Here is a 144,179-nt window from a genome sequence, read left to right as displayed (position 1 = left end):
AGTAAAAATGCCAATCCTGCCAAAAGCAATCTACAGATTCAATGCAATCCCCATTAAAATCCCAGCACAATTCTTCACAGACAAGAAAGAACAATAATCTATTTTGTATGGAAAAGCAAAAGACCCAGGATAGGCAAAACCACCTTACTCAACAATGCAACATCTGGAGGCATCACCATCCCTGACTTCAAGCTCTATTATAGAGCTGCAGTCCTGAAAACAATTTGGTATTGACACAAAAAATAGAGAGGTAGACCAAAGGAATCTAATTGAACACCCTGATATTAATCCATACATGAATGAAAATCTTATCTTCGACAAATAAGCTAAAAATATAAAATGGAAAAAAGAAAGCAACTTTAACAAATGGTGCTGGCATAACTGGATGCTGGCATGTAGAAGAATGCGGATAGATCCACGTCTATCGCCATGCAGAAAACTTAAGTCCAAATTGATCAAGGACTTCAACATAAAACCAGCCACACTGAACCTCTTAGAAGAGAAAGTGGGTGGTACCCTTGAACGAATTGGTACAGGAGACAGCTTCCTGAACATAACACCAGTAGCACAGGCAGTGAGATCAACAATTAATAAATGAGACCTCCTGAAACTGAGAAGCTTCTGTAAGGCAAAGGACACAGTCAGCAAGACAAAATGGTAGACCACATAATGGGAAAAGATATTCACTAACCCTACATCTGATCTCCAAAAGTTACAAAGAACTCAAGAAGCAAGACTCCAAAACACCAAAGGATCCAATTAAAAAGTGGGGTACAGGACAAAATAGAGAATTCTCAATAGAGGAGTCTAAAATGGCTGAGAGACACTTGAGAAAGTGCTCAACGTCCTTAGTCATCCAGGAAATGCAAATCAAAACAACTCTGAGATACCATATTATTCCTGTCAGAATGGCTAAAATCAAAAACACCAACGACAATTTATGCTGGAGAGGTTGTGATGAAAGGGGAACACTGCTCCCCTGCTTGTGGGTGTGCCAACTTGTACAGCTATTTTGGAAATCACTATGAGATTCCTCAGAAAAATGGAAGTAAACCTAATACAAGATCCAGCAACTCCACTCTTAGGCATATATCCAAAAGATACCCTTTCATACAAGGATGTCTGTTCCACTATATTCATAGTTGCATTATTTGTAATAGCCAGAACTTGGATGCAACCTAGATGTCCCTCAACTGAAGAGTGGATAGAGAAAATGTGGTACATTTACAAAATGGAGTACTATTCGGCATTAAAAAAGCAATGGAATCCTGTAATTTGCAGGCAAATGGATGGCATTAGAAGAAACCACCCTGAGTGAGGTAACCCAGTAACAAAAAGATAAACATGGCATGTAATTTCTGATATATGGATTTTAGGCATAGATCTGGGGAGTCCCAGCCTACAATCCCATGGCCAGAGAGCCTGGGAAACAGAACCTTCATTCAGTTACTGAAGGAAGCAGAGGCAGAATCCCAAGGTTAAGCACTGAGCTGAACTCAAGAAATCCAGTGACAGAGAGGGAGGACTGATGACCAAAGGGTTTAAGACTGGGCTGGTTTAACCCCCAGAAACAGCTGACCTGACAAGGGATAGCTCTTGAATCCCAGACTGATGCCCAGGAAGCCAGCATGGGATTGATGAAAACACCCTGAATGTAGGTGTTAGTGAGGAGGCCTAAGTAATCTATTGAGCCTTGGGTAGTAGATCAGTATTTATCCTGAGTATACAAATGGACTTTGGGCTCCCATCCAACAATGAGAGATGCACTCTCACCCTGAACTCTTGGGGGAGGATATAGGCCCTGCCCTGGATGAAATGACAGACTATGGACACCCCCATGGAGGGCCTCACCCTCCCTTGGGAAATCAGGGGATAGGGGGGTTGTTGGGAGGGCACAGGAGGAGGGGATGGAAAGGGATAGGGACCTAGAATTGACATGTGAAGCAACCTTGTTTCTAATTTAAATTTAAATTTGAATATAAAACCTAAGAAAAAATATATGGATAAAACAAAAAACAAACAAACAAACAAGAAACCAAAAGATGCGCTTGAGTTTGTTTTGTGTTGGCCATCTACTGCAAGGCATGAGTTCTGAGCTTAAGTGTGGTTTGTATCTTAAAGTGAGACTCATTGAAAGGAAATAATTTCTAATTTTCCTTTGCAAGTGTTTATCAACTGGAGTTTGGATGGGGGCTTGTGTCCACTTCTTGTCACAGCCCTGGGACTACATCTTCTATAAGTCTGTGCAGGCCCTGTGTGTGCTGCCTCGGTCTCTGTGAGTCCATTTGTGCACTGGGCACACTATTCAAAGGGCTGTGTTTCTTTGGCATCTTCTCTCCCCTCTGTTTCTTATGCTCTGTGCCCTGAGGGAATGGATTTAAGATCTCTCACTTTGCACATTTTATGACTCTGGGTCTCTGTATTTGTTTCCACCTACTTAAGAAGGAAACTTCTCTGTTGATGACAGCAAAACACGGATCTACTAAGTATAGCAGAATATCATTAGATGTCATTTTTTGGCTACATTCCTTTAGTAGAAGAGTAGCATTTTGCTTTCTCCTAGGTCCTTAGCCTATCTAGTCTCAGGTTGTTGGCCACCCAAGAAGTGTTGTGTATGGGATCCATCTAGTGGAGTGGTCTTAAATCCAGTCACATATTGGTAAGTTACTCTTTTCAGTTTATTTACTTATTTGTTTATTTATTTAAGCTTTGTGATACTATTGTACTAGTGCAACTTGCATGCAGTTTATCTTAGGAGATCAAAGGATTTGTAGCTGGGGTGTTGTTGACTTTTCTCTTCTGATAGCAGACAGAGTACCTTTACAGTACAACCAATGCTAGTTCATAGCAGTGAGACTCTATGTACACACTATTTCAACTTCTCCAAATACTACAAGTTCTGCAGGTATTGAGTTTTATGAAGGATTGTTTTGTGGTTTCCATGGGTGTCATTGGCCAACAACTCAATTAGATCTAACCTATTCCTGGTATTAGAAGTGTTGACAATGAGTTGTCCACTGGGGTTTCTGTCTTCCCCATTATATGGTGATTTTATATACATTGCCAAAACACACAGAGAGAGAGAGAGAGAGAGAGAGAGAGAGAGAGAGAGAGACAGAGACAGAGACAGAGACAGAGACAGAGACAGAGACAGAGACAGAGACAGAGAAGATTCTTTTGTATAGGTTTTCATTCCACTACTTAAATGTCCCTTAGTTTCTTCTGACTCTCCTTCTACTTTAACACTTGCCCCTTCTTTTATAACTCTCCCCATCTGATCTTCTCATTTCTACCCCTCCATGCCCACCCATCCCGAATTATCTATTTTATTTGCTTTTCTTAAGGTACTTAATCTCTACATAATTTCAGTAATTATATGGAGTGTACCTTGATTATCAAAGATTTAAAAGCTGACATCTACATATAAGCAAAATCATACCTAAATCAGGAAAATTTTGTCACCCATTTACCTGAGTATTTCATTATTTTACTTTATTTTTTAAATGGCTGAATAGTACTCCATTGTGTAAACTTACAATATTCTTTTTACATTCGACTATTGAGGGATATCTAGGTTGTTTCTATATTCTGGATATTATGAACAGAGTCCCAGAGAACATGAAGAGGCCGTGACTCTGTATTAGGATGCAGTGCCTGTGGGATTCTGTCAAGAGTGGTAAAGCTGGGTCTTGAAGTAGATCAAATTTAAGGTTCCTGAAGAACCACTACAAGAATTATCAAAATGGGTACATGTTCCCTATGCTCCTCATACACGCTGGCATGAACTGTCATTTGCCTTACTGATTTTAGTCATTTGTACTAGTGTTAAGATGAAATTTCAAAGTACATCTGATTTGTATTTTACTGATGATCACAGATGTTGATCACTTCCTTTTTTAATTTCTTTTTCATTTAAATTAAAAACAATCTTATTTCCATAGCAATCCCAGTTCCCTCTCTCTCCTGTCCTCCCATGTCCCCCACAATTCACCATCCTACCTATTTCTACTCTCCAGGGAGGGTGAGGCCTCCAATGGGGGAATCATCAAATTCTGTCACATCATTTGGGGTAGGGCCTAGGCACTACTCCATGTAGCTAGGCTGAGAGAGTATCCATTCCTAATGAATGTGCTCCCAATACCAATTAGTACACTAAGAATAAATACTGGTTCCACTGCCATGGGCTCCATAGACTGCCGGAGCCTTCTAACTGACACCAACATTCAGAGAACCTAGTTCAGTCCTATACTGGTCCATGAGCTCCCACTTGTTCAGGTCAGCTGTGTCGGTGAGTTTCGCCAGCATTGTCCTGACCTCTTTGCTCATCACTCCTCTCTCTCTACAACTGGATTCTAGGAATTCAGCTCAATGTTTAGCTTTGGATCATTGATTCTGCTTCCTTTTTATCAGCTAGTGGACGAAAGCTCTGCAATTGTAACCTACAGCTACCAGCAGCAGTTTGGCTGGAAGGACAGCAACTGGCAAACCAAGCAGTAGTGGATTACCTTAAATGCCCCTCCCTGATAATAATTTGGATGACTATCTTATATACCATCCTAGAACCTCCATCCAGTGACAGACAGAAGCAGAGGCAGACATCCAAACACTGAACTGAACTCCTGGAATCCAGTGACATAGAGGGAGGAGTGATGAGAAAAGGGGTCAAGACTGGGCCGGTGAAACCCAGAGAAACAACTGACCTGAACAAGGGGGAGATCTTCAACTCCATTCTCATGGCTGAGAGGCCAGCATGGAACTGATCCAGACCCCCTGAATGTGGATGTCAGTGTGGAGATCGAGGCAATCTAAGGGGCTTTGGGTAGTAGATGAGTATTTATCCCGGGCCCACAAAAGGTCTTTGGGTGCCCATTCCACAATGAGGGATGCTCTTTCAATCTGGACACTTGGGGGAATGGCCTTACCCTCCCTGGGGAATGGAGTGGGGATTGGGTGGGGGTCTTGGGTGGTTGTTGGGGGAGTGGGCATGGAGGGAAGGAAGAGGGAGCTGGGACTGACATGGGAAGCAAGCTCGTTCATAATTTAAATATATAATAAAAAGTGTTTTAAAAAAACAAAAACAGAAACAGAACAAAAAGAAATTGTTTCCTCAGGCATGGACTCTATCACAGCCTTTAAAGGAAACCATCTAAATCTCTATCCTTCTATAGAACTCAGGATTCAAAGGTTGAGGTGAAACCTTCCTAGCTCAGAGAGGCTGAACATTAAGTAGCAAACCTTCCCTCCTTGCCCCTGTCTCACAGAAAAGCGGGGAGTCCTTCTGCTGAGCCCCCACTGAAGAACCTTCTACACTTAGTTCCTACCACTGCTTGTTGGCTAGCTGCTGATTCAAGGTCCTGACCCCAGGTTCATTTATTTAGCCAAACAAATGAAACACCTCTTTGCATCATTAACAAAAGCAGCAGAAGCAAATGTAACACACATTTACAAAGTCAAGATAATACATGACAACAGGACCCTCACATGGGAGTCTAAGCTGTCACTAACTCCTTCCTGCCCACCTCCAACTGGGTGTGATCTTGTGGACATTTATGTAAGTGTTTCTCAGTCATTCGTGTTTCTACTTCGGAGAAATTTCTGTGTAGATTTGTATGCCATTTTTATTGTGTAGTTTGTTTTCTTGATGTCCACTTGTTTTTGTATTGTTTTGTTTTTTGAGTTTTCAGATGTTTTATATATTAGCCCTCTGTCAGATGTGCAATGGTAAAAATTTTCCTCATTTTTATCATATTACTTTTATCCAAGTTTAAATATAAGCACTTCCAAAGGATTATGTCCATTGTCATAAGATACTGTTTATTTTCTTGGGATCCCATTTAATAATTTTTATTCTTAGTGACTGTGAATAACAGTTTTGTTCAGAAAGTTGTTTCTTTGCTGATGAGTTCAAGGCCATTCGTTATTTTCTCTTCTGTTAGGTGCAAAATGTCTGGGTTTTATGTTGTGGTTTTTGATCCATTTAGAATTGAAACTTATGCAGTGTGGTAATTATTTGAATTATTCTAGGCATCTTGTTTGACTGAAACCATTTGTTAAAGATTCTGTCTTCTTTCACTGGGTATGTCTTTTTTCTTTATCAAAATTCAGGTATCTACAGGTGTGTAGACTCATGATTACATCTTGAATTTGATTCCATTGATCAATGTGTACATTTTTTCTACCAATACTGTTTTTATTATATCCAAAATTGTGATACCTGATACCTACAGCAATTCTACTATTATTCAGGATTGTTTTAGCTACCCTGGGTTTTTCTTTTATTTTCTTTCTTTCTTTCTTTTTTTGGAGTGTGTTTCCATATGAAGCTGAACATTGCAGTTTCAAATTCTTTGAGAAATATGTTGGAATTTTGATAATGATTGCATTGAATCTTTAGATTGCTTTTGGTAGGATTCGCATTTTTACTGTGTTAATCCTATTCATCCATGAGCAAGCATGGGAGACTTTCCATTTCCTAATGCCTTCTTTAATGTCTTACAGTTTTTGTCATACAAGTCTTTCACCTGCTTGGTTAAAGCTATACCAAGATGTATCTGTTTCACTGGATACGTTCCTAGTAAATGTGTCAATTATATAAAGGAAGGCTATGGATTCTTTTTGCGTATTAATTTTTGTCAGGGGCCTCCAGCCATCAGCCAGATATGGATACCTCACATACTCATACGAAAAGACCTGACTCAACCCTCATAGTGAGTTTGTGACTTTGGACCACCCTACTACCTCTGCCAAATTCCAGAAACAGGCCTGCAGCTTAATTAGAAGTTAAAGATTAGCTCAACAGAAAGCCCCCAATTCTACTAGGAGATAGGCATGGACAACAGGGAAAGATTGAGATAGATAGTAAGGACCTACAGTCAGGTTACCTAGCAACAAAGGAGGTTCTACCCCTGACCTTTTGCCTGTGAATTAGGTTTCCAGGCAGTATGGAGGGCTACCTCTCCCACTGACCTTTTGCCCTGACAGCTTCCTTGAAGCCACCACTCCTCGCTTCCTCCTCCACGCCCCTTAAATATACCTTGGAAATAATTAAGTTTTGTTGCCTTGGTCAGACACTTGTCTTGGCGTGTATCTTCTGTCCCCTATCTTTCTCCTAGGTGCTTTCCAGCCCCCACGTTGAATGTCCTGTGGGTCGGGGCAAATTTTGTAGCCTGCCACTTTCCTGAAAGTTTTTATCAGTTAGAGGAATTGCCTGTTGAAATTTTATGGTCACTTATATACATCATCTTATCATCTTCAATACAAATACTTGGACTTTTTCCCTCCAATTTTTATTCTTTTGATTTCCTTCAGCTATCTTACTACTCTAGCTAAGACTTCAAGTACTATGTTGAATAGAAATGCAGAGTGCACAACATTATCTTGTTCCTGGTCTTAGTGGAAAGTCTTTGAATTTCTCTCTGTTTATGTTGATGTTTGCTGTGAATTTGCTGTCTATATCCTCTGTTATTTTGAGATTTACTCCCTGTAAACTTATTCTCTCCAGGAACTTTATCATGATGTGTTGTTGATTTGTCAAATGCCTTTTCTGCATCTAACAACATAATCATGCAGTTTTTGTCTTTCACTTTGTCATTTGGATTATGTATATATATTTAAATATATTGAACCATTCCTGCGTATCTTGGGAAAAGCCTACTTGCTCATGAAGGATGGTCTTTTATGAGTTCTTGGATTTAGTTTGCAAATATTTTATTAAGAACTTTTGCATCCGTGTGTTTTAAGGAAAATTGGTCTATAGTTCTTTCTTTGTTGGGGCTTTATGCAGTTTTGGTATCAGGGTCGCTGTTGCCTTGTAAAATGAACTGGGTGTTGTTCCTCCTGTTTCTATTTTGTGGAATAATTTGAGGAGCATTGGTGTTAATGCTATAACCGTCTTGCCCTGACTCCTGTTTTTTATGGGGTAGGTAGATGAAATAAGTACCACTTTGAGTTCACTAGGGCATATAGGTCTCTTTAAATTATTTATTGACTCTTGACTTAACTTTGGTGTATTGTATATAGCAGGAAAATTATCCGTTTCCTTTACATTTTCCAAGTTGAGGAGTACAGGTTTTTTAAATATGTCCTTATAATTCTCTGGATTTCCTTGATGCCTGTTGTTATATCCCCCTTTTCAATCTCTAATTTTCTAATTTGGATCTCCTTTCTCTGGTTTTAGTTAATTTGCCTAAGGCTGCATCAATCTTATTTATTTTCTCAAAGAAATAACTCCTAGTTTCACTGATACTTTGGAATTTTTTGTTTATATTTTATTGAATTTACCTCTGAATATATTTATTTCTTGCTGTTTACTCAATTTGTGTGTGAGGTTTTTTTTTGCTAGAGCTTCCAGATATGTTGTTAAGTTATTAATATGTGATCTCTCCATTCTTTTCTTAATTTAAGTACTTAGTGCTATGAACTTGTTCTTAGAACTGAGTTCATTTTGTCCCATATGCTGTTTTAATTCCACTCTAAAAATGTTTTTCACTTTTAATCTATTTCTTAATTTTGTCTTAACCTAATTTTTATTCAGTAATAAATTATTTAGTTTCCACATTTTTTCTTGTTGATGATATCTCCTTTTAATCTGTGGTGATGAGATAGGATTTAGTGTTTTATTCAATTTTCTTCTATCCACTGAGACTTTCTTTGTTTCAAACAGGTGGGCAAGTTTGGAGAAAGTTCTATGAGTTACTAAGAAGAAGGTATGTTCTTTGGTATTTGGGTAAAATGTGCTGTAAATATTTGTTAAGTCTATTGGTTTTTTATTTCAGTTAGCTCTTTTAACAAGGTTTTTTTTCTGTCCATCCATCCAGTTCCCAAATAATGGCATGGAAGCTTCTTATTAATACAAAAATTTGGCATATAGCTTAGGTTCATTCCTACTTAGCTCTTATAACTTAAATTAATGCATTTAAACTAAGCCATGTTTTATCACATGCTTTTATCTTACTTCCATCTTGTACCTCTGTCCCATCTCTGTGTCTCCTGGCAGCTCCTGTGTACCTAGATTCCTACTTCTCTTCCTTTTTCTCCCTGGAAATCCTGCCTAGCTATTGGCCATTCAGCTTTTTATTACACCAATCACAGCAAATACATATTCACACAGTGAACAAATATCCCACAACAAGCTCCAACATTTCTTTCTTTAGTTCTTATCTTGTTTACCTGTATATTCGCAAGGGTCCGGAACTGAAGCTATCTACCACACTGCATGAGGGTCCATATGTGATTTAATCTGTAGTAGTGTTACTTTTATATATGCACTTGCCCTTGTATTTGCTGCATAGTGTGTAGAACTGCAACATTCTCTTGGTGGATATTTTCTTTGATGACTATATAGTGCACTTTCCTATCCCTTCTGATTATTTTTGTTTGAAATCAATTTTGTTAGATATTAAAATGGCTACTCCAGTTTTCTCCTTAAGTCCATTTGCTTGGAATTTCTTCTTTTACCCTTTTACCCTGAGGTAATGTCTATCCTTGATGTTAAAGTGTGTTTCTGATATGTAGCAGAAGTATGGATTCTGTTTTTTAATCCAATCTGTTAGTCTGTATCATTTAATTGGTGTCATTGAGAACACTGATGTTGAAAGTTACCAATTAGCAGTGTTTTAATTCCTGCTGTTTAGTTGCAGTGGTGTGGGTTTTGTCTGCTTATAATTTGCTGGCTTGGTATTATTTATTCCTTTATTTCTTGCATTTGGCTAACCTTTTCAGGTTAAAATTTTCTTTCTAACACCTTCTGTAAAACTTGATTGGTAGATAGACACTGCATAATTTTTTTCATGTCCTATCTTTTTTCTCCATCTGTTGTGACTGAAAATTTTTCTTGGTATCATATTCTGGACTGACATATGGGTTCTCTTAGAGTTTCCAGGCCATTCTGGCCACTGAAAAATCACTTGCTATCCTAATAGGTCTGCCTTCCTATGTTATTTGGCCTTTTTCCTTTGAAATTTTGTCCTGTAGATTTAGTGGATTTGACTATTATGTGCCATGGGGAATTTCTTTCTAGGCCAGTCTATTTGGTATTCTGTATATTTCTTTTGCCTTCATAGCCATCTCCTCTTTTAGGTAAGAGAAATTTTCTTCTATAATATATTGATAATATTTTCTGTGTGATTTGCCTAGGTTTCTTTTTCTTCCTCTGTAAGCATTTCGGGATAGGTCAGGACAGGATGGAACAGAAGTGGGTCAGGTATTCTGGCACTCGGGAGTCACAGAATACTGAGTGTTACACAGCTCAGGTGGAAAGGTATCCTGGAGCTGAAGAGCCAAGGACCACCACAGGTTGCAGTAAGCTTGGCAGCTTACAGCCTTGCTTCAGAGAAAGGCTTCTCCGGTGTATCAGCTCTGTTCTGGCAGGACAGGGTCTTCCAGCTGGGGATGTTCGCCTAGTGTAGCATTTTTGCTAGACAGGAGGTTTCTCGGGCGAAGTTGCTACAGTTCAGCTCTGCTCCTGGAGAGCTGGGAGTGGGGAGCCGGGAGCAGAGTGTAACAACTCTGCTCTGCCAAGGAAGGTTTCCCGGGCAAGTGTTACAGCGCTGCTCACTCTGCTCTGTTCTGCTCTGCCCAGGGTCGCCTCTGCTCTGTTGCTGCCGCAAAAGAAGATCTTTGTAGGCTTCAATGGACGCTGTAACGATACGCGACACACAATTACTGAAAGTAAAGCTAAGTATTTAATGTAGAAATACTCACAAGATACCAAACAAGTAACCCAGACGATACAAGCCGTTTCCTCTACCGAGCCGGAAGCCGAACTCCAGGAAAAAAGACCGAGATTTCCGTGTGCTGTCTTTTATACCTTCCCCCGTAATGCCCCCTAGCCATGCCCAAAAGTGGGCCTGGCTAGTGATGTAGTTCCACCTACGTACGTATACGTCTTTACGTCCAGCCGTATACGTCTTTAGTCCTGCCTAAAGTGGGTGTGGTTAGCGGTGTGGTAAACCGCCCTTTTATTACCTCATCTGTATGTGCCTCTAATAAGTCACATGTTTAATGGCGGCATCAGACTTCCTCCTACAGATCTTCACCCAAAGCTCATCCAAACGGGTTTATTGGAAGGCAGCTGGACCAGCCAAGCTGAACATACACAGGGTTTATATAGGGATTCCTGGGGTTGGGAAAGTTTTTCCAGAGTAGGGATTGGTCCGATTTCAGTGCTGAGCTCAGATTGGCTAGAGCTCTGCTCCGGAATTGGTTACTTTTTTACACAGGATTGGAGTCAGATTTGGCTCTGGCTTCAGGGCCAAAGTGTGTTTCTTTCTCTGGTCCTTTTTAGCCTTTTGGCTCCAATTTTAGGGCCAGGGTACATTTCTTCCACTGACTCTGATTCCAGGGACAAAGTGTGTTCCTTTGACACTGGTTTTAGGGTCAGGGTACATTTCTTTGGTTGTGGTTGCAGGGCCAAAGTGTGTTTCTTTGGCTCTGCTCAGGGTGTGTTTCTTTGACTGGTCCCTTTTCCCTACATCCTCTATTCCTCTTATTCTTAAAGTTTGTCTTTTCTTAGTGTCCCATATTTCCTGGAAGTTCTGTGCCTCAGTTTTATTAGATTTAACATTCCTTTTAACTGAGTTATCTATGTTTTCTATCATGTATTCAATACCTAAAATCTCTCCTCCACCTCTTGTATTCTGTTGGGAAAGCTTACCTCTGAGATTCATGTTCAAGTTCTTAAATTTTTCATTTTCAATTTTACCTTAGCTTGGGTTTTCATTAGTCAATCTATCTCTACTTTCACGTCTTGAACAATTTTCTTCATTTCATTCTATCCCTTGTGTGTATTTTCATAGATTCATTTATATATTCTTTAAGGTCTTTGAGCATATTCATTATACCTATTTTGAAGTCCTTGTCTTGTGCTTTATTTGTATTGCATTTCTGAAGGCCTACTCTTAGATGGTACTGGTTGTTTTCACAGTATCTTGTAAGCAGCCAGGTTTAGTATGGTTGTAGCCTTAGGTACCAATCTATAGAGATTGTAGTGGCTGTTGGTTTGCCTGGTAAGGAATGCTTCTCAGAACCTGCATGTGTGGTCAGTAGGATTTCAGGTAGAACCTGTTTCTAGATATTTGGAGCTGACACTAAAAATGAGGATGGGCTAGAATGGGGAGGGCACCTGAAAGGGTATATGATAGGGAGGAAAGATGGGTATTTTACCAGGATCTGTGTAGAATTCTTGGAATGGAGACAGAGGGTATGAGAAACCTCAGAGAGCAGTCTGCTACAGAACTTGGAATAAGACTGGAGGATTGGAATTGGAGAACAGGATGGATAGTGAAAATCACATACCTGATTCCCTTGTCTAAGAGTCTGTCTTTCCTCTATCTTTTCTATAGAACAAGGGTCAAGAAATATTTTTATAACTAAATCAATATATTGAATATATGCACAAAGTTTAGAGTTTGCATTCAGTTCTGATATCCTCCTTAAGATGAAAAATTCAGATTTTTTAAAGTCTAGGAAAAAATGTTACTTATTGGAGCCTGGTCCAAGTTTGAAAATAATAGTCCCAACATAAAAATGAAAAGGGGCAAATTCTAATTCTGGTGATTGTATCCAATGCGGGGGTGATATACACGACAGTTCCTATTCACACACATGTCCTTGATCAGTGTGAGATCCATGAGTGTGTCCTCAGTTCAGTTCAAAGCCCAGGTTAAGTTTCATATCTTGTTCTAATTTTGAAATCAAAGTAAGTTCTAAGCTTTTCTCCTATGTGTTACTTTATAATTGTAAATTCTTCTAAAGTGTATCCTCTCTTTTCCTTCTCTCACTCCAGTCTAACATATGTGTATTCCCCAAGATTATTCTCTGTTCTCACCTATTAAATTTTTGAGCCTCACATTTTTGTGGCAACTGCCGACTCTCTTCAAGCACAAATCTTGCTTCATTACCTGTTTCATTGTACACTAATTCTCAAATATCATTATTAGCATTAAAATATAATGCAGAATATTCATTTTCTTAGAATTTAATTTCTATTTTGTCACTGCTTATACATGACTGAAAATCAGGAGATCTCACCTCAGTGCATGTGCACAGAGACTCTCTGACACAAAGATAAGCACCATGATGGACACGCCCATAAATTGTCAACTTAGCTTTAGGAGCTCAATACTTGATGAACCCTAACCTCTTGGTACTAGATCTCACTGTCACACAAGATCTCTTAGCGCCTTTCATCTGTTTGTATATTGTATTTATTGATACACAGGATAGAGAATTTTAGATCATATCCTTCATGAAGATCTGTGTATGAAATCTTCCATTGGAGGTAAGACTTCAGTTTTTTTTAACTAATAAGATGGTGTTGTGCAATTAGAAGTTCGATTTGTAGTTCACGTGAATGAATTATTAAAGGTCATTGAGGATATTGCAGAATGAACGCATGAGACTATAAAAAATTAATGTTTTTTAAAACAAAATATAAGGCATTAAAATATCAGTCCTCGTAAAGCAAACCTAAAGGCATATATTACAATTTATAAATTCATATACCTACTAAATAACTATTTTTCTTATAAATGATATAAAGATAACAGAAACTCAACAAGGAAACATTGCAGAGAACATGATCATATGACTGACAGTAAACAAAATACATTGTTTAAAACTTGTAAAATTCTGTTCACATTATTATAATATCTATACAATAAATTTCATAATTATAACAATTTCAAATCAAGTCACACTGAATCATATGGAAATATTTCATTTTCTGCTCTGTTTTACTATAAACCTGTAACTTACTAGAAAATAGTCTATTATTTTACATAAAACTATGCTGAATCTGTCAGACTGAGAAAGGTCTAGAGGTCTAATTACAAACTGTGAGCAGGCCTGCAGGGAAATAGAATTCTTATATATGAAAGGATGGCAGATAAACTGGTGTCATACTTGCTCTTCTGTGGGGCAATTTATCAAAATTAAAAATGTGTGCTCCATTTGCCCTAGAATTTTTCTTCCCAATATTTATTCCACAAATGTGATTACATGCACTCAGAATTAATTATATTGAAGGTCACTCATTGCAAGATTGTTAGGAATAGAAATAGCACATATATGCATCAGAGGAAAAGAATAAATACATGGATTCTACACTCATTAAAATTCAGGTCTCCTCCTTCCAAACCATATGCATGCTGGAACTCTGAACACTTGGGTTAAAAAGTAACATAGTTAGATATTATACAGTACTCCTGAAAATATCTAATTCAGATTCTCCTTATCAATTACATCAAAACTACACAGCAATATGTTTGGAGAAAGGAGTCCTATGTTATATACATTACACCCCAAAATAGTTATGCTTCCTGTCAGTAGTTTATCAGTTCTCTTAAGACAGGATGAGATGTTGCTGGTGGAAAAATACAGAAAGTCAAAGATGTCCATGTCCTAATTCCTCAAAAGTACCAACTCTAGCTACACGTGGTTGTATCATTGGTTAAAATGACACAAGAAACTTTACAAATGCAATTAATTTAATGAACTCTAATAAAGCACATTGTCATAGAGTTTCTAGATTGGCCCAATCTAATTAATTACTTAAGATATGAAATACAGAATAGAAGGTCTGGGCAGAAGAAGAAGAGAGTAGAAAATACTGACAAACATAAGAGAAAGGAAAATTACAGAGAAAGATTCTGTGCACCCCTTCATATCTGAGTGTTGGAAGCTATAAATAGAATGCAGAGCTCCTTCAAAAACTGATAGTGACAGGCAGCAAGAAAATGAGCTTGTATATATTGAAGCCATGAGTCTTGCAAAAAAAAGGGACAGAATTATGCCTCAACAGTAGAGATGGTATAATTCTGTTTTCCATTGAAAACAAATGCGTATGGCAAGATATTTTATAAAACCATGATTATATTTTAAATTATCTTGTTTTAGATACTCAGAGGAAACACGTTGTACATAGTGGTTCCAGAGTTAAAACTGTCTTCCATGCTTCTGACCACATGGGTCTGGTAAGCGAAATTAAAAATCTATGCTTCTACACTAGTGAAGACCCAGTATGTACTATACAAGTAGAAGTGTAGGAGGGTGTGAGGGGATGTGGGTAGGTGTGGATGTGGGTGTGGGTGTGTATGCATTCTTTCATCTAGGTATAGAAATATAGTTTTAATCATTAAGTTGTTATATTAGAAACAACCAGAAGCTACAGGATAATTATCAATTGTAGTCGTTATATCTGTAAAGTCCCTGTCCTCATTTAACTCAATGATATAGCCAAATGTAAGACCGTGTCACCCTATATACTTATGATGAATTAGCACATGGATATATTTTAGATTCATTGTTCTTGTTGTACCAACAATACTATCATTGCCTACCTAACCAAACTGACTGTATGTACAGATACCTACAGTTTTAACATACCAATTGAACTTATTTTTTCTCAAAAATATTGATCTGTAGACTTGGTGTGCTTGAGTAAGAAGATATAGTTTATATTATATTATTGATAAATAAATGATAGATCTGGGAAATTAAAAAGTGTCTTCTAGTAACTGAAAGGACAAACACCACTGTTTCCTCTTTTCATGATGTTGCCTAGGCTTCGGAGATGATCAACTTCATGACCACTATGCCTTCTTCCTTCCTAGTCTCCATTGGTTCTCATGCTGCAAAACATAGGAAAGTATATATCCACATATTCAGCTCTCACATAATATTAAATGACATTGTGACTGTTAAAGTAGTTCACTAATGCCTGGCTCCAAGTCAGTGCTCAATAAAAGCTTGTACCAGTTTCTTCCAATGAGCACCATAAATCTGACTTCCTCTGCACGAGGGACTGTCATAATTTATGACTACATTTCAAAGAGAAAACAGTCAATATACTGGGCAAGTCTTCCCATTCATTTCTCGTAAGGCATGCATACAATTTATGTCTCTTCTAACTTATCATCACTCCGAGAATGTATTGATTTATTTTTTTAACTGCATAGCTGGCAACTGTGATTTGTGGTTCCATGCGAAACTGATATTTAAACACTCCTATTCATTTCAGCTTTCCCATTTGTAAGAGGTCAGTGATTCTCATTATTACACCCTACTTTCTGTATGCACTCAGCTGAAACATTCTGGGAATTTTCAGCCTGTGTGCTGAAGGAATAAATGAGCAACTTTTGATTTACCAATATTTCTAAGGATTTTCAGGCCAATATTGCCATTCCCTTGTTTCAATCTCACACTAATTCATATGGTGCAGCAAAGAGCTTTGGAAAATATAATTAAGTTTTCTAATCAACCAACATTAATATAAATACATTATTTTGAACTATATGGTCAGGCACAAAGTATCTACAAACCCTCAAAATCTGAAAAGACAAAGCCAGTGACAGTGGCAGGAGAGAGGCCATATGATGCAGAGGGCAAAGCCATAGACCTATAAGACTGAAAGGATTATCCCCTATTACTACAGGTGTTGAAAACAGAGGAGGGATCTGTCTTCTTTGAGAAGCTGGACACAACTGCAGGCTGCAGATATAAAAGAAGTAGAGACCCTTAACCACAAGAAGCTAAATTTCATCAACAGTATGAGTTAGCTCAGTTGAGTCATTTTGGTGCCTATATCTCTGTGGACACATGGGTTTCTTCTTCTTTATTTCTTTAATTTTACACATATATCTTATTTGGTTTTCACTTCTACCAATATCCTTGATTGATGATTTGGTTTCTACAATAAGAGATAAAAGACTAAGATGTATGCACTTTTTAGTCACATGTGGATAAAATATAACATAATAGTGATTTATTTTATTTTAGGTATTTTAGGTGCATGAGTATTTTGCCTGTATATATGGAAGTTTGTTGCATATGTGCCTGGTGTCTGAAGAAACCACAAATAGGCACCTGATTTCCAGGGGCTGGAGTTGCAGACGGTTGCAAGCCATCTGTGGATGCTAGGAATCAACCTTAGGTACTCTCCAATAGCTGCATGTGCTCATAATCACAGTGTAATCTGTCTGTCCCCTTATGATCATTATTATTACCCTAGAAAAGGTGAGGTAGGATGCTACTTGACTCGTCTCTGTGTACCCTGGATACTGTCAATTTTCTGCTTAGTCCTGGACTGGGTGATTGGGTGTTAGTTCTTGAATTGCTTGGGTGTAGGAGTTAGCAGCAGTGTCTAGAGTGAACAAGTAAAATCGAGCAGCTGGCAGCTGCTAACTCTAATTTGAGTAAGTGCTCTTAGCACTTGCCAAATTGGAAAACCATCTGCCTGAGGGCTGTGTCTGCTCCCCTCATTAAAGTGTTGGACTACCCAAAAGTTCATCCTCTGAGGAGAGCAAATTACTTTTTTTGGGAAACAAGGGACTGTTAAATTTCCTCAGCTCCCAACTTTGTTCTGCTGCTTAACTTATCTCAACTGTCATCTGAGCTTGCAAACTTGGGCCTCAGCTCTATTATATTTATTTACTCTACTTCATTCTTATACCCTTTAGGTTTTTGGCAAATGAGGAGTCCCAAGTAGCTTTAGCAACAGGAATTTATTTCCTGGGAGATTTCTATATTTGTAAGACTATATAAAAGCAGGTAAATTTCATGGGTGAATTTATTTACTACCAACAACTGAGAATATCCATAAAGCTCATACATTCGCTGTCAGTTGAATATTACTTGTAAGGGTTTATTACTAATTTTAATTATGTGTGTCTGATTGTGTTTGTGGTGGGGGGGGTGCATATGAGCACAGTACCTGCAGAGACCAGAAGAGGGCGTTAAATCAACTAGAGCTGAGAGCAGCCTGTCGTGAATGACTATTGAAAATAAAATTTCATTCTGTCAAGAAATAAGTATGCACTCTTAACTCCTCAGCCATCTCACCAGTCCTTAATAGTTCAATATTGTTAAAGTTATCTGAGAGATATTTGTTTTATATGTGCATAAATTTTTCAGCATAAAATTAAAATGATATCTCACAGGGAGTTCCCTCTTACAACTATTAGTACTGAGTCAAGGAAGATGGTTCCGTGGATAAAGGTGATTACTCTGCAGTCTGGGCCATCTACATTTGATTCCTGGAGCCATAGAAGGTAGAAGGAGAGAATAAACCCCACAAATTAGTCTTCCGACTCCTATGCACACGCTATGTGTATGTATGGGGGGGGTAATCCTGAACCAAAATCTGAGTCTGGGAAAAAAGAACTTTTATATATGTGGGATAGAAATAAATTCCTGTTGCTAAAGCTAAAGCTACTTGGGACTCCTCATTAGTTACTTCAGTATCAGCATATCTTGCAAGGTTTGAGATCACCACTTTCATTGATATTTTAATAGTGTCATTGAGAAACCAAATTGTAAATGGCATTATAAAGACCTTCACTGACTTAGATAAGAAATAAATGGAAACTTTGATGGATAAGCAGAGCTTCTGTAGTCATCTGATATCTTAATTTAAGAAACATATGTACAAAAATAGTTCAAATCCAGGAACAGCCTTTGGAGGTGCTGATTGCCACTGAGGTACTCAAACCTGTTGCTTTAGTTTCCCTCTTTTTCAAAGTTTATTGGGAAACAGAAATTGACAGGAGGAGAGAAGAACCTACATCTCCCTCCAAAAGTCTGTGGACATCTGACAGCTTATACAAAACCATGATACCAGGGTCAAATTTTTTACCATGAATGAGACTTTAAATGGTTCTTTCCATGGGTGAGGTGCCTTGGGCCCAGGTAAGCTGTATGGTCTGTAATATTACCATGAAGGAGCTCATGCATCTGGTTAGAATTTAGAGTATGTCCACTGTCTTTCTAGCATCCCTCACAGCATACAATCATGGCTGCAGAGAAACATACTGCCGAGAACAGTGTACACATCTTCAATGAGCTATGGCTTCTTTAACCTCATTGAATATGTCTAGCAACACTAAAGGGCAAACTCCTCTCTTTGTTAGTCAGTTCTCTGCAATTTCACCTTCCCCTTTATTGTACTCAAATGGAGGAGGAGCGTATCTGAGCATCAAAAGAAGATAGTGTGACTTTTTATTGCATTTTTTCTAGTGAAGGCCTACAGAAATCATCTCTCCATTTTATTATCCTTCAAATTGTATAAAAGATTCCAGCATTCTTTTCCCAGTGACACCTGAGGGAGAAATGCCTGTCACTTCTTATGACATCCCTAGCTGTCATCTCTCTCATCATCAGTTATTCATCTCAGGCCATTAAATGTTGACATCGATAATATTAACAGCCAAAGGTTAAGGCTTTTAATTTCTTGCCTATTAAAGAATGCTTCGGTATTTAATGCAATAATAATGGGATATCAGAATGGCAGTGCCAGAAGGGGTCTTAGAAGTTATCAAATTCAACATCATATTTTGCAAATGAGGACACAAAGGTCCCAGAGGAGAAGCCTGACACTGAGGGCTGGTGACACACAGCTCTGGGACTCAGAATGCTATGTTGACAATGTTTCCTTCATTTCCTCTGTTGCTCCTGCAATTCTTCCCCCCTCCCCAAAACATTCCCTACCCACTTCAGATGTTCCTGGATTGTAATTCTGAGTTCCCTACTGGTTCCCTGCTGAATGAGGAACAGTTCCCAAGGGAGCAGCATGTAGCAAGTTGTTCTATGATCTCCACATGCACAACCTGGTCAACCCCACCCCCACAATGATCAGTCAACAGATGTAATTTAAATGTTCAAAAATAGTAAAAGTCGTGCAATACAACAAAACTTCCTAATTTCATAAACACCACAAAGTGTACCAACATATCTATAATTAAAGGTAACTTATCTTATTGGCCTTTGTTGGGGAGTAGGGCCTCACTCTACTCATGTGTGTCCTTCATGTCCCACAGCATGCAAGTGGAGGACAGGGAACAGCTTGCAGGATTTGCTTGTCTCCTTCCACCTTGTGAGTTCTGGGGATTAAACTTGCGTCATTACTCCTGGTGGTTTTTATTTTTGGTTTTTTACAAGACAGGGTTTCTCTGTATTGTTTTGGAGGCTGGTGGTCCAGCCCGGCCTCAAACTCACAGAGATCCACCTGCCTCTGCCTCCAGAGTGCTGGGATTAAAGGCGTGAGCCACCACCGCCCGGCTCCTGGTGTTTTTTTTACATAGGGCCATCTCATTGTGCTTTCATAGACATTTTTAGGAGAAAGTATTTGGAATTGGATCCTTCACTCTCAAATTTCCAGGCCTTTGCTAAGTTAAAGAATCAATCCCTTCATAATAACTATTAATTTAAAAGAATAAGGATGAGTACCATTTAGCACACTAAGAAGTAAAGATCTCATATTTAGAGCAACAAAGTCAGTTTATTTCATTGCTATGATTTCTACGAACTGGGGAGAAGACCAACTAGTGAAGTTCTCCTCTATGTGGCATGAACAAAAGATTGCCGAATTTTGGAAAAGTCAATAAAGAACAAAGCACAACTCCAATAAAAATACATAAGGCTTACCCAATGCACCATTTTTAATTATAGTGCCAGATAATCTATAAGCTAGCATGGACTGTGCATCCCATTGTAAAAATTATTTTATTTTAAATTATGTGTCTGTGTCTATGTGACTATGTATGGATATGTAAACTTGAAAACAATTCCCACAGAGACCAGAAGTGGGTATCAGATCTTCTGGAGCTAGAGTTACATGTAGTTGTGAGACACTCAAAGTGGATGCTAGCTACCAAACTTGAGCCCTCTGCAAGAGCAGTATGCATTTCTTATTACTAAATTACCTCTCCAGCCCATGTCTTGTTTTTCAGCCAAAAGAATCCTGGGAGTCAGTCACCACCCCATATGTCTGTCTTGCCTTAGAGGGAGGACTCAGCAAAGATTCCTCATCTAGTAATATGGCAGAAGGCTTTCCTAAGAGTTACTGTCTGATGGAAGATAACTAAGAATGCCAGATGTCCATCTAAAAACATCTTCCTATAATATCAGGCTGATGACAAAATGATATGAAAACATTATGGCAAAAATCTACATGAAATCTGGAACCCAAGCATAAAAGTTCCTTTATCCTAAAGAAATGACAAAGTTGACAAAACAGTGCCAGAATCTGAACACTTCTTCAAAAACTGTAATCCAAATCCCAGCCCACACTGAATACACACTAATAGGAGATTGTCACCACTTTAAGCATGCAACACCATAACGTTATCCATAAACATACCAGAGCCCCAGAAATGGACCTCTACTCTCCATCTTCAAGGACTTTTAGGGAAAAGTGTCCTGTATTTACATAGTATGAGAATTGTGATTTTGAGACATTGGGAACAGAGCTGTCACTCATCTTAACTGCAGCTCCAGTTACCAACAAAATTCTTTAAAGAACTTTAAAGGACAGTTTCACCTCATGTGGAAACACAAAAACCCGGGATAGCTAAAACAATCCTGAATAATAAAATAACTGTTGGCAATATCACCAACCCTACTCTCATATTGTACTACAAAGCTACAATAATAAAAAGAGCAAGGTATTGACATAAAAATAGACACACTCATCCACAGAGTTGAATTAAAGTTCAAAACATAATCTCATACACCTATGAACACCCAGTTTTTGATAAAGAAACTGGAAATAAAAAATTGCAAAAAGAAAGCATCTTCAATAAATGATGCTGGTCAAATTGGATGACTGCATGTAGAAGAATGCAAATAGATCCATACTTATCATCCTATACAAAAGTCAGCTCTAAGTGGATCAAATACTTCAACCAGGTAGACTGAATATAATGGAAGAGAAGGTTGGAACGTCATGAAGTCATTAGTACAGGAAAAGAGTTTTTGAACAGAACACCAATAGAACAGACACTAAGAATATCAGCTAATAAATGATACCTCATGAAACTAAAGATTCTATATGGCAAATGACACCATGATTTAGATAATGACGCAGGATGAAAAAGTAGGAAATTATTTTTACCAACTACACAACTGACACAGGGTGTAAAATATCTGAAGACTTCAAAAAATGGACATCACAAAAGCAAATTTTTAAAATGAGATACAGATGTAAACAGAGAATTCTCAAAAGAGGAAATACAAATGACTGAGAAGCACTTAAAGAAATGTTTAACATCCTTAGTCATCAGGAAAATGCAAATCAAAACTGCTTTAAGATTTCATCTTACACCAGTCAGAATGGCCAAGATCAATAAAATCTCTTAATCATGTTTGCAAGATGAGGAATAAGGACGATAGTCATTCATTGCTGGTCGGAATGCAAACTTATACAGCTACCAAGAAAGTTAATGTAATTTCTCAAGAATATGGGAAGTGATCCACCTCAAGATCCAGCTATACCACTCTTGGACATGTAACTAAAGGATCTTTCATCATACCGTAGATACTTACTCAATTCATTCCAGAAATTATAAGCACACTAGATGTCTGTCAATGGATGAATGAGTAAAGAAAATGTGGCCCATTTACACAATTACTCAGCTATTTAAAAATATCATTAAATTCAGGTAAATTGATGAATCTAGAAAAATATCACCCTGGATGAGATAACCCAGACCCCAAAAGACAAATATGGATGTTAACTATTAAGTATTCAGTAGGCAGACTAAAGTCCATATAACAACATAGGCTAGGTAATGAGTGAGGAACTTGGGAAAGGGTTGGATAATGCTAGAAAGGGAGAATATAATAAATAGGTTTAGATGGATGGGGGTTAACTGGGATGGAAGGATAAAATTAGGAGGGGGAAGAAGAGTGTGGTTTGGAAGGGATAAAGACAAGGTCAGCTAAAACTAAGAGTCAATTGAGGTGTCATGTGGAAACCTAATAGAGTAAAAACTTTATAAAATATTTACGTGTGTGTGTGTGTGTGTGTGTGTGTGTGATCTAAATGTGATTACCAAATAATGATGGAGACAGAGCCACAACTGGACATCTCTCATCACCAAATGAAGCTTCCAGTACTGGAAATGGGTTACAAACAATCTTCTTGGTGGTCAAAATGGTCCCTTGGGAGCCCTAAATATCCTACATCATTGCCAAGGCTATTGGTTGCATTCCAGGTAGGCCAGAGACATAGGGAAAAACTAAATACTATTGTTATGATAAAGGAATGTAGCAACAAATAATGCTTAATGACACTGTTATGTTTATATATCAATGTCTTGATCAATAATCAACAGAAAAGCTTCTTTCTGCATTAGGTGGGGGTAAATGTAGAACCACACAGTTGGACAGTGTGCAGAAAGTGAGAGACATTGCAATATTCATTCCTTAATGGAATGTCTTTATCAATTTTCTCCCCTCAGGGCTTTAGTTCTTCAGGAAAGGCAGAAAGATTGTAAGAACACAAGTTAATGGAGGACACCAAGTAAACAAGGCTGTCTAATCACAGAAGCACCAGTGCACTTATGAGATAAACACAAAGACTATGGCAGCATGATCAGTGTCTGCACAGATCTGAGCCCAGTGGGGTCACAGTGCTAAAAGGGGAAATGGACACAAGCTCATCTCCCTAGCCTAGAAGGTGTCTCAAATTGATAACCACTCCCTAATAAAAATTAGTTTTCTCCAATAGAATCTAACTGGGTATACAAAGCACTTTTAAGGCCAGGCCCCATGCCCGGTAACAGATGGCCAACACAAAATAAACCCAAAGGCATCTTTGTCTCATAATGCTATGTCAGGGTTTTTTTTAAACCTTATAGGTCCTTTGTGTATCATAGCTTCTGTTTGTATGTTTTTATTGTATTTCTGTGGATGTTTCTGCATTTATATGTTTTCTTGGGCTTTTCCTTTGGATTTTTGTTTTTGTTTGTTTTGTTCTATACTGATTTGTTTGTTTTGTTTTACCGAATTTATCTTATTATTTTTTAGATGACAAGATCCTACTGAAAGAGAGAAATAAAATGTGCTGATTTATATAGGAGCAAAAGTGGGGAATATCTGGGAGGAGTGGGGGAGACAAAAGCATAATCAAAAGATACTGTGTGAAAACTATTTTCCATAAAATATACTGTATATATTTTAATCATTTAAAATATATAAATTAATAATTTAATCATTTAATAATTTTTAAAATCAAACTCAACAGTAAGGAAATGACCTAAACACAAACATCTCTGAAGAAGGGGGCTTCTGGCCTCCTCATGAAGTCCAAACCACACCTGATAAAGTTTTTTTGTTGAAAACTGGCTTCATGTAGACGTTCTGTGGCCAGCTAGACAGGGCATCTAGTTTCTAATAGAATGCCTTTTATTAAAGCACTCTTTATTCCTCGTGACACCCTGGGGATGAACAAGAGCATTGGCGGTTTGGAGGAGACCTGCAGGGGCTTTGATGTCTCCAATATGATGTGTTGCCCTAAAGTGCTTCAGGAAGACCTCTCTAGAATGGACACAGCATGATGTGACTGGTGAGGGCACTGAATTTGACCTGAGTCTTAAGCCCTAAGAGATCTCTTAGTACTCCTGAAGACAGGACTCTGTGGAGGAATGCTGTCTGATGACTTACTTAAAACTTCATGCTTTCTTATGCAGCCCAAGGTGACATGCCTATGGATGATGCCACCTGCAGTAGGCTGGTTCCTCCTATACTAACAATCAAGGCAACATCCACATACATGTTCATGGGCTGGTAAGATCTGTGCAATCCCTCAATGAAGACTCCCTTCCCAGGTGACTTTGAGATGTATCAAGTTGACAGTCAGTCCATGTAAAATGGTCTTTATCTTGTCTAGCTCCAGTGGAGATAATACCCTTATCTATATGCCTACATTAATCCCCGGATTTCATTCTTCTTTATAAAATATCCAACATTAGAGATCATGTCTCCTATGGTGACAGACTAAATAAAAACATCACCTGAAACATATTGTACACTTTCCTTCACAAATAGTACATGAAGTTTTAAGACATATATCAAGATCTTCAAATAATGGGCTCATGGTTTGTTAAAAGAAGCTTTATCTTGCTAGCCGCTTTGGTTTATCACCCGCCAGTCGCCTGGGCTGTGCCGAGTTGTAGTCCCCAAATAACACACAAGACCCTGTATTAATTATGAAGCTGTTGGCCTTGCTTGTTTCTTACTGGCTAGCTCTGACTTAAGTAATTACCCCATAATTGTTAATCTAAGTATTTCTCTTACTGGAGAATAGTTCCGGGCTTCCTACCCCATGGCGGTTACATGTCGAACTCCTGTGTTTCTCCTTCCCAGAGTCCTCCTGGACTCCTAGTCCCTCCTATCTAGGTTTCCTATTGGCTCAACAGTACTTTATTGACAAATGCACAGGACTTCCCCCAACAATGGTTGAGAAGAAAACCCTTCTCATATAGATGGGAAGGGTATGTCTTGCTAGAAGTAAGCAAATCCATTCCTCAGAAAATTCATTTAGGACATTTCCAGCTAAATCTATATTCTTGTTAGTGTGGAGAATACAGATTTGAAATATAGAAAAGCATGTGCACTTGGGATCAAGATGGCATTACAATATCTGGCTCTGTGGCTAACCTGCTGAGAGATTTGGAGTGGGCTAGTATAATTGTTCTTACTAGTAGAATCGTGTATTCCTTCAGCTGGATCCTGGCTGTGTTTCAAGTCACACATCGTCTCCTGGGCCTTTTTCAAGTCACTGAGTGTTTGGTTCCAATCCAGGGATCTCTCTTCATTTTTCCCTCCCAGCATAGCAGAGAGTAAGCTGTCATAGTCTGCCACTGAAACCAGGGATGTGTTAATAAACTATGTGGAATCTAATTTGTGATTCCATGATGTGGAAAATGGGTTGATCGGGAAAATGTGACGTTGCGTTAGTCTTGTTTCCTAAATTGATATATTCTTGTATACCATGCATATGTGTTAGGAGTGCTTCCTGGAAGCATTTATCAGTGGGACTAGAGTGGGCATGAGAGAGATCTCAGTAACACATCTAGAAAATATGAACAATAAATATTCTGAAGTCATTCTAACAAATAAAATAATGTTCTAGTGGGAAACCATGTTATCTACATTACAGCTCATCCTCTGGATTATCAGATCCCAGAATTTTACTATCTCTAAAGTCTTTTGACCTTGCAAGTCAATAGATGTGAAATTCTATCTAGTCTGGTGGAATATTAATTGACTTTCCCCATCTCATGGAGAAAATCAAATTTGCCTCTGTGTTCAACCATTTGATTTACTCTGCACCTACTTATTATTTTGATTGTCTTTACTTTTAACAACTTTATTGAGATGTATTTTATATACCATAACAATACCACCCCTGTAATTAATGCATGCACCTCAACCAAGCAGGGTTGTGTAACCATCTCCAGTCACAATACAGTTTCAGAATGCTTTTCAACCGAGGACCCATTAGTTCCCAAGCCTCCCCATTCTATTCCTCCTTAACCACAGGCAACCACTTATCTGCTTTCTTTTCTGTAGATATGTCAATTCCAGGTATTCCACTTGAGCAATCAGAAAACATGTGGCTTGTGACAGGCTATGTTTCTTTTCTTTTTAAATGATCCCCTGCTTCCTTGCACATATGTAGCATGCACAAACACACACACATACACACACACACACACACAAACACACACACACACACACACAAACAAAATATAAAATGATTAAATTGAGTATACTGAAACAGGTAAAAACACAACTCTTACTGTTGCAACTGTGATCATTTAAATTTTAGACATAGATCTGGGGAGTGCCAGCCTTCAATCCTATGGCCAGAGAGTCTGGGAAACAGAAACTTTATTTAGTGGCTGATCGAAGAAGAGGCAGACTCCCTTGGTTAAGTACTGAGCTGAACTCAAGAAAGCCAGTAACAGAGAGGGAGGACTGATGATCAAAGGGATTAAGACTGGGCTGGTTTAACCCCCAGAAACAGCTGACCAGACAAAGGTTAACTCTTGAATCCCAGGCATCAGCCTGGGAAGCCAGCATGGGACTGACCCCCTGAATCTGGGTGTCAGTGAGGAGGCCTAGGGAATCTATTGAGCCTTGGGCAGCAGATCAGTACCCATCCCAAGTATACACACGGACTTTGGACTCCCATAGAACAATGTGAGGTGCACTCTCACCTGAACTCTTGGGGAAGGGTCTAGGCCCTGCCCTATATGAAATGACAGACTATGCACACCTCCATGGAGGGCCTCACCCTCCCTGGGGAAATGAGGGGATAACGGGGGGGGATGGGGGGAGGGCTCGGGAGGAAGGGAGGGAATGGGAGAGGGACCTGGAACTGACTTGTGAAGCAACCTTGTTTCTTATCCAAATTTAAACTGGAAAATAAAATTTTAAAAAATTTCCATTTAAGAGTTATTAGGAACACTAAGTTGGGTGGGTAGGGAAGTGAGGAAGATCTGGGATGGGTTGGAAAAGAAAGAATATAATCAAAATATACTGAAAATTGAAATTCTCAATACAAAATATTCTATTTAAATATAAAAAATAATAAAAAGCTTACAATTAACTCCTGGAGTAAGAGAACACTGAATCTATTGTAACTAATTTAAAATAAAGGTCTTGTAACCTCCATTTCTATTTTTTTCCTTCCAAAATTCAAGCATTAAATTATGCAGGGTGCACACGTCTAGTAACTTGTTTAACTCAAGCTTGTCATACAAGCAAGTATACACCCAAGCATAATAAGAAAACCCCTAAACTCTTGCCAGACTTGGGCAATTTGAAAGGTTTTTCAACTCTATACTGCCTGTGGCTTCACCATTTTACAAATCAGAACTTTTATACTCACAGAACCTGATGCTAAATGCCAGCATCGCTATGCCTCAGATCCGAGTCAAATTGATGAGTTTTGAGGAGTCAGCTGTCCATTGGGCCTCAGGCCTCCTTTAACTGCCTGAATCCAGGAAGTGCAGGGACCTAAACAATTGTGTGCAATGGAGCTCCAGTGTACTTTATAAGGCAGGTGCTGGACTCTCCCTGCACTTTAAGAAATCTCCGTGTCAATCGTGGGGGAAAAAAGATTTTTTGTGAGTTCATAACTACTTACAGAGACACAGAAAGACGGAGTCAGAAGATTTCTGGCATTAAGAAATGTGCTGTTGCTAACTTACTTGTTCTTGTTTGAGCAGAGACCATGACATTGCGTGCAGTGCAGGCCCTACACTATGCATCCCTCTAGGGAAAATTCAAGGAGGTCACAGTATCCGCTGGCTAAAGGGTTTGCTTGTGTGTGAGAGTACCGCCATCTTGTGGCTGCTTCAAATATTGCCTCCAGAGGAATCATTTGAAGCCTAGAAGAGTTTGAAGCTGCTAATCAGCATAGCTTTTCTGTCCTGATTATTTCACACTGTGCATGATGACAGCCATCACTAGAAAGTATCTTCCCATTTAAAGATTAATGTTGTCAAACATAGCCATTGCCCAATGTAATGTGTAAGTGAGAGTGCCGTAGACAGTGTGCATGAGTGTGTTGCCTTGGCTGTGCGAGGTGATGTCACCTTTGCCGTGACCCTTCATCAAACTGGCACATAAAATTAGGCCCTTCTTCCTTGGTTCCAGTGTCCAAGAGGTGTCAGTTTTAATTTTTAAAAATGCATGTTTAAAGCACTCTTTTCCCTAGCTTATCTTAGTCTATGAATACATATGTTGACCTGCCTCTTCTATAGAACCAATCAGTGACCACACTAAGTTCTACTAATCTGTCTTCACTGTCGATTCAACTCTTGTAAATCCTTCACTCCCACAATTCTGAAAAGCATCTACAGAAAGAATGCATACCCACACACAGTTAGTCAAAGTATTAAAGACTGATCACAGTAGAAGACAAATGAAACAATGTCTGCTTCTTCACTGACAGTTCAAGAATGTTGGTTCATAATACATCAATGATGAAATTCCAATATTGAAGTTAGAACCTGAATTTTATTAAATCACAGTATACTCTGGAAAACTATAGGCTTCTTGTCTACAGATATGTCTCTGTAAGAAAGGCAAGATAAAGAGGGAAATTAAAGAGTTCATAGTGTGGGCAGCAAGTCCTAGAATTTAGAACAACCTGAAGGGTAGAAGGGGTACCCATCACAATCTATATATGGAAAACTCTACACTCCCTAACGTTTCTACTCCAGTGGAAAGAGTAAAATGTGGGTCAAATTGCTTGGTGAAACCCCTCCTTCTGGAAACTGAAAAAAATAGTCACAAAAATATAAATAAGTCAGTCAAAACCTAGGACATTAGTCAGATGTTCACATCTGTGGCAAAATAAGTTAAGATTATTCTATAAGCAGCCAAAAATGGTTTTCACTCATCTTTACAGATCTAGAATACAGCTCATGTTTCCCAACCAAAGGATTAAGTAATAACAATAAAAACTATGGAAAAAAACTAATTATAGTGTTGCCAATCTTGTACAGTGAGGGACTCTGCGAACCCCGTGGTGACTTAAATCTTACTATGTTATCCAGTTGTTGGAGAGACAGACAACTCCTCTGTAAAGGAATTAAAGAATCAATAATTATATGGTTTCATTGCATCGATAGTGATGTTATAAACTATAAATTACAAAAGGGTTCATTCACAGCATCAGTGAAAATATGTAATGTTGATTGCAGGAAATCACCCTGAGGGTTTCTCTAAGTTTGGTCAGAGAGTTTGTTGTAGGGAAGATGTGTTACAATCTTCCTCATAAAGATGGTCATAGATTTTTCTACAAGTGTGAAGTCTGCAATTAAAAAATATGAGAACTCTACATTGTCTCTTCTACCACTCTTCAGGTTATGAAATAGTAAATCGTAGACAATGCTATTAGCATTACCTAGGTGTCACTCCAAGACTTGGAATTAGAGCTATGATTTTGCATGCATTAAAAAAATGCCGGCAACTCAGCCAGAGGTAATCTTCTCTGATAAGAAAAATCATCAGGAAATCTGCTTTGGTTTGAGTCACTGAAAGTGAGCACCCACAACCAGCATTCTGGGATGTTCACCTGAGAACTTGTGTTCATGGAGGGTAACCTTTAAGAAAGGTTTGAGGTTCAGATTGTATGAGCATGTAGTCCCATCGTTCCTATTTCTGTTTGTTTAAAAACAGGGTGGGAGTCTAGGGAGACTTCACAGCAACCAAGAATGTTTGCTGAGCAAGCATGAGGACCTAAGTTCAAATCTTAAGCATGTATGTAAAATCCATGGCTTTGTATAGTGTTCTTTCCTATAAATCGCTCTTGAGGGTGAAGGCAAGAAGATCGCTGCAGTTTTCTGGTGTTCAGCATAGTTCCAGGTTCACTGAGAGACTTGATCTCAAAGGGGCTAAGGAAGAGAGTAATGATAGATCAGGAAACCTGATGATGTCCTCTTCCACAAGAGTGCATGGGGAAGCTCACTCAAACACATCATGTACGTTTATCACACACATACACTACTTTCTTCGCTCTCTCTCTCTCTCTCTCTCTCTCTCTCTCTCTACCCCCCTTTGTGTGTGTGTTGTGTGTGTGTGTGTGTGAGAGAGAGAGAGAGAGAATGTAAATTAAAAGGGAAAAAGAAAAGAAATTATTTAATTGGGTGTATTCTGTGTCAAGAAATTAAAAACAGGGATAGATAGCCTAGCCTCTGTTGTGGATGACTAGGGAGACAGAGAAGTGGCATCCAGTCCTAGAACAGTGATCTAAGAATTGTAGTTTCACTGTCTGAGGTCTAGGATTCAATGCTTGCTGCTTCCTGCTTAAGCATGGCACCAAACACCCAGATATACAAAAGCAAACATCTCAAGCTGTCAAACAGGCAACACAAAGATTTCGCTCAAGCTTAGTGTAAAGCAGAGATGGTAACAACAGCCAGTAAAGATGTTTTGTGAATTATCCCTCTCCTGAGTTGCATTTAGCCTACAGGCAGATGGTTTGTGACCTTTGAAAAAGTCTATGAATTAGTCCTCTTGTAGAGAATATTAGACAGCCTGGGTCAGGTAAGAATTCTCTATCCAGAACACTCAAGTCTGTCGTGTCGCAGGGCCACATTATCAGTGATGCCACAAAGCAGTGAAGGGTGTAGGTAAAAGTGGGAGAAAGGGACGGTGATCTTATCCATCTCTCCCTGGATCCTTGAGTTCCTGCCTACAGAGCAGATGAAGAACCTGAGAAACTATGTAGGAAAATCAGAAACAATATCGTGCTTAGGGCATTCATATCATTTTCAAATATTTCTCCTTTGCCTTCTTTTCTTCTCCCCTTCCTTCTTTCTTTTAACTCCCTTCCTTTTCCAACTTCTTCTGATTCCTCTTTTTCTCTTTCTCCTTCTTTCTTTCTAGTTATTAATTATTTTCATATTAATACATTATTATTTTATTAATATATTATTTAATTTATATAATATCAATAGCATATTAAATATAATATGATAAATTTATATTGATGCAATTGTTAATATTATATATAAAATATTTATATTTCGATACTTGATATGTTCACACCCTAACTCCTAAAGTGGTGGTATTAGGAGGTAGACTCTTCAGAAGGTGGTTGGGTGGTAAGTACTGAACTTTATGAATGAGATTAGTCCCTTCTCAAAACAAATCTCAGCACTGTCATGGTATTTCTCTGCAATGTTATGACAAAATGAGGAGATGGCAGTCTACTGTAGGAAAGATGGCATCATCAGAGTCTGAGCAGACTGGCGCCTTGATCTCAGACTTCCAGCCTCCAAAAGTGTAAAAAAAAAAAGTATGAGTAATCACTGTTTATCATCCATTCTATTTATTGTACTTTGTCAAAACATCATGAAGATACTGAATCAATGTATTTTCAGCTATCTGTTTATGGATGCTCTCAGGGTGTATATTGTGAAATGTCTGTTTTCAAGCTGGACATGCAGCAGGATGGATACTATGCATCTTCATTTCATTTAGTATTTGTTGAGCATGGAAAATCCTCTTTCTCTCTCCCTCCTACCTCCCTTTTCTCCCTTTCCCTCCAACATTCTTCTTTTCCCCATCCCCTTTCCTTTTCCTTCCTGTCTCCTGTACTTGCTAGGGGTACTTTAGTGGGTCACAAAACACACCAAGGATAGGCTTTTGTCCATTTATCCCGATTGTTTCTTTGTTTTCTTCTCTAAAACCCTCATCTTGTCATTTTCTGACATCCAGACATGCAAGCGCAACATTGTCAGCTGGTAAGAGATCAAAGCAGACAGTTGGTGGCACTGCTTCTCAACAGAAATCCCTGATGCATTAGGAGAGGAATGTTTATCTCTTTATTTTCAAAAGGTTGTGTAAGCCCTATGGACATGTGGATTGTTGCAAAATTTGATTTCTGAACCCCCCAAATAGATATTAGTAGAGTGGATCTTAGAAGCTGCAAGTTTAATTAATACTGTAAAAAGCTCTAGTTTGGGTCTCTGTATATTATAGGGTGTCATTTAGAAGACAGAGTAACAGGTCTTTGAACATGAGCACAGATTGGGATAAAAACTTCCTTTACATGTGTCTCTCAAGACTAATCAAGGCATGCAGCAGTAACTGTACTTATACCTGCTCCCCTTTGAATTCCTAATTGTATTAGAGATTTCCGTTTGTTGGAGCATTCAATGTTATATGTGTTGATTTTCAGAAAAGTCTAGAATGTAATCCATTTCCCATCCAAGAGGAATATCAAAATAAACTAATAATTCTGACAAACCAATAAATGGCAGAAAGATAGAGAGAGCTAAAGAGAGATAGATAAGCAAGTAGATAGAGAGATTCTAGATAATAGAAAAATAAGAAGTAAATGTATTTATTGACTTTTTCCTAACATTTGATAATTGACATTTCCAGGCTTATCTACTGATGAATGAGGAGAGGACTTTTCATAAATAACCAAACATCTGCAGCCTGGGTTTAGAGTTTGTCCTTCATTCTTGTTTCACCAATAAATCTATTCATCCTTCTATTAGTGATTAATCCATAGTATACTTTGATAAAGTTTAGTGTAATTAGATATATTTATGCAAACACTTCACTATACATTTAGTAACTGGATTGAAAGGTTAGTTTATGGTTTTAATGTTAAATATATGTTATAAGATGCTTCTATCAGTTCCAAGCATGCCAACTCATACTGATATATGTAGTTGAATAACAATTCTTTGTCACGATATTGATCACAAAATGAGATAAAAAAGAAAACAAAACAATATAGAGCATTACCTTCATCTATGAAATTCTCTCATGCAACCTGCTGGTCAATCCCATTACTGTAACCATACCCAATTAAAATTAAACACCCCATCCTAACATGGGGTTTCCCCTTGTACCATTATAAAATGCCATTGTCCTATGTGCCAAGTCTGTCTCCTCTCTATTCAGAAAATTCTCAATTTTCTACCATCCAGCAACATTGAATGCTCCAACAATCTCTAAAACAATTAGAAATTCAAAGGGGAGCTAGTAGACACAGCTACCACTGTGTGCCTTGAGAAAGATAAGAAAGACACATCTGATAGAAACTTTTATCTCAGTTTATGCTCAAGTTCAAAGCCCTGTCACTCTGTCTTCTCTTCTCAGTGACACTCCTGTAATATAAAGAGACCCAAACTTGAGCTATCTCCTGTCTTTGTCTCTCATTCCCTATACTCTGTCCCTCTGGAACAAATAAATCTCCTTTGTTCTGAGAACTTGGACTTGGGAGTCCTGAGCTGATACTTTTCCTTTCAGTAGATATAACACATAAAAAAAACTATGTGACTAAGCCTCATTCAAGGTGTCAAAATGTTTGACTGAAAATGGTTGTTTCCAAGGTTCAACGGCCAAGGAGGTCTTTAATCTGAAGCTTGGAAAATTAGTGTTGCTTCAGTTATAGAATAAAGTAAAAAAATGAAATTTGCTTCCACTTTAGGACAAACACGATACAGGAAGAAGGGAGGAAAATTCTCCCACAGAACCACATGTGGACATTAGCAGCACTCAATAAGGCCTTCAGAGTTGTAACAGCACTGCAAGCTCCATGCTAAGATTCATTTAGCTAGCTGATTCTCCTGCTACATCTTTACAGCTAAATTTTTCTGTTTTCAAATTTTAATAGAAAATTCAAGCCAGTGCCTTGATCTCTGGCTAGAAAACAAAGCCTGACTCCACACAGGAAGGGAAAGGTTTCCAAACTTCCATGCTTCGGTTAGGACTCAGAAGCATTACTAACATTTTTCTTGGCATAGTTTAACAGCATTGGAAGAGTGAAATCACTTTACCTTTCGCTTAAGAGTGAGTGTTGTTCACCACTCTACCAGCTTTCTCCTTACTTTTCTTGGAAGTTTGTATGTTATACACATGAGAAAGAATCTGAAGCAAATGATGCATGTTTAAGTTTACAGATTATCTTAGCTTGGGGCCATCTGAGAAGGTAGTCTCAATGGATAAGCTATCCAGATCTGATTAATGAGTGGGATGAACCTGTCTGTGGGGGATTGTCTTGACTGTTACATAATATGATAGTCCTGGGCTATATTAGAAGGCTGGCTGAGCATGAGACTGAGCATGGGACTGAACCAGATATTAGCATTTGTTGGGGAAGTCCTGTAAATATGTCAGTAAAGCACTGTTGGCCAATAGGGAAGCAAGAAAGGTGGGACTAGGAGTCGAGGAGGACTCTGGGTAGGAGAAACACAGAGAGTCACGATGTAGCTGCCATAGGGATAAGAAGCCCGGAAAACCTCACCAGTAAGAGAAATACTTAGATTAACAATTATGGGATAGATACTTAAGTCAGAGCTAGCCAGTAAGAAACAAGCAAGGCCAACAGCTTCATAATTAATATAGCCTCCTGTGTATTTATTTGGGATTGATGCGGCTCTGGAACCAGGCTGGTGGGAAGGCTTCTCTTTACATAATATAAAACATGTAACTGGTATACCTTATAATCCCACAGGACAAGCAGTGACTGAAAGATCTAACCGAACCTTAAAAGAGATGCTTCATAAACAGCCAGGGGGAACAAAGACCCCCCAAACACAGGTTACATAATGCTTTACTAACATTGAATTTTCTTAATGCTGATGAAAAAGGACAAACTGCAGCAGAAAGACACTGGACTACAGAGAAGACTTCTGAACTGAACCAACCAGAATATTTTAAGGATGTTATGACCTCAGTGTGGAAACCAGGATATGTGTTATGTTTGGGGAGGGGTTTTGCTTTTGTTTCCATAGGAGAAGAAAAGCTTTGGGTTCCATCAAAATGAATTAAGATTCGATCAGAACAGAAGACCCCTCAGGAGGAGGAAGATAACAGTTCATCTACCATGGGTAAAATGACCTCATAAAAGGAAAGGGAAGTGTTTTGGTTTTTGTCTTCACAGGTAAACTCAGCAAAGAATACTGTACATATAGATTCCTGAGGAAGAATGAATAGCTACCCTGAGGACCATCAAACAAACAGTTACTCATTGTGTGATATCAAAGTCTAAATTTCTCTATATTGTTTTTTATGCTACCCTTTTATCTTTGTTTCTTCATATACTTCAGTCCCCATTCATTTAACTGAAGCTGGCTTTGGAGTTGGATTGGCTCTCCTACTCTAAATTCAAGCATATTATTTAAATAAAATTCAGAATTTCTGTATTATATCAAAGAGCCATTGATATAAGACAGAAGAAAATAAAATTAGGGACTGTTATCTGTGGATTTCTTTTTCTGAAAAGTCTAATTTCCTTCATGTTTACCATCTTCCCTATTGTCACCTCTTCCAGTATGCATATATATAAAAGTTAAAATATTTCTTTGTTAACATTAATGTTTGAATTTTCCAGAGAACAAAGGATTTCCTGACAGCAATTTTCAACTGCTTCAGAAAGAGAATGAGGATCCACTTCTTTGACTCCACCTGATTCGACTGTAGGCATCTGAACTGCCCCACATCATCGACTCCACCTGACAAGCACTATCCTGAAACTGGCTTGAAACTACATCACTCGACACAACTCCGGACCAAGGAACTGAAACAGCACATCTTCTACAATCTGGCCAGAGTTTCAGACGAGAGCTTCAATCAACACTAGAACCCCAGTCAGGAACTTCAATCAAACATCTCCTGCCATACAGAGACTGTCTGATCTACTAAGATTTTGTTACACTAATATTTTTCTTCTCACAGGTCCCCATGAGATTATCATCGTCCCATCTCAGCAGGAAGTAGTTTTGAGAATTCTATGCCCTCTCTCCCTACTATTGATATTATAGGATAGTTTACACCTGTTAGTGTTAGTTTTCAATTATTTTAGAGTTGGGATTGGAAGGAGGTGTTCACACTTGGGTGTTTCTTTCAGATAAGTTTAGGTTTAGATGGGATAGATGTTTGATACATTTTTATCATTGACACAAATTAGTTGTTTTAAGTTTAAATATCCTTTTTAGACTAAAAGGGGAATTGTAGTAGGAAAACAATGCCTCCATTAACCATGTGACTTACTAGAGGTGCATACAGATGAGGTAATAAAAGAGTGGTTTACCACATCACTAACCACACCCACTTTAGGCATGACCAAAGACGTATACCGACACAGGCGGTGAACTAGGTCACTAGCCAGGCCCACTTTGGGCATGGCTAGAGGCGTTATGAGGGAAGGTATAAAAGACTGAACAACAGAAGTCTCGCTCTCTTTTCCGGCTTTCGGTTTCCAGGTCAGTGGTGGAAAACTACTCGGCTCATCTGGGTTAATTGTTTGATCTCTTGTGAGTAATTTCTACAATAAATACTTAGTTTTACTTTCAGTAAGTGTGCCATTTATCATTGCAGCATCAAGCATTCCTGTGTGGTTCCTACTTCAGATTACTGCTTGAGCCTCTGCTTACTCAACAGATAGGTCTGTCCATAATAAGAATTATACTTGGTGGATATTGTGCAAAGCAAAGAAGACTCTTTTAAACTCACACAAACAAGAACCAGCTCAGGCTGAATTTGAGGTTGGTGCAACAAACACCACTGCATAATGTATTCAAGGAGTCTGAGAGTAGATCTGAGAATAGAGATTGTAGTTTTAAGTTTTATTCTATCTTTTTACATTTAAGTAGACCCAAAGAGAATTTTTGGAACCCGTTTGTTCTCCTCAGTTTAATGGAGATATTTATTTCTGTTTGAACTAACATTTATAATGTCAGGAAGGTAGATATTTCTGTCCCTATTTTCCATATGATATAAAAAAGACAAAGTATATAAGTAGTCCTTTGTAGTATTCTACACATACTGTTAGCCCAAAAGCATGGAGGAATATGAGGAATGTAAAGAAACTTATGAATCAGCAAATATGTGGACACAAGGAAGGATGAAGACTCATTAATTAATAGGTACTACTAGGAAAATGTTGAACCAAGGTAATTTGGAAATGCAGCACACTGGTCCATCTACTTCCTAGGCTCCCTAGAAGGGAGTACTCTGCTGAGACACAAAAGGGAGAACCCTGAAACGATATACAGAGAGGAGAGACTACAAAACATGCTAGGTTATAAACCTTGTTTTAAAATAATGGTCCAGAAAAATATTATATTTGGAAACCTACCATCAAATAGAAATCGTAAAGAAATGCAAAATATTTTTTATCTTGGAAAATCCCAATTTTCTGAGTCGTTGTTTTTTTTCATCTAGCATTAGCTGGTTGGTTAATCAATTTCATATTTCTGAAGATACATGATAAAATATTTCTCACTTCATTAGTGTACTCAAGAAAGACTGGCAAGATTTGTAAGGTGAATGAACCAAGTACCTCAATTGCTTCCCAAGGGGTGACAACTGGCGGACTGGGATCCATGGGAAAATGAAATATATGTGGTTTGTAGCTTCAGAATAATTACCAAAACAGCCCTGAGACTGAAGACATGAGGACAGTTAATTGTTCTTGAACATTTTAGATCTTCTTTGATTTTTTCTCCTGGTTATTTTTCCTCAGTACCAAGATTGGCTCTCTTTGCCACTCACATTTCTGTTATGATCCTGAATTTTTGATATTCTGCCATCTTCCATATCTGTTAGTTTTCTGGGTTCCAGACAACTTAATTCCTTGTGTCTTTTTTATATCATATGGATATAATAATTTTTGTACACATAGATAAATTGGTTATAGAACTATTCCTTATTCTCAATAATATTTTAAGGTTTCTACTTGTAGGGAATTAGTCTCCTAGAAAACTCACATTGATCATTTTTTATAATTAATATAATAGTTACCACTATAAAATATTTACTAACCAACAAGGCTTATGCTCAAAATTTTGCAAGCCATGGGGCCTCTGTTCAGAATTAAATAGTCAGAGATCCCACAAATGATTGAAGAATCTATACCCTGATGCCAATTATAGAGAGAGGGAAACAGCAAATTTAGAATAACTTCATACTGAGAAGATTGTGACTAAATTTGAAAAGTGTGTGCATGATCAAAGAATTGTAACACTTATCTATTTATTTATTTGCAAAATGGCTTCCAAAATAGATTTTTTGGAGAGGACAAATCAAATTATCAAATACAACTGAAAAACAATTTATTTGAGAAAGAGTGGACAAGTTGAAAAGCACTTACCTGAAAGATTAGAGAGAAATAGGCTATCCGTTACCAAATAGTTAATGGGCTATTAAGTGGCCTGAGGGATTTCATTTAGTCACTGTGTTTAAGAAAGAGAAACAAGAATTACATCTTAGAGAAACATATTTTAATTGAATACAACACAAAATTTCTAATCACTGGAAAAATTGACCAAATATACAATAATGGGATAGAAATTCAGTCTTTCTTTTCTCTTTCTTTTCTTTCTTTCTTTCTTCCTTTTTTTCTTCCTTTTTTTCTTCCTTTTTTGCTTTGTTTTTCAAGACAGGGTTTTGCTGTGTAGTCCTGACTATCCTGGAACTGCTTTGTAGACTATGTTGACCTCTAACTCTCACAGATCCACCTATATCTGCTTCCTCTGCTTGAATTAAAGATGTGCACCACCACCACCTACTGGCTAAAACATATTTTCCTTTTTTTTTCCCTGAGAATTTTTTTTCCTCAAAATTGTTAAATTGGCAGTAGGATTGATTGAAGGAGTCCAAACATATTACTTGGATCTGATGAAGCTAGTTTCTTTCTTTTTTTCCTTTTTTTCTTTAGCTTTCTTCCCCTAGATTTTTAAATTTAAATTAGAAACAATCTTATTCTACATATCAATCCCAGTTACCTCCCCTTGCCATCCTCACATGCCTGCCACCAACCCCCCATCCATCCCCCTTCTGCTCCCCAGGAAGGGTGAGGCCTTCAATGGGGATCATCAAAGTCTGTCACATCATTGGGGCAGGACCTAGGCCCTCTCCTGTGTTGTCTAGGCTGAGCAAGTATCCCTTCATGGGTTAATGGGCTCCCAAAGTCCATTAGTACATTTGAGATAAATACTGTTCCATTACCAGAGGCCCCATAGCCTGCCCAGGCCTCCTACTGACAAATATGTTTATTTAGTTCATGTTCTTTAGGTTTCCTGTTTCTCCAAGTGCCCAAGTTGTTCATCTAGGACTTGCTGAAACATACAAAATTCCAGTCTTAAATCACATCTTAAATTCTTGGTGCTTTAACTGGCATTTGGGGGCCCATTCTCTTTGAAGGGATATGTTGCTCACTCTAGATATAGCAGGGAGGGTCTTGTTCCTGTCTCAAAGTGATGTGCCAGACTCCATTGACTCCCCACTCTAAGGAGTGGATGGAGGATGGGAGGGGAGGAAGGTGGAGAGAGCAGGAGGAAGGGACAGAGCAGGAATGGAGACTGGTATGGAAAATGAGAAAAGATTGTTTTTAAAAAATGATAAAAAAAATACTAGAAGCCAAAAAATTTTCATTGTGTTTTCCTTCCAATCTACAAATCTAGTCAATGTCTCTGCAGATTTAACTGTTCTGTTGACTCCTCATCAATGAAATCATGCGTTATATGACTGGCTTCTTTCACTGAGGTTAAGAGTGTCAAGATTTAGTCATGCTGTAACAAGAAGCAACACTTCATTCCTTTTCAGTGTGTACTATAGTTTTGAGTGAACATTTCATTTTTGTTTTTCATTCGCCAGTTGGTGAAAATTCAAGATTGCTTCCACCTTTTGGTTATTCAGAAATGCGAACATTCATGAGCATATTTCTGCTCAGCCATATATGCACATAGAAATGTAATAACTGATCCGGTGGCAATCATATTACCACATGGTTACATTATTTTCCACATGGTTACATTATCTCCAAAACTCTTATTGTTATTTCTCTAGTCATCTTAGTAGGTATGAGGTAGCAATCCATTTTGGATATCCACTTTGGAATTTTGATTTTATTTTCCTAGTGGGTAATGATATCTAGAATCTTTTTATGTGTTTTTCTCATTTCAATGCCATTTTAAAAGAAATATATATCATTATCTGTCCATATTTTGCTTTGGTTTGTTTTTGTTTTGCAGTTCTAAGTGTCAAATTCAGGTTTCTGTGCATTGTAAGTGCTATACTACTGAGATACAAGCTCAGTACAGGTTAATCTTCATTAATTTCACTGTTTATCTTTTTGGTACAAAGGTGTTTATATTCTGGGTTTAAACCCACTGTCCTACACAGGGTTTGCAAATAATTTCCCATTTGGGAATTAGTATTTCTTCTTTCTTGATAATGCTGTTTAATGTTCAATTTTTGCTGAAGTTAAATTTGGCTCTATATTTTGTTGTTGATCAGACTTTGGGTGTCATATATATGAATTAATGTCAAATATGATTCCATTGAGTTTTACTCCTTTGTTTTTTCTTATATTTTTCAGCTCCTGAAATTAATCAATTATCCATTTTAAATTAGTTCTAATATATAAGATAGTAATGTGATTTTATTTTATATAAAATTCTATTAAAGATTTTTAAAATAAAATTATACAAGTCAAATATGGGTCTGGTTATGGAAAATTTTGAAATAATAGCACAAACCTATTTGGACATGTCAACAAATGTGAAATGTTATAAATATAACTTAATTATCTCTTAGGCTTCCTCTCACACTGAATATTGTTGAGTTACACAATAACAGTCACTGGGGCAAACAATGGAACTGTTAACTTTGAAAATTTTCAAATGTGTGATGAACTCATGGATTTGTCATGCCAAATTCACCATTTCTTCATACTTCACTGTAACTCACCTTCTGTGTAGTAAAGTGCTTGACATGCCATGAAGAACACTGTCTATAAGGCTTGTAATATGACTAGGAAAAAGAATTTAGTGGGCCAGGGATATGGCTCATGCTTAGTGATATATGCTTGAAACTGTGCATGAGAAGCAGAGTTTAATTCCCAGGAACCTTATGGCAGAAAAAGAGAAGAAACTCTTTATCCTCTGATCCCATATATGGGCTTTGATACACACATAGACACACACACACACACACACACACACACCAAATTAGCATAGTTTTAATAAAATGGCTTTGCAAGGTTACAAAAGGCCAAAAAGAATTTAGGAAAACACACTGTAAAGCATGAGTGAGTAAATTCCCAGAGAGAGAGAGAGAGAGAGAGAGAGAGAGAGAGAGAGAGAGAGAGAGAGAGAGAGTCACCCGACCAAGAGGTGTGAAAGTCTTTACCAGTGACAGAGGAGGGAGATTATTGTGTGTGGTAAATTTCTGGATAGATAGAAGTCTGACTTTGTTCCTGTCTTTTTGAAGGTGACCTCAAAACTCTTTCAATTTCCTGAAAGATGGAAATGTCTGTCATCCATCAGTGTTCCCTTGAAGCATATCTTATGGTTATGATGATAAAGTGACTCATTGCCCTTGGAGATTTAGGGTTTGGGATCATTTGATAACAGCACTACTTCTGAAGTAAAGGTGCTAGAGATTAAGTCCAAACAGATCTGTTCATGGCAGATACATAATAAAGTTCCAATGAAACACCAACACATGGAAGCTCAGGTAAGCTTGACAAATTGACCTCGCTTTATATGTGCTGTCATGAATTTATGCCAGAATGGTAGAGCGTCATAAACATAATGAGAGTTTTATTTTGGAAACCAGAGTAGGTCTTGTGCATTTATTTTTAGTTGAGTCCTCATAGAAGTTCTACAGAGAAACAGATATAAATATGAAAGACTTTATAGGGAAATTGCCTCATACTGTTTTGAGACTCTGAAGTCCCATGACATGTCATCTACCTCTGGAAAGCTGGAAAAGCCAGTGGAACAATACACAGGCACACACTAAAGGGATGGAGAGCATGGGGTGTAGGGGTGTCACTCTCAGTCAAGTGTGTTAAGCTTACATGTAAAGATGTTTCTCATATAAGTTCTGGAGTCTAAAGGTATAAGAACCTGGGGTCAATATCAGAGGGCAAAGGAATATGGATAGCTCTCCTAAAGAAGTTATAATTCCCCCTCTGTCTTTTCTGTACTACAGTTGATCCCAAACATAGTGATTAGCATGCATGTGGTATGGACACAATCAAGCATGTAAGCACTCACAAAACATAAGATAATAAACTTCTAAATAAATTCAAAAATATAAAACAGCAAATGACATATACTAAAGCTAGTGTGTTTTTCTCTACCCAGTCCATACATTAAAATCTCTCTCTTATAGAAGCATCTGGAAATAATGTCATACCGTGACCTAGTTATACCTTAACTTTCTTGTCAGCAGGACCTCACTCTGAACCGACTCACTGATCCTTTATTTCTGTGTATAGATGAGATACAGAGAGCCTGATAGAAGATAGTGAGAGTTTACTGCAAAGTATATTGTAGGCCATCTCAAAGGGTGAGAGCAGACTATGGCTTACTTGTATTTTAGGGCTTTATACTATTTCTAAAGTCCTTAGAACTGGAAACTTACCTTAAGGTATATTTTCATGTATGGGTGATTGACAGCTCTTATGAGAGAGGACAATGGGATGTCCTTGATTCTTACCAAAAAGCCTTGAGTCAGATAGCAAAATTATTACCTTTCAGTTAGTTTAGTCAACGTCACATCTCCAAATAGGGCAGTGAAAGACTCAGTTCTCATTCTTTTGGCTAGTGATCTAATCTTACAGTTTCAATTAGTAGTTTTCCAAGCTGATAAAGAGGCAGATATCTATCCCCAATAATCTTGAAGCCTGTTGATATCTGATTAGCCACTTAACACTATCAGGTTAAGAAAGAAAAGCAGTCACAGTGGACAGAGGCTTATTCATGTAGGTAAAGGCAGCAACACTGCAGGGTTTTAATGAAGTATGCATTCCACCCCTCCACCCCTCTACCCCCCCCACACCCCATCCTGCCACCCATCCAGCCATGGAGTAGGAAGGAAAGTAAGATATATAGAAATAAGAAAGATAAAAGCCCAGAGGGAAAAGGTGATTGGGTTAATTTAAGAAAAGCTGGCTAGCAACAAGCCATGCTAAGACCAGGCATTCATAACTAAAAATAAACCTTTGTGTGTGATTTATTCAGGAGTTGGGTGGCAGGCCCTCCAAAAAAGCCAAAAGAGTAAAACATTTCACACTGCATATGAGTCACTCTTTCTCTGGGTCAGGGAAGTCATCTTGGTTAATATGGAAACCACAATACATGACAGAGGTCACTTAACCTGACCTTAGTTTTCTCCCTTGCTAAGTCAGGACTTCTTATTTCTTTGCCTATACTACCTTGTAGAACAGTGAAATGACAACTATTTAGGATCTAGCTATATGAATAGCTTCTTACTGGGAGTGGTATGCTTTCCTGATTATGTGGTATGACATTTACAAGGAACATTTAGGGAAACCAAATTTAAAAGTGATGTCAGAAATAAGAAGAGTCTTGCAGGCACCTACCTTTTACTTGTAGTTTTCCAGATTCTTGATGGTACCTGAGAATAAAATCCTAATTCCTCAGTCATCTATCATTTCAGTGCTCATTTCACAAATGAAAGCGTGGTCTTCCACAAGAGTAAAATAAAATTATCTAACACATAACCATATTGAAAAGACTTCAATACCAGGAGGGCTCTGGCTTCTGCTCAGCTCCCTGCATTTGTGATCTCTGTGGAAAGCATTCAGATGAGACACACAGAACATAATGTAGACTGTAAAATAGGGGTACCCTTAAATGATAAGAGTAGGTTATGGGCTAAAGGTATCCTTACCAAAGAAAGAGGGGGAGGGAAGGAGAGAGGAAGGGAGGGTGGAGAGAAGAAAAGAAAGGGAGAGAGGGAAAGAGAGGGATTGGGGAAGGAAGGAGAGGGAGGACGGAAGGAAATAAGGAAGGAATGACAGAAGGAAGGAAGAATGAAGAAAGAAAGTAAAGGAGAGAGAGAGAAAGAAATCAATTCAGTAATGGGGTGAGAAAAGAAAATGACCAGAGAGACAGACCATCATGTTAACTTATGTTAAAATCTTTCTTGAACTTTAAGCAACAAATACATTTCCTTAAGGGTGCTTTTCTTTTCCTTTCTTCTATATCTTTTTCTTAATTCCTCCCTCATACATTATATCCTGACAACAGCTTATCCTCCACCTATTCCTCTCAGTCCCCCCCCCTTCTCTCCACCAGATCCAATCCTCTTCCTTTCTCTTCAGAAAAAAAGCAGGCCTCCCAGGGATTTCAAGCAAACATAGCATAACAAGATACCATAGGACTAGGCACACACCTTCATTCCAAGGCTGGATTAGGCAATTCAGTAGGAAGAAAAGGGTTTTCGTTTCCTTCTAGTAGTACTGAAGTTTGATCCCTGATTTTTCACATATGCTAGGCAAGCGACCTACTGAACTACATCCCCAATCTTTTACAAGGAAGACCCCAACTAAGAATCTAAGCAATAGTGGAGAGTCTACCTTTAATGTCCTTCCCCAATATTGAGATTGATGACTACTTATATGCCATCCTAGAGCCTTCATCCAGTAGCTGATGGAAGCAGAAGCAGACACCCACAGCTAAACACTGAACTGAGCTCCTGGAATACAATTGCAGAGAGGGAGGAGTGATGAGCAAAGGGGTCAAGACCAGGCTGATGAAACTCACAGAAACAATTGACCTGAACAAGAGGGAGCTCATGGGCCACAGACTGACTGCTCAGAAATCAGCATAGGCCCCCTGAATGTGGGTGTCAGTTAGGAGGCCTGGGCAGTCTATGGGGCCTCTGGTAGTGGAAAAGTATTTATCCCTAGTGTTCAAATGGACTTTGGGAGCCCATTCCCCGTAGAAGGATACTCTCCTAGTGTAGATACACAGGGAAGGGCATAGGCTCTGTCCCAAATGATGTGACAGACTTTGATGATCCCCCATGGAAGGCCTCACCCTCCCTGGGGAGCAGAAGAATGATGGAATGGGGGATTCATAGGGGCCATGGGAGGATGAGAGGAAGAGGAAACTGGGATTGATATGTAAAATAAGATTGTTTCTAATTTAAATTTTAAAAAGTTTTTAAACCAGGTCTTGTTAATTTTCCTAGGCTGGTCTTGAACTTTTGAAACCCACAGAGGCAACTGAACAGAACAAGGGGGATCTCATGGACTCTAGACTGGTGACTGAGAGGCCAGCATGAGACTGATTCAGACCCCCTGAACATGGGTGTCAGTGAGGAGACCTTGGCAATCTATGGGGCCTCAGAAAGTAGATCGGTATTTATCCCTGGTGTGCAAATGACTTTGGGAGTCCATTCTACTCCATTAATTTTTCTCTGACTTTCTTTGAATACATAGGAAAACCACATTTAGACAAATCTAAATATAACTGGATCCCGTTAATCCATGCTGCCTGTCACTACAAACACCAAGGAGCAGAGACAAGAACTGAACTTCTAAATCATACTATATCCAGAGGGCAGATACTCAGGCAAGTCCATTCAGAAATAAATCACCTTAGGCTGTTGTTATCCTTCTCTTTTATTGTTTTTAATTGTTATCCTTCTTAATAGCCATTTATGTTCTACCTCTATGCCATAGCACCTGTATGACTATTGGTCCAAAAGAGACTAATCAGGTCATGTCCATTTAGAGTCCTTTCTATCTCTACCCTCATAATTGGTTCCCAAGATACCTATGGCTACAAAAATAGATAGGCATCCTAAACAGGAGACCCTCTGCAAATCTGTTAGCTTCTAATAGACTTCATAGATGCCTTAGAATAGCAGGTTCTTAAATTCTTAGTTTCTCAAAGGTTTTACAGCCCTCAGGTTAACAGACACTGAGACATCAGAGGGTTTATAATATAGAATTTAGAAGTGCTCCCAATGACTGACTCCTTCCATCTATTGTAAATACTCAACAACACTTCTAAATAATAAAATATTTCTTTCTAAACAGCATGTTTTACTGTGGGAGTAATAGTGTGTAAGAATGAAAGCCATAGACTTTCTGAATTTTTATTTGGGGCATATTGTTCTTTTGGTTAGCTGGTTTATTTTTTCTTCTTTTTTGCAATAGTATATAAATCTGTTCTGTGTACTTTGTATTTTCCAGGTGTTGGGTCCCCATGGTGAAAACACAGGCAATGTTTTCCCTGAAACCTACATTTAAAAATGCCAGCAACAGCAAAAAGAAAAAGAGAAAGAAAAATCTCACCTTGAATAATTATAGCAATAGTCCACTTTTTAAGTTAGAATTGTGTCTAGAGTTTCCTTTAATGAGGATCTTAATGAAGATCATTTCATCAAGTTTAAGTTAGAAGTGATTTAGGAGGAAAGAAAAATGGGCCTACAAAAAAGAAATATTGCATGAGAAACCTTCCAATTTGAAAGTGTAAATATTCAGCATGAGTGATTTATTTTTTGTCTCTTAGCCCTTCCCAAGCTCCTGCAGTTTCCTTTTGTTATAATGTTTCTTTCAATGCTGAAGATATTTACATCCCACATCCCTCCTTGTGTCATCAGACTACTGAAACCAGTCCCCAAGAAACTGAATTGTCCCCAGGAAGTGAAAAGCTGATGCTAACCAAAGGAAGAAGTTACCTCCCAACCAGAAATTTCACACAGTTCTGATAAAATGTCACATCATTTTGCAAGATAATGATAGGTTCATAATAGAATAGACCAACATCCAACTTTAAGAGAAGAGATTCAGGCTTCTAAAAAGGAATTGAGAGATTACTCTTCAGAATTAGTAGTTCGGAGAGGGACACTTGGTACTCATGAGTAGGTTGGGGTTAAGATTCTCTTCAAGATGCATTTGGAAGAGAAAAAAAAAAGAGCCTTCTCTTCAAATTCTAAGAGGAGTTGCTGTAGGCACTGAGGCACTACTCTGGGGGTGGAGGGTGAGTGAAAGAACCTTCAAATTTCAGGAACAAAGATAGTTTCTGTCCTCATAGTTTTTTAGGGTGTGGTGGAATGTTCCATAGCACAAGACTTGTCCTAGACTCCTCTACATGCCAAAAGACTCAGACAGACATTAAGGAAATCGTCAGGGGCATATGAATCCTGTTCCTTCAAATGAGTGAATCTGAATCATTACCTATCCAGGAAGTGATACTGTAGGGTCATGCAATGATGAGCTTTAACTTTGGGATGGTGTGTATGATTTAAGATTCAAACTATTTCCTTTTGGGTGAATGATACTTTATTAACTTTTCCTCTCAGTTCCTTACTGTGTGTAAGTCACATGAACAGTGATTGAATCTACCTGCTAAGCCAATTATTTTGGTGCTGGTAAATACTCCCAAGTTTGATCCAGCATAGGACCTTTTTTAAGATTGCAGGTTCCAGGTTTGTTATGATTTGAATGTAACCTGAATGTGTCTGTCAAGGTTTCATTGGGATTAGCATGCTTGAAGATCATTGAGGATGTGAACTGAAACGGGAGGCCAATGCAATATGGAATATAATATATTTATTACATACAAGCTGGGGGGACAGAAAGCGTGCTAGTCTTCCAGAGGAAAAGAGAGCTTCCTTTCTTCTTTCACTTCCTTTTATCCTCACCTGTGATAAATTTCCCTATCTCTGCCCTTATGGGAGTGAAGAGTTTTGTGGGCTCACCCCTACAATTCCCTTGTTAGTCTAAATAGAAGATTTAAATTTGATACAAACTTAAACATATACAACATATATACATAGAGGGTGATAAGTAAGTTATAATCTACTTATATACTTTATATCCTAAGCTAAACATATCTATCCAATCTAAATTCTAAACTTATCTCTCCTACAGTGACCCTCCCTCATGTTCAACTCTAGACTCTACCGCCAATTTTCCTGGTAACCATAGAAAGGGAAATGTCAGAACTGATCCTCCTTAATATTTAAAATGCCTTATGAAAAGGTAGAAATATCAAGGAATTGTTCACGTTCATCAAAAGAAATAAGCTTCTTTTTGATTAAAAAAGAAATGAAATCTGTTTTCTACTCCTCACCCTGGGTAGACAGCAGGCAATCTTACCTTTCTTAAAGATTAGAGTATCAAATACTACTGTCTCCTCCATAAGAGTTAATTCATCTGGATATGTAGGTCATCTGGTCAGGAAACTACCCCACAGCAAAACTAATTCACCTAAAGATGTGCTAAGGAGATGGGAGGAATAATTACTACCTTAATGGGGTAATGCATTCATTCTACTATAGTGCTTACACAGCCTCACAGGCGACCCTTCTCACTTTGCTGAGTTCTAACCCAAAAGACACTGCTTTTATCTTTTTCTTCCTCTCTCCTTTTGAGTATGACATCTTAAAAAAAACATTTCTTCTGAAACTCTGGGCTTTCTGACTTGTTTTATGAATCTCCCCCTCCACTTCTACCAAATGGTTGTTTGCAGACCTCCATTGCTGAATGTACCAGTGTTTTCAGAACTTTTCTCAAAAGACATGACTTTCAGTGGGGTAGTGGTGTCACACACATTTAATCCAAGTACTCGGGAGGCAGAGGCAGGCAGATCTCTGTGAGTTTGAGATCAGCCTGGTCTACAGAGTGAGTTCCAGGACAACCTCCAAACCAATACAGAGAAACCCTGTCTCAAAAAAACAAAAACAAAGCAAAACAAAACACACACACACAAAAAAGGCATGATTTTCTCTCTTTCTCTTTATCTTCTTCCACCCAGCAGATAACAAGATTTACACCTTGCCTGACCTGTTGGTTTTCTTTTGCATTCTAAAAATATGAGTTCTTTCTTAGTCCAATTTTAAATGTTTATTAGTGAAAATAAGAACTTGTGAAGTACAAACCCAAATATATCAACCAAGACAGTATTAGTCCTGTCCAGTCCTGCAGATATTTAGTCCCAAATAAATACACAGAGGCTTATATTAATTATAAACTGCTTGGTTGATGATTCAGGCTTTTTATTGGCTAGTGCTCTCTTAATTATTAACTGATATCTATTAATCTATGTTTTTCCACATGGTCTTGGGCTTACTGGAGAATGCCCGGTGTACTATCTTCCTGTTAGCTACATGGCATCTCTCTTGAGACTCTCTCAGTCCTCCTCTTCCCAGCATTTTTCTAGTCTGGAAGCCCCACTAATAAGACAAATATATTCACAGCATTAAGAAGGACCTCTCCCATCACACCAATAACAAAGGGTTTCTATGTTGCAGTCTTGGCTCGAAATATGGAAGTGTGGATGGTAGGACTTTTAATAGGTGGATTAATACAGATTAATTGAGTCTTTGAAGGTATGGACTTGGAAAGGATCTCTGTAATTCTTATGAGACCTCAGTTAATCACTGAGAGAGTGGATTATTATGAAAGAGTAAAACGTTCTGCATCTAACACTGGTTTCCAGTCTCAAGTACACTTTGATACATTCTCCAGTTATGGTACTTTTCACCACCATGTCTTTAAAAGGGAGCATATGGGCCAGACTATTCTTGTGCTTTCATCCTCCAAAACTATAGAGTAAATAAAACTTCCCTCTTTTTAAGTACTCAACCTCAGGTATTATTATCACAATGGAAAACAGACTAAATAATGTCTAAACTCTGGTTTTGGTGTCATATTCACTCTCTCTACAGTCAGAGATGAAAGCCACCTATGGTTTCTATGAGAAATGTTCAATGGATTTAACCAACCCCAGAATGAAACTTCCTGCTCCTATACAGACTCCAGTTTTAGCTCACTTTCATCACCCATGATAATGTTGAACCTTATCAAGTCAAATGTTTTTTGCTCGCTTTGATTTTTTTCTGACTGTAGATTCTCTGTTGAAAGAGTGTAAGAGCAAGAATTATGAAACCAGTTTGCAGTTATACTACCTAACTAGTCTTTATTTTTCTCTGTCTCTCTCAGTATTGAGCACAATCTTATGTATGTTAGGCAAACACTCTATTGCTGAACAACATCTCCTGTCCTTTCACAATTTTGTATGTCATTGTAGAGCCTCACTAAGTTCCATGAGCTATTCTGGACTTACCTTGCAGAACAGTCTTGAACTTCCAATCTTTCTGGCACAGCCTCCTACATAGCCAGGATTATAAAATAAACCTCCATGTCTGCTTCATAAAATATATCTCCAGGTCTGTCTGACAACAAGTCATTTTCAAGCTTCCTGTCTCATGTGTCTACTTATCTGAGGTTATGCACCAGATTGAAGGTGTAGTCCAGATAGTCCTCAAAACACAGCTTCTTCATGCCATATTCAGCAAGATTTTAAATGGATTCCAGACAGATCAGAATATACTCTTCGATATTTTTTACTGTTAGGAAAACAGTAGGTCTTTTACTATTTTTTACTTAATTTTCCTCCTGTACTGAATCCATGTCATTTGTTTTATAGTAAACAAATGGTCATCTACACTAGACATTGTCTGCATGTGATATGTAGGTTTTTTCTTACTATCTGCCAAACTGTCATAGTAATCCTCATAAATTAACTGTCAGTGCCTTCCTTGCTTTTATTAACAAAGTACCCACAGTGAGATCTCCAGAGGTTTTTGCTCAAGGATGAAAATAAGGGAAAAATGTAATTAAGTGTCTAAGGAAGACTCAGAGCACATGAAATTTGTAATTCCAGGTGGTAATTACATCACACAGAAACTTGAAGATCAGCTGCTGCTTGTGTGAATTCACAAACTGAGGAGACAGACTAAAGCAGCTGCAAATAATAATTCTCTTCACTGAATGAAAGGGAAGAAATCATATCTTTAAGGATGATGGGAGAAAGGGGTGCTCATGGCATTCATATGCTTCTAATTGCACCAGCTTTAGTTGAGATAGAAACAGAAGAAGAACAGCATCCACCCCTTGAATGTCAGGAAGAGTGAAGACCCCAGCTAAACAGTTGAATTGTAGTACCCTGCGGAACAGAACACTGGATACCTTTGCATCGGGCCATGAATCACTCAGCAGACAGAACATTTAGTCATCCCCAAGTACTACTGCAGTAACAGCCAAGTGACCTGGTATAGGTAGGTGCTGCATGACTGAATTTCCTACTGATGCTCCAGACAGGATGAGGGCAAACTGTGCCACCTTCCAGAACTATTGTCACAATAGTCAGCAGTTTCTGTTACTGTTCTAGTTTCATTTCTGTTGCTTAAAATTCCAGGTCAGAGTCCATCATCAAGGAAAGTCATGATAAAACTCACAGGCTGGTCTAGTTGCTAGACCATACAGCATACTTATGACTAAAGAATGCAATTCATAGCAAATAAATACAGCATGAAGCAAGGTGAATTCTGCTTACTAGATGGTTTGTAGGCAGGCTTATACTTAGATCTCTTAGATAGTCTGGAACAGATATTCTCAACCTTGATAAAGCTGGTACCTGTACTGAGATATACAGTCTGCCCATACCTGTAACACTGACCATGCCCAAATGTGCATGGTCACATGTGAAGATGTGACAGAAGTACCCCAGATCTCTCTCTCTGGGTTCCGGTCAGGTCTCAGAGGGCAGCTGAGATTGGAAGCTCTGAGCGTTGACTCTGGGTTATCGATTTCTCATGTAAGTGATTTCTTCCCAATAAAATTAACCTTCTTCATCCCAATCCTGTGTGTCGCAATATTCTACCACACATACCCTTTAATACAGTTCCTTAGTTTTCGAACACAGTTACTTTATAATTGTAACTGATATGAAAGGGCCTTCTGTATGCTGCAAATATGTGCTGCTTTTATTGGTTGATGAATAAAGCTAGTTTGGCCAATGAACATGCAGGATTTAGCTAGGAATTCTGAATAAAGAGTCAGGGGAAAGAAAGACAGTAGAGGAGATGCCATGTAGTTACTGAGAAAGTACAATGCCTAGGCATTCTCCGGTAAGCCAAGACTATGTGGAGATGCATGAATTAATAGAAATGGGTTTATAATTAAGAGAGATAGCCAATAAGAAGCTCAAGCTATCAGCCAAACAGTTTATAATTAATATAAGCCTCTGTATGTTTATTTGGCACTAAACAGCGGTGGAACAGGCAGGAAAGAAACTTCTGTCCACACATGGTGCCCAAATGTTTGAGAATACTTTCCATGTGAAATCTAGAATTTCTAAAAGCAAAAGAACGGAATCTAATATGACTTCTTGGTAGCAGCATTTTCTCAGGTGGGCTCTGTTTGCTAGAGGTAAGCAGTGGTGTGGCTCATTTACAGAAAGGTTCCTGACTCAGCAATAGCCACAAAAACCACAAGGCTCTTTTAAGAGGCCCTGATACTAAACACATAAATGATGTTACCAGCAGCCAGCAGTATGCTTCTTGGTTGTGGCAGGGACCTAAAAACTCTGCAGAACTGTGGCAATAAGCACGGCTCCCACCAGTGTCTTCATCATGAAACTAGACTGTCAGGAAGGCAAGAAATAAGGCAGGGCCAGCTACCACTTTAATCTTAGCCATGCTGTTTAGCAGATTACAGACTAATCTGGTTAGAAAAAGATATAGCATGTAACTTTTGTACTGCTATGAATCAGGATGTAAATACTTTTAGAGATAGAAATTTCCCAAGGGGATAGTGACGAAACACCTGGCCAAGAAATGCAGTCACTTACAGAGGCATGACCTATCCTATATCAATGAATAATTGAGACAACCATACACAGACATGCTCATAAATCATTCTGATATGGATAATCCCTCAATTGAGAGTCCATTCTCAGATGACTAACTAACTAAACTGTTTCAATTTGATACTCGCTGTGAAAATATTACCTGAACCAAATCAAGTACATCATGACAGAAGAAGATAGTTAAACAATGGCTTATCTTGTATAGATAACAACCAAATAGAGAAGATGGCCTGGTTTTGATTTTGCCCTAAGAAGTCATACCCCATTACTTACTTATTTCAAATAAATTCAAATAAAATTTCCCTTCTAAATTTTCTAGCATCTCCTAATGACACCAGCTTCTGTGGATCAAGTATCCAACAAATGAGATTTGCGGACATTCATGACCCAAACTACAGCTCCTCATCTTACACTGGGCTGAGAAAGGTTTCAGAAAGGACTTATGGGACCCTGTGTGATCTTCTACTTATAACAAGTATTATTTCCCACAATTCACCTTGAGTCCCAGGTTTCCTTCCAGCTCAGTCTTCTTCTGCTTATTTTCTCTGCTTTTACATTTAATCAAAAGTGCTTTAGGCTCATAGATGAATTGGTAACTTTATTGGATTTTGCAAGTGTCAAGTGAATGAAACACTAAGAAATAAATCTTAAGAGTTTATTAAGTGCCATAGTTAAGATGAGTTTATTCTTGCTACACTGTAGTATGTGAATACTTTCTAAACTTAGTATAGAACATTGTAATTATTATTAGTTTTCTCCCTTGCTAAGTCAGAACTTCTTATTTCTTTGCCAATACTACCTTGTAGCACAGTGGTATGATAACTTTTAATCAACCTGTTCTGTCCTGGCCAGAAGCCCAGAGTATCCTTGTTTCTACTGACAGTCCTCTCTTGGCCAGAAGTTCTGTCTTGGATGGAGGCCCAAAATGCCAGAATGTTTTTGGCAGGGAGCACTGGTTCATGTACTGAATCTTTAAAATTTTTTGACTTGGTTAATCTCTCTTCTCTTTCACAGCAATCTATTGAAATCAGTTGCCCAAAAGCTATATATGAGAAGATGCTTCACTGACTGACCTTTAAATATGTATGGGTGATGGAGGAAGTCCTGTGTATATGTCAATAAAGCACTTTTGGCCAATAGGGAAGCAAGATAGGTGGGGCTAGGAGTCGAGGAGGATTCTGGGCAGGAGAAACACAGGGAGTCACGATGTAGCTGCCATAGGGATAAGAAGCCTGGAAACTTCTGCAGTAAGAGAAATGCTTAGATTAACAATTATGGAATAAATACTTAATCCGGGATAGCCAGTAAGAAACAAGCAAGGCCAACAGCCCCTGTGTGCTTATTTGGGAATGATGCGGCTCTGGAAACAGGCTGGCAGGAAGGCTTCTCTTTACATAATGGTGTCAGCATGTGGGATTGAATTTCCACGTAGAATGACAAAAGCTTTAAAGGAACTTTAGAAACAAAAGAATGGAGAAAAGCATGGGTTGTTGGTAGCAGTATTTTCTCAGGTGGATTCTGTTTTGCTAGCAACAAGCAGAGACTCATGCGGTTTTGCTTAAGAGAGTCTTCCTGACTCAGCATAAGTTAAAAAAAAAACCAATAAGGTTCTTTTAAGAGACTCTGATAACAATTGAAAAGTGGGTATGCACAGCTGGATATGGCAGTGACCACATCTCCAAGCTGGTAGCTTTTGCTGGATCTCAGCATAGACTGAGACAGTGAGCTGAAATTACGCTTATGCCTGCCATCTTGGAAAACCTGCAGTTTAAACAGCCACGGTTTAAACAGATAAGACACTTGGCCAGAAAAACATTAAGATTTACAGTAAAGTCAGATTTGGATGAAGAAAAACCTCTAAAGGTTTACAGTGTGTTTAAAAATATACATAGGATTGAGAAAGAAAAACAAATGCCATATACTGATAAATAATTAGAGAAGCTAGCTGTGATGGCACACGCTGGTAGGAATTGCTCCAGAGGCAGAGGCAGGCGGATTTCCAAAGAGAAACCCCATTTCAGATAAATAAATAAATAAATAAATAAATAAGTGAAAAGAAATAGAGTAATAATAGATAAATAAGCCACGTAAAGATGGAAAATACACAGAGAGTCTGTATACTGTATGCTATTGTGTTTTTTCAGTTTTTTGATTGCTAACGAAGGAACAACTACTAAAGTACACTTGATTATAAATGCTGCTGAATTAATTCAACTTATATCTTTTGAAAATGCCTTGACTTCAAAATTTAAGTATAAAGATATGTTACTTGGGAAAGGAGTTTTTGTTTATGTTTCTACAGAAAATGAAAAGCTGAGGATTCCTTCCAGGCTTCTGTGGTTTGATGAACCAAGACCCCCAAGAAGCAATGGCCCAAGTGATTCAACATCTAATACAGCTAAGATGACGCAGTCTTACAGACACTGAAACTAAGGACTTATACAGGTTTCTGAGTTTTGCCATGATCCCCATGGTAGGAACAGTGCCCCCTTCCAGCACGAAGCAGTTTGGAATGACCAACATCCAAATCCCTATATTGTTTACAAATCTTTGTTTTCATTTGAATGGGGTTGTTTATAATTGGTTAATGACCACAACCAATCTCTTTTTAAAGGAAAAAGGGGATTATGATATGGAAATGAATACTTTGTATTGGCATGGTTTTTCATTTACTGAGACAAATTCAAGGTCAATTTTGTGATGTGTATATTTCTCCTCTGGATTAAGTATTGTGCTTATACTGATCTTTTAAAACATAATGCATAATTCAATACAGACTATAGATAGTTACTTATAATAGTCAGAACTTATAGTTTGGTTAGTTAGGTTTTCTAGATATACAGAAATATATTTGAGATAGATAGACAGTCTTCAAGCCCTTCAAAGACCTTCAGAAAATGGCATTTAAAATGGTTTAGGGTGTTTCTTGACAATGAGAAGTTTCTGCTCCTGGCAACACCTATTATGTCTGAGAGGAAGATGGGCATCGAAGAGACTCATTATGGAGCTTGCTTTCAACATGGCAAGATTAGCCATTTGGGCAAGAAACTGCTCTTACCTAGACTGCTTGCCTGTTGCTGTATAAACTGGACATGCAGGACCACAGGAAAGTAAATGCTGAACTCAAACAATCCTTCATGGTTCCTGCTTCATGGAAGAGTCTTTGAGACTTTCTGCAGGACCATATATTTGAATGTTTGATTCCCAGTTGTTAGACCCTTTACAAAGAATCAAGAGGTGTTTCCTTGTTGTAGGAATTATATTACCTGGGATGAGCTTTGAGGTTTCAAATGCCTATTCCAGGCCAAGGTCCTCCTTCTCTGCCTGAGCCTGTGATCAGTATGTAAGCCCTGAGCTTCTTCTCCAGTGCTCTGTCTGCCTATCTTCTGCCATGCTTGCCGCCCTGCTCCCTGCCACGATGGTCATGGACTAACCCTCTGAAACTGGGTCATGATGTTTTCTTCACAGCAATAGAACAGAAGGCAAGACACTAGTAAAATCTTGGGTCCCTTTTGAGTTTGTTTCCTTAATGAAAGAACTTTAAGATTAATTTCAAATTAAGACCTGATGATAATTTTATTATCACTTAAAAGGAAGACAACAGGACAGAGAGGCTATAAATCTCCATAGCTATTGAGAGGAAAGAGGAGCAGGAAAGAAAGGAAAAAAGTAGTTTGTGAATCCACTTTGAGAGTGGAGGAAGATTGTGTGGATTTGTACACTTATGGAAAACACCATCTATCTGGCACCACCACTGTAATACATACTGACAAAAAACTTGTCACTCAGAGTGGAAAGGATTCTATCCTATGAATTTACCAGGGTGAATCAAGACTATAGAGAAATGTGGGCACATTAGATCATATCAGGCATACTAAGCAGGGCAAACAACTTACCAGACATGCCACATTGAGAAAAATATGTAAGTTGGCCAGCTGGTCCCTGTAAAGTGACACCTAATATTATGCTAGCATGGCCCCAGTGGCCTGTCATATGATACCCAATGTGCATCAAGAATCACAGAGAGAGAACTCCCAATGTCCCTGGAGCTTCATTTCAACTTAGTTGCCCTGTCTCCTTGCTGACATGGCCTACTCAACTGACATCTGCTCACTCATCTGTTCACCCATCCACCTGCTCACTGCTCTGGATCAAGCCTTACATCTTCATCTGTGAAACCAAGTACATTTTCATTCTCAGTTGACTCTGCTGAGGTCTAATCTTCCATGAGAATAATTAAGATTCATTGTATTATCAATACAGATTGTATATGCATTTCTATGTGACCAATTATGAAGCCTCTTAAACACTGCATGACCTTTCAAACTTATATTATTCTTTTTTTTTCCATATATTTTTTATTTAACTTATTACACATGTCACTTTAAGTTCTCTCTCCCTCCCCTCCTCCCCCACTCCCCAATCCTCCCAACCCATCATCCCCACTCCACCCCCCCTCTGGTCCTCAGGAAGGGCAAGGGCCTCCATGAGGGATGTTCAGAGTCTGTCTCATCATCCCGGGAAGGGCCCAGGTTCTTCCCCTTGTGTCCAGGCTGAGAGTGAGTATCCCTCCATGTGGTATGGGTTCCCAGAGTCCTCCTGTATGACCGGAATGAATACAGCTCCACTCTCCAAGCTCCCACAAATTGCCAAGGCCTCCTCTCTGTCACCCGGGTTCAGTGGGAGGGTGTCTGGATCAGTCCCATGCTGGCCCCTCAGTCATCAATCTGGGTCCATGTGTTCCCCCTTGTTTAGGTCAGCTGCCTCTGTGGGTTTGCCAGCCAGATCTTGATTCCGTCGGTCATCACTCTTCTTTGCAACTGGGTACTTCCCACTTTCTCCTCTAAGAGATTCAGTGTGGCTGGATTTATGTTGAGGTCTTTGATCCATTTGGACTTAAGTTTTGTGCATGGTGATAGGTTTGGATCTATCTGTTGTCTTTTATGTGCCAGCATCCAGAGGTTTCAATCTGTATTACAGAGTTGTAGAAACAAAAACTGCGTAAAACGATCATGTTGATCACTAGAATTGAATCAAAGATCCAGACAAAAATTCACACATCTATGAACACCTGATTCAATCAAAAGCTAGAAATATACAAATGAAAAAAATTTAAAAAGATACCAGAAAAATGGAAAGATCTCCCATGTTCTTGGATAGGTAGGATCAACGTAGTAAAAATGATAATCTTATGTATTCATTCTTAAACCACATTCATGCATATATATGTATTTACTATGCATTGCATTTTGTGTAGTTTGATAGTTGATATTAATAATTAATATCAAGGTCAAAGAACTTTCACTAGCCTAGGGCAGATCATTAAAGTGGGTGGGATTACCTGGCAAATTTCTTCTATTTTGTGCCCCTTGTATATTAGTTACTATTCGACAAATTTAGGTGTAACAACAATCTATATTGCCCCACTGAGATTTTACAAATGAAAGCAATCATCTTAAGCTCATGTTTCAAATAAAGTGAGTTTACTTAAGGGAAAATTATTTACACGGAGATCAAAGTTTTCTGTCTATGAGGCAGAGATTAACATCAGGGACTTTCTGCTAGTTCCATTTTGATGCCATCTCTTTTATTATGAAAAAAATTTAACTAAGGTCAAGTCAACTCTGATTTTCTGAGATGCTACCCAAGTCCAGGCACTAATACTGGGATGTGGTAAACTAGAAGGACATTGAGAGTTTTACATAATTGCATTGTAACTGCAGTTCCAAGGAAGTCCAGAAGTATTACCATTTTATGCTTAACTGTTAATCTGTGTTTCAAAACCTGCTGCTTTCATTAAAAAGCTATAATCCTTTTGTGAAAGTTAGAAAATTCCCTGGATCAGAAAAGGCAGGAGATGGGACATTTAGAGAGCAGACATAGGTAGTAAGTTAGAAAGGCACAAAATGGCCTTTCTGAATGCTCATTCTCAGGTATTGATGCCTTATGTGCTCATGCAATTGTTTATATGGATGGCTTTTGTTGCTAATTTTTGTTTATTTGATAGAGTAATGAGAAGGGTTTCTCTCCACTCAGCTGACTATACTACAGTGTTAGACAACCAATCACTACTAATTCAGTGTGAGCCACTATCTTCCAGGTTTGTTGTCTCATGCCAAGAATTATGAAATGTAGACAGTCAAAAAAAGCAAATGTATATCTGCTAAGAAAAACTGAGAAAGACTCCGCAGATTGAGAGGAGTTCAAAGCAGGATACCGCCATACTGTTCTTCACAGTGGTCTTCTACAGAACGTACGGAGGGCAGTTGATGAAGATGGAAGCAATCTTGAGTTACTCATTCAATAAAGAGCATGACCACATGTTTAGTCACCTTAATCTACTTCCTTGTGTCATTTGACATTTTTTACTAGACCTTTCTTTTTTCTATTTTTAGAGATTTACTTATATCATTTTTAATTATACATTTATGTGTATGTACAAGTGCCTGTAGAAGCCATGAGAGAGGCAGACCGTAGAGCTGGAATTATCAGCACTTTTTGCTCTTTTTGGGATGGATGCTGAGAAACAAATAGTTTTTTTTAAAGAAAGGTGTTTTTAAATGTTGTCCTCTCTTTAACTCCCCACTTGTTGCTTTGAGCCATTGTCCTGGGTTTTTTAAGGGAGGGTGATTCTTTGTCCTGACTTTTACCAAGACTTTAAACCTGAGATGGATTTGGCAAGTTACTACCAACAAAGTCCATACAGCACAGTATTGTAATATCACCTTAAAGATTGGGGTTAAAATAATCTGAACCCCTCTTTTGTTTTCCTTCTTCCTTAGAAAGATGATAGGGAAAGAGAAGTGATATGTTATATTTGGTATCATTTAGAGCCCCACATAAGAATGAACTGATGAAGATCAATTGTCTTACCAACTGCTACATGAACTAGATTTGAAGTTGGTCCTGTTTGTACTTTGAGATAGCCATAACTCTGGCTAACATTGTGAAGACTCTTGGAGAACTTTGAGACAATGAACAAAACTCAGTCATGGTTTGCTTTCTCCATCCCAGAAACTGTATCATAAAACTTTAAAGGTTTGAAATGTTTAGTGCAGATATCATGTATTTGTTGTGGACATCACTGTAATCCAGAGCATATATCAAAAGTGCATCATGAAAGTATTCAGGAGCTGTATTTGTTGTTTTTGTTGACAAAATTCCTTGACGAAGGTAACTTAAAATAACAGCTTTGCTTTAGCTTTCTGCTTGAAGATACAGTCCATCATCATTGGGAAAGTCATATTGCAGGAGCTCTTGAGATAGCTGGTCACATTACACCCACATTACACACAATCTCTGGCCATGAGCCAGAGACAGATGAATAACAGTGTTCATCCTGCTTTCTTTTCTTTATATTGTCCATGACTCAGGCTCCCATGGGAAACCATCCTCATTTGTGGTGGGTCTTCACAGTTCAAAAGAAGTAAGCATGAATATACCTTACAAACATGCTAGGCAAAAGCTCCATACTGATCCTAAACCCAATTAATCTAACAGTCAAGAGCAACCATCACTGCAGCAGATGGAGTCTCACCTTTCAGTTGTGTTCAAGAGTCAATGGATCTGTCAAGCTTTCAGTGCTCATCAAACTCATTGGAAAGTGGCTACATACAAGTGGACACCCAGTCTCTTACTTTTCCTTCTGAGTTAGTTTAGCTGGAGTGGGGGCATATGGATGAAGAGGTTTTGCCAAGAATGATGGAATATGCCCCTAATCACTCAGGGAAAGAGAGACAAGAGTATACCTAGTTCAAAACCACTCTGAGCTCCATGGTACCTCAAACAAATAAGACATTTGAAAAGCTGCTTAGCCCTCATCAAGTTTGCATTCATTGCCCTAAACTGTTGCAGCCAGTTTGGAAAAGAACTCAAAAAAAAGATAGTGGATAAAACTCTTCTACAATTAAATATCTTATTTGCCTAATGATATGGTGCTTAATGTATCACATGTTCTAACTGGTCTTAATAATAAAACTGTGGAGTCAGATACTAGAGGATGAAAGCTGAAGGATCAGAGAAAAAAAGCAGCCAGTCTTTAGAGCTCTTACCTTGATGAAATCCTCAGACTGAAAAGAGGCTGAGCACCTGTCTCCTTCTGCTTGTCTGTATGTACATACCTCCAGACATCTATAGTTAACTAGTTGCTACCTCTGCCCTCTGGTCTTCAGGCAAGCTTTATTTGTTAGTGTGTAAGCAAGATACCACCAAAATTATCTTTTGGTTATAAATAAAAATGGTTATAACTTATATAAGAAAAGCTATGTACAATAAATACAATAACTATATATGTATATAGGTAATAAATACATAAACAATGTTGAATCCATTAGCAATTAACAAATTCAGAAAAAATATTCCATATCTATCCCATGTCACTAAGTCCAAAAATTGTACCTAATTCGTTTTCTATTCTAACTTGCATTACCAACACAAATTTATCTTTTTATGTCTCTCAACCTTATACACCTTAGTGAATTTCTTTTCTAAATATGGCAACAAGGCAACTTGAACTATAAAATCTTAAACTCCATCATAGACCTGAGAAGGAAATAATATTACTTGAGTAAATAGAAATTGCAAGTAATCCACTTTCAAAAAAATGTGAGAAATAACAGAAACATCTAACTGTATGGATAATCACCCAAGGTTCCTCTACAAAATTTGCGCATCCATCTTCTGGCATGTACAACTAGAATATCTGACAGACATTTCTGTGATGCAGGATTTTCTTTCTTTTTTATTTTTGTTTTTTCTTTTATTTTTTTTCTGAGACAGCATTTCTCTGTATTGTTTTGGAGGCTGTCCTGGAACTCACTCTTTAGACAAGGCTGGCCTCAAACTCACAGTGATCTGCCTGCCTCTACCTCCCGAGTGCTGGGATTAAAGGCATATGATGCCAACGCCCAGAGAAGCAGGATTTCCTGAAGGGCTGTCCTACCTTCTCTTCACAAAGCTTGGCATTCACATTCTTTTGTGTCCTGCTTGCCCAATTTGAACAGCAGACTGACAGCAGTTAAAGCAAGAGCACTTTCTTGTCCAGTGGCTCACTTTTGCCACAAAGAAAGTAAACTCTGCGTGGAGTTTCTTTGATGCACATTATCCTCTCTGAAGTATATTGGTGCTGTCAGAAGCAGACATGTATTATTGTCATAAAATAAAAAACCTGTTATTAAAATGTCTTAAGTGTCATGTCCTGTAGATCTCTGAAGTGTTCGAAGATGAACTGTCTATATAAATATATATCTGTTTGACATTGAAAACATACTAATATGACTACAAATTTGATTGTAATGACTAGCAACTGACATGCTTTTCTTTAGTATCCTAAATAGTTGATAATAATATCTTTCAAGGGCTAAAATTTTATATTACATTGTTAAATTAATTGCATAGTTACAGTACCTTTAATAAGATAAGAAATGTATGTACAGTATATTCTAACAACAATTATCTTAAATTTGTATTAACACATAAAAATCCATATCAATGTAAAATATTTAAGACTAGTACTTGCTTTTTTGATTTAAAAGTATATTCAATAATCTATCCATTATCCTATCATTTCTATATCCCCCCTTTTTTTCAAAACAAGAACCCTGAATCATTCCAATAGCAACTTGTAACCAACTGCCCTAAATAATGACAAATATCCGTATCTTATTGAACAACCAAAACCACCCACCCCACCTCTTGGGAATATGGGTATTGTGTTCTTAAAATCACTTCCTGCTGTATCGGGGAAACAACATACTTAGGGGATTCTGAAAAGAAAAATTTGGGTTAATTGACAAGTCCTGGGAGAGGTATCATTTCTTGTCCAGTCTCTGCATAATGTGCAAGTGCATAGCTTGTCTCAATTCCTGGCTTGAGTAGACTATGAGTCTGAATCTCTCAGCTGGCCACCTCACAATTGTCCAAAGCTAGTCTTTGGTGGTGGTTTTCTGATGTTATAACAGTTCCAGTGGAATCATTGTGGGGCCCCATCATCCCTTTGGATACTTCAAATGTCTCTGTTAGGCGTGATCATGGTTCACTACAGAAATTTCAAACATTTTAAATGTCATATGCAGCAGATCTCAAAGAGGTTACAGGATCAATATTTGTTATGTACATTTAGAGTACAAAAACTTAATTCCTAGTTACCTGATAGAGACTCAAACCCCAAATCATGTACAGGAAGCTTGATGATGCATTTTTCTATAATTAGTTAGTAATCTATATTATCATCAATATCGTGATAAAAGTTTGAAATATATATATGTATGTGTATATATATACATTTTATAAGTTTAGAGATAATGTATACCTTAAGAAAAGCTTTAAATGGACAGTGGTAACTCTGGAGGGAACCCCTTATGTAGCTCCAGTATGTGCCAATGGTTGCAAAGCCATAGGAAAGCAGTTTTGTAATAAATTCGTGCTCCACATCAGGTGCCAGACATAGTACAAGTTCTAATTGTGTTAATAATAAAAAGCAGGAGTCAGATTAGGGTGTGAAAGCTGAAAGATCAGAGAAGCATAGCTGCCAGACATTAGAGCTCTTACCTCTAGGAAATCCTCCGACCAAAAGGAGGCTGAATTCCTGTCTCTTCCTGCCCTATATTTTTCTCTCCACCATGCCATATCAATCCCTGTCTGTCTGTACAGACCTCTAGACCCCTGTAAGTAACTATGACTAGCTGGGCCCTCTCGTCTTCAGGTGTTATTTGCTAGAGTACAAACAAGGTATCACCACAGCTTAATTTTCTTTAAATCCAAAGTTTATGTCACTTTTAAGCTACAATATTTATATTTTTTAATATAGCTTGAATTTTTCAAATGAAGTCTCTGCTAGGACTACAAGACTGTAAGATGTACATCATGATTTTTATCCCAACTAAGACACTTTTGCAACACCATTTTTGGAGCAATTCATGCTTCCTCAATTATCATGAATTATCAAGCAAAGTTTCACAGGTCTACATTATCCTAACTTCTCATTTGCTTTTTCTTTTGATTTGGTTGGCTAGGTTTGGTTTGGGGCTGGCCTCAAAATCACTAGGTGCTCAAAGATGACCTTGGACTCTTCATCCTCCCTGTCTCTACCTGTCAGAAGCCCGGGTAAAAGGCCTGAGCCACCAATGTCAGCTCAGACTCTCCTGAGTTCGGTTGCACAGTGTTTTCTTGCTCCAGAAGAACTGGCCCCTGATATGATCCAAATCACTTTGTTGTCAGTAGTGTAATGTTATGATAAGTTTATAATGTGTTTTGTAATTGGTATGTCAGTGTGTCCCTCTTTGCTCTCATTTTACAAAATTTTCTTGGTTATTTTCTACTCTCTTAATGGATTTTAATTTGGCTGAGAACTGACAGTGAAATGCAGGTCAGTCTGACTGAAAAACTGATACATTTATCATTACGTAATACTATTTCTGACTCCCAGTTCCTATTTCTCAGCATTGAACAGAGAGACAGATCGACTTGGAAGAATTCATATTCTAAAGTGTCCCTAAATGCCACTGCAGGAGAAGTGCTTTGTATATATGCATCTTTCTGTGTATGTGTGTGAGCATGCTCATGCATCTCCATAATATATATATATATATATATATATATATATTTACTTATCCATAAGTGAATGCAGTCACACACCCTTGGCATATGTGGAAATCAGAAAACAAGACTAAGTTCTTCCCTTTCCACCTTGCTTAAAATAGTGTCTCTTGACTAGCTGGCTTCTAGATATTCTCCATGTTCACTTTGCATCTCACTATGGAGTTGCTCTAGAATTATAAATGCTAATGGTACTTCATCTGGTTTTTCTTTACTAAAGTCTCAAGTTCTATAGTGCATATAGCAAGCACGTTTACCCACTGAACCATTTCCACAGCTCCAGAAACACATCCTTGTTAAGTCATTATAGAATCCCAGATTCTAGGAGTATGACTGGTGATCTATGTCTCAGTTCCTCAACTCATAAATTAAAATGCTTGTTCAGATGCCTTGCAGATGTAACTGATACATTCTATAGCAAATTTCATTTATAAATAGAAGAAAGGAGACAAAGTTCCCACATTTGACCTGGTCAAAGGTAGCTAATCCGTGTGTGATGTGAGACTATTTATTACTATTAAAAAGAAATGAGCTCTGCATACATTGAAGATCACACAGCATTATTATGCATTTATGCAAGCCCTACTAATTAGCATGAACAAACAAGAAATACTCGTCTAGGGAAAAGACTGCCATTTGTTTTCTCTCAATAGTATATGTTAATGATCAAAATAAGATTTTCAAATTGCCCTGTATCTCTCTTCAAGGTTAATATTATAATTTGGAAAATTTTTAAACAGCTTGATCTGTATAACAATGCTGGTAGGCTTCCAGGCAACCCACTTCAACTCAATAGTATCTAGTGATTTAAGACTTGATAGTAGACAATGGTGATATGTGTGTGGGGGGGTAATTTAATAGAAAAACAGGAAAGTGTGATTGTAATTTCCTTTATGTTGCAAATTTTAACTTTGTTTGAATTTAGTTGCACAAACTCTTAAGGGAAGAGTGATGCTTGTCTTCATTGGTAACTGGATATCTTTAGTCATTTTGTAAGTCTCTTACTTGTCAACACCTATAATGTCTGTCTTCAGTGGTAACTGGATATCTTTGGTCATTTTTTAAGTTTCCTACTTGTCAACACCTGCAGGTGTTTCCTTTGTGAGAAGGACTGCATTTACAGTGTGTGGGTTGATCTGAGAATGACTTCATATATTACTTTCTCATGTTCTGATGAAACAAAACAATTCATAGCAAATTGAGAAGGAAGCATTTATTTTAGCTTACAGTTTCAGAGGTATAGAATCCATTATGTTGGAAAAGGCTTGGCAGAAAGATTGCTGAGAAAAAAAAATCTTCCTACACAAATGAAGAAAAGAGAGAGTGAGCAAGGCAGGGGTGAGGCACGGAGTTAAAAGAAACTGTCTACTCTCAAAGCTCAACCTCTCACTAGATGCTGAAAAAGCCTTTGACAAAATCCAGCACCCCTTCATGATAAAGGTCCTAGAGAGATCAGGGATAACAGGAACATACCTGAATATAATAAAAGCAATATACAGTAAACCAACAACTAACATCAAACTAAATGGAGAGAAACTCAAAGCAATTCCTCTAAAATCAGGCACAAGACAAGGCTGGATTTATGTTGAGGTCTTTAATCCATTTGGACTTAAGTTTTGTGCATTCTTCTACATGCCAGCCTCCAGTTATGCCAGCACCATTTGTTGAAGATGCTTTCTTTATTCCATTGTATATATTTAGCCTCTTTGTCAACAATCAGATGTTCATACATGTGTGGGTTAAAATCAGGGTTTTCAATCCGATTCCATTGGTCTACCTGCCTATTTTTGTGCCAATACCAAGCTTTTTTTCAGGACAATATCTCTATAATAGAGCTTGAAGTCAGATATTGTGATGTCCCCTGAAGTTTCTTTATTGTATAGGATTGTTTGGCTCTCCTGGGCCTTTTGTTTTTCCATATAAAGTTGATTACTGTTGTTTCCAGGTCTGTGAAGAATTGGGCCGGAATTTTGATAGGGATTGCATTGAATCTGTAGACTGCTTTTGGCAAGATTGCCATTTTTATTATGTTGCTCCTACCAATCTAAGAGCATGGGAGATCTTTCCATTTTCTGGTATCCTCTTTCAATTCTTTCTTTAAAGATTCAAAGTTCTTGTGATACAGGTCTTTCACTTGTTTGGTCAGCGTTACCCCAAGGTATTTTATGTTGTTTGTGGCAATTGTAAAGGGTAATGTTTCTCTGATTTCTTTCTCAGGCCTTTTATCATCTGTATATAGTAGGGCTACTGATTTTCTTGAGTTGACCTTGTTGCCTGCTACTTTGCTGAAGGTATTAATCAGCTGTAAGAGTTCCCTGGTAGAGTTCTTTGGGTCATTGATGTAAACTATCATATCATCTGCAAACAGTGAAAGTTTGACCTCTTCCTTCCCAATATATATCCTCTTGATCCCCTTTTGCTGTCGTATGGCAATGGCTAGAACATCAAGTACAATGTTGAAAGGTATGGAGAGAGTGGACAGGCTTGTCTTGTTCCTGATTTTAGAGGAATTGCATTGAGTTTCTGTCCATTTGTTTGATGTTGGCTATTGGTTTACTGTATATAGCTTTTATTATGTTTACGTTTGTTCCTGTTATACCAGATCTCTCCAAAACCTTTATCATGAAGGGGTGTTGGATTTTGTCAAAGGCTTTTTCAGCATCTAGTAAGATGATCATGTGATTTTTGTTTTTCAGCTTGTTTATATTGTGGATTACGTTGATGGATTTTCATATGTTGAACCATCCCTGCATCCATGGGATGAAACCTACTTGATCATGGTGAATGATTGTTCTGATGTGTTCTTGGATCCAATTTGCCAGTATTTTATTGAATATTTTTGCATCAATGTTCATGAGGGATATTGGTCTGAAGTTCTCTTTCTTAGTTGTGTCTTTGTGTGGCTTGGGAATCAATGTTATTGAAGCCTCATAGAAAGAGTTTGGCAAAAAAACCTTCTGCTTATATTGCATGGAATACTTTGAGAAGAATTGGTATAAGCTGCTCTTTGAATTTCTGGTAGAATTCTGCACTGAGGCCGTCTGGACCTGGGCTTTTTTTTGGTTGGGAGACTTTTGAAGACTGCTTCTATTTCCATAGGGGTTATAGGTCTATTTTCAAAGGGTTTTCAAAGTATGACCTGATGATTCTCTGAATTTCCTCAGAGTCCGTTGTTATGTCCCCCTTTTCTTTTCTGATTTTGTTAATTTGCATGTTCACTCTCTGCTGTTTGGTAAGTTTGGACAAAGGTTTGTCTATCTTGTTGATTTTCGCAAAGAACCAACTCTTCGTTGCATTGTTCTTTGTATTGTTTTCCTAGTTTCTACTTTATTCATTTCAGCCCTCAATTTGATTATTTCCTGGCATCCACTCCTCCTGGGGGAGTTTGCTGCTTTGTGTTCTAGAGCTTTCAGCTGTACTGTTAATTCTCTAGTATAACTATTCTCCAGTTTCTTCATGTGTCTTCATTCTCATTGAATTCTATGAAGTCTTTGGTTTCTTTTTTTATTTCTTCTTTGACCCAGGAATGGTGCAGTTGTGCATTATTGAATTTCCATGAGTTTGTAGGTTTTCTGCAATTTGTGTTGTTGTTGAATTCTAATTTAAAGCATGGTGGTATGATAAGATGCATGGAGTTATTCCAATTTTTTGAAGCTGCTGAGGTTTGATATGTTGCCAAGTATGTGGTCGATTTTTGAGAAGGTTCCATGTGGTGGTGGGAAGAAGGTATATTCTTTTTTATGAGGATAAAATGTTCTATAGATGTCTGTTAATCCCAGATGTGTACTTACTTCTATTAGACCCTTTGCTTCTTTGTTGAGTTTCTGTTAGTAATCCTGTCTAGTGGTGAGAGTGGGGTGTTAAAATCTCCCACTATGAGTGTGTGGGGCTTTATATGTGATTCAAGTTTTAGTAATGTTTCTTTTACGAATGTGGATGCCTTTGTATTTGGAGCATATATGTTCAGGATAGACACTTCATCTTGGTGGATTTCACCTGTGATGAGTATGTAATGACCCACTTCATCTCTTTTGATTGATTTTATTTTAAAGTCTAATTTGTTAGATATTAGGATTGCTACCCCTGCTTGTTTCTTGGGTCCATTTGATTGGAAAATTTTTCCCAATCTTTAACTCTCAGGTAATGTCTGTCTTTGAGGGTGAGGTGTGTTTCTTGTTTGCAGCAGAAGGATGCGTTCTGTCATCGAATCCATTCTGCTAGCCTGTGTCTTTTTTATGGGTGAGTTAAGGCCACTAATGTTGAGGGATATTAATGACCATTGATTACTCATTATTCTTTGATTAGGAATGGTTGTTGTTGGTGGAATTATGTGTGGAATTTCACCCCTTTGTTCTTTTGCCTATTGGTAGAGAGGGATTCTCTAATGCCTATGTTTTTCTGGTTGTAGTTAACTTCCTTGGGTTGGATTTTTCCTTCCAAAGCTTTCTGTAGGGCTTGGTTAGTCGATACGTATTGCTTGAATCTGGTTTTGTCATAGAATATCTTGTTTTCTCCATCTATAGTGATTGAGAGATTTGCTGGGTATAGTAGTCTGGGCTGACATCCATGTTCTCTTAGTGTTGGTAAAATATCTATCCAGGACCTTCTGGCTTTCAGAGTTTCCATGGAGAAGTCAGGTGCAATTCTGAAAGGTCTGCCTTTATATGTTACTTGGCTTTTTTCCTTTTCTGCTCTTAATAGTCTTTCTTTAATTCTGTATATTTCGGGTCTTGAGTATTATGGGGTGAGGGGACTATTTTTGTGATCCACTCTATTTGGTGTTCTATAAGCTTCTTGTACCTTCATTGGCATGTCTTTCTTAAGGTTGGGAAAGTTTTCTTCTATGATTTGGTTAAATATGTTTTCTGCCCCTTTTGAGGTGGTTTTCTTCTCCTTCTTCTATACCTATTATTCTTAGGTTTGGTCTTTTCATGGTGTCCCATTTTTCCTGGATGTTTTGTGTTAAGGATTTGTTAGATTTACGATTTTCTTTGGTTGATGAATCCATTTCTCCTAGTGTATCTTCAACACCTGAGATTCTCTCTTCCATCTCTTGTATTCTGTTGGTAATGCTTGTATTGGTAGTACCTGACCATTTGCCCAGCTGTTCTATTTCCTGCCTTACTTCAGATTGTGTTTTTTTTTTATTTTGTCTATTTCAGTTTTCAAGCCTTGCCCGGTTTGCATTGTTTCTTGCAATTTTTGCTTTATCTTTTCATCCATTTGTTGCCTTTTATGAATTTTTTGGTTTGTTCTTTCTTCCATTTCTTGCATTTTTTTGGTTTGCTATTTCTTCCATTTCTTGCATTTTTTGCTTTGTTTCTTCTTCCATTTCTTTCATTTATTGGTTTGTTTTTTCTTCCATTTCTTGCATTTTTTGGGTTGTTTTTTCATCCATTTCTTTGAGGGATTTTCCTATATTCTCTTTTATGGCCTCTATCATTTTCATGAAAGTGGTTTTAAGGTCATTCTCTTCTGCTTCATTTGCATTGGAATGTTGGAGTCTTGCTCTAGAATCTGGTGGTGTCATGTTGTTTTTCTGTTTCTGAGTGTGTTTTTGTATTGTCTCTTTCCCATCTCTTCTTCTAGTGGGTGCAGAAAGAGCCCAGTACTGGTCTGGTGGTTAGAGGACCAGAGTTCCCTTTTGGTGGGTGCTAACAAGTCCCATAATCTGGTAGTTCTTCTATTCCTTGTCCTCATTCTGGTCCCGTGGGTGGAGAAGAAGACCAGGAATCTGGGTTGCTTAGCCTCCCACCTGGTCCCCTGTCCTTTTGCTGGATCCGCTAGTTTCCTGGTCTTGTTGGTGGGAGATAAGTCCTGGAGTCTGGGGTGTTCGGCTCCCACCGGGATTGGAAGCTCTGTACAATTCCCAGGCGATCCCCAGGCACTGGAACACAGGCCCAGATGCAGGGTCTGTTTTACCTGGTCCCCTGGTCCCCTGATCTCCCTGGATCTGCTAGTTTCCTGGTTTCATTGGTGGGAGAGAAGTCCTGGAGTCTGGGCTGTTTGGCTCCCACCGGGATTGGAAGCTCTGTTCAGTTCCCAGGTGATCCTTAGGCACTGGAACACAGGCCCCTATGCAGGGCCTGTTGTACCTGGTCCCCCAGGAACAGCTGGTCCCCCAACTCCTGACTCTTAAGGTTTTAGCCTCCTCCTTTGATCTTCTTGAGTCTTAAGTGCAGAAGTTATGTTATAGATGACTTATTCAGAATGGACACTCCATGGTTATTTATTCTCTGTGTTTTGGGCAGATTTAATTCTTTGTAATACCTCTATCTATTGCAAAGAAGTTTCTTAGATGAGTGTTAAGAGCTTCACTTACCTATGGCTATAAGGACAAGTATTGGAAAGAGCTAGAAATGATATTTATTTAGTAAAATGGTAGTGGTATGTTTTCCCTGGGAACTATGACCTATCCAGCCATGGGCTCTTGACTAACTAGGTTTATAGTAACAGGCATGAGTATGCTCTTTCTGAAGGGGACTTAAGTTCAGTCAGACAGCTACTGGTTATCCCCAAATGTGTAAGTGCTTCTATGACACTGTAGGAGATATCTGACCAGGCTAGTCATCACTCAGATTTTCAGGTTCTACAATTTGGTAGGATTGTTGATAGTTTTTCTCCCTTGGAAGCTTACATAGCAGATTTGTATATAATGATATCTAGCCCTCAGAGAGAGAGATACCATCTTGATTCCTCAAGTGTTGTGATATAAGTATGTGTTGTTTTCACCATAGAATAATATGCTCAAGCCAAAGCAAAAATTATTTTCTTGTATCCATAATGGTCACATCACTATTGTGCTAATAGGCATACAAGAGAAAATATAGATAAAACATTAGTTAGTTGTCTCTTTTGGGTTATGAAAACAAAGCATTGACTTTTCCTATGTATTGAAGACAATGCAAAGAAATAAAACAAGAGAATACATTATGACAGAGACTTATGACAAAGAAATACATTATGAAAACTGGTGCTTACTGTATATGCTTAATCAAGACACAAAGGATAACAATTTGAGAGGTGTCAAGGAATAAACAAGGAGCTATATACTTAAGGAGCAAAGGGCATAGCAAAAGAAGACAAATAGGTATTTTTAAAAGTTATTATCAATACTTTCACTATTTGGCCAAATTTTAAGTATAGCAATATAATTTCCATATCAAATAATATTATATTGAATGAATTGATATGTTTTGAACAGAGAAGAAATGAGAGAATTCAGGTTATAAACTACTTTCTCAGAATATAATTTTTAAAATCACTTTTTTCTGAATGCTTAATGTGACACTTATATTTAGTGACTAGTCATGACTAGCTCCAATTGTGTTACTTAATGGTCATTGAAACAAAACAAAATAAAAATAAAAACCCAATATTTGCAACCACCACCTCAAAAGAACTACATGCTGTATCTTTTGGATGCAAAGTAGTTCTTGCATCTTCAATACAAAGCAAGTTTTATCCACATGTCTGCCACACAAACAAAGCTATTGTGCTGGACTTAAGCAAGGTTATTGAAAGAAGGTATTCTGGGGAAGGTGGAAGTAGTTTGGGCCCTACACAAAACCGTGGGGCAGCAAGTCTGCTCAAATGTCTTGTATATAAATGTACTTAAATTCTCTCTGTGTTGCTAGAACTCAGATCTTTGTAACAATAAGCCAATATGACCATTGAACATCGTTCTTAGCTTCACTCCATAGTGCAAAGAGGATTTGTTCAAACACAGAAATAAATTTTCCAGAGAGTAAGTTGTATTGGAAGACTCCGGAGACAAATTGCTAAGCCCAGAATTACGTACCATTAAATTCAGTCTGAGCATCATAAACTGTGAAATGAAGATAATATTCATGGTTACCTTGTATGGTTATTACAAAGATTAAATATGTACATCTATGACAGGGACCAGGACACACAACATATCATTCATTGCAGCTATTAGTGGTATGAATGGGAAACAAATGAGATAAGGGATGGAGGTAAGTGGCTGCCACTGTGTGTATGATAACTCATGAGTAGAGGAAAGAAGATGCATTTTTTAAAAGTCATATGAATTTCATTCCTTCATATTAATTAACAAATGAGTCCCTTGCTCAGTGGTAAGTTTTATGTGAAGGTTTAACTCAGCTCCTCTTCCAGGTCAAGTGTATCCCTAATGTATAGCTTATAGAAGACAGTCACTGATATCTATTAACTAATGGAATGTGTGAATTTATTAATGAATAAAAGCATAGTTAAATCCTATTACTACACTAGATGCTTTACCAACATCAGAACATTAATGAATAACTATCTTAATTTTAATGAGAAATATACTTTTCTGTGCATGTTACAATTAAATGAATATTGAAACTGACTGCTATATATCCTATCTACTACTCACTCAAGCAAACCGTCCCATCAGAGTTGTTTGGAGGAGTAAGTGAACCAAGCCTGAGCTGTGATGTCATGGAAACTGAACTCTGGTCTCTGAAAACACAGTCAGTACTATTAAATAGGCATCTTTCCAGTTCCTTTTTCAGTTTTTTTGATGATATAATATTTACATCTTTATGGAAATCCTTTATTGGCCAGAGATACAAAGTGGCATATTAACTGATGGTGCAACATGCTGTCTTGTATCTGATTCAACATCTGGGCTAAGAGTACACATGGAGACGAAACTGCTCACAGGTTTCATGTCATGTTTGCTTCCAGATGTGCTTGAGATTTTCCATATTGAAAGTTAAAATGAACAATCAGTGCACCACCCAGAACCCACAAGGAGAATGCTGATAGGCCTGGCTCCGAATCAATTTACCTAATCTGTTTTATCTTTACCCCACACCAGGTATTGTGCTCAGTCAATTGCAGACAGTCCAGTAGTGCTGTGTAAATTAATATAAGAATAATTCAGGTTTATTTGAGATTTGCTTCTTCATGTGTTTTGAGAATGTATGGGACACAGGTCATATTCTTCCAACCAGTCTTATTATCGTGATCTTAAGTCCCTTGATCGTAGCACAAGTGATAACCAATTAAAGGGACAGGCAAGCAGAAAATCTTCCTCAGAAAGGTGAAATTTAAATGAAGTATTGAAAATGGGTAGGATTTCAAAAGAAGTCATAGAAAGGAGACAAAAAGATAAAGAGGAAAAGAGGAGCTGTATCACACCAAAAATACATCAAAGAGAGCCCAAATCAAAAGGTACAAAGATCTTTAAGATGATGAAAAGGACTATCAAGAAGAAGCAAATGATTCAAATTATTTTGAACTGCTGTAGAGATGATCTTGGAAGACACCTGCATGAGTTTCCAGAGCTTTCAAACATCTCTCAAAGAGGTTTATGTAAAGCATCTGAAATTTGCAGTTTTAAAGCTTTGGCAACCAGAAATCCAAAATCAAGGTATTGAAGTAACTATGCCCCTTGTGAAGCCTGGTGACAATTTTTGCATCTTCTAATTTCTGACTGGAAGTGTTTGGAATCTCTTGGTTTGTTGCTGCACAAAACTAGTTCCTTTAAAGTCTCCATTGTTATCTTAGACAACAGGACAACAGTAACATAAGATTAGGGTTCAATAGTCTCCAGTGTCACTTCATTATTAATGAACCTCACTATAAAAATCTTATTTTCAGAATTAAGGAAATGACTCCATAATGTACATGTATTGAAAGCATGAGGACCAGAATTTAATCCTTTAAAAGCACATTAAAAATTCTCACATGGCAGCACATGCATTTAATCCCAGCACTGGTGAGGTCGAAGACAGGGATTTTCATGAGCAGCCCGCCTAATCTTCTTGGTAAGTTCCAAGCCAAGTCTCAATAAAATTAGTGAACAGTGCTTGAGGAATGATACCTAAGCAAATCCTCCGTCCTGCCCCCCATGCTCACATGCATACATGTATGCACACCCATTGTCTCAGCTTTATTCCTGTCACTTTATTAAAATATCTTGAAAACAGAAGCTTGAGGGGAAAGGTTGATTTTACCCTGTTTGGGGGTAAAGTAAACCATTGCCTGGAACTCAAGGCCACAGATAGATTATTGAAGCATCTAATCATGTTACAACCATACTCAGAGAAGAGAACAATAAATTATTGCATGCTTCTGCATGAGTTTGCTTTTTGCACTCTTAACCAGTTCAAGGTCTTCTGCCTAGGGAATGGTGCCACCCACAGTGGACAAGTTGTCCTACCTCAATTAACATAATCAAGGTAATCCTCCACAAACATGAACTTAGCCAAACTGACCTAGACAATATCTTGTTGAAAAATTCCTTCCTGAATGATCTTAGGTGGTGTCAAATTGCCAACTATTACTATCCATCACATCCTACCTTGCACACACACATACCCACACACAAATGAATACACATACACACATACTCATACACATAGACATACATTAAAATCCTATTTCTGAGTCAGAAGACATTATAATTATAATTTATTTTGTATCCATTTGTTTATCATCCCTTCCGTGTGTGTGTGTGTGTGTGTGTGTGTGTGTGTGTGTGTGTGTGTAAATGCCCTTGTGCCAAGGCATGCCTGTAGAGATCAGAAGACAACCTGAAAGAGTTAGTTCTTTCTTTTCACCATGCAGATCCCAGAGTTCAAAAGCAGGTAGCCAGGGCTTGGCATCAAGTTCAATCTCATCAAACCTCAGTCATATTTTTAAGGATGAGAGTAAGATGTTCTCACTGACAACAACGCTAAAGCACAAATCTTTCCAAAGTGGGGAGCATGAAGTATAAATCTGTGCTGTTACATAACAACTTTCTTGAGACGACTGGACTATTTGGGCTCTCTTCTTAGTTTGACCAGAGCTCATCCAGGTAATCTATTTATGAACCTGACAAAGCTCTTGAAGGATGAAATAAAATGAGATTTCAAATACTTTTAAAAGCATGGATCTCTGGATTCCAGAAATACTTTTTGCCAGCCATCTCATGATGCATATCTAATTCACTGATCCAGCACAGACTGTTGTGGGGAAGGTTCTCGGAATGTGTCTGTAACTGACTCTGGCAGCCAAGGAAGGAAAGCATCACCCACCTTCCTTCTTCCCTGTCAACTGGAGGAAGTGTTTGCCTGTAGCCTCCCTCCCACTCAGTAGCTCCCTTTTCACTTTCTTCCTACCATACTATGCAGCAAATCTGTTCACTGTCTGGGTGAGGCCACAATGCAAGAGCATCTTGTAAAAGGAGTGGGAGCTGATTTCAAGCAGAGCAAAGACAGTCTTATTACCTCAGCAGCGTCTCAGGAAACCGGGGCTTTCTCTTTGCTTTAAATATTCACTGTTTCTTAGTCAGTAGAGTCAGGTTAGGTGATGTTTTTTAACAACAGAACTATTACTATTTGTGGCATCTAAAATGATTCCAGACACACAGGTTTGTGACAAAACCCCGAAGCCATTTTATTGCTTTAATTTCTTATGCCTAATACTTACTATACAGTCAAGTATGGCCTCTGCCTTATGATCTTCCTTATGCATGAGTGTTCTGAGTACTGGGATTACAGACATGAACCCCTATTCTGGCTTTAAAGCTAATTTTCCTGCTAAAGGTTGTATATGTTGCCTCTGTAAAAACAAATCATCAAAACTCTCTCTGGAGTGTTCTCACATGCAGACACCTGATAATGAAGAAGGAATTCTAGCTCTTAGATAACTAGAGTTGATGAGATGAATTGAACTTGCTCATAGAACACTAAATGCTAAATAGGAATACTAAATAGGAAACAACAATAATCCCAACGACCGAGTAACCTTCAAATCAACGATTACTGTCGTCTCAACAAGGCATTAATACGGAGTGAAGACTAACCATGGTTTAACAAACTTTAATTTTCAACTTAACACAGACTAGATCCACCTGAGAAAGGACTCTCAATTGAGGGCCTTCCCTGGTTAGACTATCCTGTGGCCTTGTTTGTAAGGAATTGTCTGGATTGGTGTAGGAGGGCCCAGGCCACATTGGGTGGCACAGTTCCCTTGTTGGATAGACCTAGGCTGGATAAGAAAGCTGGCTAAGAACAAGTGTGTGAGTGAGATTGCTAACAAGATCCTCCATGGTCCCTACTGTATTTCTTGGCAGTGAAATGAGTTCCTTGGTTGGAGACAATAGCTCATGAAATAGCAAGTGGTCTGGCTCTCAGGCTGTGCTGCCTTGACTTTCCTCCATGATAACACAAGACCTGGAAGTATAAGCTAAATAAATCATTTTTCCCTTGACTTACTTTTGGTCAGAGTGTTTTATCATAACACCAGAATGAAATTAGGGCAGAACTTTACCTCAAATATGAGAGAGAAGGCAACATTCCAGCTGTAAAATAGATTAACTCATTCTTCTCCACATCTCACTGTAATATCTAATGGAAATACATGAAAACAAGTCTCATAACACTGATAATAGTAACCTGTGGGGGGGGAGTAACCAAGCTTGTTGAGAGTAGATGTGTTAAGACTTCTCATTACTATGGCATACTATTGGCCTGAGGGAAGACACATTAATTTCGATTCCCTGTTGCTGAGGCTTCAATCCAGGTCCTCTTTGTCCCATGTCTCTGCACCAGCGATGACTCAGGACATCATGGTGGAGGGAAGCTCTCCAGCTCACAGTGACAAGGAAGCAGAAGGACTTGACCATCCTTCCCTCTCCCATGCATCCACTCCCTGAATATCTGAAGGTCCACTCATCCACAAGGTTAGCCTTCCTTCCTTTATTAATCAGCTCTGTAAACATTCTCAAGGGCACACTCAGAAATGTGTCACCCAGGTGCTTCTCAATCTAATCAAGTTGACAACTAAGCCATTCACCCCTTGACACCCAAGTAGACCTCCGGCAAAAATAAGGAAGCATATAAAATTCTGCCTAACATGATATCAATAATCTGCACTTAATTAAAATTAAGCCAATTTCTTTCCACACATCTTAACATTCCAGCAGCCCGTAAATACTCAGGTCTGGAGTTTCCATTGTCATTCCAGTAGAGCTGCGAAGGCCTGGGCATTAGCAGCATGGAACTGGGTCTCGGGCAGGGCATCAGACCCTTGTTAATCACTCAGGTTCCAAGGCCACAACAATGAAATCTGTCATTGTAGCCTTCTCAGGGGTCAGAATGCTGAGTTCTTTGAAAGGAAACTTGGGCCACACACTTTTTGCGCTATGTTGTGTGATGATTTGCATAGTGACACTGCTGTCAAGACAAGGTAGCTCTCAAGAGCCTATCCGAAGCCATGGCAGCTACTCAGGTGCAATGCAGTAGGGGGTGAATAGAAGCGATCCCAATAGTCAGTCTTACATTAGATTCTGCCTCACCTTGTCAGAGTCTCCCACATTCATCACATAAGCTCTGGCCCTCCTTCCCGGGACCATATGCTATGCTACTTCCCAGCCCTCACACTGCATTTTTCATTAGCCTTTTAAAAGATCTATAATAACAGGATAAGGAAGACTTAGCCTCCCATCCATATTAAAATGCTTCAAGCGGAGCTGAATTGAACCTTGGGGAATTGTTCTAAGGGAGAATCCCAGTGCAATTGCACTCACAACCATTTAACTCTTCTCTGCCCCCAAATTGCCAGTTGGAAACAAATTCACCAGCCACCACAAATACTAGCAACAGATAACACACAGCATATGGCGGGGGGCCAGAAGACTTCACAAATCTGAGTCAGGCAACTCCAATGATTAGTGAGACATAATATATTTTGGTCCCAGAGATGAGCTGGAATGAACTACCCAAACAGAGAAACGAGAAAGCAGCTCCATATGGTGCCAAGATGGCCAGACAAGGATTGGCAAGGAGTGGGGGTGGGATGAAGCTTTTCTTCACAGTACCATCCAGAAATCACTGCTTCAGAGAAGGACATGGCTGGGAAGACTAGCATCAGAATGAAAAGAATAACCTTGGGTTTGACCCCTTAAGTTTCAAAGCAAGCCTGTATCCCAGGGAAGCTCCCTTTGTGTCTGCTAATAAATGATGGCACTATCATTTGTGAGTAAGGCGATGTCATGACACACAAACAATACAATCCTAAAGACGGACCAAGAGTTTGGTTCACTCTATTACATTATAAACATTTTAATGTTTGAATTCAGATGACCCCATCATCAGAGGAAAGAAGAATGGAAATGATTCTAGAAGTCACAGCAAATTCAATTTGATCTTTGTGTCTGATTATTAAAATTGTACATTGGGGAGATATTTAATATAGTCTGTCTGGATTCAACTGTCTCTGGAGAGATTCTTGGATAAAAGAGGAATGAAAATAGAATAGGCAGGAGTAAAGTAAGTGGGATTAATTTTCAAATGTGAAAGCATTAAGCAAATAATGTTGTGTGGCACTTGATATTCTATACACTGGGAGTGGAAGTGGTTTGCTATAGATTTGTGGACTTAGACTGTTTATGAATAAGGAATTGTTTTAGGAACAAATTGAATAACAACACAAAAGCCATTGACCATGCCCATCTTAGAAATGCAGCAGGTGCCTTGCCTGCATCATCTCATTCTGCTGCTTTAATACATGTCAGCTTGATAACCAGCTGTCACAACACTTCATCTCTGCTTCACTGGCTCCTACAAGAGGTTTCTATCAGTTCCATAACAGAGCTGAAGTTCTGCATAGTGAGAATACCTTATAAAGAGCATCAAAAATGTTGTTCTGGTTTTGATGCATTCAACCTCCAATTCCCTTTCCAATGGAGATAACTGTAAGATGCAATTTTATGCTGGTCCTAGTGGGTAAAGACTTCCTTGACCCACAGTGGTTGGTTTTGATAAGAGTTTCTTTCCCTTCTAATTCATATTCCATTTCTCATTGCTGTGACAAAATACCCACCAAGTTACTTAGGAAAGGAAGGTTTTATCTTGAACCACAGTTCCTGGACACAGTCCATCACAGCAGGGAAATCACTGTGGCAGGAGCTAGAGGCAGCTGTTTTCATTGGAACTATGACAAGGAAAGAGAGAGACACACATGCTGGTGTTTAGTTTGCTTTCTCTGTCTTTTTTTTTCTTCTCAGTCTAGAATTCACCCCATAAAATGGTGCTTTCCATATTTAAGATGGGTCTTCTTACTTCAACTAACCTAATATAGAAAATTCTTCACAGGCAGGGCCAGAGGCTTGTCTCCTAAGGGAGTCTAGATGTTTTATGTTGATAATAACTAACCATCGCAATTATAGTTCCTTGTGTATTTATTGACGTGTCTTGAGTTTACATTCCCAGTAAAAGTTCTGATTCAAATATTTCAATGCGTACCTCTGAGAATACTCAGAACACTAGAAGTGATTCTAAAACATGCTCAGAATGCAAGCTTTATCACATACATGATGTGTTAAAAGCACTGATCGCACTATTGGTGATTAGTGAAGTCAGAGAAGATCATTGGCATGCTGTTACTCCAATATGACTAACACTGGCACAAAGAGATGTCCCTAATATCTACAGCATATGAAAGACATGGCAATAAGCCTCCTGCATGATGATAAGTTCCATCAGCATCCCAGAGAAAGAAAATGCAAACTTGGGTCTGGCAACTCAATACAGCATCACATTAAAAACAACATGCTTCAGGACTCCACTGAATTAGACACATATTTCTTATAAACCAAAGGCTATAATAAAAATTATACCTATCACTTCTGCCTGATACCTGGTTTGAGAGTCATTGAGCTACAAAAAGGGTAAGACCCAGCAAGTGTCATATGCTACTGTGAAGGCCCTGTTGAGAAAGAATGGGACCTTTATGCAGGAGAACATTCATAATTAGCTATTTTGGAGAACTTGGAACACACATACTTACATATGACTGCAGGGAGAGTAACCCTTGCCCTTTTTCTGGAGCCTGGCAGCCTTTCTTTTCCTAGGGAGTCCCTACAAAAGACTTTGTTAAGACAGGTATTACAATAAAACTCAATACCGTATAAGCATCAGAAATGCATGTCTTGCAGTTATACGGGTGCTGGAAATTCAGTGTTTGCTGATGGCCCAAAATCTGTTTCTGACATAGCAGAAACCATTGCAGAGTCAGACAAAATTAGTTCTCTGAGGTCTGTGTAATAGAGCACAAATCTTGTTTATGAGGACTGCCCTTTCCTAACTTACTTATCTCAAAAGGCCCCATCTCATAAGACCATGATATTGGGAGTTAAATTTTAATCGCTATGATTACAAGACGCATAAATAAACAGCCAGACCCAGCAGATAGCTAGCACTAGAAAACATATGCCATCTCTACATAAACAGAAAACTAGGGCCACCTTTCAGCTTTGTTGGTTTGGGTAATTCTTCATCACTTAGCAGAAAACTGTAGCACAACCTTAAGAAATTGCTAGGAATGAATCTTGGGGATACTGAAAAGATAACTGGTCCAATGGTACAAATACAATGAACGAGGGCTTATTAACATGAGGCACAGCCCTGTAACTCATTTAATATCCTGGAAGATGGGATAATCATGTGTTTAAATAACTCCTTGAAGCTTAGAGAGAGAGCCACAGTACATGTGATGGAGATGCAAGTACGTCCTCACACAACATCAGGGAAAGGCTCAGAGATTGGAGCTAGTCAACAGTACATTTATTATCAAATGCAAAAGAATAAACAGCCTCCTCAAAACACTAGTAAATTAGTTAGATTTGTTATGGAAACTTCCTCCTTAAAAACACATGTAAATTAATTAGATTTGTTGTAGAGAGAGGTGTCAGCAATCTTTAAAGATTAAGAAAATTATCATAAGTAATTGGAAAAGGGAGAACTGTACTTCTTTGTGGGTGTAGACACTGGAAAGTTCCCATGACTTGTGTATGGCACCATGCCTGTGCATAAATGGACATTACTAAATAGTTACAGAAGCTAAGAACAAAAGAGGAAAGGAGTTAAGTTGCAAGACAACATGTTTTCAAGATGGAGGAATTGCAGGGAGCAAATAAGAAGTGGGTATAATCATATTTATGTGGACATACAGAGTAAAATTAAACAATTTTTTTATTATTTTAATTTTAAATAGCTTGTTTTACATGTCAATCCCAGTTCCCTCTCCCTCCCCTCCTCCCGCACCCCCCCCCCGCCATCCCCCCATCCTTCCACCCTATTGCCAATTCCTTCCTCATAGGGGATATCTAGGGTCCAGGCACTCCCCTAAGAGTCCATATTTTTTTAAACAAAAAAAAAAACTAAGAAAGAAAAAATAGTGACTTGGCCCACACCAAGATTTTAAGACTTGTACACTAAATTCTGTCTAAAGACATTTCTCCTTTGCTTAATCATTTTCTTAAATGCTCATCATCTTTCTTTATCTTTATCAATCATCTTCCCCTTAGTGCAAACTATATTACATACTTTTTGTTGCTGTGATAAAATACATGATCAGAAGCAACCTAAGGAAGAACGTTCATTTTGACTTATGCTTCCTGAGGGCTAGAGTTCAAATGTCAAGGACAGCACCTCAGAATGAGAGGAAAAACTGAATAATCACAGTTTTAATCACAAAGGAAGCAGAGTGAGCAAACTGAAATTGAGGAGAGGCTACCATCTCAAAATCTGACCTTAGAGACATACATCCTCCAGCAAGGCTCCATTTCCTAAAAATTCTGTAACTACCCAAAAGAGTGAGCCCAGCTGGGGACCAAGAGATCAAGCACATGAATCTATGGGGCACATTTCTCATTCAGACTACAGCACTAGCATTATCACATATGACAACTGCTAGTCCATGGACTTCTTGCCTGGTTTCTATCTATCCCTTGCCAAGGCAGTTCTCAGTAATCTTGTTTACCTGCCCCAGTAGTGTTCTCAGAATCAGAACACTGACCCTTCCCACCCAACCCTTACTGGGCAGCAGTTGTAGGGTACCAGAAACTAACTCACTCAGTGATGATTGACCTTGGCCCAACTGCTATGCATCACCTATCTATTGGGCCTCTGGTTGTGAAGAAGGTCACACTCTACTTGAGCATGATCTAATGTGTTCCTCTCTGTGTACATGTAGTACACACCAAAGCTCACGATCTCAATTAAGTTCTTCATGGGATAACAGTGGTTAAGCTGAACATGAAAGAGTAACAGAATTCTTATTCATTAGTGGCATTTTCAGGGCTGTGGAGATGGCCCAGTTGGTGAAGTGTCATCCACACATATGATCTGAGCCTGGATGTCCAGTGCCACTTAGAATGCATTTTGCAATGTGCCTACAATCTTCCCGTTAGGTAAACTGTGATCAGAAGGATGCTGGGGACTATCCTGCTTGCCAATATAACAAGAGCAGTAGGTTCCAGGTTTAATAAGACAAGCCTGTTCCAAAATAGAAGGTCCAGAGTGTTTGAGAAAGACATCTTCTTTCAACTCTTGTTCTCCACATGCTTGTGCATATATGTGCATCTGCACCCAAAAACTTGTGCATACATACATGAACATGTACAGTCATATATCCCAAATAATTTTGAAAGATTTATTATCTTTTTTGTTTTCTTTTATTGTATTTGTATGAATGTTTTGCCTGCATGCATGTCTATGTATCATCTGTATTCTAGAACTATCAGAGCCTAGAATATAGTGATAGACAATTATGATGTTGATGCTGGAAACCAAACCTGAGTCCTTTCAAGAGTGGCAAGTACTCTTAATTGCTGAGCCATCAGTTAACTCCAGTGCTACAAAAAACAATTCTTAAAAGCATTTCCATGACTAATGGTTAATGCTTATTATGCCACTTCTTGGTGGAGTGAAGGGGTAGGGCTTAAGCAAAAAGATTGTCATGACTTCAGGCCAGCTTGTGATACGGACTGAGTTCCAGGCCAGCCTGAACTACAGTGTGTGATGTTATATAAAAACAAACAAAACAAAAAATAACAAAGAATCCCTCCCCATATAAATGAGAAGGAGTGAGTTGGCAAGCATTCTTTCACTGAGGATAGAGAGACAGAGGATACCCTTCTCTTTACTTCCTAGGGACAGAAATTACTTGCTAATTTGTTTCTTATCATTGCTTTGTTCATAGGCATGAACCCAGACCTCCTTAAGAAACAAGAAAACTGGAAATTATTTAAATGTTTCCATATTAAAAACATGATCCAGCCAGTAAATGGGAATAGGCCATGCCTCAGTGGATTGAGTTTGCAACTGGGAAGTAAGGAGCTGTGAGGTGGCCATCAGAACTTGAGGGAGTTTTGTAGTGTCAGACACTATATTGAGAGACTTCAAAAGGTAAAGAGGTTTTCAAGAAGTTTTCTGTGAGATAAATATGTCTCTACTCAGCTATTCAATTAATAAGAAATGGTAACTCTTTTTGTCTTTCCTCGTGATTGGGCTATTATGCAATAGTGATAATTATTATTGTTGACAAAGCATGAAAGCAGAGCCATGAGAAGGGTGTGATCCCTACATGGGCTCCAGCAACATATCCACATCTATAAGGTACTGTTCTTAAGAATGGGCACCTTCTTGATGCACACACGTGGGTCCCTGAACTCAGGATGAAGAGTGAGTGTGACATAACAGATAAAGAAAACAGAATTCCTGGAGAGAAAAATAGAGACTCCTTTATTGGCTACCACATGGGGAGATAAGAGGGGAAATCAAAGTGAAGAGGAAAGAACAATTTATTACTTATGAAGTGGCTAATGTGATTAGCTTTTGGGTAGTGTGTGTGCGGAGGCAAGCAGCTGGAGAGGGCTTTTTGATCTTTGGCTGCCTGTCTGAAGGATCACACATAGGGTGGGGGAAGTTCTCAGATCTGCAGCTCTGGGCACAGAGCCTAGCTCTTTGAAGTGATTCCCTTTCCACATTCCCTGCTAATAGACAGTGAAGAAGGAGGCCATGTCCCTGAGGGGCAAGAGGGGCCTTGAAGTTTCCTCAGTCATGGGAAGTTAACAAAGATAACTATGGGCAACGTTGTAGGTGGTGCAATCTGCATTCAACATCACTCTGATGCTTCTTGGCTCCAGCCCCACTTGGGTGCATAGTGGGCTATTGCTAGGCTTTCTGATTGCTGAGAGTTCTCTAATCAGCCTAGATTGTATGCTACACCATGGCTTCCTGCTCTTCTGTCAAACTGTCCTGAATGCATGCCACAAGGGGCTTGGTGTGAACTGAATGTGTGTGCTATGAGCACAATAGCAATACCTGATTTTGTGAAAGGTAGTTATGTGTCAGGTCTTATTTTAGAGCTTTATCTCTGTATTTACCTGTTCTAAGACTTACAATTACTCTGACAAATCAATTAACAGAGACCAGCGACTACTGTAGTAAGTACGGTGTCAATCTAAATGCTAGCAAACAAGAATAACATAACAACTCTTTGTAAAAATAGTCTTTATTTCCCCCAGATCTTGGGTGCCGTCTTTAACTTTCAGATCTTTCCTTGTATATATGCCTGTAATATGCAAAAGTAGAAGGGTGGGGGTAGAATAAAAACATATTCACTCTAAACTGTTAAAAACCAAGCATCAGGGGAGGTGTGCAAACACCCTCAGGAAGAAGTTGCACCCCCCACCAAACCTATTGCAAGGCTGTATACTGATGAGAACTACCATGGTTGTGAAGATTCTTGGATGTAAGTCTAATCACAGCTTCTGTTAGAATATGTTTAGTTCCCAAAAGAGCCAGTCCTTGCCTATTTCTGTGTCTGACCTAAAATCCTGTGATGAACAGATAAAATCTTTTTGGACAAAACCCTAGTTTTCACCAACCAAAAGACCAAGGGTGTTATCAGTAAGCACCTGAGACCAATCACATGGATTTCTCTTCTCAGCTGGCTGCAGCTGTGTATTTGAAATGTGCCTGATTTATTACTCGCTTTGTTCTATTACTATAAAAACTTCATTAGGCCATTACTATATTGAAGTTTGGAATTTGAGAAGCCTTGAATCTGCGTTCCTGGGTCATAGTCATTGATATTGGGCTTTAGAATAAACTATACCTTGTCCCTGTTAAGATGATATGTGTGCATCTTGCACTGGGAGGAATATTTAAGAATCATTTGTAAATAGTATATAATGTAATATCTTCCAGGCCAAACAGGACCGATACACATATGAATTGCCAAAGGCTGTGGCAGTATGCATGAGACCTGCACGGATTCCAACCAGGGAGGATCCCAGTAATAAAAGGCAGAAGGACATGGGGTCCCAACCCTAACCAAGAAGCCATTTGCTAATGATACCTGCTGGTAATGAAGTGTCACTAGGTACATCAAAACACTTCATAGCAAACATCAAGTCCAGGAATATTTGAACAACCCAAAACCACCTGCATGTTTTATTTTGTTTGTGTGTGAATTTTTTGTTTTGCTTTTTATTGCTTTGTATTTGTTTGTTTATTTTGATTTTTATTGTATTTTATTGTTACTGGGAAGAGAGAAAACAGAGCACACACATAAAGTTAAGTGGGTAGGGAGGTGTGGAGAAGACACTGGGGGAGCTGGGGGAGGGGAAAACAATTACAATACATTATACATTCTATCAAATTTGTTTGTTGTCATTGCTCTATCATGGTATTGTAGGGAATTTTACAGTGGATGACAAGGGCAGACACAACTTCTAGTCTTAATGAATTGAATTTATAATTTAGTGAAAGTTTCTTTAGTGGTATAGATACAGTACCTTCCTTTTTTCCATGCCTCCTTTTCCTTTCATCATTTTAAACAAAATGTATAGGAAACAGTAAGCCAGACAGGTTTTCATCATTTCATTCTAATTTGTTTTATGACGTTTTCTTCTCATCCAGTGGTAGAATTTTATATGGGTTTCTATTTTTTATCTACTTGTCCTTAATTGAAAACTTGACTTTTTAAAATTGTTTTAGCTATTTATACATTAATCTATGTGAGAACATGGTGTTCTGGGTACCTACAGAAGCCAGAAGAGGGTGTTGGATTCCCTAGAATAGGATTACAGGTGGTTGTGAGCCATTTCCCCTGATGCTGGAATCCAAAATGGGGTCTGAAATAGCAGTGGGTGCTCTTAACTTCTAAGTCATCTTTTCATCCCCCTCAATTGTGAATTTATCCATCTTCAATTACTGATACATCAACACTACTCCTCTAAATGTACTCTTACCTTCCCTTTTGTTCAAGTTCAGCACCTGAGACATTTTCTAAAACAGAACTAACAACTTGACTAATTTTGATATATACCATAAAGGCAGTTATTAATTTAACAAAAATAAAGTTGGGGGATTCATGGACTGTTTTAGTTAGGTTATAACATCATTTTGCCAGCTTTTCCTACTTTAAATTTATTTACTCTTCCTTTTATGGTTATATCTTGGGTAACAGCACAACGTGTTATTTTATTGCATAACCATACGCTCAAACAGAAAGAATCAACAAATTACAGGAATAGAATACTTATTTGTGACATCAAAATGATTCCAGAAACTTTATGACTACTTACTGACTTCATCCTCATTTCAATATAGAAGGAGGTGAGAGGTCAAGAGCATTCGTCTGCTTTGTGTCTCTTGCAACCTGAAATGAAGACACAAATGTGGAAAATAACTAATAGAACATTAGGATGAGAGGAAAAGATTGTTGAACACCCAGACTCTCTAAGAACAGTTTCACTTCGTATATGACCACCAGACCTGGGTTTGCCTTCTCATTTTGGTATAAATATCTCAGAAGTTGTTTTCTTATCAGTATATTTGGGGTTCTCATTCCAGTTATTTTTCTGCATCAATGTTTCTATCATCCTTCTGAGTCCTGAAAATTGTAGATATTTCTGGATTGGTATGATGAGCTTGCTTCCCACTGCTACTGTGGATAGCTTTCCTTCCAATATTGTATGTTTTCTGATAGCTGGTGAGATTTTGGATGAGTAAGCAGAATGGTTTGGCTCAAAGTCAACTGTCTAGAAAAAAAGTCAGCCTTACCATTTTAAACATAGTAGACAAGCCAAGAAAGACTACATGCTCAGCTCAATCAGTTTGGCAGAGAGAAGGTGTACCATGTTGTCATTGCTACACACTGCAGAGTGGATGCATGTGGGGACTTCTAGGCTGGGGCTTTAGCTTACTACATCAGACTTAGTCTCCAAATATTACATTTGAAAATTGAACAGTTGTTTTGATTTGGTTTGGTCTTGTTTAGCTAAAACATCTTGTATATTCCTGGAGATTTTTCCACATAGAGATTGATTAATTGTAGACAAGCAAAACAGAAAAATCAATAATGTACAGTTTTGACATTCAGCCCTTTTTAATGGCTCAAGTCTTTTTATGAAATGATGTGAAAGTTATTAAAGAAAATTTGTGACAATATGCAAATTGTTTTTTAATCTACTTTTAGAAACATTTAGCTTTACGAGACTTTACTGTGTATTATTCTACATTGTTCAAAGTCACTTTAATGACATTTACTGTTTTGTATATGAACCCCAAAATATGACATTATATATTGAGTAACAATAAATAAAGTTTACATAATAAATTATTGTTTCTATATGAGAATCTCAAAATATCAGTTTTGTGTTAACACAACTTAAAGTATACCAGGCACCTGAATAAATGCCAAAATAGGCTACCCTTTAGTGGGTTCCAAGAAGAACTGCACAACAGTTAGATGCTGTTGAAACCCTCATCTACCACTTAGCCAAAAATCACCTGTGTTTTCTAAGAACAAAGCCATGCTCTAGACATCTTCCAGATGCCTAAGAGATTAAGACATAGGGTTTTGTTCCTGGTCAGAGTACCCAGGAAGCAATGAATAACATGCAATGACGAGTTCAGCACCAATGTTACCATTGCGGCTCTCCTGGGCTATCTGCGCTCAGCACAATCCCAAATCTTTGAGCCTCATCATCACAAACCCAGTTAACTACACTATACTCATCATGATGGAAGTTATCAAGAAGCTTGGTTTACAGCCCCAACATGACCTTCAGTACGATGATCCTGGATATCATTAGAGAAAACACATGCTGGTTTAGATGAAGCATTTGTATTCAGCTCTAATCATTAGTGACAAGGCTGAAAAGCTAAGTATCTTCTGAATCTCTCAGAGCATCTCCAGGCCAGCATTGTTCTGTCACCTTGTCTATGGCTTATGCTTGAACCCACTCTGTCTTCTCCCTGGTGGATACCATGAACAGGAAGAAAAAAAGCTGATGAGTGTACTTTCCTTCAGTCCAAAGAGTCAGTACACACCTATTGCTCCAGGCTGTTGATGCTGGGGAAAAAGGGATCTGTAGAATAACCTGATATTGACACAATGACCCTTCTGAGGAGAAAATTATTGCTGATGCCATTGTAGAGATTAAGGCCTCCACCAAGAATGGCAGGGACTATGTCAAGAACATGAAGTGAGGAGTGGCCTTGAGTAGCAGTGTCACATAACTTATTCAGTATCCTGTCATTAAAGCCACTTCAGAAAGCTTTGTCTTTCATTTGCTTTTATGGTTAGTGTTGGATGTTCTACTTTCCTTATAAAATATACCTTTTGATAACAAAACGCAAACCCTTCCATCCTGCATGATATTTTTGGCTTTGATTATAATTTTTTTCTTTTTGCAAAAATGAATGTAATGCCTAGGGAGACCAAAAGAACACACCAGATAGCCCAGTGCTGCAACTACAGGGTATTGTGTGCTGTGTGATATGGATGCTGAGAACTAAACCCAGGTCCTCTGGAAGAGCAGTTAGTGCTCCTGTTACATGAGATTTTCTCTGGCTCGGGTAGGTCCCACTGCCTGTCTCTGCCCCAAAGAAACACGACGCAGACACTATGTTTGTTAGTAAGCTGTTGGCCATTGTCTAAGGTTTCTTATTTGGCTAGCTGTGACTAACTATTAACTAATTTTTATCAATTTAAGTATTCCCACATGGTTTTATCTTACCGGAGAAAAAGTTTGGGCCCCTTATGGGTCTATATCATGTCTGTTCAGCATCTTCATAGAGAAGTGAGAGAGGAGAGAAATTTCCTGCTTGTCCCTGCTTACATTGTGTTACTAGCTGCTACATCACTTCTTGCCTGGATCACATGGCAACATTGCTTTACTACATTTCCCAGAATTCTCCTTGACTCCTAGTCCCACCTATCTTGCTTCCTTATTGGGCAACAGTGCTTTATTCATCAACCAATAAAAGAAACATATACACAGGATTTCCCCCATCATTCTCCTAACCATCTTTCTAGCTCTCTGAATCATATTTCCTCTGAGATTTACCTTGACACACCTTCTTACATTTTGTGTCTTAATTACCTGAATATCAACTCAACCTTTATCTTTTGTTCATAATTATTATATGATATATATTATTGTGCATTTACAACTTTGGCTGGTTTTTAAGGCAAATTTTTAGTGGTTTCCTTCTGTTTTTGTATTCATTTGTGTGTGTGTGTGTGTGTATGTGCACACATGTGCTGCAGTGTGTGAGTAGAGGACAATTTGCTGACTTACTGGAGTTGGTTCTCTCTTTCACAATGTGGGTCCTGAGGATCAAATCAGCTAGTACCACCAGGCTTATTTACCCAATGAACCACTCCCTAGTCCCTTTAATGATTCTATTAAGTTCACCTCTCCCTTAGTTTTTATAACAGATGCATCTCATTCTCCTGAATTGAAGATTTTCAGACTAAATATAGTGATCTCATCTTATGTACTTTCTGGGTCTAGATAGGTGGCTTAATGATTGCAGACATCTGTTCTTCCAGAAGATCTTAGTTTAGTTCCCAGACCTGCACCAGGTAGTTCATAACCCTCTTTAATTACAACTCCAGTAGATTCAACACCCTCTTCTGGCCTCTGTGGACACTGCACATACATGACATACACTCTCATGCAGAAACACATATGCACATGGATACTCATAAATAAAGAAATTAGAAAGTAAATCTTTCTTAAGAAAATCAGGCCAGGCATTGGTGGCGCATGCCTTTAATCCCAGCACTTGGGAGGTAGAGGCAGGCAGATCTCTGTGAGTTTGAGGCAAGCCTGGTCTACAGAGCAAGTTCCAGGACAGCCTCCAAAACAATACAGAGAAACCCTGTCTCGAAAAACCAAAAACGAAAATAAAAAAAGAAAAACAGAGAAATCTTTCTATGGATCACAAGACACCATCACTCCTAATCAAGTTCTAATGAAATACAGAAAATGAAGCAGTTTGGGGAAAGAAGGTTTATTTTGACTTACAGTTCTACTTGGATACAGCACATCATGGAGGCAAAGGAATAACAGTAAAATCAGGAGGATGTCTGGTCACATTGTAGCCACATTCAGGAAGCAGAAAGAGAAAAGAAGTAAGGCAGGAATATGAGAACTGAAAGCCTACTTACCCAGTTCCTCCAGTGACACTTCACCACATATAGGATGGACAACCTTCCCAGTATCACTAGCTGGGAAATAAGTGTCAAGCATTTGGGCCTATAAGTAACTTTTCATATTGAAGCCACAGCACATGTGCACACAAATACAAACTGCACTTCACTCTGCAAATCTAATGATGGAAACTTCCTCATTCTCACACTTGTTTGCAGCCCAGGAGATGTCACAAATCTGAAAGAAAATTGCACAGAAAGCTATTCTTTTATTTTTTGTTGAAAACCACCTTTCTTATATATTGAGTATATGGTTGATTTTTTTCTTGCTCTCTGAGTCCATGCAGTGATGCAATCTCTGCTTCTCTGTGTGTATTTATTAAGAAGTCATGCCTGCATAATCTACAGGTAGCTGCTATACAAAGGCAAAGATCTTTTGTGATAATTTCATGAGGGTCTCAGGACACACAGGAAGTGTCTACCATCACTTCTGGCTTTATTAAAGGAAGAGGTGTAACATGTCTTTCTTTGGCCATGCCTCTGTGCATATGTGATGCTCCTGGGGTTTTGCAATGCCTCCGACTGCAAACTTATAAACATTCTCATTTCGCATGAAAAGAAATTGAGTTTTTACATATCCTGTTGGGAACTGAAGAGATGGCTCAGTAGTTAAAAGCCCCTAATATTCTTCCAGGGAATGTAACTTGAACTCAAGCACTCATATTGGGTAGCACACAATTGCCTGTAACTCCAGTTCCAGGATATCAGGATCCAATGTCCTCTTCTTGTAACATAATTTATAGATAGATGATAGATAAATAGGTAGATAGACAGATAGGTAGATACTTAGATAGATAGATAGATAGATAGATAGATAGATAAATAGATAGAAGCAGGCACATACACATTTAAATAATAATTTGCTTTCCTTCAAATTTGAAGGTGAAATTCCATCATAATTTCCTGGAGATGGTTCCTAATACTCACAGCTTTCTTCTCCCCAGGAGATCAGGTGGGAGGATCTGGGAAGCTTTTCTGTGTGTTTCTGCTTGGACACTACAAATTCAAACTTCCAGTCATTATCACTGACAGAAGGACAGGATGTAGTACAGGAAACAGAGGGAGTTTAGGAGAATGACAGTGTGAAGATAGCTCTGTACATGCTAACTACATGCAAGAAACCTGGAATCTATCTAAGAAGATAACTATGGAAATATGTAAGTTAAGTTTGGTTGGCATTTACGGTCACATCTTGGGAGTTTAAAGCCACAGTTCTTCTTGGTGACTTTAATTTTAGGGGTTTATGGGAGGAAGAAAATATGTCCTTTTCCCCCTAGGGAGTCCTGCTTTGCTTCATTCTCAAAGAACACGCAAGTCCCTTTACCTTGTAGTCTTGATGAGGTCTTTTCAGGTTTACCTGTAAGTTGATTACCTGGATGGAGAATCTCATGGAAAATTACTCAACTATATTCTAGGAATACAAGCTTAAGATGTCTCTACTAACTTATCTTCTGATAGATAACTGTTTGCTTGTACAAAACCTCTTGCAGCTGTTGAGCAAGCTATCAAGATGAGGTTTTTGCCTTTAAAATCCCCTTGGTCTGGTTCTAAGCATCAGGGCCTACAGGTATGTTCCAAAGCAAAGGCTTCTAGAGTTTGTTTGTTGGTTTGCTTTTGGTTTGGTTTGGTTGTGGACAGGACTTCTTTACACACACAACCAGTAACACAAAGGAATAGAAAGAAAGGAGAGAACCAAATGTTCTGTGTCACAATTCTATCCATAATGAAACAGTTCATCCTTGAGGAAGTTCCAAGTGTCTCAAAGAAAACAAAATTTGTAAAACTTAGGAAGTTCAAAACTCACTACACTCATGAAGCTCCTGAAACTGGCAAGTATCGCAAAGTCCCTACCAAAATTCATATAAACATAAACAATTGTTGATATAAGTAACCCTTCACTGATTCTCCCATAATTAGCCTTAATAAAATAAAAGACCTTAGTAAAAGACAAATATCCCAGATGTGATAGATATTAGAATTAATCTTCATCTCTAACCAACACAACTACAAAGATGATTTTATAGTTTATTCAAAGTGTGGGATGGAGATGTGTTATTTTGTCCTTTGTTTATTCTTGAACATTCACATTTATTCATTAAAAAAAAAGATGTGGCATAACTTGCCAACACATACACACACACACACACACACACACACACATGCACAGCTCACACATTATTAGAATAATATAAGCTTTAAACAAACAGACAAAAAGAAAAATTTAGTACTGGTAATTTATTCAAACCATAAATATTTTTTAAAGGAGGTAAGAGTAATTTGAGGGAAAGCAAATCTTGGGGGATATACAGGAGAGATTGGAAGGGGAAGAGAGGGAAATACAGAATTATATTTAGACTTTATATAATTAAAACTCTTAAATTAAAAAAAGGAAGAGGAGAAATCCAGGGAAAGATATATTTCTCCCCTACTCAACTACTTCTTCCAAGTGTTCCCATTGTAACAGGCCTGAGAGAAAGAAAGATAGTCTAAAGAGATATTTGTGTATCTCAGTATTTCAGATTATTGAGATAGTGGAGCTCAGTTGTGCACACACCTTTAATACTGGAAATAGTGAGACAGAGTCAGGCAGATCTCTGTGAATTCCAGGCTAACCTGGTCTACATAGTATGAGTTCTAGGACTGCCAGGGCTATGTAGAAAAACTTTGTCCTAAAACAACAACAATAAAGAAACAAAATCCAGCAATTCCAGTCTTAGGCATATACCCAAAAGATGTACATTCATTCAACAAGGACATCTGTTCAACTATGTTCATAGCAACATTATTTGTAATAGCCAGAACCTGGAAGCAACCTAGATGCCCCTCAACTGAAGAACAGATAAAGAAAATGTGGTACATTTACACAACAGAGTACTACTCAGCAGAAAAAAAATGTAATCTTGATATTCACAGGCAAATGGATGGAACTAGAGGAAACCATCTTGAGTGAAGTAACCCAGTCATCAAAAGACAAACATGGTATGTACTCACTCATATTGTGTTTTAGACATAGAGAAAAGAATTACCAATCCACACCAGAGAAGCTCGGAAACAAGGAGGACCCTATGAGAGACATACATGGTCCCCTGGAGAAGGGGAAAGGGACAAGATATCCTGAGCTAATTGGGAGCATGGAGGAAGGGGAGAGGAAGGTAGGAGAAATAGAAGGGGAGAAGAGGAAGTGAGAAGAGGACATGAGGGAGCAAAAAGATTGTGTCAGGGGAAGAATAGAGGACAGCAAGAAAAGAGATACCATAATAGAGGGAGCAATTATAGGTTTAAAGAGAAATCTGGCACTAGGGAAATGTCCAGAGATCTACAAGGTTGACCCCAACTAACAATCTAAGCAATAGTGGAGAGGCTGCCTTAAATGCCCTTCTCCAAAAATGAGATTGATGACTACCTTACATGCCATCCTAGAGCCTTCATCCAGTAGCTGATGGAAGCAGAAGCACATACCCACAACTACCCAGTGAGTAGAACTCCTGGATCCAGTAGCAGAGAGAGTGGAATGATCAGCAAAAGGGTCAAGACCAGGCTGGAAAAAGGCACAGAAACAGCTAACTTGAACAAGGGGAGCTCATGGAGCCCTAACTGATAGCTGGGAAACCAGCATAGGACCGTTCTAGACTGCCTGAAAATGGATGTCAGTTTGGAGGTCTGGGCAATCTATGGGGCCTCTGGTAGTGGGTCAGTATTTATCCCTAGTATATGAATGGACTTTGGGAGCCCATTCCACATTAAGGGATTCTCTTTCAGCCTAGACACATGGGGGGAGGGACTAAGCCCTGCTCCAGATGGTATGACAGACTTTGAAGATCCCCCATGGAAGGTCTTTATCCTCCCTGGAGACCAGAAAGGGGATAAGATAGTGGGTTAGTGAGGAACAGAGAGGAGGGGGATGGAGATGGAACTGGGATTGACATGTAAAACATGGTTGTTTCTAATTTAATTAAAAAGAAGGAAAAAAAAGAAACAATGGACCACAAAGAAATGGGAATTTCCCCATGAATCCCATGGTGGAGAAGACAAAGGAGACAGTTAAAGGGAGATTTGCTCACAGAGAAACAGAGATTTACAGATTGTCAGACAACCTTGCAAGATGAGACAGCCCACAAAATGATGGGTCAGTTCTGGACTGGACCATACTTCAACCAAGACTGCTTAGTTGTGCATATACTTGGTCCTCTATTTAAACTTTAATATCATGTCAGGACCCAAAGAATTTGAGATCATTGGGTCTCTTTGTCGTTCTTCCCTTTGTGACCCCATTGAATAAATCTCCCTTTTATACTCTTCACTATTAATTTGGATCTTTAATTGGCTTATTTAGGATGAGTATTATACCTGACATGGTGCTTAGGCAGTGACCCCCAAGCTCAGTAATGTCTCCTTTTAATAACCTCTTTACCCGCCGGGCAATGGTGGCGAATGCCTTTAATCTCGGGAGGAAAAGGGCAGGCAGATCTCTGTGAGCTCGAGGCCGGGCTGGACCGACAGCCTCTAAAACAATACAGAGAAACCCTGTCTCGTAAAACCAAAACCAAACAAACAAACAAACCTCTTTACCTGCCCACAGCTAAACACTGAACTGAACTCCTGGAATCCATGTGACAGAGAGGGAATATTATGAGCAAAGGGGTCATGACTGGACTGGTGTGACCCACAGAAACAACTGATCTGAACAAGGGGGAGATCTTGGACCCCAGACTGATGGCTGGGAGGCCAGCATGGAACTATTCAGACTCTCTGAATGTGCGGAGGCTTAGGCAATCTATGGGGCCGTAGGTAGTAGATCAGTATTTATCCCTGGCATACAAATGGACTTTGGGTGCCCATTCCACAATGAGGGATGCTCTCTCAGCCTGAACTCTTGGGGGAGGGCCTAGGCCCTGCCCTGAATGAAAGGACAGACTCTAGAGATCCCCCATTCCTGGGGAATGGAGTGGGGATTGGGTGGGGGGCTGGAGGGCCTGGTAGAGGGGTAAGGGAGAAGGGGAGGGAGAGGGAGCTGGGATTGACATGAGAAGCAAGCTTGTTTCTAAATAAATAAATAAATCCTTTATCTATGAAGGGTTAATACACTGAACTAGGAACCTTCAAGATCCAGTCACCTTTGAGGATTCCTGTGGGCTCCAGCCTTCACATATCAACTTTTGGGTGAAGTTTCATATCCAAACTGTAACATGTTCCACAATGTTCTGATCCTTGGGGTGAAATGTGGAGTGATGACAACAGTCATCCCACAACATGGTGTCAACCTTACTATGACATGCACTACACTTTATGGTTTCCTTTTTTGCCTCCTCTTCAGTCTATACAACTGCAGCTCCTAGATGTCAGCATACACCACTGTTGACATATTGTAGTGACAGGCATTCCATTTTGTGCTGTTTGGGAGGATATATCCAGGTCTGTTAAAATGCATTCTGCAAAGAACTGAAAATGTCTAAGTACTAGGGATGTGTACCATCGACCAGCACCACCACCACCACACACAAGGAAATCCCAGAGCCAAAGATAAGGCACTGTGAACTCTTGTCGAAATCATGAGATTCCAGTTACACCCGGTTTCTTCCCTCAGCATCTTGCTGAAGTTGTCTTTAGCATGACTTTCCCTAGGAAAAATGACTAGGTTACTTTCCATTATTTTCTATCTTATCTTCTAGCATCATCAGTGGTTTCCAACAGCAAAACTTAAAGTATTATTGAGCACATTCTCACAACAGGATGTCCTTCCTGGAAAAGAGGAAAAAAGAAGAGTCATGCTACCACAGTCACGTCAAACTCCACTAGGTTGTCAGGAATAATGGCATCACAGAAACAGTGGGATAGGTATGCTTAACCAGAAAGAGCAAAGGGCAGCAAGTAGGCAGACTGCTTTCCCATCACACCTCTTTGTATCTTGACCAACACTGGATAGTGCTGCCCATCTTGGAGTAAGCTCTCCCATAGATATAACCTCTTAGACGTCCTGTATCTTAGCTGATCCTGTATCAAATCAGTCTGAAAACTAAAGCTGACTAAGAGCTCGGTTCTCAGTGTCCATTTCTTTTCGTTTGCATATGTACTTCTAGCATGTTATCTTTTGGTTTGCATTATCCAGATTAAATACTCAACAAACATGTAAATCAAAATAATGAAGAGGATTTTCTGGACTGTGAATACTGTCTTGGTAATTGCATGGGCATCCCCTCTTTCTGCTATTGTGTTATTCTTGGTGCTGCTTACTATGTATTTCTGCAGGGTACCTGCACTTGACTTCTTCCTGATTTTTTCTATGCATGTCAGTATTTCTAGAGTTGACAGTTAAACTTGCAGAAACTCTCAAAGATAATGGTGCACAATGGGCCAGCATTTTGTTTACCAATGCCAATGCTAGCGTCAACCATAATAACACACTGCAGACCTCTGCACTTTACATTTGTGAGCTTAATAGTTTCGGCAAGGTTTCCCGAGCACATTGATTTTTGGAGTCAAGGTGTCTGCTATGCTACAACTTCCTATGATTGGAGGAGAAATCACAGTTAGCTAATTTCTATTTTTTCCAATGCTATTTTAAACAATCAAACCTAATATCTCGTTTTACACTGTGGTGATATTTTGCTTATGATTTAACAAATAAGCAAAGCTAGCACCTTTTCTCTTTCATTCCCTTCCCCTCCACGATTTCCTGTACCATACTTTCCCCTTCCGTTCCCTTCCTCTCCCTTCCCTTGTCCTTTCTGGCCCTTGTTTCTCCCTCTATTCCCCTCCATTCCCATCCTTGCCTTTCTCTTCCTCTCCTCATCTCTCCCTCCCTTTTTTACTTTATCACCCAACTTTGTATCTTTGTTTTCCTTCCTCCCTTCTTTCATCTTTTCTCCCCCCTCCCCCTCCCTCCTTGCCTGTCTTGATTTCTTCCTCCCAGCCTGTTTACCTCTGTCTCCATTGCTTTGCAAAAATCCAAAACTAGAGACAGGAATACTTAAAGCCATGAAACCACCAAATACAGGGAGACTAACACAATTTAATTTTAGGCATTATATTTTATGTGTGGAAGTAGATAACCCAAGCAGATGGTAAATTTGCATATGACCAAATGCATGTATTTTTTTTCATGTGTCTGTGTGTGTGTGCGCGTGTGTGTGTGTGTGTTGCTGTGACCAAATATCTAAGAAACAAAGCAAAAGAGAGCCAGGCGGTGGTGGTGCACTTTAATCCCAATACTCCGCAGGCAGAGGCAGACAGATCTCTGTGAGTTTGAGACCAGCCTGGTCTACAAGAGCTAGGACAGCCTCCAAAGGCACAGAGAAACCCTATCTTGAAAAACCAAAAAACAAACAAACAACAAACAAATAAACAATGCAAAGGTGGACCTTTTTTTTTTTTTGGTTTTACAGGTTTCCAATCCATTATCCTCCATTGGGGGAAGGTATGGACAGTTATGATGATCATGTGGTGAAGCTTATTCACCTCACAGTAGACCAGAAAACAGAAAGGGCATATCTGGAATCATAGAAATCTGCTCCAGATTCCTGCCTGACTTTCCTCAGTGATGGATCGACTATGACCTGGAAGTGTAAGATGAAAAATAAACTATTTCTTCCCACAAGGTAGTTTGGTCAAATATTTCACCACAGGTAAATAAAAGAAATTACCCCAAGACCTTGTCCCTATAAGTGGTGCAGTTCTGAAGGGAAATGTATTCTGGCAGTCAGGAGTCAAGGGTTACACAAAGTCACACCTCACAACAAACCTCACACAAGAGATTTATTGGGAAAGACACAGGAGGGAGGGTGGCTGCCTCTGCTTGGGAGAGGAGCAGCAGAGAACTGCGCAGGAGACAGGCTTTAAATTGGGTTTCTTTGGTGGTGGTGAGACTTTCTAGGGTTCCTGGCTTGGTGGGATTATGTCACATGATATTGGGGAAAGCTCAGGGATTGGTGGGATGTGGGATTTTGTGGCCTGATTTTGGACTTTTATTGTTGTTGTTGTCTTTCTGTATGGCATGACCTGTCCACTCTCCTGCCTCAAGTAGTTGGGAACAACGTACTGTTACAGCCTTTAAGGAATAGCCCTTGCAGCCATTAGAGAAGTCTGGGGAGCTAGTACTAGCCTTTGGAGCTCCTCAAGGGGTGGGCTTGGTCACTCCCATGTCTTGAGGATCCAGGTCTGTCTGCCAGAGTAGTCTGGAAGTACAGCTTGGTTGTTGGATGTCTTCAGGGGTGGGGCCTACAAGGGGAATCTCTCTTTGAGGCAGGAAAAGCTGCCACCATGACCCAAGACCCAAGTTAGTGTGAATAGCCAACAACCCCAACACATCCCACAACATACCTCTTTTTATGACACATTAAGATTACAGACAATAGATTTCTTATAAAATAGACTTTTAGGGTCTAGAAACTGTGACTTCCAACTGCCATACTGAGAAATACCTTTCTATGTCAGAAATAACACCAGAACCTCATTTTCCTAGGATGGTGTTTCAAGTCTTCAAACCCTGTTTGCCTCCATATTGGCTTCCATCTCTCAGTGTTCTGTCATGACTGTCTCTGTGACTCAAGAGGGAAGACAATAGAGGCCACTTCCTCATTCCACATAGCCATAGCAGAGATACAGGGAAAACAAACATGGTGCTTCTCTCTTGCGTGTTTCTGTAGAGGGTTGCTTTATTTTGGTTTTGGTTTTGTGAGCTGTCAGCATGCATTTCATATAGCAAATACAGATTTAATGATGAAGATGACAAAAGATGTGGGTGTTTGTTAATAAGAATGGAAATCATATTCTAGTTTCCTAGGAATATATGTGAACAGTGCTGGGATAATGAGCTGACTTGGTTAGATTTCTGCGTTATTGGAGACAAAGCAAGTGTGGTAACTCCCCAAAACTCCTGTTTGCTGAGGAGGAACTGTACCACTACATACCACATTCACTCTGAAAGTAGGGTCACCTGGACCTTAACTTCACTGATTATGCACTGTGCAAATTTGGATAATGTATTGAACCTCTGTGCCTGTGTTTACTTTTTTTAATATGAGGACATGTAAAACCAGTTTCACAGGATTATAAGAATGAGATAGAATGCCATACATGAGGGCTGAAGAGACATGTAGGATCCTACAAACTCCCAGCAGTACACTCCAAACTCCAGTAATCAACAGCAGTATTCAAACTGACAAGATTTCTCATTCACGACTTCAGGCTTACCTTAACTGAGTCCATAAGCTGAAGGCATGGGAATGCAGAATTTGAAAAAGACTACAGAAGAAGTTGCCCACAACTGAAGGTGGGTTCAAAGGAATGAGGAGCAAAGGGGTCAAGACCAGGCTGGTGAAACCCAGAGACAGCTGACCTGATCAAGGAGGAACTCTTGGCCCCCAGACTGAGGGCTAAGAGGCTAGTGTGGGACTGATCTAGACACCCTAAATTTGGGTGTCAGTGAGGAGGCCTCAGTAATCTATGGGACCTTGGGTAGTAGATCAGTATCTATTCCTGGCATACAAATGGACTTTGGGAGCCCATTCTACATCAAGGGATGCTCTCTCAGCCTGGACACATGGGAGAGGGACTAGGCCCTACCCTGGATGAAGTTACAGATTCTGGAGATCCCTACTGAGGGCCTCACCCACCCTCTCTGGGAAGAGGAGTGGGAATTGGGTGGAGTTGGGGAGGCTGAGGGAGGAGGGGAGAGAGAGGGAGCTGGGATTGACATGTGAAACAAGCTTGTTTCTAATTTAAATTAAGAAAAAGATAAATTTTTAAAAAGAAAATAAAATGGCGAGACCATGCATTAGCTCCTATGAGAGGCTCACCCTTCTGTAGCCAGAAACTGTCCACTCACAGTGCAGTAAACCCTACACAAATACAGAGTCTTAGTAACTGGGGAACTAGATGAGATCAAAATAATGTAGTCAAGAGGTAGCTTGCATGCAGAAAGTACACTCAGTAGAGTTTTCTAAAGACTGACAATAAGGCAGAGGTCATGTTTTAGTACTGGAGCCTGTCTTAATCTTTGCCTTAGCTTTAGGCAAGCCAGCTTTCTAACACTGAAAACTTCATTCTCCACTAAATTTTGGAACCAGAGATGGTGAGTCTAACCTAGACGCACTGTCTGGATGAGACCTTTCTATTACAAGGGCACTCTATTTGGCTTTCATCTTCTCCTAGATTTTCTTTTGTTGAGAAATGTCAGTATGGACGGCATTGAATCAGCCAAGCTCCTTCCCATTTGAATGGCAGCTTGTAGGAATGACAGGACCAAGGAGGACCATCAACAACTGATAGTGATTTTCATTTGTGTGCTGTGCTTTCTGAAACTCACATATCCAAGGCATGGCAGTAAATGTTGTTGGGAAGAACAGAGGCTCTGCAAATGAGCACAGTTTTTAGGTAATTTATGACAACAGGAGCCATAATTTTGTTTTGTTGTGTGTTACTCAGGAACACCATTAACCTTGTTTTGGAGACAGAGTGTCTCCTTGGCCTAGAGCTGTAGTACCCTGGCTGGCTGTTCATCAAAACCCAGGGTCTGCCGATCTCTAACTCTCCAGCAAGTTCCAAGTGTGTCACCATATTGGACTTTTCAATGTAGGATCTGGGCATCAAATTCAGGGCCTTGTTCTTGTAAGGCAAGCACTTTCCAGACTAAGCTGTCTCCCTACAGTCCCTTTCATTAGTTTTAAAAGTTAAAGTCTCCGACCCAAATCTGCCACCATACATCCACACATTCACACAAAGCAGCTCCTGAAATCCAGTGTTCTCTATACTTAGGAAGATTCTCTAGATGTCGTTTCATATGCTGACCACTTTCTCTAGCAGGTCTGACTGTGACAGGCACAGAAAACATTCCAGAAACAGGAGGCTGTGTCTTTCTGTCCACCTCCAATAATTGGAAAGCATTTGAAGAAATGGTAGGCCAGGACAAGACCAAGACAAGACAGGCAGTTTTAGGACCCCCTCTTTCTCAGCTGCCCACCATGCATTTGATTGATTTTTCTGAGAGTGTGAGATGCTTTACAACTTGCACTGCAGATTCCAGTCATCCCAAGTCATCATAGCCCTTGTGCAGGAGTGTTTACCCTATGAATACCCAGACTTGGTATACACTAATTGGATGAGCACAGATCCAGTACAGAGAACAGAAGAACACAGTAAAAATTCCCCCTAGAGATTGATTTGATAGGATACAAGATACCTGTCCTTGGACTGTGGAGTGCTGGTCTGAATGACTGATCTGAAAGCCAAAATTGTAAATTACCTCACATATGCAATATAGTGCATTATTTATGGTGAAGTATTTTAAATCTAAGCACAGGCATTTTAAATCTAAGAAATGTGACAACCTGAGGATGTCATCACACATATATTGATTTCAAAGAAATTTCCAGAAAAGCAACAAGTACATAAAGGTATCTAGGATACCTGTCTTCATTTACACAAAATATTTTTATATACCCTTTCTCTTGCATTAGTTTGTCAGGTTGAGGTGTGACTAGTAATCATCACTAACTTTTACATGAACTCCAACATACCAGCACCTCCCTTCTCCTTATTTTCCTTCTGTTATTTCTTCTTTATTTCCTGTTACAGAGGGTGGACAGCTTGTACTAGAAAAAATGTGATATGTCCCTATTTATATAGATGTGTGGCAGTTCATGTCCCTCTTCTTTTGCTAATTCTAATCTTTATCTCAAGGGAATGTACTCACAAAGCAACCCACTAACATGTCAATAGGTTTGGCTACATTATATGTGAAGATTCTCCTTCCAATACAGTGAGTTACACCTTGGAAAGGATTTGTCTTCTGAATTTATTTTTATATCCTACCTACTTACTGAAAGACAGACTGTTTACCTGTGTATTTCCAAGATTCCTATTGCTATGGCAGCCAAGGCATTGTATTTTTAAGGTGCAGGTGTGTGTGTGTGTGTGTGTATGTGTGTATGTGTGTGTGTGTGTGTGTGTGTTGGGAAAGGGGTATACAGGACTGTGGAAAGTGATTTTAGACCTGTAGAAATAATAAAGATAACCAGGACTTTTGGTCTGCCGAGCTTACCTGTAGGACTTGATGATTGGCTGCCTTTGACTCATATTGAAGAAGAATAAGGAGACAAGATAAGATGAAAAGTTAATTAGTGTTGTACAGGAGTTCAGCTCACATCTTTCAGGGTTGGTGCTCTTAAAAAAATGGTCCTTGGCTTAGTTAATTAAACTTTGGAATGACAGTTCCCTTCATCAGTCATTTCTGCTGCCCAAGGAAGCAATGATTACTGTGGATAACTACGGCTGCACTCAATTCCCCAGGGCTGAAATGGAATGCTATTTACCAGAGCACTAGAAGGACGTTTTCTATGCCCAGAGGTATATTTCACTCTGCAGTCACTGAGAGCCTAGAGTTCCAGCTGATGCTTTAAGGAGTTGCTTTTCTTTTAAAGGCAAGCTGGAAGAGAAGCACAAACTGAAAGACAAAGATTAAATAGTATGACTCATCACCTAGGTGATCCATTGTTAAACTCCGTTGTCTCCAAGGGCCTAATAGGTGAAGATTTCATTTAACATTAACCGCTTAATTTTCCCAGTATGTTTCTAGGTGCTAGGGTAAGTCCATGTACTCCATTTCCCAGGGCTTATCACTGAGGCCTGGAAGGAAAGATATTTTAGAACCAAAAAGCAAATAAATGATGGAAATGAAAGGGGAAGAAGGAAAGAGTGAGAGAGGGAGAGAGAGAGAGAGAGAGAGAGAGAGAGAGAGAGAGAGAGAGAGAGAGAGAGAGAGGAAGGAAGGAAGGGAGAAAGAAAGAAAGAAAGAAAGAAAGAAAGAAAGAAAGAAAGAAAGAAAAAAAGAAAAGAAAGAAAGAAAGATGAAGAAAGAAAGATAATAACAGCCCACATTTTAGATAGAATAAGGATCACAGCTAAAAAACTGGCCTTTTTGTCCTAAACATTTCAGGCTTCAGTGCAAGAACTGAACAAAAGTGTATCAGTTCCCATAAACCTCCAGCTTCCTTCTGCTGCAACACTTCTGAGTGGGGGCATTGTTCTAAACTGGGAGTATCTCACTGGGTTAATCATTGCTTTCTTGTGGGTACTTTCTGTTGTAGTCACCTTATTTTTTTTTAAATAAAGTCATAGAATATTATGCTCTACCGCATTGCTGCCTTCTGCAACTAGCCAAATGTTGCCCAGACTTCCCTGAGCCCCAATGTATTTTCTTCTCTTTCAGCTGAAAAGGTTCTTTGGTTCAACCCCAAACTATTCTCCTCGTTGATTGGCCACATTCTCTTAGTAGTCCAAAAGAAGTAGGTCTTTCTTGAGACAGCTCTTGGAGCTGACCTCCTCTTTGAGACACCAATTTGCATTCATAAGGCCACCGATGACATCAGCAATTTTGCACCATGGAGCTGCGTTTTGGAATTCACCTAGAAGGTGCACAGAATTTAAATGTTTTTCGTGAGGTATGTAGGCCAACTTCTCATTCAGGAGGAGAAATATTGTGGTTAAAAAAATGGGAACAGAAAGTGACTGACTGCTGTTCTCCTCACGGAGTTTACCCTCTGCCCTGAAAGGAAAGTAATATAAGGCAAATATATTATGAGTCCAAACAGTAGCAAGAACAATATGAACATTATATGCGATTTGGAAGGTACAGACTATGGAAATATTGGAAAATATTTTGTAGAGGATATTGCCTTCAACTGAATGAAGGTTAAAAGATGATAGAATATGCATAAGATCACCTATGTAAATGAGAAATGTGTATATATAATACAACTACTTATTTATAACTTACTTCTAAATAACACAGTGACAATGATTTAGTCTTAATCATATAGAAGTCATCCTGTAGATGGTGAAGCAACTAGACAAAAAACCTCTCATAGGAAAAAAGTGTAAGTTCTCTCAGCAAACCACTGTTATCATCATCTAAATGGGCAAGATCAGCATTCATATGATACATGCAGTTTTAAATTATCTTTGTAATTAATAGTGTATTTTAAACTACCTTTTTATGGTCCTACAGAATTTTTTTACCTTTTTATTGTTATTTTAATTTAAATAGCTTGTTTTACATGTCAATCTCAGTTCCCTCTCCTTCCCCTCCTCCCGCAACCCCCCTCCACCATCCCCCCCCAACCTCCCAACCTATTGCCAATTCCTTCCACATAGGGAATATCTAGAGTCTGTCATTTCACACAGGGTAGGGTCAAGGCACTCCCCTACCAGACTGAGAGAGCATCCCTCTTTGTGTTATGGACACATGCTGTCTGTTTGTATTCCAGGGATAAACACTGATCCACTGCTCAGGGCCCCATAGGTTGTCCATGCCTTCTCACTGACTCTCACATTTGGGGGGGTCTGGATCAGTCCCATGCTGGCCTCCCAGCTGTTGGTCTGGGGTCCAAGAGCTCTCCCCTGTTCTGATCAACTGTCTCTGCTGGTTTTGCCAGCCCATTCTTTGCCAATTTGATCATCACTCCTCTCTCTCTGTCACTGGGTTCCACCACAGTTAAACACTGAACTGAACCCAAGAATTTTTATTGTTAAATAAAAGCAACACACGTATAGAGATGGCATTTGATATCAAAGCTTCTATCATTGTTGCATTTTTTTGTAATTTACAATATGATGATGAAAATTCTAAATATATACATACAGAAATATATACACATATATACATATATATGTGAATATATATGTAAAATTACCATTTTTAAAGACATTCTCACAATAAAGATAAGTGATTTTTAAGGACAGAGAACAGAGAAAGGAAGCAGAAATTAGGAAAATAAAAAATGAAGTTAGAGGGGCAAACATTTCTTTAATTGATGAATAAAAACTGTATTGTGGAATGCAAATAATTCTGTATTCCATTTCATGTTTAATGTTCACAGGATTAAGATGAAGTATACAGGGAAACAAATAGAAAACAACAAAACAAAATTAAAACAAAAACAAGGCAAGGGCCGGGCAGTGGTGGCACATGCCTTTAATCCCAGCACTCGGGTGGCAGAGGCAAGCCAATCTCTGTGAGTTCGAGGCCGGGCTGGACCAACAGCCTCCAAAAAATACAGAGAAACCTTGTCTCATAAAAACAAAAAACAAAAAAACAAGGGAAGTACAGAGACTGTATATAGTTTCCTGTTGCTGTGATAAAACACCGGGACCAAGCAACATGTAATAGAGTTTATCTGAGTTTATAATTCCAGAGAGAGAGAGACTCCATAATGGGAGGGAAGTTGTAGCAGCAGTAGGCTAAAGCAGAATGCTGAGAGATCACATCCCAAACACCAAACAGAGAACAAACTGGATGCAGCACCAGGTTATAAACTCTCAAATCCCATCCCTATCTTATTTGTTTTGAGACAAGGTCTGGTATTAAACCAAAGCTCACAATTTCAACTACACAGGCTGTCCAGCAAAACTCCAGGATCTCAAGTATTGACATTATAGTCATGGACCACACAACTGCCTTTTCCATAGGTGCCGAGAATCTAAACTCATGTCTTTACACTTATGAAGCAAGAAGTTTTCATGAAGTCATCCTCCCAGCCCCCTTGATCATTTATGTCTTCTATGACACTAGAAACATGTACTGAAAACCAATTCTGCTGTTTGAGAGAATACAGAAAATCAAACTAGATTGCTTTCAGAGCCCTTCCTAATTGTACATTTTGACCGAAAGGGAGAATATACTCCAGTGATGCTGACTTGAAAGAATGTATGGAGTAAGAGGAAAACATTTATCATAATGTACTAGTTTATACAATTTTGGAAGATGACTCAACCCAAAATGTGTTCCATTCCAAATCCTACAGATCTGAGAACCAGTGAATGGATAATACATTGCAGGAACTAGCTGACATCCCAGCTCAAGGCGATCAGGCAGGGAGGAGTTATCTATCCTCAAGCAGGACCAATCACTTTGCTCTACTCAAACTTGTTGACTTAGGTTAAGCTTGTCCACAAGAGAGAGGTCAATCTGTTCTACTCATGCTTCTATTGCATGCCTGTCATTCAGAAGTGCTTTCACTGACACAGCCCAAATGATAGCTGAGCAAATGTGTGGGAACCACATTAAACAGTCTAGTCAGTTCACATAATTACACAACATATATCTATTGCTTCTCAACATAGCACAGTGACACATCTCCTTAGAAGACAATCTTCAAACAAGCAGAGTAACGTGGGTGTTTTCAAGACAGGTTATGAAGTAACAAGGCATGCCAAAGTAAAGGGAACAACACAGGAAAGGGTATTAAAAAGAAAAACAGATGCTGAACACCAGAAAAAAATGGCACCCATCATTCTGAAAACCAGGCAGATTGACTGAAGATTTTTGTTCCCTCCTGTTTTAGAAGAAACACCTACAGAGCCAATGAGAGAGTGCCAGTGCTGCCATGTCCGGCACGTGAATACAATATTTGGGTTCCATGTGGTGGAAGGAAAGAACTAATTCTTGTGAATTGTCTTCTGACCTCCACATGCTGTAGCATATGTGTGTGCCCACCCTTCTTTCTGTCTGCTTCTCTCACACATACAAAATAAGTAAATAAATAGTGTAATTTTGAAAATAGTTTTAAAAGAAAAAGGAACACATTTGAAAAGCCTTGTTTCTTACATCTTGGCACTTTGAGAGAGGTTGGACTTGGCAAGAAACAGACATGACTTTCAACTTCACCCCAGTCTTTATGAGCATGAATGAATCTATAAACCATGTCTCCTCATTTAAAAAAATCGTTAGATTAGCCTGCAAGATATTAGTTATTATTATGAAATTTTTGGGTTTTTACCTCTTTTTAAAATTTAAATTAGAAACAAGCTTCTTTTATATGTCAATTCCAGTTCCCTCTCTCTCCCCTCCTCCCTTGGCCCACAACAATCTCCTATCCCATTCCCTTTCTGCTCCCCAGGGAAGGTGAAGCCTTCCATGGGGAATCTTCAAAGTCTGTCATATCATTTGGAACAGGGCCTAAACCCTCCCCCATGAGTCTAAACTGAAAGAGTATCCCTCTTTTAGGAATGGGCTTCCAAATCCATTCATATACTAGGGATAAATACTGATCCACTACCAGAGGCCCCATAGATTAACCAGACTTCCAAACTGACATCCTAGTTCAGGGGGTCTGGAATAGTCCTATGCTGGTTTCCCAGATATCAGTATGGGGTCCATGAGCTCTCCGTTGTTCAGGTCTAGTGTTCACCCATTTGCTCATCACTCCTCCTCTGCAACTGGATTCCAGAGTTCAGCTCAGTGTTAAGCTGTGGGTGTTTGCTTCTGCTTCCAACAGCTACTGGATGAAGCCTCTAGGATGGCATATAAGGAAGTCATCAATCTCATTATTGGAGAAGGTCATTTAAGGTAGCCTCTCCACTATTGCTTAGATTGTTAGTTGGGGTCAAACCTGTAGATCTCTGGACATATCCCTAGTGCTGGATTTCTCTTTAAACCTATAATGGCTCCCTCTATTATGGTATCTCTTTTCTTGTTCTCCTCTATTCTTCCCCTGACTCAATCTTCCTGCTCTCTCTTGTCCTCCTCTCCTCTCTTCTCCCCTTCTCTTTCTCCTAAGTCCCTCTCTCTTCCCCCATGCTCCCAATTAGCTCAAGAGATCTTGTCTCTTTTCCCTTCTCCAGGGGACCATGTCTGTCTCTTTTAGAGTCCTCCTTATTTCCTAGCTTCTCTGGAGGTGTGAATTGTAGGCTGGTACTTCTTTGCTCTATGTCTAAAATCCATATATGAGTGAGTATATACTATGTTTGTCTTTTTGTGACTGGGTTACCTCACTCAGGATGGTTTCTTCTAGTTACATCCATCCACTTACCTGTGAATTTCAAAATTCCATTGCTTTTTTCCTATGAGTAGTCCTTCATTGTGTAAATGTACCACATTTTCTCCATCCATTCTTCAGTTGAGGCACATCTAGGTTGCTTCCTGGTTCTGGCTATTACAAATAATGCTGCTATGAATATAGTGGAACAGACATCCTTGCTGTATGAATGTGCATCTTTTGGGTATATACCTAATATTGGGATTGCTGGTGTGGTAGTCTGATTCCCATTTTCCTGAGGATTGCCATACCGATTTACAAAGTGGCTGTATGAGTTTGCACTCCCACCAGCAGTGGAGGAGTGTTCCTCTTTCTCCACATCCTCTCCAGCATAAACTTGCATTGGTGTTTTTTATTTTAGCCATTCTGACAGGGGTAAAATGGTATTTCAGAATTGTTTTGATTTGCATTTCCCTAATGGTTAAGGATGTTGAGCACTTTCTTATGTGTCTCTCAGCCATTTTAGACTCCTCTGTTGAGACTTCTCTATTTAGTTCTGTACCCCACTTTTTAATTGCATTATTTGGTGTTTTGGTGACTAGCTGCTTGACTTCTTTGTATATTTTGGAAATCAGCTCTCTGTCAGATGTGAGGTTGGTGAATATCTTTTCCTGTTCTGTGGGCTGCTGTTTTGTCTTGTTGACTATGACCTTTGCCTTAAAAAAGCTTCTCAGTTTCAGGAGGTCCCATTTATTAATTGGCTATCTCAGTGTCTGTGCTACTGGTGTTATGCTCAGGAAGCAATCTCCTGTACCAATTCATTTGAGGGTACCACATACCTTGTCTTCTAAGAAGTTCAGTGTGGCTGGATTCAGATCCTATCCAGAAGGAGTCCAGCCCACCCAGAGACTGTCAGCATCCTAGTCCTTTTCTCTGCCCATGGGACTGTGAGTAAACCTTGGGCCTGTTTCCAGCCTGCCTTCCAGTGCCTTGCTCCCAGCCAGCTGAGGCCTGGGGACTGCACACTGAGAATCCCAGTGTGCAGTCTTGGATCCAACCCAACCAGAGACTACCAGCATCATAGTCCCTTTCTCTGCCCACGAGACTAGGTCACCTGGGCCTGTTTCTGGCTTGCCTTCTGGTTCCCTACATGGAACTACCTGAGGCCTGGGGACTGTGCACTGTAGATCCCAATTCCATTGGGACCCAGGCCTACAGTTGCCTCCATCCAAGGGAAGAGGAGAACCATCAGAGTATTGAACCTGCCTTCACCCACTAGAAGGAACCTTGGTCCTGTACCCACCATGAGAGAAAGAGACTCCTTCTACATCCACTGGAAGTAGCGATGGGAAGGAGACAATATAAAAACACACTCACCAACAGAAAAACCAATATGACACCACCAGATTCTAGAGACTCCATACCAGCAAGACTCCAAGACTCCAACCCAGATGAAACAGAAGAGAATGACCTTGAAAACAACTTCATCAACATGATAGAGATCATCAAAGAGGATATGAGAAAGTCCCTTAAAGAATTGGAAGAAAAAACAAACTAAAAAGTACAAGAAATCTGCCAATCCCTTAAAGAAAGCAAGGAAAGCCAAGAAAAAACAATCAAACAGATGAAAGAAACAATTTCAACAGTTTAAGACATGAAAATGGAAATAGGGATTATAAAGAAAATACGAACTGAGGGAATTCTGGAAATAGAAAAGCTGGGTAAATGATCAGGAACTATAGATACAAGCATAACTAAGAGAAGAAAGAATCTCAGAGGTTGAAGTTACACCAGGAGAAATAGATCCATGGACCAAAGAAAATCTTAAGTTCAACAAATCCCTAACACAAAATATCCAGGAAATATGGGACACCATGAAAAGACCAAACCTAAGAATCACAGATATAGTAGATATCAATATGTTACTTTTGAAAGAAATGTGTTTTAGTAGATTCTCCTCACCACTCAATCTCTTGCCCCACCTTTCAACATCTTGTTGCCTCTCCCCCAGTCTCTTCCTGTGTCATGGATCCCCTCCTCCACTTCCTCAGCACCGCTTATACCTTCTCTTGGTCTCAATTCTAGATTTCAGGATTTTCCTACATTTTATACCCACACCTACATGAATGCATTAAAAGCTATCATGTGCAAAATGAAAGACAGCATGCAGGCTTTGTCTTTTCAATTTGCATATATTATATAATTTCCAAGTCTATCCATGTTTCTGAAGCTTTCCTTTTTCCTCAAATATACATACATACGAGCACTATCTGTTCATCTGTTGAGGGATGTCCAGGCTGCCTGCAATTGCTTACTATTATGAATATGGCAGCAATAAGCATGGATGTATGAGTGTATCTGTGATAACATATGGGGTCCTTTGGGTAAGTGCCCAAATGTGGTACAGCTGGCCCACAAGAAAACCCATTTTTTGAGAAGGAAAGACTCGTAGGATGATAATAATGGAAATTACTTGCAGAATTGAATAAAAGAGTGTATGAAAGTATTGATTCTAATTGATGTTTACTGCTATGTCAAAAAAGAGGTTAAGGGTCTAGAAATATGGGTTAATATTTAACACCAGTTACTCTTAGTAACAAGGTTTTGGGGGGCTACCATCCAGGTTCCAAATCATGACACATAGACTTATTATTAGTTATGAATGCTTAGCTTTATCTTATGCTAGTTTATTGATAGCCCTTACAATTTCAGCTGTTTCTCTTCATCTGCATTTTGCCTCAGGGCTTTTTACCTTTTTTCATTTTGTATGTCCTATTCCATGTCTGGCTGCCTGGCTGACTGGTCCTGGGTGTCGCCCCCTTTTTCTCCTTCATGTTTCCTCCTCTTTTTCTCTCTCCAGTCTAGATTCCTCCTACTTATTCTCTCTGCCAACAAGCCTTCCTTGTCCCTCTACTGTTGAGCTATTGGTCACTTGGGTTTGCATTAGACCAATCAGGTGCCTTACACAGGCAGAGAAACACATCTTTCCATTGTTAAACAAACACAGCATAAACAAATGTAACACAACACACCTTTACATAGTTAATGTTGTATTCTTCTATGTAATGCAATTTTGCCTGGTTAAAGTAATATTCCACCACACTACTACTGCAGAGGACTTAATTCAGAACTCAAATCTGGTTTAGAGAGTCGTCCTTAGGTGGCACACAACAATCTGTAACTCCAGTTTCAGGTAGGATATTAAAAGGTGGTTAAGTAATAAATACTTGTTTTTCATACTTCTCTAGAATGGGAAGTCCAAAATCATTGGCAAATCTTTTCCTGCTCAAAGATGGCAAAGAGTGATTGTGTGTGTGTGTGTGTGTGTGTGTGTGTGTGTGTGTAGGTGTAACTTCTCTGTTAGTCTTCTGTCTTCCAAGGTATTAATTCTACAGTATAAAGTCATTTTTTGTTGTTTCTCAAGACAGTGTTTCTCTATATTTATTGTTTTGGAGGCTGTCCTGGAACTTGCTCTGTAGACCAGGTTCACCTCGAACTCACAGAGATCAGCCTGCCTCTGCCTCCCGAGTGCTGGAATTAAAGGGGTGCGCCACCAGCGCCCAGCTATAAAGTCCCTTTCTTTATAATTCTTTCACCTTGTAGAAATTTGCTGATAATCACAGCAGAGAACTGGATGTTTGTGGTTTAATGGTGAATCAGGGGAGTGGAGCACAATTCAGTCCACAGCAAATATTTAGCACAGCTCCAGAAAAACGGCAAATATTCTAAACTAGTTGTCTCTTTCCCCAACCACCAATCCCCTCCATAATCCTTTTTCTCTATGGTGCTAAGCTAAGAGCAGAAGATCGATTAGGGAACTTGGATTGACAAAGAACTAACAACAGTGATTTTACAGATTGCCAGGATTAAACTCACTTTGAACGTTGAATTAAAAATCCACTTACTCTTTTTATGTTGATTTGCAGTATCCATTTTCTATTCAACATGTCAAGAACACAATTGTCCATTTTGCTAAATGTAACGGTGGACCTCTTTGTTGGAACAGAGCATTCTACTTTTTGTAATGACTCTATAATTTATTTAATGGTTTTCTCTTTTAGGACATACCGCTTGTTGATTCATTATTGTATTCCTGCCACAGTGAACACCAGGGTGCTCTCCTCTCTCTCTCTCTCTCTCTCTCTCTCTCTCTCTCTCTCTCTCTCTCTCTCTCTCTCTGTGTGTGTGTGTGTGTGTGTGTGTGTGTGTAGCAATGTACTCATCTTAGTCTTGGTCAGATAAATTAGTGAAAGGCCATGCAGAGAATGCCCTATCATTTTTGAACCATTCTAAATTTGCTTAAAAATATTCTTTGATGTTCTACCCAGCACCATTTTTTTCTTTCTACCTGCAAAGGCCACATTTGTTCTCTTTCCAGGCTGTTACTTCTGCAGATAATCTTGGCACTTACCTTGCTGGGAAGAAACTGTCCTCTTCTGCATAAACCTCTTATTCAACGTGCAGACTTTTAAAATTAAGCACAGGAATTGAGGGGATCAGCTCAATGTGCTCGATTCTTCATGTTAATAAGATTCAAATTAAATGCAAGCTGTAGGCCAGAAGTAAAAGGTTACCAACCAAGACTGCCAAGTCCCCTTCCAACCATCAGGGGAGGAACTTGCTCTGGCTGGCTTTCTTGTTTCTATTGTTCCATACGTAACTACATGACTCCCACCACACTTTTTCCCCCCAATGGAGCCTTCTATCCTAGCCCTACCCAAATGTTTCAGGAAGACATAAAAGCTTAAGATGCTCCTTTCCTGACCATTGCAGACATGTAAAGTAGTTAGAGAATAGAATAAAATCACAAATTGTATACTTTGAAAATAACTTTGGGGAAGCACCCTGGATCCCCAACTCTCTGGATGGCCACACAGTCAGGGAGTGTGCTACCCACCATTTTTCAGTACATCTTCCGGGGAAATTTTTCCTCCTAGAGGCAGCTTCCTAAAACACATTTTCAGATTAATGACTATGTATCAACAATCTTTGCCAAATGGCTTGTGAGACTTGAGTCTTGTTTTTCCTAACAAAATTGTTTACAAACAGAAATCTCTGCTATTCTCATTTGCTCTCATTTCTGTCTTTTTCCTCTCTCTTTACCTCTCTTCTTTCCTCCCTCCCTCTCCCTCCATATCTGTCCATCCTCTATGCCATACCGCACTTATAAATAATTAATCTTAGGGCTTCTAAAACACTAGAATGTAGGCTTGCAAGATTTCTGAGTAGATTTCTACCAAGCCTTTCCAACCTGAGTTTGATCCCTGGGAACCTTCTTGGGGGGGGTAGTGATCCCCACAACTTATCCTCTGGTTTACACACATGAACTGTGATACATCCCTCTGCCCAAAATGAACACAAATAGAAATGTAAAAATAACGAAAATGGTACAGTGTCACCAATAGTGGAAAAATACAGAGAAAGACACTGTAAGGATTCAGGCATTGTATGAGCCCGCTCTTGTCATGTGACAGAATGCACTCAGGCAGTACCATGGTCAGCCCTGGGGTTCCATGATTGAGCAGTATGCATGCAGGTGCAAAGGACCCCTTTAAAAAAACAGACTCCTGCCCACTTATGCTCTACTTTCCAGCTCTCTTTGCCTGCTCCACTCTTTCCCGCTCTCCCTTTCCCTCTCCCTTACCAGCTGTTCCCCTGGAGCAGAGAGGACTTTTCCTTTCTCTCTCCCTCTTCTGTCCTCCCTGTGTCTCTGTGTCTCTGTGTCTCTTTGCCTCTTTCATTCTCCCTGCCTCCTTTTCTAATAAAACTTCTCACTTAAGCTCTGACTGCCTGGCATGCTTGTTCCTCTACCACAGTCACACTCTCCTGTCATGGAATCCGCCAAGGTCCCCCACGCAAGGTTCCTCACACTTTATCATAACAGATATACGCTTATTAGCTTATCTTAAATTTCTTAATTTCTGAGTGCATTCAAAACAGAAGCATAGCAACTTTATAGATTATCTCTCCACAGTGGGCAACTAGCCACAACCATATTCTGCTGTAGAATGGAGAAAGTTCAGTTGGTTGCCTTTTTCAATAGGGGCCACTGCCCACTAAGCTCTTTTGATTTGTAAAGAATATGTAAAATTTTTATAACTTTTTTGACTTTGTAAATTCTTCAAAGAGTTTATGTCAACACATACCTTGTGTCAGAAAAGTGCTAAAGCATACTCATGAAAACTTACTGCTGAGAAAGCAGCCCTTGAATATGTGCTGTGAATATTTCTTAGTAAGCATGGCTATTTGTTTTTCTCTTCTTAATCAGTCTTGTTTTGTTTTTCAAGTCTCATTTTTCATTTTTTGTACAAATAACAGTGCCAGGTAGTATACTGGGCACTGAGAGTGATGTCACAAGATTAACAAGGAACCTGTGTTCCTTTTGCCTACTGCATCCAAAAACAGAAATTGAAAACATACATATATAACAATCACCCATGTCCACTGACACCTAATTTTGTTATAATTGGCTGCTTCTGAAATGTTAAGCACATTCCCCATCTTCAGGAAATAGCAGCTTTCCTATCCACATAGCCACTTATTTATTTGTTTGTTTAGAACAGAATGTTAAAGCAAGTTCCCGAAAGACCAACTCTGTGACCATATCAACACCACAGTTACCTAGAGTCCCTCTATCACTTCAATTGGGCTCTGTCTCTGAGCATTCAGCAAATCAGGAATAAAGGAGGAAAGACACCTGATTTGTGGTCACCAGGAAGCATGATGGCTTATCCTTACATACCAGGTCTTAGGACCAGGTCTTTGGAATTCAGATAAGATTTATCTGGATGTTTGTAAAAGTGATAGTACAATCCAATACTTGGATTTATCCTCTTAGTTTGCTTCACTTTCAGGGTTGGTCCAATTGTTTAATGTCATTATCAAGGTTACAAAATTCCAAACAGCTGAAGCGACTAATAAGTTTAAGAAAACTCTGATTGAGGAGTCAACAAGCATCATGCAGGTTAATTGAATTTTTATAGATTAATTCTCTGTCCTGGACTAGAAGAGGTTTTTCAGTTTCAGTGTCCACTGCCAAACCAGTGATGGGCGAAATGAGAAATCCTAAACTAGATAGATCATCTCTGTCTCATCCTGGGAACAACAATATTCCAGCGGAAGACAGGAACTTCTCAAGCGGAGACAGAGTGATGTTCTGGGGCATTGGGATACATCAGTTAGAATTCAAGGTAAGCTTCTGACTTGACAGCACACAGTCAGTCAAACAGGCTTTACAGACTGGAAGAAGATCAAAGAGATGGCAAAAATTACATTGTTTTCGGCCAAATTCAAGATTGTCTGGGTTTTTCAGATTTAAAATTCATGCATACCAGATGCTCTTGGGAAAAAATGGTCATACTGCATTTATCCTGTGGCTGTTTTATGTTGCTAATTCACAAATTCAAGCACATGTAGTAGAAAATGTATGTTTCATGGATTGAATATGATTTATTTTTAGAAGTTTTAGATTGACAAGAATTGAGGAGAGGCTTCAAACAGTTCACATGCACACTTCCTTTTATCTTTGAGGCACACATTCTCCTCTGTTCACATTTTGGGACTGTTCATTTGTTACAAATGAATAAAAATTGAACATTAGTTTAGCCAAAGTCCTCACTTTATATTAGGATAATCATACTGTGTTGAACATTCTCTGGATTTTGAGAAATGTATTGCAATGTAAATATAGCAAGACAGGATCCTATAGAATCACTTCATTATTCAAAAAAGCCCTGCTGGACTCTGTCTGTACTTCCCATCTCTATATCTTGTTCCCCCAATAACCCCGTGTGTCCTCATCCACAGTATCGCCTTTGTGAGAATGCTATGAAAGGAGAACCACACAGAACAGATTCTCTGTAGGCTGGAGAACTTCACAGGAGTCAAGACTACTCACTCCTGCCTCTTCATGATTTGACAGCACCTTGTTTTTTTTATGTAGTTGGAATTACTATAGTTCTAATAAAAATATTAATTAATATGATTCCATTTACTTTTTACTTTATAAATTAAAAACATTAAATAATACTTCTAGTCAGATATCCACCCCGCCAACACCTATAGCACTGACCACTCCCATTTGGCAGTGGACACAGGTGAGAACGCGATGGATGGAGGACTAGATCTGGGGCCCCAGACCCCAGGGCTCTGTCTTGCTTCTTGATGGATCACAGACAACAGCCTGGGTGGATCCTTGGAACTGGAACCTGAGGCAGTCACCCACCCTTTGTGTAAGTGCATTCTCCCTGAATAAACTTCATTTAACCTGCACTGATTTGTGAATCTTGATTCCCAGGCAATAAATACTTTATCAGAACTTTGATAATTTCTTACAACATATCTAATTATATTCACCCCTAAATCTTCCAAGTTCCACCCTGTATTTAACCTCCAGTATTGTGTTCTGTTTTAATTTTTTCAGTAATCCACCTAGTCCAAATTGTGCTAACAGTGTACTTACTCATGACTGTGGAATTACCCACTGGAGTGTGGTGTGCCTCCTAGGAGCTACACCAATTTTAAAGAAGACTGACTCTGTCTTCCCAAGACACCAACCCTCCATTACTCCTTTGTCTGTCCTCATTAACCTGTCCCCGTTCCATGATAAATCTTCCTTTGTACAGCTAAATAAGATACTACTGTATAGAAATGCATAATTTTCAGTAAGACCATAGAGTATTCTCAGAGCCTAGATAATACTCCCAAGAGCCAACCCTTCTTTTCCTTTACTCCAGTGAGGATGTGCCATATCAAATTCTTTTGCTGGTTGGTGGATGGCATTTTTTTTGGTATATGAGTAACAGAATCTTTTTTAAAGAGTTTTTCATTGATTCTTTGTGGATTTCACACCCTGCATACTGATCTCATTAATCTCCCTGTCCCGTCATATCCAACCTCTGCTCTTGCAATCTCTCTCCCAAAATAAAAAGAGAATTTAAAGGAAAAACAAAACAACAAGCAAACAACGTACAAAAAATCTTTGATTGGAAGCTCCAGTGTGACATAGTGAGTCACATTGTATTCCCTTTAGTTCATGCATCTTTACTTGTAAATATCCATTGCAATACGTTACTGGTCTGGCTTCTGCTACACTATCAATACTGGTTCCTCACTAGGACTCCTGGATATCCTGTTGTTGTCTTGTGTCGCAGATATTTTTGCACCTTTGTATCTGCTGGTCTGGGCCCTTCACATGCCAGAGTAGTTCACAGAGGAGGTGGATGTTGAGGTGTGCCAACATACAGCCCTGTTTCTGGACTTCAGTAGTAGCTAGGTTGGTCTACCTGCCAGCTTTCCCTGGTCAAGCTCTCCAGCATTGCCCCAGTTAGTTCACCCACTGTAGCAGGCACCAAAGAGCTGGGTCATTTCTCCTGCTCTCACCCCCTCAGAGCCTGCTCACCTACACCCTTCCCTGCACCCCGCCCCAGCGTCAGCTCTAGTGTGCTACCCAGACAAGGTGCAGGGTCCACTCTTTCACCCATCACAGGTGGCAAGAGGTGAGAGAGACATCTTTCTCTCAGCCATGCCACCACATGGCAAGCGAGGCTGTGTCAGCTCCCTGCTCTCACATCCTCAAGCCTGGCTAATGTCCACCCCAAGGCCATCTCTCCTTTGTTGTCCTGGTGAAATGCAGGCCTTGTAACAGAATCTTTTCTACTTTTCTTAGTCAGGCATTGTCAGAAACTACTTGCACCTACACTCCTAAGGTATGAAATTTTACTTCTTAGGTTCTTCAATTTCATCAAGCTCATACATTCCTTTTCATACTCCTGTGTCCATATTTTCAGGGCTTTCTCCACAAACTATTATGATAACACAACCCAGTCTGTCTAGCAGGAAAGAATATATTCTAAAGAGACAGTGATGTTCCCCTCTTGGGCTATCAAACTGATTCAGGAGAAACTTGAAGTAATGTAATTGATGGTATAAGGGATTTACTATAAACCTGCTTAGGAAATATTAAGTTACACAGAGTAGAATTTAGCTAAAGGAGCACTGCCTACGATATGATTGGAAGATAAGCAGTATACTAATCTGACTTTTTAGAAGCCCTAAAACAAAAATTTTGTGCCATAATTGGAGTTTGGGTTTGCTGAGAAAGTTTCTGCCAATGTGTGTTGACAAAGATTGACCTCCAACTAGGCTAAGTTGCCATAATAAAAGGAGAAAACCCTGACTTACAACAACCCTTCATTAGATCCATCCTTCCAAGAACAGTCTCTAAGAGTCAGATCACCCTAAATACATACACACACACACACACACAGAGAGAGAGAGAGAGAGAGAGAGAGAGAGAGAGAGAGAATGCAATTACCGATAAGTCCTCGCCTGCCATTAAGTCCCCCTATGCTCCTATTAAGAAACTCATAATTCTTCCAGAGGAGCAAGATGACCCTGCTATTTGAACTATTTGAAAAGAACAGCAATGATGTTCTTAATAGCACTGGCAATATCTTTGCTGTGTAATTCTCCAAAGTGTGCTAGTGGCCAGGCTCCTTCAAGTCTCCCGTCTCTATTTAAATTGTTCAAAGTATAACCTGAAGGAGTTCTAACAATGACAGAGTTTGTAGATGGTTTAAGCCTAAGGTCTGCATAAGGCAGTAAGATTTGAGACTATTACGCTTCAGCTAGAACCAGTTGTGAACTAGTATTAAAAAACCTTTTCCTTTATTAATCTCTAAGTATGTGGAGTGATTTCTCACCTGGAAGGCATATCAATTCTATAACAAATCTTTATAGATAATGGACACTATTCCATTAGAACTTTCTCCTGTAATCTCCTGATGGAAGAACTGGCTAGAGCCTTGTGGACTTCTGAAGGAGGAATGTGTCTCCTGAACAGAGACTTTGCAGGAGAGGACTGAGACATGAGATGATGAAGGCCACTAGACCACACTTTGCCAACTGTTTTGTCATGCCCATCTCTTGTTTTCTACTGAAATCCTAAAATAGACTGTGGGTGGGATCACTGGATGCCATTTTCCTTCCCATTATGACAAAATTGAATAAATCTCCTGTTTTTCACTTTTAACTATTAATTTAGCTCTTTAAATTAGTTTAACAGGGATGGATGCCTGGACCTGGTTTACTGAGGCAAAGGATGTAACCTCTAGGTCCAGAAACAATATTCTCTTTTCTCTGTCTGCTTTTAACCATAGCTCCCTCCCAACTCTGCTCCTGGTTGTTGCTCCATACATCCTAGTGACATGAAAATGTGTAGAGGGAGACTTTGCTTTGGCTATCTTGGTCACACTGGACTGGTTTATTTCACCCACTGGGTCCTGAAACTGCTTTGAAATAACCACTCAGAGACAATATATATTTTATAATTGTTTGGCCAATGACTTAGGCTTCTTATTGGCTAACTCTCTCTTAAATATTATCCTGTTTCTACTAATCTGCATATCCCCTGTGGCTATGGCTTAAGTAGATTATGTCCTGGTGTCCTGCCTACCAGGCAGCTACATGGCGTGTGCTCTCTCTCTCTTCCTTCTCCTTGGCTCTTTTCTCAGAATTCCCACCTCACTAAATTCTGCCTTGTTCACTGATTGAAACAGATTCATTCATCAACCAATAAGAAAAACATATAGTTACAGCATAGAGAAGACATCCCCATTGGAGATGTTTTGTTTCAGACTCTTCCAAATAAGTTAAGCATCTACTTACACCTTTCCATGAAGTCTTTTCTCCTTCTTCTATTCCATCATTGGTTCCTACTTGTCTCATTCTTTACTGGCTACTTTTGGACATTTTACCTCCTTCTTTCCTTTTTATTCCTATGAATACATTATTCTTTCTTTTTTCAGTGCCACTTCACGGTACCTAGTCAACTTCACTTTACTTCAGTTTTCATGGAAACTTCTCTCCGTGTCTGGGATGTGTTGTTATAATACATTACAATGATTGCCTTGTCTCTGTTTTTACACCTTCTAATTGTATTATATAAAATTAACTTATATCCGCCTCCTACTGTCATTCAGTGTATTGCAGGACATAATCTGGTACAGAGTTTTAGTTGTCAATTAATTGAATAAAAGAAACAGAAATCCAAGGCTAAGCTGCGTGCGCAGTCATTATTGAGTGGGGGAATCATCACTGAGTATTTTTGAGGAGTGAAGGTGGGTTTAAAGGAGTTCACAAGACCCAGATAACTGATTAACAGGTATATATTAGGGAAGCACTTACACAATTATGGTAAATAACCACCTCATTCTTGCTGCTCCTGAAGATGCAGTCTCAACCCTTCTGGTTCTTTGACTACAGTCCAAAGGAGTGAGCCAATTCCTCCTCCTCCTTATAAGGGGTCATGTCTGCACACCTGAAGCCACACCCATAGGATGTGGCCAACACCACAAAACCACTTGCAAAACAAGATGTCACTACATTTCCCCTTTCCTAATATGAGGGTTTTAAACCCAATACAAATCTATGTACAAGACAACTAATATTCAGTCCAGTCCAGGAAAAAGAAGTATAAAAACATGTACAAATTTAGACCTACTTCCAGCAAGAGCAACATTAAGCAAGAAACACGTACTAAATATACAGTCCCAGGGTGTTAGGATAAAGCTTGAAGGGGGCCCTTGTGTATGGGACCATGGGTGGGTTCCATGACAGGTGAGGGTGACCAAGGTGGAGGGACAAACACACCAGGCAGACAGAGCTTAAGTGAGGAGGTTTATTAGAAAGGCGAGGGAGGGGAAAGGAAAGAAAAAAGAAGTAAAGAGACACAAAGACACAGAGAAAGGACAGAAGAGAAGAGGGAGACAGGAAAAGACCTGTCTGCCCCAGGGGAACAGCAGGAAAGAGAGAGCAGGGAAAGAAGGAAAAGAGTAGAAAGAGAAGAGAAAGAAGAGCTGGAAAGAGAGTATAAGTGGGCAGTGTCTTTCTTTTAAAGGGCTCCTTTGCACCTGCCTGCAGACTACACAATCATGGAAGCCTGGGCTGAGTGCCAGGTGACAGGGGAGGCCATCATAATGCCTGAATCCTTAAACAGGATAATAGCAATAACAGAGATTACTCTGACAGCTGTCCTATTGTGGAAGTCAAAGTCTTGTATCTAACAAGCTCTAGCTAAGAGAAGATATTAGCCATGACTATCTAATCTTCAAGTTCATCAAAGACCTGAAAAGAAAAATAACATTACTAACATAAATAGGAAGTACAAGTGGGTGATTTCCTAAAGGTGCAAGAAATGACAGAAACAGCAGGCTACCTGGACAGTCACCCAAGGTCTCACAGTAACATCGGGGCAACCAAACTTGGCCAAGGCCTAGTGTATCTGACAGAGAATATCAGAAGCAGGAAAATTAAAAAAAAACTGTCCTACCTTGACTTCACAAGGTTCAGCATTATCTTTTTGTTTATCTCATGCTTGCCCACTTAGGACAGTGCATCCAAAGTCAGTGGCCTTGGCAATGGAAGTTGTTTGCCCAAAAAACCAGTATTGCCAAGAAGAAAACAAACTCCAAATGGAGGGAGTGTCATTGGTGCCCACCACACTCTCAGGAAATGCTTGGTGCTGCCAGGAGCAATTGTGCCTATTGTCAATGGAGTTATAAATAACTAAAACATTTAAATGCCATATTCTGTATGTCTTTAAAGTATTTGAAGATCAAATATCTATGTTGAGTTCACCACTGAGCATATAGAGAACCTGACTAATGTAATTAAGTATAAGAAGCATGGGTGACTATAATCTGTAATTCTTAAAAACACATATTCCTTACTGACTGAAGCTTCCCATATATAGTTTAAACAATCTTTAAACAGATGTGCAGCATAAGGACAATGACCTCATATTTGTAACTACATACTGACACACAAATCTCTAGATCAGAGGTAGAACTTAAATATCTTAGCCAGAGGTAGAACTGTATAGCGCAAAATGATAAAAACATCCTAAATTATATCATTATACAAAATATCTCAAGCATATGTAGAAACATACATACATACAATATGATAAAGATAACTTTACATTTGTGCACAAAAACATTGTAAACAGAAAGAGGTATCTACACAATATAGCAAATATAATATGAAGTTTGTAACAATATACAAATTATCCAAGACAGAAATACAAATTAATTTTACATAAGTATCAATATACATGAATCTATAACAAGTACATTGTCTATAGCTAATAGTTGCTAAAATATTTCACAAGGAGATATACTAATCTACTTATTTCCCATCATATCCATTCCTTTTATACATTTCTGAAAGAGATTCCTGAGTCTGAATGTCATAGTCCACTCCAAACCCTGTACAACTTAAAACCAACCCTTAGTAGATGACAATTATCTATCTCTTTGGGAAAAACCAAAACACCATCTGAGCCAAATGTAAGGAAAGGGGGCATCACTTTCTTAGAATCACTTCCAGCTGTCAAGCAAGCAAAAGTGACTTATGGGATCCTGAAGAAAAAAAAAAACCTAAAGCAATGGTTGAGTCTCAAGAGGACTAGCTGTGACATTTGTAGCTGGTCTCTGAGTAGCAGGTGATGCTTATCTGAAGTTCTTATCTGAAGCTCTGGTCAGAGTGTTGTAAGAAGGTTGACCCAGCTAGCTAACCTGGAATTGTCTAGAGCAGCTTTAGTCCAAAACTGATTCTTGAGTAGAGTTGCTAGTTTAAGGACATCATTTTGAATCAAGTGGAATCAACATCGTGGGGCCGGATCTTCTTTCTGAAGATTTCAGGCATTGTTGTTAGGAAATTTTCTTACTGTAAGGAAATACTATTTTTCCTTAAGATAACAAAACCAAGCTATGGTTCTGCTTTTCTATTTCATTTTTCTTTTATTATCTTTTCAATTAGATGTATATGTTGTGGGTGGATGGGTATATGCACAGGGATACAATGCCTGCAGAGCACAGAAAAGTTCTGAGGTTCCCTGAAATTGGAGTGGCATATGGTTGTTATTAGTCTGCTGTGGGTGCTGAGACTCTAACTCAGCCGCTCTGTAAAACCATCTCCAACTGTGGTTCATTGTTTATCGATTGGCATATTTCAGTCTATTCATGTGTGTATTTGCCAGGATGTATGTAAGGACATCACATGCATGATTTTGGTGCTTGGGGTGGACAGAAGAGGGTATTAGATGCTCAATTGCTTAGCTATCCTTTAGCCCTCAAGGTACTGTTCTTGAAAAGAAGGGTCTGGGGTCAGCACAAGGACCATCAAATGGGTCAAATACTAGACTTTGATGCTTGAGCTGTGGATGTCTTTGGACTCTGCTCCCTCATCTACAAATTATCTTTCTTGGCATAAATAAATAACCCTTTCCCACTAATTATGCCTTACCCTCCCCACTGCCTTCCATTCCCTGCAGACAGAAGGTAATGATGTGAGGCTGAACTGACAGGGAATTGTTTGTTCATTCCTCACATGTCTCTCTTGAATTTAGAGCCTTGAGATACAGACTTCCATATTAAATAAGAACCTTTGACTTGGCAAGTGAACTGGCTGGAAAAGCCGTCCTGGGATCAGCCTCCATCTCATAATGCCTAGGGTACTCAAGACAATACTGAATCTCCAGTTTCTTGTTCCTCTCTGTTGTCTGCCTGGCTCAAGGTCTTCCCTTTCATTTTCCACTGGGCAGAGATGGGAATAAACATTTATCCTTTCTCCAGGAGACTATTTTCTCAGTGTTGAAGGTTAAACTAGATCAACTCAACTCCACTTTCTCCTGCCACGTTGCTGAAGAGAACTGAGAAAATGTAGAAGAAATAGAGGACAACTCTGACATCTGAACTTCACACACAGTCTTTGCTTTAGCACCTTTGCAATGTTTTCCCTGCTCTGGCCAGTGAAGTTTAGAGATTTTCTCAACAAAGATTGAAGTATTTGATGAGAGTACCTCTGATAAAGGAGGCAGCATAATTCATCCAAATGGGTCTTCTTTTTGAAAAAGTACCCTTTCATGTCCTATGCAAATAAGAGCTCCTTTCTGCTTTTTAAGAGAAGAGCTCATATTAATCGTCTGATCAGTGCCAAGCATAAAACTTAGAGATTTGCATAAATAGCTATCATTTCAATTTTCTCAACAACCATAATAATAAGTTTGCTAACATTTATCCAGCTCTAATTATATGTCAAGACCTCTGTTAATAGATTTACTTGAGTTATCTAATTACAGCTTCCCAATCACACATAATATAGGTACTCTCAAATTATCTTTGTTTTATAGACAGGAATGAAACATACAAAGAAGTTAACCAGCTTGCCTACAAAAACATAATTAGTACAACAGGTCTGGGGATTTTCCTCAGGGCCAAATGGCTCTGTGTCTAACCACATAGGTAATCTGTTGATCTTGGGCTGTGTAAAACATGTGTTAATGATGTTGGTCCAAGCATACTGTCTAAAATCACAGATTGAGAACAAAAATCCAACCTGGGAAATGCACCTGTCTTCATTGTTAATTCAAGGCTCTTTATCCAGATTGTCCTACTTTCATTTCTATGACTGTGGTGGAAGTAACCTATGAGGAGAGGGGGTTATTTCAGTTTGCAGTCCTAGAATTCAGTACATCAGTGAGGGATATCAACACAGGAACTTGAGACAACTAGTCGCTCCACATTCACAGTCAAGACCAGAGAGAAGTCAGTGCAAACACACTTCTTGTCTGCTTTGCTCATGATCAGCTTGTATCCCCACTCCTAGACAATTGAGGACCCCACCTAGGGAAAGGTGCTTCCCATCCCAAGTCAGGTCTTTCCACAACAGTGAATTCAATTAAAATAACACCCTACAGACACATTGAAAGGCTGCCTTAGTTAGTGTTCTATATCTGTGAGGAGATACTATGACCAGGACAATTCTTAAAAAGGACCATATTTAGTTGGGGCTTGCTTGCGTTTTCAGAGGTTTAGTTCATTATCATGTATGGCGGTATGCAGCAAAGCATGGTGAACACCACGCAAGCCAACCCAAGGTAAACAATCCCTCATTGACACTTTATTCCCAGATGAGGCTATATTGAGTCAAATAGACAAAGTTAAGAATAGTATGCATACTTTTCACTGCTTGAAATTAGGACAAAGTTTCTAAAATGTCCAGAAACATACTTTGTGGATTTGTATTCAGTATTTATGCAAATCAATGTTCTCAGAATCGATAGTTGCAAAATCAAAATATGAATCAACTTTGAAGAATGTTGACAATATGTGCTGTCCTGCAGTAATGAATGTTCAGTCAAAATTTAATTCTTTATCAGAAAATAAAAAGCAATTCATTTCATTAGTAGGAAAATACAAAGAATTATTTTAGAATACATTTCTCTTTAATTTATTATCAATAAATATTTGATTTGTATACATATTGTTCATGTATTCATGGTAATATAATAATTTTACGAGTCAGAAAAGATCAAAGGTATAAAAGTTTAAGAAGCAAGGATCAGTCTTGAAATAGGATACATAAGATAAAATTATATGAACTGAACAACTTGAATGTGTGTATTAAGAAGTGTGTGTGTGTGTGTGTGTGTGTGTGTGTGTGTGTGTGTATTACAACAGTTAAAGGAAAACAGGCCATCAATTTGAGAGAGAGCAATGGGGTGCATTTGAGGAGTTTGAGAGAGAAAATGGAAAGGTGGAAATGATACAATTATAATTTGAAAGTTGAAAAATCTAAAAAGTCATAGACTGGCAAGAGTGAGGACTTGATGGAAGTAGGGAGTTGTAAGCTGCATATGAGAAAGTTAAACACATACAGAGCGAACACTAAGACCATGCAGCATTACAGGAATGAACAGTAAACTATTCAGTGAGGTCTCCATCTTTGCAGAGAAGTTCAGAGTGATGCAAGCAAAGACATCAAGAATAATGCAATGCAAAATCTCACGAGAGTGGACATACCTAGAGTCAGGGATAGTTCATATGCAAAAGTGCACAGCACTGCATCTCAAATAAACACATGGATTAAAGAGAGAATGTGCAAAGTTGTTTCAAATAAAGCTTAAGGAAATGGATTCCAAACAGAGGAAGGTTAACAAATTCTTATGTGGCATAAAAAAGATATTCCCCACATACATCCCTATGGGTGTATACATGTAAATTTAAGTGTATAGATGCAAGTTCTATGCTATCCTTAGTTTCTGCAGTTCTTTTTTCATCAGTCCATGCATGGTATATCAATATCTTGTTTCATTTTTTCTTCTTTTTAACCAAACAAGCCCATTCCTACTTTGTCTGTCATCTACACTACTAAATGAATAATTTCATATACATGGGCATTTTGGACTCCCTAGGCTTTTCCGTTTGTTTCTTACTGTCCCATTTCCACAGTGTTAGCTAAGACTTACCCTACTTGGAGTTCATTGTTAACTTACATTACTGTGTTATGCATTGCTTCATACTATAAACCTGCCTTTTTCAACACAATGCTTGCTCCCAGACTCATCCACATCACTCTCTGTCCATTTGTCACAGAATGTCACTACGTACATTGAGAGAAATGAAGACTCTTTTCTTTAGCTAATTAACAAAACATGATGTCCTTCCAAGATAACAAATTTTAAAACTTTGATTATTTGAATGTGTGTGCATGTCTGAGTGGTAGCCAGACAAAAGCAACAGATACCCCAGAACTGATGTTACAGGTACTTGTGTGTAGGAGTGAACCCCACAAAGCTATCTGCCCATGAAGGAGGGGACATGTAAACTGACACAGGTAGATATAAAAGAAAGTAAAAGGAAAAGGATCCTCCCTTTTCTCTTGGAAGCCAGCCACACTTCTTACTCCTAGTTTGTGTGACTCTCTCTCTGGTAAATAATAATATTCTTTTCCTTATAGCATTAAATATCCTCTTTATCCGGTGTCTTTACTTGTGAACTGTCCTATATGTGTTCTGGGAACCAGAATTAAGACCTCTTTCATATCAGGAAGCATTATTTATGTTTTATTTTTATTGAAAATAGATTCTTCTCTCATACAACACAGCCTGACCACATTTTCCCCTCCCTCCATTCTGTCAAACTCCCCTCTATCCACCCCTCCCCTCCTGGTCTACTTCCCCTCTGTTTCCTATTCAGAAAAGAACAGACCTTCAGGGGATGACAGCCAAACAGTACAAATATTAAACACTGACTGAGCCATCTCTCCTGCTCATAAATTAACACGTTTCTGACATAATTTATTTATAGCTATTTCAAATAATTGTCTGATGAATATTCTTGCCCATTTATACATATTTTTGTTACAAATATGACATTTTAAGATTCCATATCAAACACTTGATATATGAATATTTAATTTTGTTATTACTTTAAATAACTCTCTAAACAATTGCCTACTTTTAGTTTATAATCCATTCTCTCAGTATTCTCATTACAGTCTGATTTAACTGACTTCAAAAGTTTTACTAATTAACTTTGTTCTTGGAGGTTTCACACATGTGCCTAATATATAGCATACATTCTCCCCCTACCTTATCCCATCTTCCTATCACCCCATCTACTCTGCTTCTTCCTCATAAATCTTTCTATCATTCATGTCTGTATATTTTGCTTTGTGATTTACTTAATTTAATGAGGATAATATGAGTGGCCACAGGTTTAGAGTTATATTTTGAAGTTTAATGGAATACATACTGGATACACAACTAAAGGCAAGCAAAATCTAGCAAGAACTTCTCCACCATCCATCGCTGACTGTTGATAAATCCAGCCTTATATAGGCCAAATGCAAGCAATGACATTTGTTGTAAGTTAACGATTTCGAGGGTTGTATCCATCATTGTCTAGAATATAACATTTCATAACTCTTCAATTTTTGTGATAATCAAATGGAAACATGGTGTTCAACAGTATTGTAATTTGCAGTTATGTGGTAATTATGAGACCGACCATCTCCTTAGATGCTCATTGGTCACTTCACTCTGTCTTTGGGTATTGTCTATTCTTACTTAGTCAGATATTTATTTCAAGGACCATCTTACTTGTACAGGTTTGCATACATCCTATATAATCTAGAACTGATCTCTAATTAATTATATATATGAAAAGTTCTCCTTTCCATTTCTATCTGTTTGCTATTTAACTTTGTCATGTTCAATTCCAAATACCATATGAATAGCTTTTGCTTTGGTGTCTAGTAAGATTTTTTTTTCTTTCTACACTTTTATCACTTAATTTTTTTCATGTTTAACTGCAATGTATAAGAAAATTACTATTATTTACTTTTGCTTGAGTATAATAAAAGTTTGTCTTTCAGGGTTGTAAACAGCATCTCCATATCACTTATCAACCCATCCCATTCCTGATAGTACATCTTTGCTATTTTTTTTTGGTTTTTATGAGACAGGGTTTCTCTGTATTGTTTAGGAGGCTATCGGTCCAGCCCGGCCTCGAACTCACAGAGATCCGCCTGCCTCTGCCTCCCGAGTGCTGGGATTAAAGGCGTGCGCCACCACCGCCCGGCTCATTTTTGCTATTTAATAGGATCATTTTGCTCTGTGTGTTTCTGGATTCTCCAGATTGTTTATCTTTTTGTCACTTGGTGACCCATTTCTACAATGTCTTAATTACACTCTCTTGGTAATATGATGTAATATATCATAATATTGATTATTCTAGTTTGCTTTTCAGTTGCTTTAATAGAACACTCCAGCCAAAAACAATATAGAGAGAATCAGGTTCACTTGGGTTACACTTCTAGGTCACAATTCATCACTCAGAAAAGTCAGAGCAAGAACTTAAAGAGAAACTTGAAGCACAGAGGAATATTGTTTGCTGTGAAGGGACTAAGATAATGTCAAGATCCTGACTCCATTTTCTGTTAGCTTAGAGAGTTCTCAGGCCCATAGCCCTCCCACCAAACAGTCACACATACCATAGCAATATATTCAGGATTCCCATACCTTAACCATTGTAGAGATAGATTAGCTAAAATAATTTATGTTTATATAAATTAAACATAAGGTAAATAATGGAAGAAAGTACAAGTAAGAATTAACTATTCTGTTTTGTCTAAAATAAGCACTATGTTCTTCCCAAAACAATGTTGCCAGGTTATGATGGGGGAAGTCCTTCTGTGTATATGCCTCTCTTGGGTTAATGAATAAAGCACTGTTGGCCAATAGGGAAACAAGATAGGTGGGACTAGGAGTCGAGGAGGATTCTGGGAAACAGAGGCACAGGCAGTCACAATATAGGACACCAGAGGAGTAAGAGGTCTGGACCTTTCCTCTCTTAAGAGAAGACCACGAGGAAATACTCAGATTAGCAATAATGGATTAATAATTAAGTCAGAGCTAGCTTATAAGAAACCAAGCAAGTGGCCAGCAGCTTCATAATTAATATAGCCTCCTGTGTGTTCATTTGGGACTGCCACGACTCTGGGACCAGACTGTTGGGAAGAGTACACGGTACAGGGTTCCCTTAACCTTCATCTAACATCAATTTAATTGTGATTTTGGTGAATTTTCCTTTAAAAATCTATATCCCTGAGCGTTTGCATGAAGAGACTGTAAGGAATAACCTTCTCTTGATCATCAGACCAACTAAAGGGCTCATTATCTGTGTTGGTTTAATCAATGTGGTGGTCTGTATCTTTCTTGAGTGGATTATTTCAGCTGCCTTGCTGTCTGACTTCCCTTATGTCTCATTCTCAGCTTGTTTTCTTATACAGCCCAGGCTCATTTGCCTAGGGATAATAACACCCACAGCGGGCTGTAGCCTCCCACCTCAATCATCCATCAAGGCAATCCTTTAGACAGGTCAATCTGATTAAAGCAAATCTCTCAATTGAGATAGTCAGATGACTCTAGGCTGTGTGTGTCAAGCTAATAACTGAAGCTAGCTAAGGTACTGTTCTTTTTGAGACCCCCCCTTTCAAATGTCACCGTTGCCACTAGAATGAGTAAAGCAAACTTTCTAATTCCATTTATCTACCTCCTCAAGTGATAGTTAGAGTGGCACCATATTATTGATTAACAGGGAGAACTGACATGTTATTAAGTCCTCATATCCACAAAAAATTTTTTCTGTCTCTTACTTTAGATTCTTTAATAATACCATTTAGTCTTATTCATAAAATGTCACACAATTCAGACAATTTCTAAGTGACTTTATTTTATTTTTTGTAAGTATTGCCTTCTTTTAGTTATATTTCCCAACAGGTTACTTCTCCTACCTCCTGCTCAGCAGGTAAAGGGCACTAGTCTTCAAACCTGACAAACTGAGTTTGATCTCCCAGGATCCACATGATGGAAGGAGAGAACCTGCAAGTTGTCCTCTGACCTCCACATGTGTGCTGTGATATATACATGCACAAACAAACACACACACACACACATACAATAAAGCAAATATAAAAATTTGTTTTAATTAGGGACTCTCCAGGTTTTTTTTATCCAATAATCTTTTACCTAATTTGTCTCTTGAGTTTCTGTTGAGTCTCTTGAGTTTCTATACAAAGGAAAAGGATCACGATATATGTAAATTAAACGTTTGTCGTTCTTCATTCAAGGCTGTCTGTCACATGACAGGAGGATCTGATTACATTGGATGAAACTTCCAATTACATGGGGGAAAAGTCACAGTGAGAATAAAAGACTTGAATGGTTCCCAAAAAAATGATTCTAAACTTTACCACATTTTCTACTTTTTTATTAATAACTTAAATGCTATAAAATTCTCTGTTGAACTTTTTTCTAAGTGTTTTCATTTTAAATGTGATATGACTTACATCATATACTATTCACAATGTTTCTTCTAATTATATTTATTTTTAAATCAATTTTTATTTAAATGAAAAACAATCTTATTTTTCATACCAATGCCAGTTCCCTCTTCCTCCCTTCCTCCCATTCCTCCCACCATCTCCCTATTGCACCCCCATACACTCCTCAAGAAGGGAGAGGCCTCCCATGGTGGATCATCAAAGTCTGTCATGTCATTTGGGGCAAGACCTAGAAACTGCCCCATGTTTCTAGACAGAGAGTATCCCTCCATAGGGAATGGGCTCCCAAAATCCATTCATGCAGTAGGAATAAATATTGGTTCCACTGCCAACAGCCCCATAGACTGTCTAAGGCCCACAGCTGACACCCACATTAAGAGGGTATGATACAGTATTATGCAGGTTCCCCAGCTGTCAGTCTGGAGTTCATGAATTCCCACTTGCTCAAGTCAACTGTTTCTGTGGGTTCTCCATCATGGTCTTGACCTCTTTGCTTTTCACTCCTCCTTCTCTACAGCTGGGTTCCAGGACTTTGGCTCAGTTATTAGCTGTAAATCTCTGCTTTGATTCCATCAGCTACTGGATGAAGGCTCTATGATAGTATTTAAGGCAGTCATCAATCTCATTACAGTGGTAGACATTTAAGATAACCTTTTCACTATTGATTAGAATCTTAATTTGGAATCATCCTTGTGGATTTCTGGAGATTTCACTAGTGACAGATTCAATGCAGTCCCCATCAAAATTTCAGCATAATTCTTCATAGACCTTGAAGACAATACTAATCTTTATATGGAAAAAAAAAACATGATAACCAAAACAACCCTGTACAATAAAGGAACTTCCAGAGTCATTATCATCCCTGACTTCAAGTTATAAGTATAGACCTATAGTAATGAACAGCACAAAAACAGATAGGTAGACCTATGGAAACAAATGGAAGACCCTGATATAAATCCACATAACAACAAACACCTGATTTTTGACAAAGAAGCTAAAGTTATACAATGGAAAAAAGAAAGCATCTTCCTAACTGTAGAAGATTGCAGGTAGATCCATATCTATCGTCATGAACACAACATGAGTCCTGAACATAACACCAGTAGCACAGATAACTGAGATGGTCAATTAATAATTGAGATCTCCTTAAACTGAGAAGCTTCTGTAAGACAAAGGACACAGCCAACAAGACAAAAAGGCAGTCCACAAAACTGGAAAAGATCCTCACCAACTCCACATCTGACAGTGGGCTGATCTCTAAAATACACAAAAAACTCAAGAAGTTAGTCGCCAAAGACCAAATTATACTATTAAAAAATGGGGTACAGATCTAAATAGAGAATTCTCAATGAAGGAATCTCAAAAGACACTTAAGAAATTTCTAAACATCAGGGAAATACAAATCAAAACAACCCTGAGATAACATTTTGCTACTGTCAGAATGGCTGAAGTAAAAAACACAAAAGACAGTTTATGCTGGAGAAGATGTGGAGAAAGGGGAACACTCCTCTATTGCTGGTGGGACAGCAAACTTGTACAGACACTTTGGAAATCAGTATGTCAGTTTCTCAGGAAATTGGGAATCAGTCTACCTGAAGACTCAGTAGTCCCACTCTTAGGCATATACTCAAAGGATGCACATTCATACCACAATGACATCTGTTCAACTATGTCCATAGAAGCATTATTTTTAATAACCAGAACCTGGAAACAACCTAGATTCCCTTCAACTGAAGAATAAACAAAGAATTTGTGGTACATTTACACAATGGACTACTATTCAACAGCAAAAAAACAAAGACACCTTAAAATTTCCAGGCAGATGGATGGAACTAAAGGAAACCATCCTGAGTGGGATAACCCAGATGCAGAAAGACAAACATTGTATGGACTCACTCCTAAGTGGATATTAAACATAGAGCAAAGGATAACCAGTGTACAAGCCACAACCCCAGAGAATCAAGGAAACAAGGAGGACCCTAAGAAAGAGATACATGAACTTCAAGAAAAGGGGAAAAGAACAAGATCTCCAGAGTAAATTGGAAAAACGGGGGAGGGGAAGAGAGAGAGGTAATTGAATGAGGAGGGGAGAAGGGAAGGGGAGAAGAGAACATAAGAGATCAGGAAGGTCAAATAAGAGGAAGAACAGAGAAGGACAGCAAGAAAAGAGATACCGTAATAGAAGGAGCCATTATGGGCTTAACGAGAAACCCAATCATTACTACTATCTTATGTTTCTGTCACAAATACTCCTAGGCATAGGGTAACAGAGAAGTATTCAGGGACTGGCTCTTTCTCTTCCATATACTATTTGATAAATCCAGCCCTTACATACCTTTGGGTGTAAAAATACTCCAGAAGTGTATTTTCAGCAAAATTGGCATACTGTGTTAATGTCTGTCTTTTTTCTTTTACATTTAATTACTTATTTAACTTGTGTTGGGGTACCTGCCTAGGGTGATTCTGTAGATTCACTTTCAGAAGTGGGTTTTCTCCTCCTATCTTGTAGCATTTGGCTATGAAATTCAGGTTGTCAAGCTTGATGATAAGCATTTTTAGCCACTGAGCCATCAGAGGGCCCTGCAGTATCTCTTTCTTTTCCTAAGTAAAGTGGAAGTGATGGAGAGATTGTTCTCAATTTCCTCTGGTTCTCAGTCTCTGTTTTACTTAAAAGTGGCTACCTGAGCAAATATTGATACATAGGTGACTGAATTTCAGGTAATACACACTTTATCTTGAGAAGTCTCAATTTCCCTACTTGTTAAGTTTGAGGAATGAAGCAAGTAGAGAAGCTAGAATTTGAACTTATGCATTCTGTGAAAAAAGTCCTCCATCAGTCTGTTCCAGTCACCAGTCACTGAAGTAGGACTGAGTCTAACTTGGTTACAGAATAAAGTTAAGAGAAACAGCTTCCATTCTGTAATTGCCTCTAAGAGTTGATAAGAAAATAAACCAGTAAGAGAAGATGCCAATTTCTTGCACTCATGGGAAAAGTCATGCCCTGGCCTTCCTTAGTAGTTAAAAAGAATCAGCAACTTCCCTGGACTGGGGAAAACAGCTCAGGCAGTAAAGTGCTTATCCCTCAAGCAGGAGAAACTGAAATTGATCACCAGAATCCATGATGAAAGAAAAGTCAGGCCCGGTAGCTGTGCATGAAATTCCAGTGCTGAGAAAGAAGAGAGGAGTGGATCACTATGGCTCATTCACCAAGCAACTTAGACTCGTTGGTGAGTTCTTGGCCAGAAAGGGAACAAACAATCAAAATTATCCTCTGTCCCTCATATGTACACACCAGCAAATTCACTTCAGGGTACCAATCTCCAATACTCAGCTGGCCTCTTTTATCCACATTTTTCCTGATGTTTTTGTACTTGCCATTTACCCTACTCATGGCTTCCTACAAGTCTATTTGCACACCACTCTTCCTCCAACAAATGTCTAGCCATTGGCTTGTTTATAGTAATTTAATTTCTATTTTATTTCATTTACTTGTGGATGTTTTGCCAGCATATATGTTTGTAGGCTGTTTGCATATCTGGTGCCTAAACAGTTCAGAAAAGGGCATCAGATCCCTTGAATTTCAGGTGGTTGGGAATCACCATGTAGATGCTGGGAATGAAATTCTGGACCTCTGGAAGAGCAGCTGTAGCTCTTAACCACTGAGCTATCTCTCCAGCCTGCAGTGGCTCATTTTCAGAAGCAATCTTCTGTCCATTGACAAATTTGAAAAACCTGTCAAATATTTCTGTGGAGGGAATTACCCTTAATACATATTCATTAATGTCTCTAGAAGTTTTATTGTTATAATCAAGTCTGTAGAACTTTGCTTATGGACTTTCATAAAATATGTACCTGTGTTCCTTAACATTGGCTCAGATGTACATTGATGAAGAAATGTTCACTGTCATGTATCAGTTACTAATTAAATAAATATTTTCTTCCTTCTTTTCAAGATACAGTCTCATGTAACCAACAGTACCTTGAACTTGTGGTCCTCCTACCTCTACCTCCTGAGTACTAGGATCATCAGTGTAGGCCACCTGATGGCTTTGTAGTGTACCAGGATCAAGCCCGGGGCTTCCTGCATGGGAAGCAAGCACGCCTCTAGCTGAGCTACATTCCCAGCCCCAATAATTCTTCAGTCACTTATGTATAATAAATTATGAAATAATTATGTGACTCTCTTAGGTATTAAATTGTTTTTCAGTGAAAATGCAGCGATATTTAGGGCAAAGAAACCATCTTTCCTCCTTTCTTTATATTCTTTTTTTCAAGAAGGTCTCACACAGAACTCCAGGCTAGCCTTAAATGTAAGGAGTCCAAGTTTATTATGTTCGTCCCTCCTACCTCAGCTTCCCAAGAACTGATATTCTAGACATAAGCTACCTTGTCCTAGGAAAGCTATTTTTAAATGCATCTGGATCCACCAAAAGCAGAAACTGAAGTCAATAAATAGTATAGGAGGCCTGTGGTAAATCAAATGTTCCACACTTAGCTTAACTAATGCTCTCCACCTTCATCCAAAGGGCAAAGCATTCAACCAGGTGTTTGCCAGAATTCTAATATCCCTGTAAAGATGGGCCGCATGAATCACACTTAAGTCTCATCAGAAAGGTAGGAAAACTAGGGTATGTTTTATTTTTTATGTATTGGGAACAAGCTTAAATCCAATCACTTTTATTTCATCACCCTCCTTTCTGAGAAATGAGTTCTTTACAAACAAAACAAAACAGGCTAGCTGGCTTCCAAACACCTATGTGCTACTAGTATTAAACTTTATCTCCTTATAATTAGTGTTTGTGCACGAAGTAATTAATTAAATTACAGTGCTGGCCATGTTTTTCCTTACTCTAGAAACTAAAGGAACAAAATGCTGATGTCTTTAAAAAAAGAAAAATAATTACTTCACTGACTTTGATTAATTGACCATAAATGATCCTAAGCCCTTCAACAGACAGAGCACTTTGTGGACTTACATCCCTTCTACAGTACATAATTGGACAAGCTTCGGGTATATGTATAATTGCTTCTGGGCAGAGGTACTAGGACGGTATTTCAGACTGACCTCTCTAGTCCACTGTTTCTGAGACTGTTTTTTCTTCAAATATGTCATCGCAAACCACTACAAGTGATGTGCTGCACTTACAGAAGTAAGCTCTTTATTTTTCTGGGCTCCATAGACGGTCTGGGCAGGTGATGGCACATTCCTGCTCAATGAGAGGCAGGATCACCCTGCTTCAGCACCTCCACTCCAAGTGGAACCAGCCTCTTGGTGAATAAGCAGATCTTTATAAGATCCCTGCCCTATCCAGGCCTGCAGAACTCTCAGAAGGAGGAAATGGAAAGAATGGAGAGTCAGAAAAGAATTCTGAGACACACCATCTTCTTAACAAGAAATGACTATTGTATGCATGGATTCAGAGTTGGAATTACCCTTACATGACCAAACCATCTAAAATCCCTACATGGACCAGGGAGGAACTCATGAGGTTCTACACCTAGCAGAACAATGATTGACATTTGAAAGCTCATGGGGTTAGGAGAATCATTCCTCTTTGGACTGGGTCCCATTGTTAGGTACCCTATGCTCCAGTGAATAACTGAATACCTGTGCACATATAGACAATACTAATAGAAGTTGGTTGGTTACTACAAGAAGGAGGAGAAAGAGGATAATGACATGAATTTGGGAGTGGATCTTATAGAGGTAGGGAATCCATGGAAAAGTGACAGAGGTGAAATGGGTTTGAATATGACCATGTTTAATTATATGTACACATTTCCAAAGAATATATTTTAATAAAATGTAGTTAGCTGCTACTTAGTGGCATGGAGTGTCCCAGAGTGGGGGCTCAGCATAAAAACCATAGTTTATCACAGTATGGAGTAAAGTAGAGCAGGGATAAGCCTGATCTCAGCGGAATACTGAGAGCCACAGAGAAAGACAAGTTCAGTTCTCTCCCAGGTGTCCCTGAAGTTGACACTGTTCATTCTATATTGGAAAGAAGAGATGCCCCTTACTGTTTGAGTCAGTTGACTTGAACTTTCAGCTCTGGATAATGAAGGATTCTTAACTGTGCCCTGCTGCTTTGTAGGACTCTTAATGGCAGGACACAAGTAATGACTCTTGAACAGCTTAAAATTGGAACATTCTGTTGTTAGCAACCTTAAATGAGAGTCCTGCCAGGCAGATGCACATGGTAGGCTGCTCCCAGGGTCGTGGCACAATGGAGTTTTAAGGAGTAGCTTAACCTTGGCAATCAGGGAGTAGGCTTATGTGGATTTCCAAGACTTCCTGTGAATTGGCTATAGTGCATAGTTACCCCACTCAGGACACAGGGACTGTCCTAGAGTCCAATACTTAATCCCAGAGAGTGAAGGATAGCACACATTGTCTATAGAATGTGAAGAACCTCAGATTTGGCCTAGAGTGTTCCTCCTCAAGAAGATGAATTGCCCTGCCTCTGTCTAGTATGCTAAGATAGCACAACCTAAAACAAAAATGACTGTATTACACCTTGTTGACCAAAAAAAAAGCAAAAATTGCAGTTTGCCTTTGAAAAGTTTCCCAGGCAAGTGGATTCCTCATTTCTATACCTCCAGGAGCTATGGAACCCAGAGATATCCCAGACAGTCCTGAACACTAAGTGCATTCATACACAATCAGTCACACTCACACACACACATGCACACACACATACTCATACACAAAAACTCATACCTACAGGAACACAATCACATGCTCATATGTGTGCACATATGCACATATATACACACAAATATGTACTCATAAGCATAAATACATTCTTATACTTGCACAACACATTATATACATACTCCGCCACACATATACACACACTCATATTCGTGCATGAAACAGGCTCATGTTCACACACACATTTAAAAATATACACATGCATGCACACACCTGTACACATTCACACACTCAAGTTCACTCCCACTCACACGTTTCCAAATATACTAATCCATTACTCTCTGGCAGCAGTTTTCAGGGACAAATCCTGAATGTCCTTATCCTCCAGTTTCTGCCCTCCCCCAAGTAAGATAAGAGATAGTTCAAGGAGAAGTCATAGGGAAACAGCCAGAAGTGAAGATACCTGAGGTACAGATATCAGGACTCAGCAATCTGATGCTGCAGGTGAAATGGAGCCACCAAAATCCACTACTCTCCAATGGATCTTAAATCCCTACCTCCTGAGTTACTTCAGAATTCTATCTTCTGAAACAGAAAGGATGTTCTCCTTTTTATTGGAAGATTAAGATAAGAGATTAGTTCAAAACCTCCTAAAATCTTCCTGAGGTGCAGACACCAAGTAGAGAGAGCATCAAAAAGGAAGGTGCACCAGAGAATTAGGAAGAGGTGTATCAATGGAGAAAACATATCAAGGTTCCTTTCCCCAAAGTTTCCAGAGGCTCAGATCTTATAGACAGTGGGATTACCTTTTCAAACAGTTTTAAAGAAGTGTTCTTTTAGAATATTCATTCAAATGGAGTCTGCCTGAAAGCAAAGACCAGCCAACTGTAACTTCAGAGATACTGAGAATCTGCATAAGAATGAGTGCCATTACCTTCTCCATCTTCTTCAAAGAGCATTTCAGAGCTTGATGTGCTGCTGGTGGGACTGATATGCTAAAAATGAGGGCTCCTAAATACTTTCCTCTAAGTAACTTACAAAACGAGTTAGTCATTGTCCTAGGTAAAAATCAACCTGGAAAAATGCCTACCTACAAAGTCCCAGTAGATGGAGCTTGTGGTAGCAATAGAACAGTGCCATGAAGCATGCACTGTAGCCAGGTTATACATTAATAGTCACAGTAATGCCCCATCCTCCAGATAGGCAGCTTACCCAGGCTCCTAGTTGCCCTGTGGCTTCTATTGGACTACATAGTTTTCCTCTTAGAGTTTCTGCCCCAACAGAACAGAAGCTTCCAGAACCACAGCCATGTGGCTCATGAAGTCTATCCAATGTAACTTTGCATGGATTTCTTTCTATTTCTGCTCTAAGAATCCCTTACTCTTTGTCTAAAGCTCTCTCTCCCACTATGATGCTGCTTGTCAACCAGGAAGTTTTCCTCCATTCAGGCTTAATACAAAAATGATAGGTGTTCCCACTCCTCTTCTTCATTCTCCTTCTCTATGCCACTGTCTATGTTTACAGCATGCTTCCCCTGGAGCTTTCATTTTAACTCAAAATTGTTATCCAGATCCATTTAAGTACAATTTTAAATTCTTTCATTATTATCACCAGCAGACACATACTTCTTCACTGGCACTCTGCATCAAAAAGTCAAAAATCAAACTGAATGATAAAAATGAAAAATAAAAGTCATGTGCAAGAGAGTGAGAGGGTCTCTTCCCAGTGTCTATCCAAAGACAATGACAATGAGACATCACAAACATTGCAGAAGAAACATAAATGATTATATCGGAGGCACACTGTCATATGTTCAAGAGAAATATGAAGCTGGCAAGAAAGGTACAGTCTATCAAGATGATCCCATAGATTATAGACACCAAAGGCAGAGCTGTCTGTCATCTTCACTAAAGCAAGACATTCATTTTTGTCTTCATTTTTGTTACTGCTTTTTCTATTGTCAGTCCATTTTCTCTTGAACACAGACTGCATTGTCAGCATGTTCTTATATAAAAATTAATTAAAATCTGACAACTTTTTCATCTGCAGCATGATCATGTATGTACCCTAGCTATGGGGTAGTATGGCTCACTGATTATGGAGTTATTTAAAAACATCACACAACAAAGCTGACATGGGAAATATGGAATCATTTCTAGAGTTGAGGAGCAAAAGTTTGCTGATGCTTTGGGCATTTCTCTTTCAGAAATTGATTTACCACCACTGTAAAATGAAAAACAAAGAGCTCATTTTCTTTCCAACATGTTTGGAGATGTTTGCTTTGTACAAAAGCAAGCAAACATAAGATGAAAGCTAAAGAAATAAAATACTGATAAGAACAGATACTACACGTGATCTTAATTGGCAATAGGGTGGGAGGATAGGGGAATAGTGGGGGGTGCAGGAGGAGGGGAGGGAGAGGGAACTGGGATTGACATGTAAAAAAGCTATTTAAAATTGAAATAATAAAAAAAGAAAATCACCAGAAAAATAGTATTCTACAAATATTTATATGTCAAATAGTGCTCATAAACTGAATTTAATCTCATAAAAAATTAAAATACAGTGCATAGAACTGAGCAGCTTTCAAAAGATGAAATAAATGCATGAGAAACAAATATTCAACATCCATAGTCATCAGAGAAATACAAATTAAAACTTGTACTTCAAGTAAAAAAATAATAATTTTTTAAAAAAAGAAATAAAATAGCATAATTTTAAAAGAAAGGCAGATACAAAAATTAAGATTGGCAACACAGGTCGTGGGCTTCATCCTGGTTTCTCACCATGTTCCAGTGGGCAGCACAAATTGGATTTGGTGTTATTTCTTCCTTCCTTGCCTCCTTCCTTCCTTCCATTCTTTCTTTTGTCTTCTTCTTTTCTTTGGGAGAGGTCACAAGAGAGACGGAGTGGACCAGGTAAGATGGGGAAGTGAATGTGATCAGGGTGCATTATGTGAAACTCCCAAACAATCAATAAAAACACCATGTTGGAAAATAACTGAGAAAGACTGCTTTAAACAGTCAGATATTTAAGTTTTAACACAGGAAGAAGATTTGTATAAAGGAAATGGCTTTTGGGAAAAATGACTAGACTTATGGAAATTATAAAGTCTGCACACAATAGGTCTTCTGGTAATAGCAAGCACAGCTAGTGGGATTTGAGTAATCAGTATCAACATAAAAAGACAATCAAACTAGTGTGTGAGCTTACATTGAAAATGTTCATCAGATGCAAGCAGACCAAAATACGGATTGTTACAAGTTTCAAATTTGATCAATATGTAATGAGTCCCACACAAATCCACAGAAAGAAAGCAAACAAAAATACTTTCCTAATCCTCCCCCAAAGGAAGGAGCTTAGTTTGGCTGCAGTTCTGCCTCCAGTGGATCTTTCATTTTTATGGTATAATTCAGAAAGAGATTGTGTGACAGAGTCACAGCATTTCTCCTAAGAATTCTTCTGGCAATGCTTCCTAAATACATTCTCCAAACCCACAGAATTGTTAAGATTAAGAACCTAACATGGCTGGAATGATGGAGAAGTACTGGTAGTTATGTTTTTAAGAAAATATCAAAACCTTCTCAATCTACACTTACTAAATTAAAAACAAACTTATATCTGAGGTTATATATGAGGTGTAATATAGCACTGAAAAAGAATGGTGAGCTGGATACCTATTCCCAAAGCATAAGAAAAATGGGCATGAATGAAATTAAATCTCAAATGTGTATCTCTTTTAAAGCATAAAGTAATATAAAGCAACGGAGATAATGTAACTTATTCATGAAATTGAACTGGCACATCTAAGCAGTCAAAAAGCCCGTTTCTAAAGCACCATAATTCTGTCTTTGCTATAAAGGAAAGTTGCATGTCCATCAGATAATGTATAGAATTTGAAAATGAAATAACAGAAAGTAACAGTGGAATTTTTAACAAGAGACATAATAAAGTATTATTCAGGCTTTTTCTACATTCACTTGGGCTATGGACATTCCATGGGAAGGGCACACTGGAAAGATAAAAGTCAAGTAAATTATAGGCAGTAAGTAATTCTGGAATCAGTCTAAAGATTGTTAGAACTGACATTGCAACAGACAACAGTCCATTAAGGGAAAAATTCCTTCTGGCCATGAGGAAGGAATCTGTGGCCTGGTGGAAACTTAACACTTCATTAGCAAAGGTTGATCATCCAGCCAAAGTACCACCCCTCGGGTAGCATGACCACCCCTAGGAAGATCTGTGGACAGAACCTTCTGTCCCTCCCAGTCCTGGGGTAATTTAGTTCTAAATAAACACACTGAGGCTTATATTAATTTTAAACTATTTGGTCAATGGCCCAGGCTTAATTTTTAAACCATTTCTATTCATTTATGTATATTCCTGTGATCTTGGCTTACCTGAGAATGCCCAAACATTCTTTCTTCCAGGTAACTACATGGCATCTCCCTGTTGACTCTCTATCTGGTAACTACATGGCATCTGCCTGTTGACTCACCATCTGTGTTCCTCTTCACAGCATTTTCCTAGTCTGGTAGCCCTGCCTATACTTCCTTCCTGACTATTGGCCAAAACATTTTTATTCATCAACCAATAAGAGAAACATATGTTCACAGCAGACAGAAAGACATTCCCCATCAAAGGTTGGCTTACTTCTTGCCACAGTCGAGGGGTAAGTGGAATAATTGTCCCTTTATTGAGATACTGTACTTTCCCTTTGCAGAATTCAGAATTCCCACACCATAGGACAGTTACTGAAAGCCTCCTGAAGGTTTTGTTGAGTCTAGCCACATTTTTGAGCCCCACTCCGAAAGATTTTTCCTTTTTCCTTTTGTTTGTCTTTGTTTCAAATGCTGGATCAAATGCTGGACAGAACCTACACATGTTCTTTGTGTACTTGGGGTTTCCTTAGTTTCTCTCTAAAGTTTCCCTCACACCACTCAGTTGCTTACCCATCCTGGGTCTTACCTCCACATATGCTGAATCAAACAGCATGGCTCCTTAAAAACATTCCTTCTCAACTTTATTCTCCCCCTCCAAGCAGCTGCCAAGATTTACAGTTTATCTGCCATGGGATTTGTCTTTTAAACTCTAATAAAATTACCTTCGTATTTGCAATTGAATCTACTCTTAAATTATTTCATTAAAGAGACTAAGATGACAAAGAGGGGATCCAGAGTCCCCACTGAATTATCTGAGAAAGAGGAAGGAACTGCTCCAAATTTCTAACAGAACACTGGGGTCAAATACTGCTGGTGGTTGTTTACCATAAAAAAATAAAAATAAAAATAAATGCATGTTCGGGAAGAGGTCTAGTTACACTTTGAGCCAGAAATAGGAAGAAAATATTTCTCATCTTCATAATGCTTTGCCTATAGTAGTATTGCAATTTATGGAAAGGTAAAAGACATACTAAGAAATATACATATGTGGATGTAGCTGTGAGACAAGAGTTAGAAACTTCCTGAGAGATGCATTCTCTTCTGCTCGGTCTACCTCCAGATTCCACCTTCTGGTGATATGGTAGTATTCTCCTGCAGAAATCTCAATGTTTTAGGGTCTTTCTCATACTGTTACAGAGTATGAAAGAAGGGACAGAGTGAGGAAGACAGAAGGAAGGAGGAGAGCAGAACAGAGGTGTGTTTCTGGTTTGGGCAATGAAGTGGACTCTCCTTATACAGCAGGGCAGTCGAGTCAGCTGTACTCATGGGTAAGAGATTTACTAGAAGAGCTATTACGAACATGGATAGCATCATGGCAGATGCACTAAGGAGACTTCTGTCCCCTGTGACAGAGTGAACATCACTTCTTATAAGCTTCAGAGGGAGTGGGAAGTGATTTGCCTTGTTGTTGATGAATCGCCCTCAGTGCAAGCTTGCAATCTTGCCATCTCTGATATCTAAAAAGGGATGTACAATCTTAAGGATAAAAGGAGGTGTTGGGAGGAAAGGCAAACTTAGTTAATGTATATTAACCTATGGTTAGTCCCCAGTAGTCCTCCCTGACAGTGATTAGCAAGCAGTTGGTCTGCTTACTATTGGAAAGAAGATGGAATAGAAGAGAGAAAGAGGAAGCTATAAGGATAGTTTCAGGCATCATCAAGGAGGTGATATCTTGGCACATAGTTTTAAATGGGAAAATGTGATCAGATAAGCAGAGATAAGATAAAACCTGTCTTCTTCAGGCTTTAGAATTTTGGAGGACAAAAGCCAGGCAGTGGTGGTATTGGCCTTTACCCCCAGCATTCTTTAGGAAGATCTCTGGAGGGTGCCTTCCAGTGGTATTTTTGAGGTGGGATAAGACTACTACTGCGTGTGACCTTGACTACTGCACATCTGGCTTCATATACAAATTTGTGGCTTTAATCTTTCCAATAAATCTTCATGTATCTATTCCTCTGTAATCAGAATTCATTTACCTTACTAGTGTTAAGAGTTTTGACAG

General features: G+C 38.9%; 1 long non-coding RNA gene across 2 annotated transcripts; it reads right to left on the bottom strand.

The window, feature by feature from the left end:
• Nucleotides 1-38,410: 38,410 nt before the first annotated feature.
• LOC121137095 lies at nt 38,411-112,924 on the bottom strand. Of its 2 annotated transcripts, none has more exons than XR_005874318.1 (3): nt 112,803-112,924; nt 86,722-86,795; nt 38,411-38,492 (listed from the first exon to the last, which is right to left on the bottom strand). It is a non-coding gene; the product is annotated as an uncharacterized LOC121137095 (long non-coding RNA). The 2 variants fall into 2 exon arrangements; XR_005874319.1 differs by lacking the exon at nt 38,411-38,492 and adding an exon at nt 57,605-57,714.
• Between the last annotated feature and the right edge of the window lie 31,255 nt (nt 112,925-144,179).

The sequence above is a fragment of the Mesocricetus auratus genome, unplaced genomic scaffold, assembly GCF_017639785.1.
Source record: "Mesocricetus auratus isolate SY011 unplaced genomic scaffold, BCM_Maur_2.0 Super-Scaffold_100676, whole genome shotgun sequence".
In the NCBI taxonomy this organism is placed as follows: Eukaryota; Metazoa; Chordata; class Mammalia; order Rodentia; family Cricetidae; genus Mesocricetus; species Mesocricetus auratus.
Note: the sequence above shows the minus strand (reverse complement) of the source record. Positions and strands in the feature narration are given on the sequence as shown.